We start from the raw sequence: 144179 nt of genomic DNA on the forward strand, positions 1-144179 counted from the left end.
ATAGTCTGTAACTAAACCATGAGACGGTGGGAAAGTGGAATATTTAAAATGCTGTATTTTATATGCAAACTCCTGCCCTGTTCCTTCAGGAATTCTACACTAAATCTTTGTATTCAAGCTTTCTTCAGTTGGATCTTATTTAAGTTTGAAAATTCAAGAACAGAAGCAAGCCTCAATGCAAGTATTTCTTAAAACCCCTTTTCTACCCAGTTCTTCAGTTAACATACTGTGTTTTCAATACATTCTATCTGTAGACAAGCAACATGTTTTGCAAATGGAAAGTGAGAAAAATACATTGTGAAGGATAATCTCAGTCTTTGCCAAAGCACTGTGACAAAACTCGAATAGAAGACTCTTGGGAGAAAATGACACAACCTATAGAAGTAAAAAGTAGATGAATGTCATGTGAACTTATCAAGAGTTTACAAAAATCCTTGCCTAAGATCTGTGGACACACTGGTTCTTGAAATTCTGTCTTCACCTGACTGACCCTCCAGTTTCCAGTATGACCAACGTACAGAGGATGGTTTCTTCTTTCCCTTATTGAGGCCAGATCCTGAAGCTGGGCAGCTCAGCAGTTACTCCTGATCCCCACCCACGCAGACCTTTGCAGGACAGAAGGATACCATCTTTCCAGGAACCTGGCTTGCTCAGTAAGCTGTGCCCTCAGAGCATCCCAGGAGTAGACATCTCTGACGTACCACCGCAGACCTAAATGGCCTCACATGTACCTTCCCGAGGCCACCGCTGCAGCGACCAGCTTCCTACAGGTGCGCCTGGCAGACATTGCCCCCAGCCCGCCCCAGGCACCGTCACTGCCACCCTGGCCTCCCTGTTATGTGCAGGAGAGCACATCACAGTGACCTGCCGGGCAAGTTCCGGGCATGTGTGAGATGAGACATGGGGCAAACTTTGAGCAGGAGGGGGGGCAGGAGAAGTGGGTAACACTCCCTCCTCTCTCCCCAGCAAAGGGGTGACTCTGAGACACAGTCCACACGGCTTCCAGGCGGTCACAGCACAGACGAACACAGGTCACAGCATATACAGATAGATAGGCAGGTCAGAGCAGGCATCCTGCACGGCCACACAACCATCCCTCCTGCGCGGCCACGCGACCAACTCTCCTGCAGCGGTGGCCTCGGGAAGGTACAGGTGAGACTGCCGGATGGCCCCTGCTGCCCAGCCACCAGACCACCCCTCCTGCCCAGCTGCTGAACAGCCCCTCCTGCCAGGCTGCCAGACCGCCCTCCTGCATGGCCTCTCAACACTGCCCTCCTCCCCAACCACTCCATCCCGTGACCACATCCACAGCAAAGTCCTGCACTTCAGTCATCACCTCACGTGCTGTGTTCTGGGGAACCTGGGCTGAGATCGTCTGGCTTGCAGAGCCACTGCTGAGGATGGCAGGTAACACGACCCCACACATACAAAAGTCACGGCTGCCACAGGTTGCCCAGGAGTCTGTCATTGTGGGATCCAGCTCTAGAAGTAGAACCTGGGCCAAAGACAGTCTTCAGAATTCATGAATTCCCAAGAATCTGAGCTAAGTTTCATCAGTAGTGAGTCTGGAGTGAAGAAGTCCTGCTATGTTAGGCCCCGCTGTGTCCATCCCCCTCCTCTTGGTAACAGTACCCTGAAGTTCAGGCTCTTCAACGGGCTCATGGGTGTTGGGAAATGGGCTGACCACCACAGCTGCAAGACTGGGACCTGCTGGGCTTGGGCCCTGGCTCTGGGGACTGGTTCCGCGACGGGTCATGAGTGACACAGAGGTGATTTCTGGGGCATCTGGGTAAGAAGCCTGGGTGCACGTTGACACAGTGGAAGGACGGCCTCTCTCCCTGGGGGTGTGGTGTGTGGCTACGAGGCCTAGAGCTGCAGCAGCCATTTTGCTGCCACGAGGGTGTCTATCCTGGGGATCAGTCAATCCCCAGAAAAGCAGAGCCCTGAGACCCTTGGCCAGCCCCGGCTTGGAAGGCTGCCAGGTGCTCTCCCCCTTTGACCATGCTCAGGACAGAAGTGGCAGCAGCAGCAGGAGACATTCTGGAGCTGGCTCTGTGTCAGGCCTCACAGAGAGGCTCAATGCTCCGGCTCACAGGGCCCTCTCACCAGGGAGGGAACAGGTGGCCAGATGCAAGCACATGGAGTGCAGTACCCCCCCACAGGTGACCCCGAGTCAGGAAGTGCACTTGCCCAAAGGGTGAGGGCATCGCCTGCGTCCCAATTCAAGAAACCGGCCCTGCTCCGGGGCCATCCGAAGAACCTCCACTTACAAGGCCGGTGCTGCTTTTCTAGAACCTGGGCCCTTTGCCACTTGAGAGGAGCTGCGTATTAAGTTGGAGAAATCAGGGCGCGACCTGGAAGCGGAGGAAGGGTCTAGACAAACACTAGTGTCCTCGGATCTCAGGAGCACAAGGCGTGACCACTGGGACTCACCGTGGGATGACAGAGCCTGGCTCTCCCCAGAGGCTGGCGGTGCTGCTGGCTTTCCTCCCCCCTCCTACAGAGACCCCCCTGCTCCGGATCCTCCTGCAGAGACCCTCCCAGATCCACGCTCCCCTTGCCTGGGCCTTTTCTTCAAACCACAGCTTTCCATTCATTCCTTTCTCCATCGGACACTCGCTGAGCACTTCCGTGCTGGGCCTTGTACTGGAGCTGCAGAAAGGAAGTCGTTCTCTAGCAGGACTGATAGGTAAGTGGGGGCCCCTAGGATCACCTCACTTCTGACCCCAACTGTGTAGCCTGGGGGCCCCAAGACCACCTCACTTCTGACCCAAACTGTGGACCCTGGGGGTTCCAAGACCACCTCATTTATGAAACTAACTTCGGAGCTTGGGGGTCCCCAAGACCACCTCACTTCTGACCCCGGCTGCCTTCCATGTCCAGCCCTGGGAGGTCAAGTCAATAGAGTGTGGCCCAAGGTCTCCACTAGAAACACCGCTGTCAGCGTGCACTATCTAGGGGGGCCTGAGGGGCTCAGGTAACAAAGATGCTCCCATCAGACAGGACGCCCCAGGGGCCTGGAGACCAACCTCCCAGGGACCAAAGGTCAAGGGCCAAAGCCAGGCGCTCTGCTGGCAGGGTTAACTGTCTACTGCATGGTCCATGAGCAGTGACCATGGTGCAGTGTGCCGGACAGTTAGAGGTGGGTGCAAGAGAACGCCTCACCCCTGAACCCGAGGACCCCTGAACAGTGCAGCAGGAGAAGCAAAAAGCCCTTCCAGGCAGACCCGCTGTGCTCTAAGTCATGACTCAAGTGTGAAAGCCTAATGGATGACTTAAGAAATTAGATCCTATTTTTCAGCACATCATTGCATCTGTGCTCTGCTTTCCAGGGAGACGCAGGAATTGATACTACCATTGCCCAGCACGCTGTGGCTTATTTATCCCAAGCCCTCTGTCTCAACCACTTCTCCCAGAGGAACATGGTGCTGTCGATAACGGGCATGAGTCAGAACGCCCCAGAGGTGCTGAGGGGCTTCACACAGGTCCTCGCTCTCGGGAGGGGTCCGATTTTATAGGTGGTGACAGGTCGGGGTGGGGCTGCACCAGGCCGGGTCCTCTCTCCTGCGTGCTTCTCTGCACCCTGGGACGGCACTGCATTTTGAACAATATGTGCTTCTGGGAGACTGTGGCTTATCTGGCACCAGCCAGGGCTTCACGGGTGTCCAACCAATGGGGTCACATGCAGATCCGACACTCATGCTGAACACCTGCTCTGCCATCTTGAAATTCTGAATCATTTATAACAAGAGGCCCCGCATGTTCCTTGTGCACCAGGCCTGCAGATGAAGTGCCCACCGTGAGACCAGTCCACAAGGAGCTGCTGGGAGGCCTTGCCGTGGGGTGCGTGGTGCTGACTGCACAGAGAAGACCTCAGAACAAGGCCCTGCCTGCAAGGGGCAGCACCAAGGGGTGGATGGGCACCCCTGCAAGTCCATGCACCAGAAGGCACAGGCAAGTGCCAGGGCATGTTGCTGGCCCTCAGCAGGGCTGGGCAGATCTGGGGAGGAGCATGGCCTGTGCTGAGCCTTCCACACCTGCAAGGTGCTGAGGGGCTGGGAGGAGTGGGCTGGACCCGCCCTGGGGACAGGTGGAAAAGGAAGTGCTCCCCAGAAGCAAGACGCCCAAATCCCTTAGGACAGGAAATGCCTGTGTTCCTCTGTCCCCGCTCTGCATGCAGCCCTGCAGACCAGGGTTCCACTCATGTTCTGAGGTGCTAATAACAAAAAGGCCATCAGGCTCTGGGACCTGCGCCAAGCCCTTTCCATGTGTCTCCCCTGCTAATCCCTCCAACCACAAGAAGTGCACATCCCTCCTCTCCTTAGAGTGAGGACAGGGTTAGAGTTACAGCGATTGGCTCACTTGCCCAGAATTGGCCGGCCAACACTTGAGTCAACCCCAGGAGCACTGAGGGTACCCATCGGTTCGCAGGAAACAGGGAGACTCGTGTGCCTGATATTAACGACGTGGATTTAAGGTCTTGCTGTGGCTTGAAGTGCATCCCCTGCAAGAACTCATGTGCTGAAGTCCTAACTCCTAGGACCTCAGAATGTGACCTTATTTGGAAGTAGGATCATTGCAGAGGAAAGTAACTGAGACGAGGTCACACTGGAGTAGGGTGGGCCCTGATCCCATATGACTGTGTCCTTGTAACAAGAGAAATGTGGACACAGAAGCAGACAGGCACACAGGGAGAACGCCACATGCAGAGAGAGCAGGCGATGCTGCCACAGGCCGGGGGACCACCGGAAGCCAGGAGGGGTCCGAGACGGAGCCTCCCCCAGGGCCCTGAGTGGGAGCCCAGCCCTGCCCACATCTTAACCTTAGACTTCTCACCTCCAGGCTGTGACAAAATAAATTTCTGTTGTTTAAACCGCCTACTCTGTATACTTTGTTACAACAGCCCCAGGAAACTAATACGGGTCTCCTCAACTATATTCAAAATTTTGGTATCATCATATTTTCCAGGAGGGTCATGGGCATGGAGCTCCTCATACCCACTTTAAAAGCCATCTCAGGCCAGGCGTGGAGGCTCACACTGCAATCTCAGCACTTTGGGAGGCAGAGGTGGGCGCATCACTTGAGGTCAGGAGTTTGAGACCAGCCTGGCCAACATGGCAAAACCCCGTCTCCACTAAAAATACAAAACTTAGCCAGGCGTGATGACTGTGCCTGTAATCCCAGCACTTCGAGAGGCAGAGGAAGGTGCATCACTTGAGGTTAGGAGTTCAAGACCAGCCTGGCCAACATGGTGAAACTCCATCACTACTTAAAAATACAAAAATTAGCCGGGTGTGATAGCCACACCTGTAATCCCAGCTACTCAGGAGGCTGAGGCAGGAGAATCGCTGGAACCTGGCAGGCAGAGGTTGCAGTGAGCCGAGATCGCACCATTGCACTCCAGCCTGGGCAACAGAGTGAGACTCTATCTCAAATAAATTAATTAATTAATTAAAATAAAAGCCACCTCAGGCCCATGGCAATGGAATGATTCGCCCAGACCAGATAGCACGTCACGGGCAGGGACAGGATTAGAACACAGGCCTCTGCCTTTATCTGAGGCTTTTTTCACGAACCCATAAGGCCACAATCGGGAACCTAAATTCTGTTAAAGAAAATTGTGTGATGCGGTGGAAAGGCACTGAAGGTTTGATTTCAGTAAAGTGACAGCAGTATCACAGCACAGATTCAGGATTGAGGCCTTCAACTTTTGCATTTTGAGTCACAGAAAAATGTAGAATGGACTGGCCACACCTTATTCAAACTTCCACTTTTCTGAGACCCAATACACAAATAGACGATGGTAGATTGTACATAAACCGCCCCACAGTCTGCAACCCAGGAGGAGAAACTGTGACCTCTGCAGCAACTGGCCCCAAATGCTCAGGACTTGATCAGTGTCTGCCCGCTCCCCTCCTTTTAGCCACCGCTTTCCATTTGGGACTCATCAGAGAAAGGTGCTCTCCTGACCCATCACACAAGGACCTGACTCTGGCGAGCTGGCCTCCAGCTCCACGTGCCTCCAGCACCCCCTCAGCACCCCAGAGCTTCCCAGCACTTTGGGAGGATCCCAGATCCTCCCCAGATCTCCATGACGCCTCCCGCTCCTGTGCCCCCAGGAGGCTCTGCCACGCGGGCAGGACGGCGCCCAGGCCCTTGCAGAGCGGGCTTGGAGGGAACAGCCTCTGCCTGTGCTCACGGGCTGGCGTTCATTTATTCCCACACGACCATGTTTTATCTTCTTTATGACAAATAATTTTTCCCACAACTAAAAGGAAAGCCGTTTTCATCGTTAACGTTCCTCTGTGTTCTCTGAAGAGGTGCTGCCATGAAGCAAAATAGCCAGGGGGATAGCAAGACCACCAGAGTCCCCACCGCAGGGAAGCAGTGGCCCAGGAGGCTGGGAACAGTGGTGGTCACCCGCGTTCCAAATCGAAACAGCCACGACACGGAGAAACTCTGTCCACAAACACGATGCCCACTACAACCGCTCACAAGAGGTGAGTCCGGATGGCACCATAATGTATCCACTTTTATCATATGCATGGAAGGAGTTTGTTTTCCCTAAGCAGTGGACACTTCAGCTCGTGTGCACCAGCTACTTAGGAGGCTGAGGTGGGAAAATCGCTTGAGTTCGAGAGCAACCTGGGCAGCACAGGGAGACCACAGAGAAAGGGAAGGGAAACAGGAAGGGGAAGGGGAAGGGGAAGGAAAACGGGAAGGGAGAGGGGGAAAAAGGGAAGGGAGGCTGGGCACGGTGGCTCATGCCTGTAATCCCAGCACTTTGGGACGCCGAGGCAGGCGGATCACTTGAGGTCAGGAGTTCGTGACCAGCCTGGCCAACCTGGTGAAACCCTGTCTCTACTATAAATACAAAATTAGCTGGGTGTGGTGGTGGGCACCTGTAATTTCAGCTACTCGGGAGGCTGAAGCAAGAGATGCTTGAACTCGGGAGGGGGAGATTGCAGTGAGCCAAGATTGCACCATTGCACTCCAGCCTGGACGACAGAGAGTCCATCTCAAAAAAAAAAAAAAAGACAGAAAAAGGGAAGGGAAGGGAAGGAAAATCTGATGTCGCAGTGATCACAACCACACTTACCAGCTCCCACTGGTTAATGCTGTCAGTCACCAGTATCTGTAACTCCTTTCCCTCCAGGGTGTTTTGTTTATATTTGAAATGGAATCCCAGTAGATGGAAATTATATCCTTTTCTAAAAGAGGCTGCTTAAGCGCATTCTGAAGAGAGTAATAGATTGAATTTCTCCGTTATCTTAGCTGATGAGTATGAGCATAAAAAAGAAACGAAAAATAACAAAAAGAAATGCCAAACAGTCCATTCTGTTAATTATAATCTTTCTGCTGAGTACCAAAATACTCTGTCACTTCAGTTCTCCTTATGTATCACCAATGACCATCAAAAGCACAATAATCATTTCTCCTCAGTCCATAGTAAAATATGCCAAAGCAAAAAAAAAAAAAAATCCTTTTTAGAAACCAGCTTCTCTCTCCCACTAAACACAGTCCACCTACACAAGTCCCCCCACAGATGCCCCATCTGAAGGCAACGCTTCATGGGGAGCCCCATACGATGGCTCCCCCAGTCTGAGTTCTGGTCTGGAGGTGCGGCGGCCCGGACTCTGCATTCTGGTCTGGAGGTGCGGTGGCCCCAAGTCCGCAGTATGGTCTGGAGGTGCGGTGGCCCTGACTCTGGGTTCCGGTCTGGAGGTGCGGTGGCCCTGACTCTGGGTTCCGGTCTGGAGGTGCGGCGGCCCTGACCCTGCGGTCTGGCCTGGAGGTGCGGCAGCCCTGACCCTGCGGTCTGGCCTGGAGGTGCGGCGGGACACACCAAGGCTTTATGCCAAGTCCCCGCAGGCTCCTGCTCAGGACACAACGCGGCCCAGCACATTAACAACAGTCTCACGGCCTTGAGGAAACAAACGTTTCCCTTTGTTAGCCGGAAGTTTCCTAAACACATCTGACTTGGAGCTAGATTGTCACAACTCTGCTGTACAAGGGAAGGCAGGAGCAGCTGCTCAGTAGGAAGCCACAGTCCCCCGGGCCAGGACTGAGTAATCAGTGTTGTTCCCCTCCGGGGGGTCACCGGTTTGACTCCTGTGTAACAGTGGACTTGACTCCGTCTTATGGACACAGACTGGATTCTGATCCCATAGGCCCTTTCTCATCACAAGTCATCAATCGCCTCCTTGGTAAAAGGGGAGGGTGGGGAGAGGTGAACTTGTCAGTCTAGCGGTCTGTAATTCTGTCATCCCCCATAAACCCATCTCTAATACGGGGGAAAATGGACACCAAATCCAGTTCCTGATCTATTCAAACTGGCCACGCACATCACCGGAGGTAAGGATGGAGCAGGTGCAATTCCAGTGTTCATAGCCCAAGGCTTCCCAGAGCAATCTGCTGTAATCGTAGAGTTTAAATTAAATTATACATAGGCACTCAAGATGCATACCTCTTTGTGTGAATGCATCAGTGGTTTTATTTTTAAGAAAAGGTGAAAAAAAACGGAAAATCTGTCCCTGGGTGTGGTTACTAAGCCCTACCAACATTACTGTTATTTCACTTCCAAGGGAAATCAAGCACCTACTTTACTCTGCCACAAATATACAACGTCTCAGAGCACTGGCACAACTTAGTACACACATGATTACTAGCAGTTTAGTGATGAGCGCTAAATTACAGAGGACGCTCCCCCCAGAAATGATGCTGTTCATAAAATCTCAGCACAAGGGCTGTCAGCTCTTTAAAAGTTACCCAACTGTAAATCAACCCGGACGTGAACTGCACATTACCAGAAAGTTTATAATGCTATTAATCTTTGCCATTGGGGACATTAAGTTACGTAGAGTGTGGCAATCACATTCTTAAACTCTGATTCAGGAGAGCTGTAATTATATCATGCAATAATGTTTTGATTACCTATAAAGTTTAATTTATCATGGACATAAGACCTAATGAATAAATATGTAAAACATGCTAATTCAGCTCAAGAAAATGATTGCATAATCAGAAATGCCCATTCAGTATACCAACCTAATTAAGATAAAAGACGTCAGTGAAAAATATCAATTAGTCATTTGTACCTTTATAGCTCACAAAGTTACTTCTCCAGCCAGCGTATTCCTAATTAGTGCCTGTGTCTAGCTCTTTCTCACTCTGGGTTATATCCTAACTTCTTCTTTAATAGTTCTCAAATACCCCCAATCCTGGACAAATCACAGAGGCTTTTTTCCTACAACAGAAATAAAGCAGAGTTGGGGGGTGGAAGAGAAGACAAACTACTTCTAAATTAAGCAAGACAAATGATCTTATTGGTACCTTTCATTTTAAAACTAAAATTGAGCCACATCCAACTAGCTATATATTTTGTTACACTAAACCTCAAAAAGCTCATTCCCTTCCTTCAGCCAAAGGTCGCAGTCGGTGACCCTGCTGATTCTGAAGTCTCTTCTCATACCCTTTATTAACTCTGTCCAGAGGGAGACACACAGTTCCTCCGTGGCTCCCATGCTGTATCTACCAAACCATGCGCCCTGTGGGCTGAGGGCATCTCTCTGGAGCTGCTGTTAGAAAGTTCAAGAGCAAGAGCAGGCCGGGTGCCGTGGCTCATGCCTGTAATCCCAACACTTTGGGAGGCCGAGGCAGGTGGATCATTTGAGGTCAGGAGTTCGAGACTAGCCTGACCAACATGGTAAAACCCCATCTCTACTACAAATAAAAATAAAAAATGAGCCGGGCGTGGTGGCACGTGCCTATAGTTCCAGCTACTCGGCAGGCTGAGGCAAGAGAATTTCTTGAACCCGGGGGGCAGAGGTTGCAGTGAGCCTAGGTCATGCCACTGCACCAGCCTGGGTGACAGAGCGAGACTGTCTCGCACAACAGCGGCATTCCCACGCAGCCTGTGCAGCCCGCCTCACCTCTCCTCCTCCAGGTCTGCTCCATGACTCTAGAGAAAAGCTCTACCTCTCGGGCAGGCCTTCTAGGTGTGTCTATGCAGCACACATCCAGGCACCCACTCTTCTGTTAAAAATCTTTTCATGTGTCCCGGGACTTTGTTCCTAGGATAAGGACCAAAATGTGTAGCCCAGCCCCACGTAGACAACTTTACCTCTTTTCTTGAACACCCCGCACACCCGGCCTTCTTTCTGAAAACGCCAGGCTTCCTTCTGCTCCAGGCATTTGTCTTAGTGACTCACTAGACATTGCTGACACTTTGTTACATCTGACCTACAAGAAACAGCCACTTCAAGCTGTTAGGCTGGTGCAAAAGTAATTGTGGGTTTTGCCATTAAATATAATTGCAAACACCGCAATTACTTGTGCACCAATCTAATAATACATGCCTCTTCCTGCACTGCTCTCCCCTCCACCTCGTGGCCTGGCAGCCTCCACTCCCCTGCAGCTCTCAGCTCCACCTCCCCTCGGCGCCTCCTTCACACCCCTCGCTCATACCCCACTCCAGGCCTGCTGTGAGTTTCCTGGCACCCTGTACTTCCTCTCACGGGCCTTTGTGGTTTGTGATGATATAGCATGACGCTGGGACCCACGTCCCTGCCTTCTGCTAGGACAGAAGCTCCACATCGTCAGGACTGCATCCTCCGACGGGCACTTGGTAAACATGTGACTCAGAGCCGAGCAAGCGTTCAGTAACTGACAGCTTTTCCTTCCGTGCATGGAAGGCCCTGGAACCGTGCCATGGCCGCCGTTCCACATCCACACGTCTGGCCCCTCACATCGGCTTCCTCAGTTGCCCCTCACAGCTCATCTTTCTACCACATTTTCATTCTGAGCGGCTCAGAAATGTGGGATCCTGGGACCATGAACTCCACTACTGCTTGTTACCATCGTCTCACTGGGTGAAGGAAAGAGACAGAAACGGAATGACCGACATGAACGCAAACGGAGAACCAGCCAATGGCAATGCCAGGGTCTGCACTCGATTCTGGGTGTCCCACTCTCTGCTCAAGCCCCCAAGCTCCTGCAATATAATTATAAAAATGTCGCACAGCTCACTGCGTCAAAAATACCTCATCATATGGTCACTATTGCCAGTCACAAATGAGAAGCAGAAAAAAGATGACTCAAGGCCAACGTACATCTGATCCCTAAATATAAGAAATACAGCCATGTCCTAGCATTTAAATTTTGCAGGCCAGGCGTAGTGCCTCACACCTGTAATCCCAACACTTTGGGAGGCTGTGGTGGGAGGATCACTTGAGGCCAGGAGTTTGAGGCCAACCTGGGCAACATAGCAAGACCCCATCTCTACAAAACATAAATTAGCTGGGAGTCATGGTATGGGCCTGTAGTCCCAGCTACTCCAAAGTCTGTGGCAGGAGAATCGCTTGGGCCCAGGACATTGAGGCTACAATGAGCCATGATCACACCACCGCACTCTAGCCTGAGCGACAGAGTGAGACCTCGTCTCAATAAATAAACACATTTTGCTTGACATCATAAACCCTTAGGTTTATTTTTTTTTTAAATAATTTAAAGCTTTGTTCTTCTCTTACTGATTAAAACATTTAAAAAATTGAAATTCCTAGCAACAATATGACATTAACAACTACATACACATATGATTATACACACATACACACACACACAAAAAATAATCCACAGCACCCAAAATGAAAAACAAAAAAAATCAAACCTGAGAAGTCAATCTGCAGAGAATGAGCTGCTGCTTACTTTTGAGAACCAATATAGCGTAAAAAGAGCTAATATTTTAAAACTAAAAAAAAAAAAAGAACTTTCACAGTGATACTAAGATCAAGCTATAGTTTTTCTTCCTCTTTTTAAAAAGATTTCTGTCTGACCAAGTGACAATGATGTAATTGCCAATTAGAGCCCCATGCAATTATTTTGCCAATCAAGTTATATTTTTATTTAACAAGGGTGACAGTTACTTTTAAAAGAAACATTATGAAATATTCTTCAATTAAGTAAAGAATTATTTAACAGATAAATATTCTTAATGGGCCTCTCTTGCGGTTTTCAATAAGCTGTGCACTTGATTAACCCCAGAAGCCTGTCTGGCACAATCGTAATTTCTACAAATGAGATAGAAAGGAGGGATCATAAAGAATGAATTAATCACCGAACGATCTGCACTTCAGTCACAAAAGAGCTCATTATTCATAGGAGTCAAGTTGTGGAATGAGCTACGACTACCATAAAACACAGGCACGTCTTCGAGGATCCTGCAGGGGGATTGCTCCATCGGCACTGCAGACGGTGGCCAGAGTGCAGGGAAGGCCACTTCGAGACGGGCGGCAGTCTTAGACAGGCTTGATCCTCTACTCTTCAGGTTCCCGAAACCCTCCTGGAGTCCAAGCGCAAGAATTAGGTTTGATGATACCACTAAACTCTCAAGGTAACGATCACTACATCCTGGGCGCTCACCATACTACAGTTCTCCAAACACACAATGTGTCTCAGCACCAGAGCACACGCAGCCCAGGAAAACCAGTGATGCCTTGTTCTTTTCGAATAGGAACTTAGCGTCTACTGGGCACCTACCAGGCCTTGTGAAGGCCCTGGGGGGTCCCAAGATAAGCACCCTACGGCCCCTATGTTCCAGGACGTCAGTCCGGCGAGGGACACAGGTGTCACTGGTGCACTGGTGAAGGAGGGGCTGCCTTCTACACACAGAGGGGCAGCGGCAGAGGAGGGTGAACACCCCGGACAGGCAAGAGCACCCCAGGGAAGGAAACAAACACCTCCGGGGCCACGCAGGGCGCCTGCCACCATACTGCCCCCAAGCAGCAAGCCTACGGAACACGCACAGCCAAAAACAGAGACGGCCTCACATGGCTGTGACGGGACGACTTGGTCTGGAGCCCAGTGGGAGACAGCTGCCATGCAGGCAACCCAAGGCTCCAAGCGGCTTCCTTTTCCTTAGACGGACGATAAAAGTGATTCGATCCTATCAGCTGCAGTGGTAAGAAAAGGCCCTGGGAGTCTGCATTCTGCTACTACCCACTAGTATCTTTTGTCTAACCCTTTCTTAATGAAATTCCAAAAGGCAATACAGTTCATGAATCCAAAATTCCCTTTTCCTATGCTGAAACTTTTTTTAACACCATGTTGGTAAGGAGAGCTCTTAAGACACAGCAACTGCTTTGTAACGGAATAATAATAATGGCTAAAATTTATTGAACACTTACTAGGGGCTAATTATGGTTCCAAGCGCTCAGATTAACAACTGTCTTGTATGTGCCTTGTAACAGAAAACCAGTGCACCTGACAAGACATATATTAACAAAGCACTGTGAACAGAAATGAAAATAATTTTACATCTAGACACCCTGCATCAGTAGCTCCCTGGAACACATTACGTACCGAGGCATCTGGATTCAAGGGGGATTTCCAGCTCCCCACGGCCATTTACAAACTCTTTCTACCCCGCTATCTGATGAAGTCATGCCGCAGATCCCTATCACTGGGTTTTACCACCCGGTCTCTCACCAGTTGCTATGACCTACTTCTACAAGACTGGAGAAAATAGATTCAATATGACTTCTCGGCTTCCTGGCTGTGTGGTTTTGGCACGTTGTTGACTTTCTTTCAGCCACAGCTCTCCCATCCGGAAAATGGGAATAGCAGTACCAACTTCACAGGGTTGCGTTCAGATGAAAGGAGGCTACGCAGCCTCACTCCCGACGTGGGTCACTCTCGGCGCAGTGCCCAGCTCACAGTCGGTGCTCAGCTCCTTGCCACCCCGAGCCTGAGGCAGGACTTTAGGCAGCTGGACCAGTCTTCCTTTCATCTCCACCCCCACGGCCTCCTACGTGAGCCAGCACCCACCGGACAACCTATCCAGTGCTCTTCTCTCAAAATTCCCTACATTCCTCCATTTCCAGTGAATTCAATCTCCACACAATGGCCACTTCGATGACCCTGTTATTACTGAGAGGTGCTCCACCTCTGAAATCTTAGTCAGTATCATTCTTCAGGACCACAACCTCCTAATCTTGAAGCCCAGGGCCTTCAGGCTTCAAATGCCTCCACTCCTCCCTATCTCTCATCTCCCTCCGCTCCCCCTACTTGGAGTCCATGGTCCCTCATGTTAGCAGCAGAGAAACCCCATCTACACCTGCCTGCCCCCAGGACACTTGCCCCACCCATCATCACACTTGCCTGGCAAAACCCAAACCCCAACCCCTAAGAAAGTCTTGCCTTCTTCCCTCCTCCATTTGGGCCACATGGAAATGGAAACTCAACCGGGGAGAGTCCTCCACCCACCTGCAGTTGGTCAACACAAGCACCGGGTGCCTTCTGCGCTTCCCCTTCCTCCCTCTGTAAGGGATGCAGTCACCTCCCCCATCCTCAGCAGCGCTGATCGGGTCCTCTTCTACGGCCCCCATTTCAGGAGTCTCCATTTCTCTTGTTTCTTCCCCAACCCTCACCATACGCAGAAACAAACTCATAAGCTTCACATTACTTAATCTAATCTTGGCTTAAAAGTTCATAAAACCGAAGCTAAACCCTCAGGAACAGCGGATGAATATCCCCAAAGAAGTGAGAGGCTGTTCCCACAGGTGTGTTGGAAAGAGCAGCTCTGAGCCAGCCATCATATCTTCTTAGAAAGATAATGTTAAATATTCACATACTAGTTGCCAGATTTTAAGTTAAGGCCGTTTGTATAATATTCCCACCATTGTAAAGCTGAGTTTATGTCTAAATCTGTTAAATAGGGCAAAGCAACTTCCTGCACTTTTTAAGAAGGTCTCACTGTTGCTGGAGTGTGTGGCACGACCCTGGCTCCTGCAGCCTTGAACTCCTGGGCTCAATGGATTCTCCCACCTCCACCTACCCAGTAGCTGCGACTACAGGTACTCGCCACTACACCTGGCTCCTGTACTATTAAAAGGTTTGTTTTAATAGTCCTGAAGACTGTAGACTTATAATTTTAGAATTTAACGAGTATATTCGGTGAAATGTTTTTTACAGAAAACTGCTCACCTGGAGTTGTAATTTTGTCATAGGAGGTCGATTTCACCCATCAACTCTAGGAACACTTAACTCATTTCTAGATTATGATCTAATTAATTCAACCTGAACAAAAGGTAAGTAGAGATTTTGTCAGAATTACTAACTGTAAACATTTTTCTTCCTTATAAAGTGAATGGTACACATGGCAGAATCACAGTTCGTTTCTATCTATAGTACCTGCCAGGCTTATTGAATAAACAAAAAATTATAACTCACCTCTATTAACAGCAAAAGGACCATTACAATTCTCCCACAGATGAGCAAACAGAAAAGAGGATCTCATTTGCTTAAGGAACAGCCAGACTTCATACTCAGATCTTTCTGAGTCAAAAGCCCATCCTTCTGCTCATAAGCCTTTCAGATCCAGCTATGCTGGCAATGCCTAAGGAGTTTAAAAACAGAAAGCAAAAATGGGATGTCTTCCCTGGGGCCCGTATTCTGATTCTCTTAATTTGGGATGGATCTTGCCCAGGGTTGAGAACCACAGCATCATCATACCTCTCACATTCTAATGGATCACTCTGTCCTGTCAATGTAGGTTTAAAACAAAATGTGCTCAGCCTGGCATGGTGGCTCACACCTATAATCCCAGAACTTTGGTAGGCCAAGATGGGTGGATCACCTGAGATTAGGAGTTTGAGACCAGCCTGATCAACATGGAGAAATCTTATCTCTACTAGAAACACAAAATTAGCTGGGCGTGGTGGTGCATGCCTGTAATCCCAGCTACTTGGGAGGCTGAGGCAGAAGAATCGCTTGAACCCAGGAGGTGGAGGTTGAGGTGAGCCAAGATGGCACCATTGCACTCCAGCCTGAGGGACAAGAGCAAAACTCCATCTTAAAAAAGAAAAAAAAAATTCTCCCACAGTCCTTTAAGTTGACAAACAGAAGTACAATCTCAAAGATCATCTTGTATCAAACATGGAAGCTTTGGGTGTCCTGTGGTGGAAGGACAGGTTATACAGCTCTAGCTTAGCCAGGCTGCCACAGCACTGACATACAGAGTGGTGTTATTCCCGGGGTTTGGAGAAGATGCAACAAAGCACCTGCCAATGCACAGATGCAGAGCAGAGGTGGGAACGACAGTGCGCATTGTGAGATGTGCAAAGCATGCTGAACCGGGCGGGGCAGGGTGAAGGTGGGAGTAGCAGGTGGGTCCCTGAATAGCACAGAACTAAGAAGAAAATGCGTTAGAAGGAATGGCTCTCACTACCATGTTCAGGCTGCAAAGGTGTGACTGAAGGCAGGCAGACCAACTGGGAATTTGAGGCAATAAAACGGCTGGAAGATCATGAGAAGCCAATGGTACAGCAATCCCGAGAAGCAGCAAATCTCCAAGGGAATGCAGAGAAACACTTTGGATCAGGGGAGAAGCAGGTGGTACCAGACTCTTGACTGGGGAGACTGAGGGTCTAGCACAGTGACAATATCAGAGATTTGGGCAGCTGAGGCTTGGTAAACTCAGATTTCACCATACTGAGTTCAGTATTAAACTTATTTCTAAACTCAAATAATAACATCACATTTTTGTGTTGTTATTCTTGTTTTTGTTTTATTCAAGACATGGGGTCTCACTCTGTCACCCAGGCTGGAATACAGTGGCTCAGTCCTAGCTTACTGCAGTCTTGACTTGCTGGACTCAAGTGACCCTCCTGCCTCAGCCTTCTGAGGAGCTGGGACTACAGGGGCACACCACTGCACCTGGCTACGTTTCTTTATGAAGGCAAATTTTCTGAGAAAAAAACATACTTCATTCACCTCCTTTGAGAGTGGAAGTAAGGAAAAAATTTTAAAACAGAACAAAAAAAAAAACACACTTCACAACTTAGAAGAAATACCATAAATAGCAATTTTTAAAGTAACATAATTATAAGAATTATACAAAGAGCGAAATAAACCTAAATCTATTAATTGAGCAAATTACCTTTCAAGCCAACAATCCATTCAGCAAACATCAGAGTAGTTACTGAAAGCTTACAGTCATGAATCCTGAATTTCTAGGAAAGAATATCAGAAATCATTAGTCGCTCCTTCCCACTATACCCCAGATGCCAAAACCGTCTCTGATGGGTTATCCAGACCCACGATACCCCAGCGATGGACTGGCCACTGCACGGCAGGCAGCCCACACCATTCAGAAAAAGGTATTTCCTCCCACAAGCTGGGTATTAATCAAATCCGCCAATGATGTAAAACAATGTCAATATTCTTTAAAAGAAGCGCAGCGACAGGGAGGAAAACAACAGACCACCACACCACAGCACAAAGATATTTATAAATATTCTAACAGCTTTTATTACAATGGTGCAAGGAAGTATTTCATCCAACACTCACCGACAACAAACCATCATCTTCTATAAAACAGTTCCAGAAAGTTCAAACAGAAAAAACTAGAAGATACATGATCTGTAGTAATTCTCATACAATACTGTTTAGTGTTCAAACTTCATGTCACTCCAATAAAGTATAATCATTTTCTAGCAAACATGTGGCAAAAAAGTTTGCTGTTTTATTTGTTTGCCTATAAACATATCAGAACATGCCTCACAATTAAAAACTCTGGATCACAGCACTCCATGACATCAATATCTATTCGTGCTTAGTATCAGCCAGTTGTACCAAATACCATAAAATACAAAATGATAGGAAATATAAACATCGATTTGTATTTCAAGTTTAAACATTTTATTTACAAAAATAGGCTGGGAGGAAAAGGGTTTGCACCCCCACATTCTCTCCCGGGGCAGAAGGATTTTGCGCCATTTTCTAATGTCGTTTTCTCTAACAATTTTCCAAGTCACATTTGGATTCCTTCAGAATTGTATTTGTCAGCTAGCAGCTCGGAAGAGGAAGAGGAGGAGGGAGAGCGAGGGAGAGGAGGGCGGGTGAGGGAGGAGGCTGGCAGACAGCGGTCGCACACGGATAATGGCTTTTACTGAAGGGCCCGCGCCGCGCCTCATGCACCGGCAATGCAAGCACGCTGCTGGGCAGCAACACCGATGTCGCTATTTACAGAACGGCGGCCTTCTCTGGGTTCTGAAGGACCCTTGTTCCCCAACGTGACACCATCGAACGACACTTTCAGGCAGACACTAGGACATGACTCCGAAGACGGGGTTGTGGCGGCAGATGCTGGGCCCATACTCTTCATAGTCCTTCTTGGTGTGGCAGACCTGAAAGAACTCAGGCTACGAGAGGCAACAGGCGGACAGAAAGACACACGTTTCAGAATAAAGCCAAGCTACCAAGCAGGCAAGACACTCTCCTCATCTCGGCCTCCACCCTCCCTCACGGGACCATTGCTGCAAGATTTTACCTCTCTGATGTACTGAACTACTAATGGGGGGGGCATTTCACTTTTTAGAAATTTCATCAGCCTCTATCTTCTCAGGACCAACCCAATGCTGGTCTCCCACTAACAACATGTGATAATGTGTAAGCTGTTCACAGACCCCCCCCCCACCAACAACGTGTGAGTTGTTCACAGATTTGAGGGGAAAAGTAAGAATTATTTGGAAAAGTCACTGAAATTAATGATTAATGCAGGATTTGTTTAGATTATTTTTGGATTCCACTTACCATGTTATCTGTAACCCCTAATTAGCAAGGATAAGTGATAAATGTGTTGTGTGATTATTTAGACCATAGTTTATATTGGGCCGGGCGCAGAGGCTCAGGCCTGTAATCCCAGCACTTTGTGAGGCTAAGCGGGGGGCGGGGGGGGGGGGTGGATCACCTGAGGTTAGGAGTTCGAGACCAGCCTGGCCAACATGGCGAAACCCCATCGCTACTAAAAATACAACCCAAAAAAATTAGCCAAGTGTGCTGGTAAACGCCTGTAGTCCCAGCTACTCAGGACACAGAGGCAGGAGAACTGGGAGGCAGAGGTTGCAGTGAGTTGAGATCGCGCCACTAAACTCCAGCCTGGGTGACAGAGTAAAACTCCATCTCAAAAAAAAAAAAAAAAAGATATAATTTATATTTTACAGAACTGTCTGTTTAGAGCCACACGATTAGGGCACACAGTATTTCACCTTCATAGACGATATTTACCCAAACTCAACAGAGAGCACAGGAATGGAAACACAGAGCCCCCCGAGAGGGGGACTTACAGTCGAGGCCAGCATGGAGCCTCCGAACCACACGGCGTAGCGCTGCATGTGATGAGTGACCACCTGGACCTCCACAGGCTTTGGCTGGAAGAGAAAGCAGCTCTCACTTACTCCACGCGCACAGACACATCTGTGATCCAATCATCCCCCAGCTGACGAGACCACGGCTTCACCCGGGGCCGCCCTCCTTTTACTGGCACAAGCACAACCTCACACCCAGCACTCAGTGACTCTGCCCCTGCTGCCAGATCCCCCCTAAGACCCACCACAATCCCAGCCCCCAGGGCTCAAAGGAACACAGTGCGTCCGGCAAGCAGAACCTGCCTCTCACAAGGCTGAAAGCATTAAAGCACAAAAGCACAAAATCCAAGCAGTTAACCTCACTGCTATTTTTTGACCAAACATATCAAATGTTCTGGCACTGCAGAGACCATCCCAAATAAGATTAACCATCCCCAAAATACTAAAAGAAACTGTGCTTTTCCGGCTGGGTGAGGTGGCTCATGCCTGTAATCCCAGCACTTTCGGAGGCCAATGCAGGTAGATCACGAGGTCAGGTGATGGAGACCATCCTGGCTAACACAGTGAAACCCCGTCTCCATTAAAAATACAAAAAAATTAGCCAGGTGTGGTGGCAGGCGCACCTTTAGTCCCAGCTACTCAGGAGGCTGAGGCAGGAAAATGGTGTGAACCTGGGCGGTGGAGCTTGCGGTGAGCCGAGATCTCGACACTGCACTCCAGCCTAGGCGGCAGAGCGAGACTCTGTCTCCAAAAAAAAAGAAAGAAAAAGAAACTGTGCTTTTCCAACAGTGGACTCGTGCGCTCTCTTCCTTGCGCCCACTGCCGCTATCGAAGCTCAATCTTGGTTAGAAGCCCACAGTGATCAGCAGCTACTTAAGAATGACTATCTTGGAGAAACGCCTTAACTCCCTGCTAACATTAGTTATTTTCATTTAATGAGAACATTTCCAAAGGATATGAGAGATCTTCACCATAAATCAGTCCCATCTCCTTGGGACACTGGTCATTACACCCCATGCCTGATCTCTATGACACAAAAGGAAACTGCTGGCAGGTATGGTCAGGGAGAGTGTGAAGCTGCCATTGCTGTGTCGTCAGGACCATCGGTCTGAACTACCAGCCTGGAAGGACCTCAGGCAGCAAACCTCCGCGGTCATGTCAAAATGCAGCTCAGAAAGCGATGCACACTTGTTTTGATTTCACGCGACCCAGACAAGCTCCTTCAGCTCTGTGTCAGGACGGCCCGAGTCAGGCCTGGCGCAGAAGCCCCCGGCACCACGTGGAGGCCCTTGGCTCCTACCTTGATCCTCCCGCCGCTGAGCTCCTCGCTGAGCCTCAGCCTAGCATCCACCACTCTCTTCAAATCCCTCTGTAGTCGGCGTCCAAAATCCCTGAACATGGTGGAGCCTCCTGAGAGAACGACATTCTACAAGACACAAAGCAGAGGGAGCCCTGGGTGAAACCGCCCGCCCATAGTTCCGGGAACCACCCACAACAGAACTCCCACAGGTCCAATCGCTTGTGGGCATGACACACCTGTCCTATGACAGACGTGAACAGAAGCAAACTTCACGCTATTGGAAAAGTGTAGTTTTTTTTTATGGCGACAACAATGTGCCACAGATGGCTCCTTAATCCTTTCCTCAGTTACAGCAAAGCAAAAACAAGGCGATTCTCACGCCCCCCGTGCCAACCCCTCACAGGGACCAGGAAGCCAAAACAAATAACAGAAACTGTCCAGCTGACTTGAGCCAAAACAACACTGGCTCTCCCGCTGCTCCGCCTTAACCATCACCGGGGGAACGTCTTCTAATGGGTGCTTGAAGCTTCTCAGAAGGACGATCTTGGGAAGAAAGCATCCGAGTTATCAGAAGGAACATTCTCAGATGAGCCACCCAGCCAGCACTGCCCTCCAGTGCCAAGACTCGCTCGCTGGCCACCCCAGAAGCTCGGTGGGGGGCAGAGGAAGGGGAAGCACTCGCCTGTCCCGCTCCGCCTGCCCAGAACCTGAACCAGCCCTCTGTCCAGCATCTCCGCATTGTCACCCTGCCTGCCTGTCAGTCATCGACACCGTCTGCTCCTGACCTGCAGCCACTGACATCCTCATGCGTCGACGGCCCAGGTCACCCAAGCAGCTGGTCCTCTTCTGGTGTATGTCAGAGGCCACAGTGGCCTAACCTACATCACTCACCTCTCGCCTCTCACTACAGGGCACTGCGTCATCTCACGTCCTCACAAGACAAGGAAGGGTGATATTTTTAGACAGAGACACCACATTTATGTAACTTTTCCTACAGTATTTTGTTACAATAATTATTCTTAGCTACTGCTGTTCAGAAGTCTCTTACTGAGCCCAATTTCTAAATGAAACTTTATCATAGATATGTATGTACAAGAAAAAACACAGTATATATAGGATTTGGTACTATCTGCAGTTTCAGGCACCCACTGGGGTCTTCAATCATATCCCCCACTGGCAAGGGGGACCAGTGTATCCCCTGGTTGAACTTTCTTAGAGAAAACACCTTATGTGAAAACTATATAAGGAAATTAATCTTTCAAGGAGTCAAAAAGCCCTATTTCCTTTAATCCTCTAAATATGTTAGCTCTTCCCGAGTTCCTGAGCAACTGCAGAGCTCTCTTTCAGGCACTCCTCCCAGTCAGCTCTGGGTGCGTGAACAGTAAGTCCCTCACCAAGTTTACAGGTAAGCAGAAGTCATAAGGAATCAGTACAGAAAAAAAAAAAAAAAAAATGCACTTTTCTGTTCCTAGCAGCCCAGGTTCTAAGTTATATGATATTAGAGTAGTCCGTTCCTGCTTACTGCTGTTCTGGGGAAAGACAGCCAGCACTGAGTGCAAAGGGATCATTTTTCTCTCGTGCCAACTCCTAGAACTGCTGTGACAGCACCCACGTGGATTCAGGATTACATAGTGAGGTCAGAGCAGGAAGAATGAAAGGGGGCAGGAGCCACAGGAAGCCACCAGTGATCTGGCCTTCCACGTGGTGAAGCCAAGTGATCTGGCCTTCCACCGGGAGACGCTGGCCTTCACCTGGAGACGCTGGCCTTCCCCCTGGAGAAGTGACCAGTGATCTGGCCTTCCACCTGGAGACGCTGGCCTTCCACCTGGAGACGCTGGCCTTCACCTGGAGACGCTGGCCTTCCACCTGGAGAAGTGACCAGTGATCTGGCCTTCCACCTGGGAGACGCTGGCCTTCCCCCTGGAGACGCTGGCCTTCACCTGGAGACGCTGGCCTTCCCCCTGGAGAAGTGACCAGTGATCTGGCCTTCCACCTGGGAGTGCCACCAGTGACCTGGCCTTCCACCTGGAGAAGTGACCAGTGATCTGGCCTTCCACCTGGAGACACTGGCCTTCCACCTGGAGAAGTGACCAGTGATCTGGCCTTCCACCTGGGAGTGCCACCAGTGACCTGGCCTTCCACCTGGAGAAGTGACCAGTGATCTGGCCTTCCACCTGGAGACGCTGGCCTTCCACCTGGAGAAGTGACCAGTGATCTGGCCTTCCACCTGGGAGTGCCACCAGTGACCTGGTCTTCCACCTGGAGAAGCCACAAGGGAACTGGCCTTCTACCTGGAAAAGCCACCAGCGACCTCGTCCTCCACCTGGGTTCTGCTCCAATTCCACCCTGAGTGTCTGTAGAGAGAAATCTCACCTCCGGTCACCTGCCAGCAGCAGATGTTTGATAAATCACCTAACATGCTGTAGCTGCTCCAGTCGCTAAGGTGAAAGGCTGTCAGGAGCTGAAGGAGCCATGTCCAGCCCTTTCAATGCAACAATGGTTTTGCTCATCCGTGGTGGCAAATACTAAAAACATGATGCACAGGACCTTTTTCTTCACTCGTCAGCTATTAGTGTTAGTGTATTCTATGTGTGGCCCAAGAGTTTCTTCTTCTGATGTGGCCCAGGGACGCCAAGAGGTTGGACACCCCTGGCCTAAAGCTTCTACAGGGGCTTGGCCAGGGACAGAGCCTCACAAAACTGTGATCTCATAAAACTGTGCCACAATATTTTGTGATCAGCTTCGAGAAGGTCAAGGCTAATATATTGTTAAGGGAGGATCTGGGCTTGGCCTTCAGGGCCAGGAACTAGGGTGGTCCTGAGGCCACCCTTCCAGGACTCTCTGCAGCGGTGAGAGATCCCCCAGAGCCCACACCGCGCCCCATTCCTGGGTGTCTACCCCACACTTCTACTCACAAGGAACAGCCCTGAACACTGCAGACACTCTCAGGGGTACCCATGCCTTACGGAGACGACCTGATCACAAACACACTGAATGAAATACCCGGCAATGGCTTTCTGCCCCGGGAACTCTGCAGTCTGTCCTCATCCGGGGGTTTCACTGCTACACACTTTGCTTTCTTAAAACTCTGTGGGCGTGGCCAACCGAGGAAACCGCCGTCATGTCCATTTCTCGAGAGGCAGCCCTGACGCCCCTCGCCACAGGCAGACCACAAGGTCACTGGGCACCTGCCTTCTTGACCCATTTTCAGTCTAGTTTTCAAGCCAACATCCTGTCCCAGGATTAGTAAGATGAATCATCACTGCTGTCCTCTGTCACCCTGTGGAGAAATCTCTCGTGACCAACCTGAGAGTGCCTGGCTCCTGTCAGAGTCTAGGGACCATCAACCACAGCTGCAGCTATGGAAATGCCAAACTCAGGTGAGCCCCTGGTCACCAACCCTCAGGTGAGAGGTCACCGACACTCAGGGGAGCCCCTGGTTACCAACACTCAGGTGAGAGGTCACCAACCCTCAGGGGAGAGGTCACCAGCCCTCAGGGGAGAGGTCACCAACCCTCAGGGGAGAGGTCACCAACACTCAGGGGAGCCTCTGGTTACCAACACTCAGGTGAGAGGTCACCAACCCTCAGGGGAGAGGTCACCAACACTCAGGGGAGCCCCTGGTTACCAACCCTCAGGTGAGAGGTCACCAACCCTCAGGGGAGAGGTCACCAACACTCAGGGGAGCCCCTGGTTACCAACCCTCAGGGGAGAGGTCACCAACACTCAGGGGAGAGGTCACCAACACTCAGGGGAGCCTCTGGTTACCAACACTCAGGTGAGAGGTCACCAACCCTCAGGGGAGAGGTCACCAACACTCAGGGGAGCCCCTGGTTACCAACCCTCAGGGGAGAGGTCACCAACACTCAGAGGAGAGGTCACCAACACTCAGGTGAGAGGTCACCAACACTCAGAGGAGAGGTCACCAACACTCAGGGGAGAGGTCACCAACACTCAGGGGAGCCCCTGGTCACCAACACTCAGGTGAGAGGTCACCAACACTCAGGGGAGCCCCTGGTTACCAACCCTCAGGGGAGAGGTCACCAAAAGGGGAGGACTGGCAGGAACAAGTCCCTGACAGACGGGGTGGCAGCTTGAAATCACATGAACAGGGTTATATTCTGATCCCTGGCTTCCTTCAGACGGGTCTCCTGACCTGGTGGCTCTTTCAGACACACTGCATTCCTCGTTGCCGTCATATCAAGAATCATAACTTAGAAGCATTCTTGGTATTTTGATAATCTCATCTCAGAATAAGCCTCAGCTGATCCCTGGTCCTGCTCTCTCATGACTGGCCACGCTCGCCGATGATTTCCTGGAGAGACAGACCCTGGCTTATATCCAATTAAGAATTAAGTGAGGACTGGGGAAGAACAAGGATGGGTCAGTGCTTGGAATGAGACATTTCTAAGGGTGCTTTTGCTGCGGTTTTGTGATTTTTTGTTGTTGTTGTTCTTTTGCTATTGTTTTTCATTTACTGTTTTGTTTTTTGTTTTGTGTTTTTTTTGGGGGGGGAGGGATGGAGTCTCACTCTGTCGCCCAGGCTGGAGTGCAGTGACGCGATCTCAGCTCACTGCAAGCTCCACCTCCTGAGTTCACACCATTCTCCTGCCTCAGCCTCCTGAGTAGCTGGGACTACAGGTGCCCGCCACCACGCCCGGCTAATTTTTTTGTATTTTTAGTAGAGACGGGGTTTCACCGTGTTAGCCAGGATGTCATTTACTTTTTTAAAGCCCACCGCAGACAACTCCTTCAAAACTTCTCCAGGCTAAGATTCCTACAGCCTCGCTCTCTGTCAGGGAATGCTGCAGCCTTGGGAACAGTTCCTTGGGACACTGTCAGGCGATCCCAAACAGTGTCCCAAGGAAGCCCGGGGTGTCTGAGAGCTCTCCCCTGGCCCACCACAGTGTAGGAGAGGGGCCACGGGGCCAGGTTCCTTGACTGTCACCCTGGACTTGGTGAGCTTATCCTTCCCTCAGACAACTGTCAAAGACACGGGTCCGCTTCTCACTGTAACACCCAGCGGCCGACACAGCACCATGGGCACACCTGCTGCCTCATCTCAAAATTCTGGGCCATTGTTATTTTGAAGGATAATCTGAGGGATACACAGTCCGTTCACACCCCTAAGTCTTCTAAATTCTATCACTGGATCCAAAAGTCCCAGGGGAATGCTCCCTGTCTGCTCGGCGTTCTTTCACTATTCACCCACAAGACCGTTTCCCCTCTGAACTTCACCGCGAGCCATTAGAAGACCCAGAAGGAAGAAATCCATTTCATTATCCACTGTAGGGATGGGTGGGGGACATATTCTTAGTGAGGGTCTAAAGAAGAAATTTCTCTCAGATCTCAGTGTCAGAAAAAGCTGGGCCTCTTGGGAAAATCCACTGGCCTTCATCATATGTCCCCTGTGCCTGCCATTACAGACTGGGTTCCCATCTTTTCCCCAGCTGCTGAGAAGCTGAGAGCCACGAGGGGCCTCTCCCGTAGCTAGGCACGACCACAGAATGGTGTACACGGGTTCTGTCCTCATCCGACCTTGCTGCACTATTCTGCCACCCTCACTTCTCCTCACCCAGATTCCTTCAGCTACTTCATCCTTGTAGATTGGATATACTTTCCTGCCTGCTTCAAATTTTCCACACTAGAAGGCAAGCAGGCAGGAGGGGGCAGGGGTGTGGGCTTGCATGATCTTTAGGCAAAATACAGTTAATCATTCCCTAAGTTTATGAAAGGATGCTGGGTCCTCATTCTGAATTCCTTTCTTCCTTCAGTAACTGAAGGACAAACCTCAACAGCCTAAATGTCCCTGTGATCAGCAGCAAACATCCCACTGCATTCAGCAGGCAGTTACTGCATTAAAGACACTGAGCTACAAACACAAAGAAAACATCACAGTGAGCCCTGTGGAGCGGACTGCAGCCCGGGTGTTCACTGTGAGGCCTGAAGACGACGCCTCAACCTCCCAAACCTAGAGATTCCTAAAAGTTCAGAAACGTAAACAGGGAACTTTAAAACACATACTTTTTCATTCCGAGGATCTGCATCTTCATAACAATCGTGAATGTTTTCAATGCTTCATTTCAGTTTTGTCTTCTAAAAAGCAATTCTATTTGTTTCTTACATTAAAAATAAATAAATTAGGCCAGGCGCGGTGGCTCAAGCCTGTAATTCCAGCACTTTGGGAGGCCGAGACGGGCAGATCACGAGGTCAGGAGATCGAGACCATCCTGGCGAACACGGTGAAACCCCCGTCTCTACTAAAAAATACAGAAAAAACTAGCCGGGCGAGGTGGCGGGCGCCTGTAGTCCCAGCTACTAGGGAGGCTGAGGCAGGAGAATGGCGTAAACCCGGGAGGCAGAGCTTGCAGTGAGCTGAGATCCGGCCACTGCACTCCAGCCTGGGCGACAGAGCGAAACTCCGTCTCAAAAAAAAAATTAATTAATTAATTAATTAATTAAAACAAAAATCATTTCATGGCTGAATCTTTATTTTCACTTAAGAAAATGCCCAGGAAGACCGCTGCAGGTGGAGGCTATGCTGAGCTCTCAGCGGGGGCTAAGGCAGGCAGGGCCCTGGCTGATGACAGATCGTCCCGCAGGCATCCCTGTACTCCACTTTTCCCGAGCGCCAGGAGAGTTGCACACACCACTGCACGAGTAGGCCCCTAAAACAGAGCCACGTCACTTCAGGAGTGGCATCCATTTCAAGAGATTCTGTGAGGGGAAGTTACAAGCCAGCAATAGGCAAGGGCCAAACAGCCCTCATTCGCGCTGCTCCTTTGCAATTCAGAATCCCTGCCTCCTCACCACGAAACGTCACTTGAGCTCCTAGAGTCCAGCTCAGCACGGAATAGAGCTCCTTGCGGTCAGCACTCTGCATGGGCACGATTAGCGTGGCCACAGATAGTGAACTCTAAAACTAGGCAACAAATAAAACCTGAAGACAACACTGCACGAATACTGCAAGATTCGGGATGACCTGTGCGGTCAAGGTGCTTCTGCAGAAGTTAGGAAACTCGGAAAGGAACATCATGAGCTCAGAAAGTACTCGGCAAATGAGACGAATGTGGAACAGGAGAGACAGATAAAGGGCAGAAAATGAAAACACTAACTGAGGGGTGCTCTGAGTCCAGGTTATAACATGTATTATATTACCCAGTATATACTGTATATAAATGTATATTAAAACTTCAAAGAAAAGACAAGTTGAAGAAAACAAAAGTCCCTAAACCGAGTCAATTAAGACACTCAAAGTTGCAAGTAGTGGATAAGACAGCAACAGGTCCCACTTGGCCATGGCAAGTGGACAAGACGGTCTCACCAGCCAGGTCAACCGCTGTATGAGAGCTCACTGGTTTACTGATTTCCTCTAAATCCTCTCAGATTTCTGGCCTAGAAGTAGATAATCTGTGTCCTAGCTTGTTCTGTTGACTTTGCTGTGGTAGAAAATAGACCAAATACAAAAGAGGACTTAACAAATACAGTTAGATTCACGTTAAATCCTTGGAGTGACACCTGAAATGAACAGTAATTCCACCTTTTAAAGACATACACGGGCTCTTGTGCAGAGGGCTCTGTAATAACGTTCACTGCTGTAATCAAACTAGGTGACCAAAAAGATAGTGAGAGAGAAAATGTATCCTCAGAAAACTTCAAACAGGCCAGTTTACCCGGCGAAACTGAGAGCTGGCTTTCAGACAATAAGAGAGAATTTATAACACAAGACATCATCATAAAACTTTTTTTTTGAAATGGTAAATGATCATTACATTTAGAATGGCCATTTGGTTTTCAGAGAAATTTCTATTTCAAATAAACGTAAGCCTAACAACCTAGATTTTTTAAATCACTATTAATGGCTATTTTAATACGTTTAAATTCCACTTCAATGTAAAAGGCAAATGTTAAGTCAACAAATTAATGTAATAGATTTTTTTAAAAAACGTTTTATTAAAAAAAATTTTTTTAGGTCTGGAGTGATGGGTCGTGCCTGTAATCCCAGCACTTTGGCAGGCCAAGGCGGGCAGATCACCTGAGGTTAGGAGTTAGAGACCAGCCTGGCCAACATGGTGAAACCCTATCTCTACTAAAAATACAAAAATTAGCTGGGCGTGGTGGCATGCACCTGTAATCCCAGCTACTTGGGAGGCTGAGGCAGGAGAATCGCTTGAACCCGGGAGGGGGAGGTCGCAGTGAGCCAAGATTGCACCATTACACTCCAACCTGGATAACAGGAGTGAAACTCCGTCTCAAAAAAATAAAAATAAATAAAATAATTTTTTAATTTAGAAAGAATTCCAAGCTTAGCAAAAGTGATACATTCTTTATTCAGATTTACCTACTGTTAACATTTATGGAAGAGTGCTTTTATTTATCATTTGCATGCATTTATTCTGTCCCCTCCCACACGCACACACATCTGGGGCCGGGGAGCATCTGAGCATAACTTACATACCTCATGGCCCTTTACTACTAAATACTTTAGTGTGTAGTTACTAAAACTGAGAATATTCTTTCATGTTACCACAGTACAACTGCCAACTTCATAAACTTAACATTAATACAAAACTTTAATCTACTGTTCCTATTCCCATCTTGCCACTGGATTTATTAATATTCTTCATGGCATTTTTTTTTCTCTCCAGTCCAGAGTCCAGTGCAGGGTCAGACTGTGCAATTACTTGTCATGTCTCTGTAATAGGTTTTTTAAATTAAAAATTATTCACTAGGTTATGAAAATAAATGTTCATTATAATACTTGAGAAGCACTACATGATCTTGAGTTGCCTTCAAAGGTATTATATAAATTCATTTCTTTCATTTATTCACATAACCATACAAACAGTGTTATGCATGTGTGGTCAAATGATTTTACACCAAGTCACCCAGATACTTCAATAGGGAAAGAACAGTCTTTTTCAACAAATGATGTGGGAATAATTTATATCCATGGAGTGAGAGGATGAACATTTATTTACTTTCTCATTTCATATACACAAATTAACTCATCACTGGTTTAAATGTAAGGGCTAAGAGTACAAAATTTCTTTTAAAAACTATTTTTTAAAAACTTCGTAATTTTGTGGCAGGCAAAAATTTCTTAGCACATAAAAAAGCATGAACCATAAAAGAAAAAAGTTGATAAATGAGGTTCCATACATTTGTTCTTCAAAAACCACCACTAAGAAAATGAAAAGACAAGCCACAGACTAGAAAAAAAATCTGCAACACATAAATCTGACAAAGGATTTGTATCCAGGATATCTGAAGAACTCTCATTATTGAGTTGTCACTCAATAAACAAATGAGTTAAAAATGGGCAAAAGATTCAAACAGACATTTCACAAAAGAAAATATACAAATGACCGCTAGGTACAGGAAAAGACAATCAACAACATTTGTCATCAGGATCATACAGCTTAAATCCACCACACACCAAGTTTGGGTTAAGACAAACAACTGCAACTCTTGTGCGTTGTTGGTGGGAGGGTAGATGCTGTAAGTACTTTGGAAAAAGTCGGGCAGTTTTCACAAAGTGAAAACGATGTACACTTACCATACAACAAAGCAACTGCACTCCCAGGTATTTCCCAAGGAGAATAAAACATATCCAGCAGACGCTGAGTATATTTCCAATGTTCATAGCAGGGTTTTTTGTAATAGCCAAGACTGGAAACAACTCAAATGTCCGCCAGCAGGGTACAGCTGACTTGCAGCACAGCCGCTCGCTGAGGCACTCCCAGCAGTACAAAGGGACAAATGACACGCACACCTCAAAAGCACCAGTGGAGTGAAGGAAGACGGAACAGAGAATACGTGGACCACTCCATTTCCAGCAGACCCCCATTATCTGCGGCTCACGCTGCAAGGTGTCAGTTACCTGTGGTCAACCACAGTCTGAAAAGATTAAATGGAAAATTCCAGAAAAAAACACTTTGTTAAGTTTTAAGCTGTGCACCATTCTGAGAAGCATGATGAAATCTCGAGCTGTCCCACTGTGTCCCGCTTAGGGTACGAGTCTTCCCTTTGTCCAGCATGTCCATGCCATATACGCCACCCGCCCTGAGTCACTCAGTAGCCACCTTGGTGATCAGACCGACTACCGCACCATCACAGTGCTTGAGTTCAGGTGACCCTCACTTTATTTAATAATAGCCCCACAGCACAAGAGTGGTGATGCTAACACACTGTTGTAACTGATCCGTATTATTAGTTATTGCTGCTAATCTCTTACTGTACCTAATTTGTAAACTTTATCAAAAGTATGTATGCACAGGAAAAAAAGATCATATACAGAGGGTGTGGTACCACTCACAGTTTCAGCCATCCACTGGGGGTCTTGGGACACATGCCCCACAGATAAGAAGGGACTCCCATATACGAAACTCTGGAAAGTCAAATCCCTCAGATGGGCGCCTTCCTGGAGCACAGGCTGAGGAACTCCTGCCAGCGATGGTTCCCTGCTGTACCTTAACTGTGGTGATTATCACCTAAGTATGTAAACTTTCTTTTCAAACCATACACTTAAAATGGGTTCATTTGACTCTATATAAATTACATCTCAAAGTCGAACTTTTAAAAGCAGAGCAACAGAAGAGAAAGTGACGGCAACGGGTCACTGAGTTGAGACAGCAGGAATGGCCTTGCTGAAAAGGTGGCATCAGGGACTTAAATGAGAAGAAGGACGCCCTCAAGAGGGTGCACATTCAGCCAAAGTGTACAGTCTCTAACTCTTCGTTTCTCAATGTTCTGTCACTGTGTGAGGACGTAAGATGGAGGCAAGTCGCCCAATTTTATTTTAACATTTTTAACATTTAATCCCCCACAGTTGCTATGGACAACAGGAAAACAATACGCACTATACCTGGAGGCATTTCCTAAAAGCAAACTTCAGCTCCCACCCTAGTTCCACGCCATGCTTTGTGTTGAGAAATTCTCATGTGAACCTGTAAACTCAACAAACCCTTTAGTATTTAAGAATGAACAACCCCTGATCTGTTACCAAAGTAACTGTCCACCCTGCTCCTTCTGCCCTCTGAATACACTCCTGTTGTCCCCACCCTCCAACCCAACTCCTCCCCACTGGCAAATGTCCCCTTTCACACAGACACACTTTAGAGAGAACTCCAGGAGAAAGCGAGAGCTTCTGTGCCCCAGGCCAAATAACTGGTTTAAATCTCATGTTTTGCTCCTGCCTGAGCTTTGGAACACAACAACTACCAGCAGACACATCCCCATGTCCACTGTCTACACGGATGTGGTACACACAGTGGGTTCCAGATCTGTAAGAACGCAGAGTTGGTGAGGTACTCCTGCACATGCTTCCTGCACAGGCAGGCTGCCGTCGTACAAGTCTTCCACTAGCTCTGCCCAGATACTGTTTCTAAATTAATGCTGCAAAGTACTCTCGTTTTCATCACGCTGAGCTTCAGCCTAGAATTACTGAACTGAACTTTAGCTCTATGCACAGAACGACAGCCTCCGGGTTAGAAGGTCCCTGTGTGGCGCATCCTGAGGGAGGCAGGCCAGAGCAGAGCTGCCCCAGAGGGCACCTCCCAAGGACAAGGTCAAGGGAGCTGGCTCATACTTCGCAGCCCCTGAACCCCTCACCCTAAGCTGTCCCACACCACCCATGGGGCTGACTCCCGGGTGCAACTTTCCCCGCGCCCCGCTGCCGACAGCAGAAGTTTCAGAGGACAAGGGGGACCTGCCAGAGCGACAGTGGAGGGTGGAATACAGTCTAAAAGGAACATACAAGTGCTAAGTGATAGGCTCTATCGAACTGTCAGCCTGACAGGAACACCAGATGAGAGCAGGGCCTGACAGAAGACAAGCATTTAAGAAGACGAAGCAGTACTGGACCCAAACCCGGTTTTCCTGACAGGGCGTTTGGAGCCCTTCACAACCTGACCCCAGCCTGCTCCCTGGAGCCAGGTGAGGATGCCCAAAGGCCTCACGCTTCCCTTGCTTCAGTGCTGAGGCCTGAAGCAAGCAGCAAACCCCTCACCCGTGAGCTCTCACGCCCTCATCTGTGACGACATCACCAGGCCACTGGCAGGTCTGGGGGGAAATTAGAGGGTAATGACGTCAGCACCGGCCCAGGGAAGGCAGGACGGCGACAAGCACCGTGGGTTCTCTTGTTTGGCCCTCTCTGCCCTGGGCCATGCAGAGGCTTGAGCACGGTCAGGTCTACACCCTGTCTGTCCACTCCTCCCTGAAGGCACCGCTACACACAGCGCTCGGTAAGCAGGGACCCTCCACAGCCATCGTGGAATGAACGAGGTACATTTCATTCGCTCTCCCCTCTGGAATAAAGGGGGGTCAGTAAAGGAAAAAAGACTCCAGCAAGTAACTCAAGAACCAGAAACAATAACTGACAACTTCTGATTAAGTCCTTGGACTCTGGTAACCTCCTAACGTTTCTCCCTAGTGTACAGATTCTCAATCAGGGACAATTGTGCCTCCAGGGGACATTAAGCAACATCTGGAGACGATTTTGACTGTCAGGACTGGGTGGGGGTGGGAAGGTGCTACTGGCACTTTGTGGGGAGAGGCCAGAGATGCTGCTAAACATCCTACAATGAAAACGTCAATAGCACCAAGGCTAAGAAACCCTGCCCTAGTTAGCGCTGAGCAGTAAAACCAAAGATGCCTGCGCACCAGCAAAGACGGTCACTGGGGAAGTGGTGTGCCACTCTGCAGCTAATCCAAGCCGTGTAGGAGTCCCAAAAGGCAGCAGTTGCCCGGGGAAAAAAGCAAAGGAAACCAGGCAAAATCCCTGGGAACTTTAAAAATAGAAAAGTCAATCGGCTAGAGGCCGCAGCAGGTGAGGAATCTGCTGCCCTGGCCTGGATGTGGAGCGCCATTTCAGAATATCACTTGAAGTCATTTCATGGAACACAATGACAGTGCCTACTCACTGCCTGACACAGCTGAAGGCAATTCCACACATCAACTCCTTTCACCTTGCCAAAAATGGGATAAAGCAGGTACTATTCCCATCCCCATTCTGCCGAGGACGCTGAGGCACAGTGAGATCAAGTAACCTGCCCAAGTCACACAACTGAACAAGCGGTAGGCAGGACAGAACACACACCTGGCAGTCTAGAAGCTCACGGCCACGTGGCATCCACACCTGCAGACCTCGTGCTCACCACCATGCAGGATCCACACACTCACAGCATGGGGGCACCAACCCCCCGCAGCCCATGCACTCAAGCGCAGCACTCTAACCACCAGTCCGCACAGCCTCCCTTCCCGTGACACAGAATTCGGACCCCACTTTGTACAGACCAATTTGTAAAGTAGCTCTCCCTGTGCTGAGCTGAAATCTGCCACCCACCTGGCCCTGGTTTCTCTCTTTCCTCGGCACTGCTCACCTTCCAGCCAGCTGCCCATCACGTGTCCCAAGACAGCCTCATGCTCCCTGCCAGGTCGCCAGTCAAACAATGCTGCTTCCCTCAACCATTTCTCACAGGCCATCTTTTCAGGACCTCTTGCTGTTCTGGGGACCCTCCTCTGGATATACTTCGAAATCCAACAACCAGCCTCTTATAATGTGGACTCCCCTCTGCAGCAGAACACAACACCATCAACACAGCATGTCTCCCCAGGACAAACAGAAAGAAACTCTGAAGCAGTGAGGTGGAACCCTGGCCTTGAGGGCCAATCAAGGTCAAAAGACTTGCCATCTCCTAATAGAGCAAAAAGTGGTCTGTGGCTGTAAACACCTCTACGTCCGATGCAGTGGGAAATGGAGGAAGCGTTACTACTTTTTAAATTATTATTATGCTTCCATTCTGGGGTCCATGTGCCAAACGTGCAGGTTTATTACACAGGTATACATACACGTGCCACGGTGGTTTGCTGCACCCATCAACCCGTCATCTACATTAGATATTTCTCCTAATGCTCTCCCCTCTCCTAAGAGGCCCACCAACAGGCCCTGGTATGTGATGTTCCCCTCCCTGTGTCCATGTGCTCTCATTGTACAACTCCCACTTATGAGTGAGAACATGCAGTGTTTGGTTTTCTGTTCCTGTGTTAGTTTGCTGAGAATGATGGTTTCCAGCTTCATCCATGTCCCTGCAAAGGACATGAACTCATCCTTTTTTATGGCTTCATGGTATTCCATGGTATATATGACCACATTTTCTTTATCCAGTCTATCCTTGACAGCCATTTGGGTTGGTTCCAAGTCTTTGCTATTGTGAACAGGGCTGCAATAAACATACGTGTGCATGTGTCTTTACAGCAGAATGATTCATAGTCCTTTGGGTATATATCCAGTAATGGGATTGCTGGGTCAAATGGTATTTCTGGTTCTAGATCCTTAGTCCCTTTGAACCCATTCTTACCACCAACAACCATGTTGTACACGACGAACAGAAAATCAAAAATTAAGTGTTATAGTAACTGAAAACAAGGAAAACCTTTCTTAACACTTAACTACAAAAGCAATACCTCCCTCCTCGCCCAGATTAAATGGAAAAACTTTAATGGAAGGGTTATTTCCATTCTAAACAGAAAAGTTACTTTATCAAGGAAAAGGAAAAAGCCCTCTAGACCCAACTTCGCAGCCTTCACAGCCCCTCACGCTGTCAGCATCCCTTTCCCGGTGCTTGAAAACACAAGAAATAAATTCGAGAGCAAACCACAACAAAGTGGGCTTAAAGCCTCTCAGCCACGCCCACGACAAACCACTTCTCAGTGACAGGTGCTGTTATTACCAACACACAATCCAGTTTTCTCTGAGAAAATGACAGGGTTGAGAGTCTGCCTCTCATTCCTAAAATGTATTCAGCAGGAGTCTTGATGGGAGATTAAATACAAGGAGATGTCCCCAGAGCAGCTGAGGGGCGGGATCAGGAGAGAACAGACTGTCCCCACTCATTTTCTTAGTACCCCTTCTCTAACTTTAGCTAGCTTGTTTGCATCAAAGTAAAACTGGTTTTCTAACTAGTCTTTTATGAGGATTAAAACAGTGTCTGAGCTTATTAGTTTTAAACTCAAGTGACTATCCATAATTACTCTGACGGCTTAAATGTGGCTTACAGGTGTCATTTGCTTTGGTTTCTTATTACCTATGCTTGTTTCACCTTCACAGTGAGGAAAAAGCAGAAAAAAAGAGAAATATGTGAAATTACCAATAAATGTATTCTTTCCATCTCATCTCAAAGTAAAGCAACAGTGCTTATTCTAATAATTCTGTACCTCAGAAATATAAACATTTAGCCTAATAGGGTTTTTTTTTTATTTTTTTTTGAGACAAGGTTTCACTCTGTCACCCACGCAGGACTGCAGTGGTGCGATCCTAACTCTCTGTAGCCTCCACCTCCCAGGCTCAAGTGATACTCCTGCCTCAGTCTCCCACGCAGGTGGGACTACAGGTGCATGCTACCACATCCAGCTCATTTTTTCATTTTTCTTTTGTAGAGATGGGGTCTTGCTATCTTACCCAGGCTGGTTTCCAGCTCTTGGTTGTAAGCAATCCTCCTGCCTCATCCCCCTAAAGTGCTGGGATTACACACATGAGCCACGAAGGCCGGCCTGCATGCTTAATTAATTTCCACAAGGAAAAGTAAGCAAACATTTTTTCTAAGAAAGAAAGGAAAGATGTCACAAATAATAACATTTTAGTATTTTAAAATCAAACCCCTTTATTTTTAGAAAAGCAGATTATCCCACACAACAGTCTAGAAAGAAAGCTCTCTCAGCAGCAAATCTAGCACAGACAAAACATTTTTAAATGCCCTATTAATCTAATACTGTTTTCAAAGTATGAAAAAATAGCATACATCACTGTTTTATTTCACTGCTTATAGAGCACAGAACAACGTGACAAATTTTTTTTTTTTTTGAAACAGGGTCTCCCTCTGTCGCTAAGGCTAGAGTGCAGTGGTGCAATCACAGCTCACTGCAGCCTTGACCTTCTGGGCTCAAGGGATCCTCCCACCTCGGCCTCCCAAGTAGCTGGGACCACAGGTGCGGTGCGTTCCACCACAGCTGGCTAATTTTTTTTATAGATGTGGTCTCCCTGTGTTGCCCAGGCGGGTCTCGAACTCCTGGGCTCAAGCAATCCTCCTGCCTTGGCCTACCAAAGTGATGGGATTACAGAGGCGTAAGCTCCTGCATCTAGCTTAACATGACTTCCTAAAATAAGATTCTGAACTCAAGGTTTACTTTCGCAGTTTAACAAATATTTACTCAGTCTATCTGTTGAAATACTTCTTTCAGTAAGATTATAGAGTTGGTCTTCAAATCTAAAGTCAAACCCCCCAGACAGCAGGCAAAGGCCCCTCAGGTCTCACCCCAACCTGCACCCCTGCCCTCCAGCCTCCACATCTCCGTGGTCTTGCAGACTCTGAGCATCTCTGAGGGATGTCTCCAGGGCCTGGAAAGCCCTCGCTCACCACCTCGCCAACCTGGCAACCCCTCCTTGCCTGACTCCTCTGTGAGACCGCAGAGCCCCCAGGCCCCACAGTGTGCCGTGCATCTCATTCACCGGGTCAGCAGCACTTACTGAGCACCCCGCACGGGCCACGAGTGTTCTAAGCACCGCAGCTTAGCAATGAGTCTGACACATCAAAATGGTTGCCGTCTTGAGACGTGTTTCAGGTAGAGAGGCAGAACTATTAAGTTTAAATAAGTAAATATATATAGCAAATTAGGAGACGAATGTCATGGAGAAAAAAGCAAGGCAGGGCAAAATGCGTGGGGAAAAGCGCCAAGGTGCGGTCTAGAGCAGGCGGTGAGGACGCCTCACTAGAAGACGGCATTTATTGCACTTCGCCCATAGTGTGTTTGTTACCAACTGAAGGTCTGAGGAAACAGCAACAGGCAGGTCTGTCAATGCCATTTTCCCAAAAGCACACACTCACTTCATGTCTCTGTATCAGCATTTTTTGCAATAACGTATTTTTTAAATGAAGGTATGTACACTGGTTTTTTAGACATAATGCTATTATACAATTAAACCGTAATACAGTGCAAACACAGCCTTCATGTGCACTGGGAAACCAAAAAATGTGTGCGCCTCAATTCACTGTGCCATTCACTTCGTCGGGATGGTCCAAACCTGAAGCCACAAAATCTCCAAGTTATGCCTGTAATATTATTTATCACATATCAAGCACTACACTTCACCCTCTGTAAGGGTGACCTGGTAATTCCATGAGACGCTTACACCTGGCCCATCCTGCACCTGAGGACGCAGGGGCTGGGAATGAGTGCAGACATGATGCTAGGAAGCAGGCTGGCCCAAGTGGAGACCCACGCAGTTTGGCCCTGGAGCCTATACTGTTAACCACGACAATCTAAAAGTAATACTGCTCAAAACGCTTCCCACAAAAGCCAAAGTCCCATATGACTGATTCTAAAAAAACATTTAATTCAGAAAACAAAGTGATCCCTTATCACTTCTGATACAATGTGAGAAATCGGCAAATCTCCTGGGTTACGTTCTGGCGATCAGCAGTCTTCTGGACACTTTCCTGACACCAGCCCACAGTCATTCCCTCCCACAGCCCACTGAGAACTGGGATTGGAAATCCAAACGCATTCAAAAACTGGCTAAGCCAGGTCAGCATTTTAGCCAGAAAATATCTGCTCCACTCAAGCCAGCAGATTCTCAAATCACCATCATTTGATTCAAAAAGCACCATTAGTTATAGACTCCTGTGTATGCCAGATTATGTCATCAAAGCATACATATCCTGGTAATGCAATAAATCTTGACCTAAGCTAGAAAAGTATCAAAAATCTAAATACAAAAAACAGAGTTGGTATTGAAACGGACATAGCATGGAGCATCAGGCCTCATTACAAATCATGTTTTTAAAGAATTTCAATCGCTTAAGAAAGTGCTTACAACATAGTGGTGTTAATACACAGCACTAAATATAAATATAACAGGGTAACAGGATATATCTACCTACCTATATACAGTTCATGAAAATAAAAGGGAAAGATGAAGTAATAACATAAACAGCAATGACCAGGCGTGGTGGCTCACGTCTGTAATCCCAGGGCTTCAGGAGGCTGAGGTGGGCAGATCACCTGAGGTCAGGGGTTCAAGACCAGCCTGGTCAACATGGTGAAACCCCATTTCTACTAAAAATACAAAAATTAGCCAGGCGTGGTGGCAGGTGCCTGTAATCCCAGCTACTCGGGAGGCTGAGGCTGGAAAAAGCTTGAACCCAGGAGGCAGAGGTTGCAGTGACTGGAGATCACACCACTGCAGTCCAGCCTGGGTGACAAGAGCGAAACTCTGTCTCAAAATAAATAAATAAATAAATAAATAAATAAACAAACAGCGACTATAAAGGAGTAACTTCTGCTTTGTAATAGTGTTTTTTACATCTCAAATTTTCTATATTGAACATGAATTTTAGATTGGAAATCATGCACTCTGCTCATGTGTAGAGTCTAAGTTCTTTTCAGTGAACCTCTGACCACCCTCCTCCCTCCAACCCTGTCTCACAGCACACCTTTCACTTCCCACCTGGTGTCAGCCGTCGTCTGTTTATTCAGTTCACCATGTCAACTGGATTTCTCAATAGCCCACAACCTTACCTTGCCAGATAAATGTATATTTCATGATGCCAAATAAAAGTCTCCATTTTAAACCACCTCTGCGGATGGAAAGTCCGTGTCTTTATGCTGGTAAAAGAATACCACAGCACATACCATTATCAACACCACACATCACCCAATAATCTCTTGAAATTTATGTCAGAAAGATTGGAAATAAAATCTATATTAACAGCAAGTTCTTAATATCAAATGTGGTATTAAAAATAACAAAAATTTTCATTCCTGGAATATTAAGAGGCTCTCTTCTTAACTCCGTTTGGCAGACACACAGTGCCACCTATCAGCCATCCTCTGTAACTGCAGGTGCAAGGCAAAGAACCGCTCACAGACACGCCTTCCCCTCTCCCTGCTATTTCCGTGCCCACGACCACGACAGGCTAAGAGGACAGCTCTATTAGAAGCCCCTGCTATTTCTATATTGTGTTCTTGAAAAGTGTTACTTCCTTAGGAACTAGAGCTTTTCACTGTCGAACTGAACCCAGAGATTGCAATCCCAGCAAAGTCTGAACAAACCTATGTCTAAAATACGGGATGTTATGATACCCAACAGTGTCCGAGGAGAAATCCAAGCAAACCTCCAGGTCCGGCTCTAAACAGCTGCCTGCCGGGAAGGGACATAACAACGAATGGCAAATGTCTTACAAGGATTACCCACACATCTTCTTTCCTCTAACCACCCCCACCTTTGGCCTGCAACTGCTGTGATTTGACCTCTGCCCGGTTTCTCTCACGAGGCTGCTCACCCCTGTGTGGTGAACCCAAGGGCTACCTCTTGAGCCTCATCCTGTGTGACCTCTCAGTGTCACTTATTAGGGCCCCCTAGCTTCTAGAGTTTTCCTTCTCAGGTGACTCCTACTTGACTTCTGTGACAGTTAATTTTGTGTGTCAACTTGGCCAGAGCACAGCACCCAGTGATTTAACCAGACACTAACCAAGGTGTTGCTGTGAGGACATTTTGTGGATGCGGTCAGCATTAAGGAAAGATTACCCTCTATAATATGGTTGGACCTCATCCAATCAGCTGAAGGTCTCAAGAACAAAAACTAAGATTTTCCCGAGAAGGAATTCTTCTGCCTGAGTGTCCAGCCTGCCAGCCTTCCTACAAATTTTGGACTTGCCAGCCTGAAAGGAAGCCAATTTCTTAAATTTTATAGATAATATAGAGACAGTGGCCGGGTGTGGTGGCTCACATCTGTAATTCCAGCACTTTGGAAGGCTTGAGCTCAGGAGTTTGAGACCAGCCTCGTCAGCACAGCAAGACCCACCTCTTAAAAGAAAAAGAGATTGTGAAATACCCGCTATTGGTTCTGTTTCTGAAGGGCCCTGACTGACAATCTCTCTGGTCTCCTTTCTCTTGCCCATCCTTAAAAGCCTGACCTTTCTGCTGGTTCAGGCTAAGGCCGTCTTGTCCTCACCTGCTACTCTCCCTCGGTGACATCCATTTGCAGACCTTTTATTTCTGTTAGCACACCTTTGGTCCTCAAATCTCTGTGTCTGGCCCAGACCTGCAAAGCCTTCAACCTACAAATGCAACTCAACATCTCCACCAAACTAGACTTAGTCTTTCGCTGCCTCAAAAAGGTGCCCCGCTCCTGTATCTCCTGTCAGTAAATGACCCCCCACCCTCCTAGATAAGCAGCAAGAACCCTGAACCTTTTCCTCCCACTTGTCAAGCTCTCACCTATGCTCTGGAGGCTCTCTCCTCTCCCTGCTTCCTCCATGAGCCACCTACGGCCACTTCCCAATACGGGTGCTCTCCTGCCTCCACGTGGTTCTACAGTGGCCTTCTGCCTGGTCTTCCTGAATCCAAACTCCATCTCCAATCTACATCCCCTGGTGCAGCCCAAGTACCTTTCCAGAACTTAAATTGGGTCACATCACACCCCTGGAGAAAATCATCAACGCCCTCAGGATAAAATCGAACTCCACGCGAGGCCCCTCCAGGTGGATGTGCCTGTCTTTCCTCGGAGTCCCAGTTGGTAATGGTGGCCCCTGTGCCTTCCCCATAAGCCCTGTGTAATCGGGCCCCAAGCACATCCCAGGCTTCACACTCCCCATTCCCATGTTCAAACATGAGCTCCAGGGAAGCCAAATTCCCTCCAGACCCACAGGCTCGTGCTACTCTCCTTCATCCTGGCGCTGCACACAGATCCCGCTGCTGGAAAACCCCTCCCCTCCCATGCTGCATTCCCTGCACTGACCAGGTCACACCAGCCTTCACTCCGATCTGAGTTGATCTGAGTTGTCCCATAGGGCAGCCGTTAGCCACATCCGGCAATTTCAACTCACAATAAAGTTTAAAACGCTGTTCCTCAGCTGCACCAGTCACATTCCAGGGGCTCAGTGGCCACCCTGGGCAGCACGGAGAAGACACTGCCAACACCACCGAGCACCATTGGAGAACACGGACCCGGATCCTCACACTCCTGTCCACTCGGACGCCCACCCCAGCTCCTGTGGCTCTCCTAGCACAGCCCTGCCATGCCCCGCTGCTCAGTGCCCGTGGGGGGACCTGACGTGCTGCAGGTGCTCACTGACATGACTCGATGCTGCCACAGTGGCAGAGCTCCACCATCCACGTCTCCACCAGCCTCCCACGGCCACAGGTGTCTTAATGTTCTTGTGAGCTGGGCAAGTCAATGTCCAATTTCCAGTTGTTAACATAAGCCTTCCCTTCCCAGTAAGACAAAACCATGCCATTTTGGGATGTATCAACAGGAAGCATCAAACAGATGTTACGAGGGATATTAGTGTGGAACTGGGGCTAAAAGAGCGGAACTCTGGAACCTTCTCTGCCCACTACCCTGACAAAATCAGAGCAGCTACCTTTTTATTTGTTCACATATTACACTTCAACCAGGACTTCATATGAATAAAAGACCTATTTGAAAAAAGATGAAAAAAACCAATGATATGTATTTTTTTCTGATTTTCTCTCTTCAAATATTAAAGGTATTTAAACATACCCTTAAACATTAAAAACTAAAAATAGAGCCGGGGCAGTGGTTCATGCCTATAATCCCAGTGCTCTGGGGCTGAGGCAGGATGATCACTTGAGGCCAGGAGTTTAAAACCAGCCTGGGCAACACAGCAAGACCTCAATTCCACACACAAAAAAAATTTTTTTTAATTAGCTGCATGTGGTAGCCCACGCCTGTAGTTCCAGCTACTGGAGGGGCTGAGGTGGGAGGACTGCTTGAGCCCAGAAGGTCGGGGCTGCAGTGAGCTGTGATCACACCACTGCACTTCAGCATGGGTGACACAGCAAGGCTCTGTCTCTAAATAATAAGTATATATTTATTATAAATATAACTCATTTACCCTGCAACGTGCTTCTCTAGTTTAAAATGCATTAACATAATTATATATATTCAAGCAGTTTGTTACAGAAAAAATCAATCCCTTTGCTACAGTAGGATGTATTCACATCTGCTTCACAAACTTCATAAACAGGAGTTTTTAACAACCCCCAACCCACTGGAGCAGGCTAAAGATATTTTGTTGCTGGCCCCACCCTCCCACCTAGGTTTGTTTCCCACTACCTTCCCCATCACCGGAGGTTTGGCCAAAACAGGCACCGCAGGCATCTGCCCACTCTCCTTCTATCTGCGCTCATTCTCTTCCCTCCACCTGGCCCGTCCACCCACCCCCCCAGCTCTGCAGGCCAAGCTCTCAGATTCAGCTCAGATGGCAGCTTCTCAAAGCCTTTCTTGATCCCCTCTAATTAAATGCAATCTGCCCCTTCTCTCAATTACCATAATTTGCATGATTCACTTTAATGACATTTAGCTTGTAGAGGTTCCCATTAGAGTTATTTCAGTATTTTTAGCTTTTTTATAAGCTCTTGAAGACAAGAACCATATCTTGTACATACTTAAATCCTCTCATTTAACAACACTGTCTTGTACCTAGTAGGTACTCAAGTACCTCCTGAATAGAACTGAGAAGTAGAAAGACATCCATTACATTACAAAGCGATTCAAACTGGCCTCCCCCTAAGGTAAAGCCTGCAAGTTACTGAACACTGGCTGATCCGAGAGTGGGCAGGCGCTGATGGCGGGTCTCAAGTTAGCTGCACATTAGAGTCACCTGGGAAGCTTTTAAGATCCAGGTGCCCAGGCTCCACCCAGCCCAAGCCCAATTACATCAGAATCTCCTAGGGTGGGACACAGACTCCGGTCCATCTCACAGCTCCTGGATGGAGCCCACGGTGGGCCGAGGCTCATGTCCACCTGCTCTCACACGGAGGCTTTCCCGCAGGCCCCCGCGCCTGTCATTCCTGGAGGCGGAACAGATAAAGCAGATGTGTAAATACCCTTCTCATCTACAAGTCAGACTGAAATAAAAATCAGACAGATGATGGCTACTTTCATCTAAAAAAGCTGTTTTGCTTGTTTAAAGATTCTGAATTTTTAGTCACTCATAGAAGCAGAGAGTGGAATGGTAGTTACCAGGCACTGCAGAGTGGGGAGATGTTAGTCACACAGAACAAACTTGCAGTTAGAAGATGGGCAAGCTCTGAAGGCCTAATTCCAGCATGGTGAGTAGTTAGGAAGAAGGTACGCTGTAGTGGAAATCTGCTAAGAGAGGAATCTTACATATTCTCACTGCACACACTGAAAAAGGTGGCTGTGTGAGGTGACGGGTGTCTTCATTAGCTTGATTGTGGTAAACATTCCACAGAGTATATACCTGTATCAAATCATCATGCTGTACACCTTAAATACACACCATTTTCTTGCTCTTGATGTGTGTGTATATATATACATACAATTTTTACTTGTCAATATACCTCAATAATATACCTACTAACTACTCATAAAAATTAAAAATTATATTTCAATAAAGCTAGAGGAAAAAAGATTATAAATTTTCCAAGCCATCTTTTATTCTCCTTCTATTTCTTGTCCTCTCCTCGTCTGTTAGTCTGAGTAACATAACTCAACGGCCAGGAGGGTTTCAGCAGAACCTAAAATGCACACCTCCTACTTGCTTGGTAGCGCTCAATCCTACCAACCGTCCGGTGAAATATAAACAGACCAGCCCCACTGGTCCAGACAAGCACCTCAAGGCGCAGGTGTGGCGGAGGGAGAGAGACCACCTCTTCGGAAGCCAAAAGCACATCTTCAGGGCACCCACTCTGCTGGTCTATGTGGCCAGCAGAGCTGACCAAATGAGGCTGGGAAACCCGTGAAAGCGCACAAGTAGCCGAGGTCAGGAATCGGCAACATCACCCCTGGAAACAGGGCGTCTTACCTGGCAAGGGTGGCCCAGCAGGTTGGAGGCGCCACACAGCGAACCAAGAGGAAAGGCACACCCCTAAGACACAGGAATGCGTGGCTGTCCAGAGAAAGGCGACTGCGGGCTCTGCAGAAGTATTTGCAGCATGTCTTCTAACCAGAAGAGTGTTTTAGAATTATTTTTAAAAACCCACAAACCTACTGATCTGTGCACTTGCAAACACAGATTAGGCGCGTGCTCTCCGCTGCACTTAGGAGTAGGAGTTACAGAAGGGAGCATAGCAGGGAGGGCACTGAGCAGGAGCGAACCTCGTCAGCGCAGCTTCACTGCTCAGATACTGCTTCTGGAGGGACCCTCCTCCATCCCACACAGTGAGAGTCCACCTGGGAGGGCTGACAGCTTCCCGAAACCGAGTCAGCAGAAGCCCTAGCCGAGCATGTGTGACTACCCTGGGCTGTGAGCAGAGCTCAGCAGTGACTCTTCCACAGTCTTTCCCAAAGGCAGCACTGACTCGCTGAGGAACTACCAAGGCCGCGCTCCCACACGCACCACCTGAGGAGGGTCCGCAGATGATGATCACCGGCCAACCCGGACAGTATTAGAACGAGGCTTTCATAAGTATCTCCTCACATGTCTACAACAGGCTCTCTCCTGCTTTTGTAAATAAAACTTTATAGGAACCCAGCCACCCCTAGTCGTTCAACATGGCCTTCGGCTGCTCTGGCAGAACTGAATAAATGCAGCACAGACCCTACTGCCTGAGGAGCCAAAATGATTCACCATCTGGCCCTTTACAGAAAACGTTGGCCAACTCCCGGTCTCATATCACCATGGGGAAAAAAACACCAGAGCAGCTGTTACCTGGCAGGCTAACGCACAGAAACGGGCATGCTTAGGCCTCAGGATTCAACTTCAACTTAGTCATCAAGCCCCATACCTTGGAAAGAAGTCCCTTTCTTGGTGGCTACAGGAGAGGCAGCGGTGCCCACCAAACATTCTATCACGCTCCTGCTTCCAGTGTCCGGGGGAGGCTGGCCCAGGTGGCGGCCCATGGAGGAGGGCGGGACGGCCCGCCAGCTGTCTCCTCCCCAGCGGCGGGGACCCGAAGCAGCATGTTTCCGAAGGGCAGCCATAACATGGTGGCAGAGCCTGCTGCCGACCACACCAGATACGAGCCACGTGCAAAGAAATAAACCTCTGCTGCTAAACACTGAGATTTTGGATTAATTTTTCTCGTAACATATGCTGGTCTACTCTAACTTAGAAAGGTGGCAAAGGAGGTGGCCTCCTTTGTGTCTCTCCTTTCCCACAGCGGGGTACAGAGCTCAGCTATGTGACAAAGGAGAAAGCATGGTCATGAGAGGGGGAAGTCAATCCTTCCCCCTCTCAACCCTACTTGAATTCTCTATCACTTGCAAGGCACTCGTAACACTGGAGAGGTCCTGTACAAATAACCAAGACAGCGGAGGGAAGACAGGATTTATTCTGCACAAACTTGACAGCCAGGGCCAAGCTACACCCTTCTGAAAGCCACAGAGAACAAATGGTTATCCTAGTGACAAAGTGGTCAGGGACAGGGTTTCCCTCTTTGAAGAATAACCTTGCTGGCTGTGGTGGCGTATGCCTGAAGCTATTTGGGAGGCTGAAGCAGGAGAATCGCTTGAGCCCGAGGTCGAGTCTGCAGTGAGACGTGATCATGCCACTACACTCCAGTGTGGGCAACGAAAAGAAGAATCCTCTTCCCTGTACATTTTACATAATTTTCGTGTGATATGGTGGGATAAGCACAAGTTTTCAAAGACGAGGGAAATGGGCTTAAAAGTCAACCATGCCACTTGGCAGCCATGTGATCTCACCTAGCACATAACCCAGGTGCCTTTCACCACCTTTTCCCAATTCTGGGGCTCAGTGTCATTATCTATTAAATAAGGGACTCCATCTACCCGGTCTCCAAGACCATCTCTACTCCAAAACCTCTATAGAAGTTCAGGGAACTGGCCGGGCGCGGTGGCTCAAGCCTGTAATCCCAGCACTTTGGGAGGCCGAGACGGGCAGATCACGAGGTCAGGAGATCGAGACCATCCTGGCTAACACGGTGAAACCCCGTCTCTACTAAAAATACAAAAAAACGAGCCGGGCGAGGTGGCGGGCGCCTGTAGTCCCAGCTACTCGGGAGGCTGAGGCAGGAGAATGGCGTAAACCCGGGAGGCGGAGCTTGCAGTGAGCTGAGATCTGGCCACTGCACTCCAGTCCGGGCGACAGAGCGAGACTCCGCCTCAGAAAAAAAAAAAAAAAAAAAAAGAAGTTCAGGGAACTAAACTGTCAAACAAGAAAATTCCCACCCCATCAGGAACAATCCATAACTGCTGGCAGTTTCCTCTGCTTTATGATGGGATTAAGATTGAACAGTGCTCGCCTGCTGCTGCTTTCACAGATGAGAAGACACAGCGAATGTCAGCCGGGACTGAAGTGGGAAGGACAGGACCTGCTACCTTTCTTAATTTTCATACTCCAGTCTCTTTTTAGTTTCCCTTTCTTTGTACTTTTTATTAGACAAGTGTTTAAGAGTATGCAGTAAAAACCGAACTATAATTTGTTTACACCCACAAAAGTTATCTAAACAGAAATAAATTTTAATTATAAAAAAATTTTAACAAAATTTCAAACAACTTTAAAACACAAAATGGAGAAAGTAAAACTTACCCATCATTCTACCCCAAAGATATTTTATTTACTTTAAGAGTTTAGCATACATAGTTCAAAAAATATGCAAACTATATTTTATATCAAATGAAATATATGTAAATTTTACAAGTTCCTTTCTCACTTTATACTGTAGCTATCTTTTCATCTGAATTTATATTGATTTACCTCATTCTTTTTAAAAGCTACAAAGTATTGCACGGTACAGGTGACGCAATGCTGAGTGCTGTCTGTTGAGCCTGATTCTCTTCTCTGTACAGTTCAGCAACCTGAGTCTGAATGAGGCGAGTGAGTCATGCCACTGAGCTGACGGCATGACTCCCTCAAGCAAACACTGATTAAAGGTGCAGGAAGGCTAACTGCCCATCACCACCTGCTCGCCATCTCTGGCTGTCAGCAGGACTTCTTTTTACTCAATAATCACATAGACTAGATTTTCCTCATTCCAGGTTTCAAAATTCCCTGCAATCAAAGAATTTTGGGGAAAAAAAACACATGAGCATATTCTATCGGACTGTCCCATTTTGGGTTCTAACTTCTATCTGACAACACCACATCGGCACTAAACCCACATATGCATAAAACAAAATCAAAGGAGTTCACGGAAAGCATGGGAGAGAGTATTGTTCTTACTTTCTTTTTTTTTTTTTTTTTTGAGACGGAGTCTCGCTCTGCCGCCCAGGCTGGAGTGCAGTGGCCGGATCTCAGCTCACTGCAAGCTCCGCCTCCCGGGTTCACGCCATTCTCCTGCCTCAGCCTCCCGAGTAGCTGGGACTACAGGCGCCCGCCACGTTGCCCGGCTAGTTTTTTGTATTTTTAGTAGAGACGGGGTTTCACCATGTTAGCCAGGATGGTCTCGATCTCCTGACCTCATGATCCGCCCGTCTCGGCCTCCCAAAGTGCTGGGATTACAGGCTTGAGCCACCGCGCCCGGCCTGCTCTTACTTTCAATCGATATGTGTGGCTAAAACTGTTCAACTTAAAACATATCTTGTCAGATAATAATAAAATATATTTACAATACTTAAATACTTCCAGTCGGCCGGGCACGGTGGCTCATGCCTGTAATCCCAGCACTTTGAGAGGTAGAGGTGGGTGGATTGCCTGAGCTCAGGAGTTTGAGACCAGCCTAGGCAACATGGTGAAACCCTGTCTCTACTGAAATACAAAAAAAAAATTAGCTGGGCATGGTGGCATGCACCTGTAGTCCCAGTACTCAGGAGGCTGAGGCAGAAGAATTGCTTTAACCCAGGGGGCAGAGGTTGCAGTGAGCCGAGATCGCACCACTGCACTCCAGCCTGGGTGACAGAGCAAGACTCCATCTCCAAAATAAAATAAAATAAAATAAAAATTCTAGTTAACTGAGTCATTTCCATTTTCTCTTACAATTATACTGTCTTTAACAAATCCTGTGAAACACAAGGTGAAACAGGAATATCTACTAGTAATAAATAGTAATACCGTCTTCTAAGAATGATGGGCCTTTAATTGTGGAATGAAATCAAAGTACCTTACCCACGCAGTTTATACCTTATACAGCGGACGCCGCACATCAATGGGGCAGTTCTGTATGACTTCATCAACAACATCTGAGATGGATTCCATAAAGTCTGGGTTGGCAAACTGAATTGTATATCAATAGAAAAGAAACATTACACGTTTCTCTCAAATAGAACAACATGAACACTTTTTTTTAAAGTAACTTTAACAAACATACAATGTATTATAACTTAAAAGAATTCACACTGGAATGAAGGATATGTCAAAGGAATCCCACGTGACTACGTGTGCGTGGGGTGGTGATATATTTCTCCTCATGAGATAAAATGTATGGATTTAGTGAAGAAAAAATACCAACAGTATCAAAGACAGACCATCCCCACACCATGAACACACAGTGATTCAGCCTAATAAGAGCAGTGGAGAGTATGTGCACGATCCACGTGACACGCAGTGAGAAACGTGAGTTTGACATATCATTTGACAATATTCGTATTATGAGAAAATCAGGATATAAGGAAAAAGAAACAGGTTCAATGAAAGATTAATTAAACCTGGTCTAGAAGATGGAGGGAAGTGTTTTGTTTAACGAGAAGTGTTTGTTTAAAATGAAACAATCCACATGATAATCACGTTATTGAATAAACAGCCTTAGATTCAATTCCATGAGTTAAATAAGCGTCAACTCAATTACGTTTCATTTGAAATACGTTAAAAATCAAAGAAAGCTTGAATGTGCCTCTCAGAGGAAGGAGGAGGCCACTCAGGGGCTCACAAGCTGTTCACTGGGCATTTGACCGCTCTATGTCCACTCCAAATCCATAGATTAAAAGCGGGCATTCGCTGGATTATCACTGCCATCGTTTTATTCTTCGGATTACTACTGAGGTATACTTTCCATGCTGTTTCTCTGCACAAAACAGCCATATACACATCTAAAACCAAACAGCAGCTTGTAACCCACCTACCGAATATAAACTGAATTAGCCAGGAATATATATTAAAATATAAATAAAATGCATTACATGTAAATCTTAAAATGTGCCTCTTAATTACTGCTTTCTGCAAAAGTACTAATAATTCCTTATGACTACTAGTTAAAATGATGACATTTCTAATTCTTAAGATTACCTAAATAACAAAAATGCTGGCCTTAGACAGAAGATTAACCTACCTTGCAGCAGGGAACAGAGCAGGATCAACTGTCCAGGGTTAAAATTAGAAGTTAGGAAGGGCAATCACCAAAGATGGAAAGGTTATATGTTACCCCACTCTGAGGCACAGGCAACCTCCATACAGTCCTTGAGATTATAGCTACTCGTAATACTAGCATGTGACCACCCAGAACTCCTGAAGATTACTTTTCATTCTATTATCGTCTATTGCTCCTATAAGTCTTCCTAACTATTTGTGGCATAACCCATCTTTAATTATTAACACAGACAGCCAAGAGTAGAGGCAAACCGAACAATCTGTCAAGCAGACAAACGGCACGGAGGATGTGGGGAGACAGAAGGACGGCGGCCCTGCTCACAGGCCCTTTGCTGGGAAATGCTCTTTCTGCACTCTGGGTGGCAGTACCGCTCCATCCCACACACTTGAGCACACACAAAAGGAAACAGCTTACCTCCGGGTGAAAGAATATTTCAGGTCCCAGGAACCTTTCATAACCAACGTCTATAACAAACTTCTTCTGGTTGATTGCATTGATACCCGTGTACTGTTTGATCCACTTCCGGGGATCCACATCATACTTGGCAAATTCCTTGACTATATCAGGGCAAATGTAACAGTATTTCTCCTGCATACACACACAAAGATGTTGCCAGGCATTAACAACTGCCCAGTGTCTCTGCCCTCAGACAAATAACCAGGAACCCCATGCAGTTAACACGCCCTGGGATCAGAACCACCCCCACCATCACTCCAGTGTGGATATGTGTCAAGTCTCACATTCCATGGTCTTTCATATTAGACATGGTTACACTCGGACTCTGGACAAGTCAGTCTGCTTTCTCTGCAGCTCAGCTATTAATCTCAGCCTTGGTCTATCCAATTCTATCGCTACCATATCTGAAATGATGTCTACAGGTGTCTAGAAAGCACGTCTTGCCTTGTTCCTCTCAGGTGCCCCCTATGGCCTGCCCTGGCACCTCACTGTTGTCCACGCTGGACCAGCAGACCCGTGCTGCAGCCTCACCTACCAAGAGCAGCACTGTCTACACCCTAACACCTGACTGCAGAGGCTTCTTTCGGTCCCAGCATCCACAAGCCGGGTGGCCACTGTCAACCTGCTGGTTGTTAATCTGGTGTGGAGCTGGCCACAGCACTGTCATCGGCTCCACTGACACCATCTCTTTGCCTAGACATAGTGTACCTTGTTGACTGGGTATTCTAAGTCCCTCAATCAACACAGATTTGCTGTCTAGGCACTTGGGAGACACAAGTGAGCGAAACACACACAGATCCCTGCTGAGATTACACTCCAGCTGGGAGTCAGACAACAAGAAGCAACCGTAACAAGTAAATGACAATGGTAGGTTATAAAGTGATAGGTCCCAGGGAATAAAGGAAAAGCAGAGTCAGGTGGGAGGACTGGAGCTGCCAGGATGCTGCTGCTGCGAGAGAACCCGCTAACGATCCCTGCCCTGCACTGACAGGCAGCCTGAGGGATGTGAAGTGTTTCCTGAGTATCTGGTGGGATTAATATTCTTGGACACCTTTGTGTTGATATGTGTCCTTAGAGCTGGCCTCAGCAAAGCCCCAGGTGACCCCCAGGTACTCGCTGCCTATGGGAAGCACCAGGTGGGCTGCCCAGCTGGCACTCAGCACACCGTGGAGGGAATGGTTCTCTCAAGGACCTCCAAAGATGTTCTTGTGGTATTATGTTTAAAGTCTCTTAGCATCCCTGAAACATATTCTAATGCCATCTTCTGGGTATCTTGGATATACTCTAGCAGAATTTTAAGAAGACTGACAGGCAAGAAGTGTTACACAACCCTGTGTTCCTTGATGACACAAGAGAAACAGGGTCAGCTGATTACAACCTCAAATCAACCAAGAGTGCAGACAAAGGCATTCAGTTCTCCTCACAGGCCTGGTCAACATCCCACAGCATCTCAGCTTACTTAACTCAAATGCTTCCTATGCAATGCTTCCATGGAGTTGGGTGCAGAGTAATAGGCTTAATTTTAAGGTTCAGGATTCATGCTGCAAAGGTGGTGTGTTCACGGTGCACACTCCCTCAGGCCTGCTCACACCCACAGAAGGCCATGGCAGTAGAGGGCAGCAGGGGGAGCTCTAAACCACGCCTTTCGGGATCTGTTCCTTTAAAGAGAGAAGTGAGGCAAGAACTAACAGGGCTACCCCACACAGCAGGGCCAGGGCAGCTGATTTGGAGGCTATGAACGGAGTCTCTTTTACTCCCAGCCTTCACAGGAGGGTGACACACAGTCACATCGAGCACACCGGCCCCGATTTCAGGGTCCAAATTGGAACTCCAACAGCCCTGAGGAGAGTTTAAGGCCCAGCATGAGGGTCAGGAAAGACCCTCCTTAGCAGTGCTGCTCAGCAATCCTGGTGGAAATAGGAAGGACTCAGACCCACTGGAGTGGACCCTGGGCATCAATAACAAGAGGCTCAATTCTTTTTTCTTTTTTTTTTTTTTTTTTTTTGAAATAGAGGCGAGATCTCGCTATATTGCCTGGGCTGGTCTCGAACCCCTGGCCTCAAGCAATGCTCCCGCCTCGGCCTCCCAAAGTCCTAGGATTATAGGTGTGAGCCACTATGAAGGGGCTCCATTCTGACTTACATTTCTAACAGATTTGGAGTGGCAAGGGAACTTGGATCAAATAGTCAAATATTCTTCCACCCCTGAGGAAAGGCAAGGAAAGGCAACGGTAACCCCTTAGGAAAAATTTTCATCTAAAAAAGAATGTCTAATGATACCTCAGGAAACCTTCCCGAGATGGAAGGGACCACGTCTTCCCCCGTCACCATTTCAGCACTGAGAGCCCCGTTCCCAGGAATCTCTGGTTCCAGGTAAAGCAGGGCAGGTCATACCCAACTGCAGAGCCTGCCCCATGCCAGTGCTTCCTGTCCTAAAAACACCTCAGGAATCATCTCTGATGCTTCCTTTCCTTCAAGCAGCCTCAGTTACGAGGTGCTGAGAAGGGAGGAAGGCAGTGAGGAGAAGGGTGGGTGTCAGGCTCACCCGCCTCAAGCTCCACTACACTCAGAAACTGTGCAGTAAAGGAAGGAGATGCTTATGGCCACACGTCACACCCACACCTGTGTGTGAATTTTGTGCAGGAGCTCTGGATTCTCGGGTGGCAGTGCTCTGCTGCCGCGGTCGCCTCCGGATTCTACAGCGAAGCATGGAGGCAGTATGCAAGGAGCGCTCTGGTAGTTGAGCCTCTGGCAGTGAGGTTCCCGCTGGACAATGCGCCTCTGCATGCTGGTACGCTGCACCAGCTACCAAGCCATTCTCAGTGACAGCTGGAACCTCAGAGCATCTAGTTTGGAAGAGGTTAAGCTTTACATCCTCAGCCCACTTAACTCAAGGGGTAAAACAAATCAAGCCCCACACTCATGGGAAGGGGAGAGGAAGGAAAGGAGGAGCAGGGATGATGGCACCGAGGGGAAGTGTCCAGAACACCATCTCTCTCACCCCCAAACCAGCCGGTTTCCCATCTGTTTTTACCTTAATGGCTTTTGCTGTCTCCAGTGACTGCTCAGGAGGGATTCCCACCTCCCTCTCCCTTAGCAGCTGTTGAATGAAATACGTAATATCTCTACCTGCAATCGGGATGTGTTTGATGCAGCTTCCAATAACATAACCTTCTGCCTAGGGAAGAAGAGGAGGCAAAACAGCTGTGTTAGTGATTCTGCAGTGGAGAGCAGCCTGGACTCACAAGGTCTCCTGTCTCAGCCTCCCTGTCTGCCCCTCACAGCATTAACAAGCATTTACAGAATCCCCACCCTCTGCAAGCTCGGTACAGAAGGTCTTTCAAAATGACTGCATACGCAATTCCATTTATATTCAAACTTCCAGATTATTCCAATAATCTGACGCTCTCCGAAAGCAACCAAAAGGATGTCTTCATTAGGAATATGAAAAGAAAAAACACATAGGATAGTTCATTTCCAAAAAGTAATGCTGTCTGTGAGAACACTAAACTCAATAGGTTTTTTCCCTAACAAAAAGGAAAAAGTTTTATTTATAAATTGTTAAGCCAACTATATATCTACTTATGTTTAAAAGTCAGCAATTTGGTTAATACACAGGGCTTAGATTCTAACAACCTGGACTCCAATTCCGGCTCCACACTGGCAAGTTTGACATGCTTCAGCCTCAGCGCATTTGTCCATCATATGGGGCAAACAATACCCTGCAGGGGCCAATAATACAGTTCAGATGACACTGTGTGTGTTGAGCACACAGCACTGGTTTTGGGGGTGGGGAACCTCTCATTCCACTGCCTCCCTGAGCCAGTGAAGGTATGTCTGTGAGGGACCAGGAAAGGAGGGTGACCATCACCTGGGCCGATCAATGGCAGGACCGGTGTCAAGTGTCCACATGCCCACAGCAATGATGGGTCCAAAGCTCCCTCATCAGCCTTCCTGTGGGCACAGACCTGCCACAAGAGCCACAGGCTTGGACACACATCCAGCTTGTTCTACAGGGGTGAGCAGGATGCTGACCGTCAGAGTGGACAACGCCTACCGCTGGATCATCCGGTCAAGACCCTCAGGTTTCATGTTACAGCAATCACAGCTTCTGTGCCACACTCCCCAAGTGAGACAGAAGGGAACAGAAGTGAAACGCTGACTTCATTTTACACACGTATTCATTCTAATAGTTGCATCTAGTCACCAGTAAAGTTGCAAGGACAACTTACTGAATTCCTCCTATGGTTTTTTTCTGATGTACCTAACTTCTAGAAGCAAAAAAAAATTTAGCCTTTCTGTAGAGTCCAAGTATTTGTAAAGTATTTTAAGATGGAGATAAAAGATATGTACAAATTATTAAAAATCAACTTAAACCCATAAAAATATTAGCTTTCTAACACATAAACTATTCCAAATTACCACATTCTATGCATTACATGTAATATCTTCTAAAATACTGTTAAATAAATATCAGCTCATGACAGTGGTAAAAATATTAAAACAAGATACATGTCCAACAACAGAAAAATAAATTATGCACCTCTTAAATGTATTTTCACAGAATATTTAATCACAAGAGAAAAAAATTAGGGTTAAACTAATATGCAAAATATAACTTTAGGATTGTATTATATATAGAATCCCAAACCAGACATGAGACATTCCAATTGTGTTTAAAGTGTGTGCGTGTGACATGTGTCTTAGAAAAAGAGCTCAGGCTGGGCACGGTGGCTCACGCCTGTAATCCCAGCACTTTGGGAGGCCAAGATGGGCAGATCACCTGAGGTCGGGAGTTTGAGACCTGCCTGACCAACATGGAGAAACCCCATCTCCACTAAAAATACAAAATTAGCCGGGCATGGTGGCGCATGCCTGTAATCCCAGCTACTCAGGAGGCTGAGGCAGGAGAATCACTTGAACCCAGGAGGAGGCAGAGGTTGCAGTGTGCCGGGTCGTGCCATTGCACTCCAGCCTGGGCAACAAGAGTGAAACTCCATCTCCAAAGAAAAAAGAAAAAGAGCTTAAAGACTATACAAATAAAGGTATAATACAGGTCTTTGGGTGGCTTTACAGGTAATTTTATTTCTTCAAATTTTTCTATTTTATCCCAATTTTCAATGACAAATGTAATTTTTATAACTGGGGGAAAACTGAACTAAGATATGATAAAAAATCTTTTCAAACAACTCTCTTGGTGGGCCCGGACATGCTGTGAAATGTATTTTCTTTCCTTTTCCTAAATCAGACATAAGAAATAGGCAAAGAACCAAAGGGGGTGCAGGCCAGGGGCCTAGGGGCCGCATCTTGGATCTCAGCCGCGCAGCTCTCTGAGTAAACAGCAGCCTGAGTTCTCAGTGAGTGCTCTGCACCCAGGGCACTAACTCTTCTCGAGATCCACGGAAAGGAGTGCTGAGACTGGCTTGAAGGAGGCTCAAGTCTAGAGCACACTTCACAGGGCAGGGCAGCCACCTCTCCTCCCCACCGGAAGGACCATGGCCAGGAGTACAAGGCACGGGCGCAGGAGGGTGGCTTTTTTCTCCCTCACTGGAGGCACATGGACCATGAAGCCTTTCCACTGCAGTGACTCCTAACCTTCAGGGAATTAAAGGCATTAGTGTTAGTACATCATCCCATCACCTCTCAAAATGAAACGGTGACTATTTTTTCAATGAAATGGTTTTTGAAAATCCTAATTTGCATTTTAAAAGAGCTGTGTATGTAAAAATATACACATACACACACCCCTGTATACATATGCAGAAACACATCTGTAACACAACAGAAGTAACTAGCAATGGTGGTTCCTGAGGAGGAGACCTCACAGGAGAAAGACCAGGATGAGTCTGACTTCCCTCTGAATACCTTCTTCAGACACTTCCAATACATTTTCCAAAAACATGAATTTAAGATAATTCCTTTAAATAGTCCATTGGACCAAAAGAAAAATTTAGAGATCTCTTGAGACCCAAATTAGGCATCACTTATCTAAAACCAAAAAGTGGTATTGCAGAGCCTTCTGCAAGCCAAAATGTACAATCTCCCATTCTTGGCTTTTAAATAACCTTTTTTTTTTTTTGAGACGGAGTTTCGCTCTTGTTGCCCAGGCTGGAGTGCAATGGCGCGATCTTGGCTCACTGTAACCTCCGCCTCCCAGGTTCAAGTGATTCTCCTGCCTCAGCCTTCCAGGTAGCTGGGATTACAGGCATGCGCCACCACACCCAGCTAATTTTGTATTTTTAGTAGAGAGAGGGTTTCTCCATGTTGGTCAGGGAGGTCTCGAACTCTCGACCTCAAGTGATCTGCCTGCCCGGGCCTCCCAAAGTGCTGGGATTATAGGCATGAGCCACCGCGGCCGGCCCTTAAGTAAATTTTTAAAACAAGAAGCAGTTTTTCCAAGCCTGAGCTGGTTGCAATTCACATCTTCTCACAGAACACAGATGTGCTCCTTCAAACGGCCATGCACTGCACCTACAAATTGAACATTCAAAATGGTGTCTATCTCCCAACACGTCAGAATGATAGCTCCAGAAAATGTTCTTTTGATGTTCCACCCATGGTGTAACAGAGGCTCTGTAGATCCAGAGACATCCTGGACATTCTCTGACATTCTGACTGTAGAAATATGCCACCATGAATTCAAAATTGCCAAAGCCACAATAATTGGCCATCTTTTTCATTCTTTCCCACATACTTGGGGAATTCAGTCAATTCCCTTATATAAGGTGGCAAAAAAATAAAAAACTTTTATTACCTTTTCTAAGTATAACTATCATCTGAAATGTATTTTCATTGCAGAAGGCTGTTGTTTTTTTTTATTTCCATCCTTACCTCGAATCAGGTGTTAAGCCTACAGAGACATATATGCATGAACTATTCTGCTTACCACTGGGATAACATGGGTGACTCCATCTCCGCTGTCAATGACTATCCCTGTTAACGTACGTTCGCCCACTTGTCGCGATGTCCAAGATGCCGCCAAGGCCAGCACTGCCTGGAGAAAAGACATGGAAACCACTCACACATGGGTACTCTTTCTAAAGCATCTGTGGGCTCCTTCCAGGTCCAATCAACAAACTCTCTTACTAAATATGTCGGGGTAACTCTTTCCTTTTCCTATCCATCCTCTGACACCGTCCCTCAAATTCCAATTCAGACTTGGACAACTAACATGAAAATGTTGAGACTTAAAACTATAGGAGTCAAGTTTTCAATAAAGAAACCTGGCTGAATGTGGTGGCTCATGCCTATAATCCCAACACTTGGCAAGGCCAAGGTAGGCAGATCACTTGAGCCCAAGAGTTCGAGACCAGCCTGGGCAACATGGTGAAACCCCATCTCTACAAGTAACACAAAAATTAGCCAGGTGTGGTGGCACGCACCTGTACTCCCAGCTACTTGGGAGGCTGAGGTGTGAGGATCCCTTCAGCCCAGAAGGTTGCAGCTAGAGTGAGCCATAATTGCACCACTGCACTCCAGCCTGGACAACACAGTGAGACCTTGTCTCAAAAATGAAAGAAAAGAAAAAAAACCTGAAGTTTTGCAAAGAAAAGCCAGTGAAAAAGATATTTCATTATAGAATCGTAAGATTTTAATTTCTAATTCATTGGTTTCCAGTGTGGTGCCACAGACTGGCAATGAGGTCACTTGTGGAGTTGTTAAAAATACAGACTACTAGGCCTCACACCCAGAAATTCTAATCTGGAAGGTACAGGGTAATTTTTCAACCAAAGAAAATGTTGCCCCAAAGGGAGTATCTGGCAATGTCTGGTACCATTTTCTTTGTCGGGGCAAGGAGGCTTGAGGTGGGGCTGCTGTCTTCTAGTGGGCAGAGGCCAAGGATGCTGCTAAGCCTCCTGCAATGCACAGTGCAGCACCCACAACACAGGACTACCCAGCCCAAAGCACTGAGGGTGGAAAACCCTGCTCAAAGATGAAGCCCAAAATCTGTACTTCTAAAAAACATTCTCCAGGTAAACTTGCTGCACAGACCACTTTGAGAACCACCAGTCTTATGTCTCCTCAAGTGTTTCCCTATCCCATGGAATACAAATAACAGCCAGGGGGAAGATCTGTAGTTAAATGAATTTGGAAGTGCTAGAATACATAGATTTCGACACAGGAATCCTCAGAGCCTAGACTGTGCTGACAGGCACTGTGAATCAACCCGACAAAGCTACAGGATGCAGCACCACCCAAATTCATCTTTCTATGGAACTCTTCCTCCTCCTCCTCCTCCTCCTCCTTAGAAGTGACTAGTAGTATGCAGGAAACATTTGGGCAACACCCATCTCATTTATTCCCCAAAATTTCAATCAATTCCCTGATATAAGGTGGCAGGCAAATAATGACCAAATGCCACCAAACACAACCAAAAACCATCATACCAAGAATCACAGCTTCAGAACCAGTTCTGCGAGCTCATGAACACATAGGGCCCCTCAGAATCAAGTACACCGGGACTCCTAAGAGCCCAAAATCAGAAAGGGGAAACCTCTAAAGGTATTTATTTTGTTTTTCTGATCAAAGTGAGTCAGAGATGCCAAAAGAAGAAGCACGTCTACACCTCTATCTTGTCACCCAGACAAAAATGCATTAGACTTTAATGCATGTAAAAAGAGCCAGACGACGTCTATACCAAAAATTGGCATAAATATGAAAAGAAAAGTCACAGGACATGTTCCTGTAGTCCTGAATGGCATGGGGGCGGGGCAGGGAGTGGAAAGGAAGGGCGCACAGTGCAGTCTTTCCGTGGAGAACCTTGGCATGGGGCGGGGGCGGGGAGTGGAAAGGAAGGGCGCACAGTGCAGTCTTTCCGTGGAGAACCTTGGCATGGGGCGGGGGCGGGGAGTGGAAAGGAAGGGCGCACAGTACAGTGTTTCCGTGGAGAACCTTGGCATGGGGCGGGGGCGGGGAGTGGAAAGGAAGGGCGCACAGTGCAGTCTTTCCGTGGAGAACCTTGGCATGGGGCGGGGGCGGGGAGTGGAAAGGAAGGGCGCACAGTGCAGTCTTTCCGTGGAGAACCTTGGCATGGGGCGGGGGGGGGAGTGGAAAGGAAGGGCGCACAGTGCAGTCTTTCCGTGGAGAACCTTGGCATGGGGCGGGGGCGGGGAGTGGAAAGGAAGGGCGCACAGTGCAGTCTTTCCGTGGAGAACCTTGGCATGGGGCGGGGGCGGGGAGTGGAAAGGAAGGGCGCACAGTGCAGTCTTTCCGTGGAGAACCTTGGCATGGGGCGGGGGCGGGGAGTGGAAAGGAAGGGCGCACAGTACAGTGTTTCCGTGGAGAACCTTGGCATGGGGCGGGGGCGGGGAGTGGAAAGGGAAGGGCGCACAGTGCAGTCTTTCCGTGGAGAACCTTGGCATGGGGGCAGGGCAGGAGTGGAAAGGGAAGGGCGCACAGTGCAGTCTTTCCGTGGAGAACCTTGGCATGGGGCGGGGGCGGGGAGTGGAAAGGAAGGGCGCACAGTACAGTGTTTCCGTGGAGAACCTTGGGAAATGCCACTGCTTCCACTATTAGACAGCTCAGGTGCTTCAGGAATCACAAAAACAACTGCTTTTACCTGAACTGCAATGTAGAGTCCTGGTACGTTAAATGATTCAAACATAATTTCTGCAAGATACTCTCTGTTTTCCGGTGTATTGAGTGGAGGCTCTGTCTGTAAGAAAATATTCACTATATTTAGTATTTGCCCAAATTTCATGTAAATACATCAGAACCATAAACAGGTTAACCAGAAAGTATGTTAGCAATGACATTATACAACTCCCTGATTTCAGAGATAGAGGATGCCCAAAGTGTATTAAAGAAATCTGGCTGTGGGCCTTAAAAGCTTTAAGATGGCAGAGTAAAGACCTCTCGGAAGGCTTCTGTTCTCATTACCCACCCAAAGTAAGAACGAGTTACAGAAAAAGAAACTCTGTCTTCAATAACGTAACACCTAAACACCATGAAACTGAATATCCCAGAAGCAAGTTGCCAAGAGCTGTGAACACACAACCAAGACGAGTGAGGACACCAAAGGCAAACCAGTGACTTCAGGTCTCAGCAAAGGAGAGCCAGAGAAGCAGCAAGCCCTTGCTCAGGACAGGCCCGGTGTGAGGAGCCATAGGGTGGCAGAGCAGGCAAGGTTAGGCCAAGCACCCTTGCAGTCCAGTGGCAAGGGAAGAGCCCAGGGCAGAGCACAGCTTCCCCCAGACGCTGCCCAGGACCTCCCCAGCCTACCCACACGCCATGAGTTCAGAAGAACTCTGCTCATTCAGAGACGAGCAAGGGGCACAAAGAAGCCAGCCAACAGTGATATCAAAACACTCAAAGAAAAAGAAAAGGGACAGAGAAAATAGGAAAAACAAATGGCAGACAAAAAAACGCCTATCTAGGGGCAGGTGGGTAGCTCACATCTATAATCCTAGCACTTTAGGAGGCTGAGGAGGGAGAATTACTTGAGTCCAGGAGTTTGAGACCAGCCTGGGCAAATTGGTTGAGACCCCACCTCTACGAAAAAATTTAAAAGTCAGCCAAGTGTGGTGGCACATGCCTGTGATCCCAGCTATTTGAGGGGCTGAGGTAGGACCACTTGAGCCTTGGAGGTGAAAGCTACAGTGAACCGAGATTGTGCCACTGCACTCCAACCTGGGCGACAGAGTAAGATCCTGTCTCCAAAAAGAAAGAAAAAAAAAAAAACGTATCTGGAAAAATATTAAAACAAAGCAGATAAAAATTCCCAAGAATTTCCAAAGACATTTCCAAGAATCCAAGTATCTATTTTAAAATAACCATCATCAAACAGGAGGAAATGACAGATAACAGAAACAGAAAAAGAATAAATAAACCTGATTTTTGTCATTCAACAATATACTATGAACATTTTTCCTTGTCAACAAATATGGGTCTACATCTCATATTTAAAACTGAAAAAATAAAAAGTTCCTAGACCTTTGGGCAAAACGTATACATTACCCTTTATTACGCATGAACTGTGCTCCCCCCACCTCCAATTCATAGATTAAAGCCCTAACTCCCACTGTACTATAGTTGGAAACAGGGCCTTTCAAGAGGTCATGGTCACCTGAGGTCATAGAGGTGGGGCCCTAATTTGATAGGACTGGAGGAAGGTCTTCTAAGAAGAGGAAGAGCCACCAGAAATCAATCTCTCTCTCCTATTCTCTCCCCACTCTACACTCACACAAGGGCAAGGCCTGCAAGGACACAGCAGGAAAGGTGACCACATATGAGCCAGGAAGAGGGCCGCACCAGGAGCCAACCCCGACGGACCTCGATCTTGGACTTCTCACCTCCAGAACTGCGAGAAAATCACGAACTGTCTGCTGTTTAAACCACCCAACCTGTGGTATAAACAGAATTACAGCAGCCGAGTAGACTAATACACCCCTACGACAGGGAAAGTACAGTCAGCCTCAGCCTTCAACACTGCTACATTGAACACTAGGACACATGCGGCCACACTTAAAGAGTCTTCAAGGGAAGAAGGTACGACCCAAGAATTCTACATCTGGCCACAGTGTCAGTCAAGTATGTTACAAAATCAAAATATCTAATATTTGAGACGATGGATATGCTAATTACCCTGATCTGATAATCACACGTTATATGTATCAAAACTTCACTCTGTACCCCATAAATATGCACAATTATTATGTGTCAATTAAAAAAACAAAACAATAACATAAAATACTAAGGAGAAAAAATATATATCCTTAAACATGTAAGAACTTGGAAAATTTCATTCCCATGAGCCAAAATGTATGGATTCATGAACTATTAGAAGATAAACTTTATCCAACCAAGAAGAATGCAGAAAGTCCAGCAAAAGACTTACAGTGAGCAATGAAGCCATTTAAGATGTAGGAATAAAGACTTTTCTTTGGCCAGGCACGGTGGCTCATGCCTGTAATCCCAGCACTCTGGGAGGCCGAAGTGAGCGGATCACCTGAAATCAAGAGTTTGAGACCAGCCTGGCCAACATGGTGAAACCCCATCTCTACTAAAAATACAAAAATTAGCTGGGCATGGTGGTGCACACCTGTAGTCCCAGTTACTTGGGAGGCCGAGGCAGGAGAATTGCTTGAACCTGGGAAGCAGAGGTTGCAGTGAGCTGAGATTGCACCACTGAATTCCCACCTGGGCGATGGAGTGAGCCTCTGTCTCAAAAAAAAGACTTTTACTTTCTGGGAATTAAGAACAGAATGTAAATGTTATAAATTTTAACAGAAAAAATGGTATCCAGTTGAGCAGTGTACAAAGGAAAGAAGGAGAGAGTGTAAAGACACTTGCCTCTTACAGTGAGATCAAAAGGTATTATTTAAAACTGATAAAGAATCACAGGCATTAGTAAACATAAAGTTATAAATGTTAACATTGGAATAAGTTTAGTAACATCATTAATCAAAAGCAGGTGGTGGAGAGAAGGAAGGGGAGGCAAGAACATGTGGCAATACCAACCTGGTCACTGATTACAGCAGGAAGGAGATAGTTACCCCTAAACAAATACAGGGTAAATATATCAAATTATACTAAAATACGCAAAAATGAGTCCTTTTAATTATTACTAAGAACACACACCCAATACAAAGCAAAGAGAAAAATAAGTCTTCAGTTAAAAAATACTAATACATAAATAAAACACATTAAAAACATGAAGCATAACATTTTTTAAAAATAGTTAAATTAAGACCAAACATATCTGTCACACAGTAGCATGCCACACCAGTCTGATTAAGAGATCTGAGGTCAAAGTGACTGGGATCAAATCCCAGACTTCCACTTTACTAGGCTTGGTAAACTATTTCCTCTCTCTCCCTGACTCTCCTCATGGGTTAAGTGGAGGTAATTAGTACCCCACTCAGAGTTGCAAAGATTAAAGGCAGGCTAAACAATGTGCTTCGAGCAGTACTGGACACACAGATGTGTTCAATGGCAGTGAGTTGCTATTACTAAAATTTTCAGCAAATATAAAGGGGAAATGCAACTACTAAAAGTCTCTCAGCTAAAAACAAAACCAAAATCAAGTTACATTCTGAGGTTAAAAGACCCAACTAAAACAAAGTAGCTTAGAAAGGTAAAAAGTCAACACTGTCTGTACCAGAAGATCAGAAACACCCTAAATACCCACCACGAAACACTTTGGAGCCATTTGAAAGAATGAACTCTATGAAGAAACAATCTCTATGATGAATTGTTAAAGTAAAAAGAGAAGGGTGTCTTCATTCTATATACATTCTTAAATATCCTTCTGCTTCAACAATTTGTAATGAAAACTTTTTTTTTTTTTTTTTGAGACAGAGTCTCACTCTGTCACCCAGGCTCGTGCAGTAGCCCAATCACGGATCTCTGGGAAACTCCACCTCCTAGAATTCAAGCAATTCTCCTGCCTCTGCCTCTGGAGTAGCTGGGATTACAGGCATATGCTGCCACACTCAGTTAAATTTTGTATTTTTAGTAGAGACAGGGTTTCACCATGTTGGCCAGGCTGGTCTCGAACTCCTGACCTCAAGTGATCCACCCACTTCAGCCTCCCAAAGTGGTAGGATTACAGGCATAAGCCACCATGCCAGGCCAAAAACTATTTTTAAAAAACAAAGTGTGGTAGCCAGGTGTGTGCCTCTAGTCCTAGCTACTCAGGAGACTGAGGTGGGAGGATCACTCCAGCCCAGGAGTTCGAGGCTGTAGTGGCTGTATGAATGCACCTGTGAAGAGCCACTGCACTCCAGCTTGGACAACACAGAGACTCCCTCTCAGAAATAAATAAATAAATAAATAAATAAATAAAACAGGCTGAGCGCTGTGGCTCACACCTGTAATACCAGCACTTTGAGAGGAAGAGGCAGGTGGATCACCAGGAGTTCAAGATCAGCCTGGTCAACAAGGGGAAACCCCATCTCTGCCAAAAATACAAAAATTAGCTGGGCATGGTGGTGCATGCCTGTAATCCCAGCCACTCGGGTGGCAGAGGCAGGAGAATTGCTTAAACCCAGGAGGCAGAGGTTGCAGTGAGCTGAGATGGTGCCACTGTACTCTAGCCTGGGCAACAAGAGTTAATTCCATCTCAAAAACAAAAACAAGGTGCAGGGAGAGGGGAAATAATGGGGACTCGTTCAACGAGCAGAGAGTTTCAGTTTTGCAAGATGGAAAAGTTCTAGAATCTCTTATGCAACAGTGTGAATATAGTTAACATTACAGAACTGTACACTTAAAAATGGCTAATAGGGTACAAATAGTATTAGGTTCTTTTTTTACAATTTAAACCAAAACAAAAAAGTTTAATTCAAAATCCAAGGTGTACAACAGTATGCATACTGTGTTACCATTTGTGTAAAATAAAACTGTGTACTAGCCAGGTGCAGTGGCTCACACCTATAATCCCAACACTTCAGGAGGCTGAGGCAGGTGGATCACGAGGTCAGGAGTTCAGACCAGCCTGACCAACACAGTGAAACCCCATCTCTACTAAAAATACAAAAATTAGCCAGGTGTGATGGCATGTACCTGCGGTCCTAGCTACTCAGGAGGCTTGAGGCAGGGGAACTGCTTGAACCCGGGAGGCGGAGGTTGCAGTGAGCTGAGATCGTGCCACTGCACTCCAGCCTGGGCTACAGAGTGAGACTCCATCTCAAAAAAAAAAAAAAAAAGTGTGTGCTAACCCATATGCCTACACACAATCAGCCCTGGAACATGAACAATCAGCTGGCTAAGAACTGGTAAGGGCAGCTTCCTCTAGGCAGGAAAGAGGCGAGGGGGGCACGCTCCCTAGAAATCTTCCAGCACCTTTTCAATTCTGCACTGTGTGTGTATCACTTCTTCAAACAACAAGCAAGCAAATCTACCTACCAACTAGCCTGGCACTTTACACTCTGGCACAACAGCTGGTGCAAAGTTCAAACATGCTGCCTCAAGTAAGTTTGAGTCACTGTAATTAGAATCCATCAATTCCTGGCTAGGAGAGAGGAAGCCATCTCAAAATGTGGAAGAGAGAAGAATGAAGTCATACTCAAACACAGGCTGCAAATAGGGAACCTAAAAAGCACTCCACGACATGTTATTTATTTCAGTGTGCCTACTCAGGGGCTGAGGAGATTGAATTTGCTAATAGCAGTGAAGTGCCCAGAACACAGTTAATAGCATAAATGTTAGTGATTAATACTTCAAATTTCCTTCATTTAAAGCACATGAGTAAGAGCTGCAGATTCCAACAGTAGTGTGTACAATCTCTCTCTTAAGGCACCTCCTATCAATCTGAAAAATGGGCCTAATAACATTACCTATCTCAGAGGGTTGTTGGTGGCATTAGAAAATGAGTTAATACTTGTGAACACTTAGAATGGGGCTGGGCACATAGAAGCACTCAATAAACAGCCATAATAGCCAATATTGTATCTCATTCCAGAAGAAATAACGTATTAACTAAAGAAATCTATAGTTGTTTCTCATCTTGAATAGGAACCCAAGCATAATTATAAGTGAAATAAACAAACATTTAAACTGAGTAGAGGGGAGAAGTATCAGCAGAGAAAGGGTAAGAAGGTATGAAGATTTCTGAGAGCAGCTGGGAAGGTTTCTTGCCTCCCAGCAAAGAGCTGCCTACTAAATCTGAAGCAAAAACAGACCTGTAAGAAGACATCACCAACAAGAATCAGATTAACCCTGGCTCCCTGCATTCTCTCTGGGTCTAAGTTCAGTGTGAAACGATGATCCAAATAAATCCCAGATGGATGAAGATTACATACAAACATCAAAGGAAAATGGGTTTTACCACATACAAATTTAAAGTTATGGATGTCCAAATGAAATAACCAAAAGAGAAAGGCAAAAAATTAACTGAGTAAAACTAACCTGCTGTAAATATAACAACAAAAGAAGCCTGCTATCCTAATTATATGAGAGCTTCAGGAGAATAAGCAGAATGTGGTATCTATGTACAATGAAATATTATTCAGCCTTAAAAAGAAAGGAAATCCTGGCGCATGCTTCAACATGGATGAAGCTTGAAGACGCTAGCTAAGTGAAATCAGCTGGTCATAAAAGGACAAATACTATATGATTCCATTTATATGAGGGCCCTACAGTCATCAAATGTATAGAGACAAAAAGCAAAATGGGCATTCCAGGGGCAGGTAAAGGAGTAAAGAGAATTTGTGTTCAATGGGGACAGAGTTTTAGTTTGGGAAGCTGAAAAGCCTTCTGGAGACAGACAGTGGCAATGGTTTGTGAATGTGCCTAATGCCACCAAGCTGTACATTCAAAAATGGTTCAAATGGTAAATTCTGTTATGTGTATTTTAGAATAAAAAAATGTTAAGTAAAAACAAAGTTCATAGAAATCACAGTAACAAGAAAAGCAATAAAAATGATACATAAAAGAGCACAGGGCATGAATGGACAGCTCACAAAAGAGGAAATACAACTAACATGTGGAAACATTTATAAGGTCAAAGTTATCAAAAATGCAAATTTAAAGCATCTGGTAAATTTTAATCCATTAAATAATCAAAAATATTAATGCTGACAAGAGTACAAAGAAAGTAAGCCTCTTGTACAGTGCTGATGGCAGTCCGAAATAGCACACTGTGCAGAGACTGATAAAATTATTAACACTGCTGAACTCCATAATCAAATACTGCTAGTTCTTTTTAAACAAAAAATACTCAAAATAGAGGAAAAACTGTATGCACAAAGATGACATTATTTCTTATAAAACCAAGAAAATGACTAAAAATAGTGGAACTGCTGAGCAGGAAATACCTACTAGATAGATAATCATACAGCTATTAAAATAAGGGTTATGAAAACTAAGAAAATGAGTACAATATTGAGTGTAAAATCATTTTTAAATGGGTAGAAAGATGAAATGAAAATATACTATCTGTCAACAGTGCCTATGTTAATGTGATAAGACTATAAAAAGTCCCATAGATATCTTGCAAATTTTCTCTATCATATTTACAATTCTACTGTAATGAAGGGGAAATAATCTCTACATCAAGTGTTAAACTCTGAGTTAGGGCCATGGGGCAAGATCACACAAACTCCTAATATAACTTCCTAATTTCCTAATGTACTTTATCCACAAACAGAGAGACTTACGGCAGCAAGATGGCAATGCCAAGAAGGAGACGCAGCACATCTTGCCACAGCTTCCTCCTGGCCAGCGGCTCCCTAACGTGGTGACACTCTCCAGCCAGGTAAAATCCAGTCAGAGTTGTGAAAGCAGCTGAATCTTTCCTTTGCTACTGTCTTCATGCCTGTGAGTGACACCACTACGGCAGGCATTGTGAGTGACACGTACCGACACTGCAAGTTTGTGACTGACAGACCGCTGATCTATGATGGGAAATGGAAATAGGCCCAGACAAAAACATTTCCCAGACGTCCTTGTGGACAGGGATGACTAAGTGAGTAAGTTCTGGCCAGTAAGACACAAATGCTGGAGTATGGTTGCCAAGAAAGCTCCTTACAAAGCTGAGTAGACTTGCCACCTGCCCTGAACACCCTCTTCCTTCGTGCAACACAGGGGCGACAGTTGCAGCTGCAGTAATCAACTTGTGATCATGAGGCATCCTTAGAATGAAAGCCATATATTCTAGACACTAGAGTAGAGAGATCCTCAGCAACACCACAGAGCTGCCGTATCAGCACTGGACTCTGCTACAAATTTATTTACGAAAAATAAAACCTTAACTTTTTTAAACTACTGCTTTTATACTTCTATTGCTTGCTGCCAAAAACAGTTCACCATCTTTGAAGAACTAAAATCTATGTACTTCCATTTAAGGGAACATTTACAATATAATGACGTTCTCCTGGTTCTTAAATCAAAATCGACATCATTCAGGCCATATCCTTATGGATTCTGAGGACCACAATCACAAACCCTCCATCTTCCTCAATCTCCCATTTCATCTCTATCCACCACTATTGATGTTGTAATTATTCCTTTAGGAGACAAAGGTAATTAAAATTTTCTCAAACTATTATTTATAACAAAATCTAAATAGGATATGTCCAGTTTTTCTGGGGTTTTTCCTCTCTTTAAGACTAGTCAAGTGCAACAGTGAGAAGAGAAAGAATAATCTGGTTTTTTTAAATATAGAAGCATATGACCAAAGCATCAATGAATGCAAGCTACATAAATATTTTTATTCCTAACAATGGTAAAATTATCACCTGGTATTGATTTAAAAATGAATAATGACTATCATAAAACCAACCCGTATTTCTGGATAAAGACAGAAAATGGAACACATGTATCTAATATTACTCCACCTCCACGCCTCTCTAAAACTACAGTAAAGAAACATTTTTAAAATTACAAATCCTCAAGGAAGAGTGAATAGGAGAGGAGGTGACAATATACTGGAAGCTGGAAAGTACGTGCAGGAGGCGGCTTAGCAAATCCAAGAAAGCTGACTTCTACACTGGCTAGGTCTACACTGGCTAGGTCTACACTGGCTAGGTCTACACTGGTTAGTGAAGTGCACAAGGCAGGTCTAACCATTCTCAAGAATTCAGAAAGGAAACTAGAGTAAGTCAGGACATAACGCAATTGTGATTCAGATGTAGGGTACTGCCATGGCTAGCATTTTTTAATTTCACCAGGTTCATGAAGAAAATGATTTCACAGAGCACTAACTTTACCTAAAGATCTCAAAATAATCATGTATTCATACATTCATCTCTAAAATACCAAGGATGGTATGTTTTATTTTTAGTAATCAGAGTTAATTTTCCATCAACAATCAACAGGTGAACGCTACTGACTCCTCCATCAACACCTGCAGCTTGGAGCTGGCTGTTCCTCGGCTGCTTTACCTGCGCAGCCCAGTTAGACCCTTAGACCTCAGCATGTACAAAATCAAACTCTCCTTCTTCCTCCTCCCTCCCTCAAGTGAGTTTCCTCTCATGTTTCCCATCTTAACCAATCACATTATCATCCATGCACTGCCCCATCTCAAAATCTGAGTCATCCTAGATTTCTCTTAACTGCTACCAATTCTCATCACTAAGACCCACCAAGTCTACCTCCTGTTTATCTCTGCTAACTATATATAGCTTACCCCAACCAACTGTACATGCTCCAAAAACACAGCAGCATATAAAAGCTAGTGAGGCCAGAACAATGAGGCCCAATATGAGAGCAGGTGAAATAACTACATGAGTAACACAATGTCTGCCCCGGGCTCCTTAATGAGTACTGGCTCTGGGAGTCCAACTGCTCTCAGGCGGTCTCAGCTTCAACATACTGGGACTGGGAGCCAAGTGCTGGACTGAGGGCAACCTAATGACACAATGTGTGCTTCCACACACCACACTGCACTCCTAAATGTAAGTCAACCACCCCAGCTAGTGCAGAAGAAAGTTCCTCCATGCTGAGGGAAAATCCATTTTCTCCCACTGACTCAGAGCTGTATAAATGGGCCCTTCCGGATGAATTTTCATGGGTGGTTTTGACTATACATATCCCCTTACATAATTTTAAGAACCTTGCAAATGACAGAACTCCCCTCCACCCACTCCTGCCATTCTCACCATACGCCCTCCTTACAGGCACCTGTTAACTCACATGGGGTCATCTTCTAGACTCTGTGTAATGGAGGTGCCTGCCCATAAAGTCTCCCTAAAACACAAAACTGGCCTCACGGCTCACTGTCTACACTGCACAAAGGCTGCCTGACCTCCTCTCTCCATACTCCCCTGCTCTAATTACCCTAACCCAGTCAGGTCCTCAGAGTCACCATGCCCTCTCACTGCTGGTCGTCTGCATGTGCTGCTCGTTTGCTCTTGCAGGATTTACATTCAAGAAGTTTGAAAACCCCTTCTGAAGTTCTAATCCAATTTCCACTCAGGAGCACTGCATCTCTTTGACAACTCTGAGTGAGTACTGAGCTTTGGGCAACGCAGTATTGGGGAAGAGCGGAGTTCCCAGGTGCCATCTGCTCAGTCCGCATAACCAGCATAAGATGAGTCTCTGCACCTCCCTGAAAACAGTCAGTGGCAAGGAGGTCATTCTCTCTGCATGTTCAGATGACTGGGCACGGCCGTCAGAAAGGGTAATTCTGTGAGCTCCTGTGGGGTCTATCCTTTGGGCCTCTTAGACTCTCTTAATGTCTTCAATTCATTTTGATGGCTTGGCCTTAAATCTTTCCACCTGGTTCACGTCCCTTTATTCCATCAACACACGGTTAAGGACATATACCTGAAGGAAATTTACCATTCTCATCACTTCCTCAACCACGACATGCAACAAAATGACTTGCAGAATTCAAAGCACAACACATGTAATACAGTATTTTCTTATCTTTTTAATAATAAACTTGATTGTTTTTGAACATTCATTGCAGGTACCCATTTTTAGCAAATAGCCTTTTCTATGTTCACACCAAACCTCTCCAATTCCATCCTGGCAAGTGGTTATATTTTACTATCTCCTATATGCCAGCTAAATCACAAAAAGAATCCCCTTTAATAAAAATTCTTGCGAGCCGTGTGGTGGTCCGTATTTGCTCCACATGCCTGAGATTAGATGTCCCTCTAAGTAAAGCAAGAACTCCTGGCACAGGAAGCTGAAGTAGACAGAAGGAAACAGCTGGGCTCCATGCCTGCTCCTAAAATCCTACCCAACAGGTAGTTGATGTGATATGCTAGAGAAGGAAAAATGCCAAATCTGACAGGTGGGAATCTGTGATTTGTTTTGGCTGTAAAGACAAAGCCACTCACACACAGTCAGTTTATTGGCTCCATTTGCTCCACATAAACCACTGTGGGCCGGGCATGGTGGCTCACGCCTGTAATCCCAACACTTTGTGAGGCTAAGGTGGGAGAATCACTTAAGCCTGGGAGTTTGAGGCCAGCCTGGACAACATAGCGAGACCTCGTCTCTACAAAAAATTTTTTAAAATTAGCCAGGCTTGTGGTTTCTACCTGTGGTCCCAGCTACTCAGCAGGTTGAAGCAGGAGGATCAACTGAGCCCAGGGTCCGAGGCTGCAATGACTGGATAGAATTGTGCCAGGGAACTCCAGCCTGGACAATAGAGCAAGATCCCATTTCTAGAAAAATAAAATACAAAGCAAAACAGCAAAATAAAATAAACTACTGTGGATGTACAGAGAAAACAGAGTGGCCTGTGAAACGAAGCAGCCATACTTGGCAATTTCAGTTGTGAAGACAGAGCCAGGGAGAAAAGATCAAAGACTGGCTTTAATATACATTAAATATATATATTTGTTATAGAGTCATTCCATATTTAATAGTTACTCCATTAACTATTAGCCTTATAGTTAAAATATTTCTTATACCAGATAATTCTTAAAAACACTTCATATTCTAATGTTAGAAAGAATTTTATAATTGGATCTGGGACCATTTGACAATGTACTTGCATGAAAAAAAATCCAAACCTAAATTATGTAGATTTAATATGCAGCTTATGTCACATGAAACTGCCCTCTATAAAGCAAGCATTCTGTACATGCAATTAATTTTAACTTGAAAAGAGCATCTCACAGAAGAAAACATGTAATGCTGAGTAGAACCACTAGAGAACTAGGAGATATTTCTTCGCATTTATCTGTGATGTTTCATTTCATTTGAATGAAATCAATTAAGTATCATAATTAGGGCCCATAACTCAGTTCAGTTATCTTTTACAGTAATATTTAAACCCTAGAAAAAAATAACATCTTGACCTGGTTTCCTCTGCTATAAGGGCAATAATTACAATCATCTTGCTATGTCTCAGGAAAACTAAAGTAGGCAGTTGGTTTATCCAAATCCATTCCTCCTTCTATTGTCTTTGCTTTTGGAGGCCTGTTTAGTTACTTACCCTCCTCCAGGGTCCAGAACATCAGACAGGTTCTCCTGGTCACCGCCCCAAGGAGAAAGTCTTCATGAATCTAAACCAGTCACAGTAAATCCATTCCTATTGCTCTAACCAGGTTAGGCATAGGCAGATGGGACAAATCTGCTGGAAAGGTTTCTGAGAAAGGGTCTCTAAATTCTTAAAAAGTGAAAGGAAAATCTTCTATCTCTGTATGGAAATGTCCAAAGAGGTGATCTGGGAATTTGGCAGCCACCCTGGGACCCAAAGGGAACAAACAGAAGAGCTCAAGCTGTGCCCTAGGCTGCATGTGCAACTCTATCACTGAGCTGCTAAAACAACACCCTAGAGCTGCTTCACTTGGGCTTCCTGTTTGGTGAGCTAACAAGCCCCTTTTCGTTCTGAACATTTTTATTGAGCTTTCCAGTATTTTCAAAAAAACAGCCTGATTCATGCACATATCTTTAGAAGAAATTTAAAACGCCCTAGAAAAGAATATCTTCAGTTTAAAATCTAAGCAATTTGGAATTTACAGGAATATATTTCCTCTTAGTTTCAGTTACTCACCATTAAAAAATAATGGTCCTCAGGTTCAGCTCGAAGATATTTAAAAACCACTTGCTCCATGAACCTTTCCATAAGATCCCAGTCTTCAATGATTCCATGTCGTATTGGCCACTGGAGGAAGAGAAACCAGAGTTGTTAAGCCTCAGTTCACGACAATAAGAGCAACAGTTTAACAGTGGCACAGAAGAAACTGTGTTATTACAGAATAAAGGTCTCCTTCTCATTGCAGTTTTTAATTCTTGTAAAGAAACAACAGCATTTGAAAAAAAAAAAGATTAAGTTACATTATTGTTCATATTCTCCTCCACTCATTTCTACAAACAAAGAATCACCTTAACAATGACAGGGAGACAGGCCAGGCACAGTGGCTCACGCCTCTAATCCAACATTTCGGGAGGCCAAGGCAGGAGGCTCACTCGAGCCCAGGAGTTCGGGACCAGCCTGGGCAACATAGCAAGACAGTCTCTACCAAAAATTTAAAAAATCAGCCAGGCATGGTGATGCGTGCCTGTAGTCCCATCTACTTGAGAAGTTGAGGAGAGAGGATTGCTTGAGCTCAGGAGGTCGAGGCTGCAGTGAGCCAAGATGGCATCAGAGCACTCCAGTCTGGGTGACAGAGTAAGACCTATCTCTAAAAAAACAACAACAACAAAAAACAATGAGGAACAGATAGAAAACTGCAGCTAATTATCATACAACTGGATCTGGAGCTTTAAAAAAAAAAAAAGTCTGCTTAAATAATGTGTTCTTTTAATTAACCAATCTGCAATTGTCCCTCAACTGACAGGTTAGTCAACCTGTCAACAATTTTCCAGAGGAGGGGATCTTGCTTTCATGTGTGACCTGGTGTTTCCTGAGTCTATTCTGCATTCCAGGGATCTGTTAATTCCCTTAATTCTCCAATCAAAAACACCCCCATTCAAAAACAACCACCACCACCACCTCTATTCAAACATAATAGAAACACATTCCACAACTCACAAATACAACTTCTAGATGACCATTTTGCATTACTCATCCTACTGCTCTACACTTAGAGAAGCAAACACCTGCCGGACACTTACCTTTGTAGCATACGTAGGTTTATCGATGGCTTCATCTCCTATGAAAAAGTCAAGGTCATCAACTCCCCTCAACACTCTCCTTTGGGCTTGGTCGACTACCTTTGCCGACTCTCTGATGGCAATACCTTAAAAAAACACACACACAGAGAGATTTCTATCACTATCCATATGTATTTAAATGATCAAAAGGGATAACATCCCTATATACACACAAGTAAATTTTCATTGTTAGGGTTCCATGTGGGGTGAAGGATGCTCACAAAAAAGACAATGTCAATGAGTACATAAAATAATACAGAAACAAGCTATTCTATTCTGGTATGATTTTCAGAATGGTACAAAGGAAATGAGCTGCTCTGCTTTTATACTGACAGAAGCTACCTTACTAAATTTCTGTTTTATCTGGAAAAATCCCTCAAGATAGTAAGTGAAATGCCTATACATCAGTAGGTTCTAAATTTAAAACACAATATAGAAGGGGACAAATTTGTGTACAATACAGAAAAGGAGAGTAAACAGAAAAATAACGTTTATAATAAAACTCGACATCACATAGCCTTAAAATGTACTTTTAGTATTGTTACAGGGAGAAAAAAGCTGCGACTTCCCATTAAAATGATAAATTAGAATGTTATTGGTTAATAACTGTAGCCAAAAAAAAGTACCATAATCAAATAACTATTACATAAAAATTCCAAATATTAATGGCTTTAGAATTCATTATTTTAATAAGATCTTAACCTTAAATATTTGGGAATATACTTAGTAGTAAATAATCATATCGAACTTCACTCTAGAATTTAACATCTAATGAAATGTGGAGGGCATCACAAAGATTCCATTTTCCATTGAAATTCCTAACTCCTGGTCACACTCTTGAGCTCTCCCATGAGCTACTTTCATTCATCAGGTCTTGACATCAACACCATCTCCTCCCTTGAAGGCTTCCTTGACAACCTGCAGTTCTGCACATGTGTTTGATGCTTCCACTGGCCCTTTTATGCCTGCATTAAGGCATTTTCCAGGATGAATTACAATTGTTTAAGATCAGTCTACCAAACTGTAGATTCCTTAACGTCAAATAACACCCACCTTTTACTGTTTCTCCAGTGGGAGGCTCAGATGTCAACAACGAAAAGTTTACATTTATTGAACACTCTGCTAAGTGTTTCCTTTTGCACACTACTTTATTTAATCCTCACAACAGCTTATGAGACAGGTACTATTACCTGCATTGTACAGAAACGGAAACTTAACAATCTATCAAGGTCACACAGCTTCTAACAGACACAGACAGGATTTGCACCTAAGCAGGCCGCTGACTATCAGAATAGGCGTTAGAGAAATATTTGTTAAATTAACATTTTACTCCACTAAAATATTTATTGTGGGTTTGAAAAATGGTCAAACTATACCTAAATAATTCTAACATAAACCTAATTCCATAAATACACTAATGGCATCTCACTATCCTTAATGTATTTCAGATGAAAGTACAACTCTCCTAGCTATACAAATATAAGTGCTAGATAAAATTTCTCCAAATTAAAACATCAAAATCTTTGTGACTTACTATCCAAGTGATGTACAGAATCAGTACAGTCCTTATCAAAATACCAATGGCATCCTTCACAGAAATAGAAAAAATCATCCTAAGTTCACATGGAACCACAAGAGACCCCAAATAGTCAAGGGAATCTTAAGCAAAAAGAAGAAAGCTGGAAGGATCACACTACCTGACTTCAGAGTACACTACAAAGCTACAGTAATCAAAACAGCATGGTACCGGTATAAAAACAGACATATAAACCAGTGGAAAAAACAGCCAGAAACGAATCCATGTATTTACACTCAACTGATTTTACACAATGGGTAAAGTGTAAGTGTTACTGGGGAAACTGGATATCCACATGCAGAAGAATGAAAATGAATGCTTACCTCTCAACCATATACAAAAATTAACTCAAAATGGATTAAAGACTTCAATGTAAGACCTGAAACTGTGGAACAGAAGAAAATGGGAAAATGCTTTATGATATTGGTCTGGGCAAGGATTTTTTTTGGACAAGACCTCAAGAGCACAGGTAATAAAAATAGATAACTGGGACTACATCAAACTAAAAATCTTCTGCACAGCAAAGAAAACAAACAACAAAGTGAAGAGACAATCTATAGAATAGGAGAAACTATTTGCAAACTATCTACCTGACAAAAGATTAATAATTGAAATATATAAAGAACTCAAACAGCAATAAAAAAAACAAATAACCCAAGTGAAAAATGAGCAAGAGACCTGAATGGACATTTCTCAAAAGAAGACATACAAATGGCCAACAAGTATATGAAAAAATGTTCAACATCACTAATCATCGGGGAAATGCAAATCAAACCCACAATATCAATCACCTCACCCCACTGAGAATGGCATTTATCAAAAAAGCAAAAGATAGTAAGTGCTGGTGATGATGTGACAAAAAGAGAACCTTTATACACTATAGGTGGGAATGCAAATCAGTCAAGCCATAATGGAAAACAGTATAGAGGCTCCTCAAACAATTAAAAATAGAACTACCATATGATCCAACAATCCCACTACTGGACATATATCCAAAGTAAATGAAATCAGTATGTTGAAGAGCTATCTACACTCCCATGTTTACCGTAGCACTATTCACAATAACCAAGATCTGGAATCAACCTAAGTGTCCATTAACAGATGAACAGATAAAGAAAAGTGGCTTTATAAACACTGGAATACTATTCAGCCATTTAAAGAAAAAGGAAATTCTGCCATCTGCCCATAACACGGATGAACCTGGAGGGTTATGTTAATTAAAATAAGCCAGGCACAGAAAGACAAATATCACATCGTCTCCTTTACACACAGGATCTTAAAAAGTTGACCTCATAGAGGCAGGCTGTAGAATGGTGGTTACTGGGGTCTGAGGCTGTTCGGCGATGGGAAGGACAGGGAGATGTTGGTCAAAAAATATGCAACTACAGTTAGATAGGAGAAATAAATTACAAGAGATCTAGCATACAAGGTGACAACAGTTAATGATGATATATTGCATTCTTTAAAAATGTAGAGTACATGTTACATGTTATCATCACAAAAATGACTATATGAGGTAATGCATTTGTTAATTCGCTAGATTTAACCATTTTACAATGTATATATACCTCAAAACATCATATTATATATGATAAAAACACACAATGTTATCTGTCAATTTAAAAAATTAAAATCAGAGCCAGCTGTGGTGGCTCATGGCTCATGCATGTAATCCCAGAGACTCAAGAGGCTAAGGCAGGAGGATCGCTTGAGCTCAGGAGTTTCAGAACAGCCTGGGCAACACAGCAAGACCCCATCTCTTAAAAAGCTAAAAAATTAGCCAGGCACAATGGCACACATGCCTGTAGTCCCAGCTACTCGGGAGGATCACTTGAGCCCAGGAGGTTGAGGCTGTGGTCAGCCATGATTGCCCCACTGCACTCCAGCCTGAGCTACAGAGAGAGATCCTATATCAAAAAAGTTTAAATTTTTAAAAACTGTTTTTAATCAAAAAATTGTTTTAAATCCTTGCGACTGAATTTCAGGAGAGAGTAAATAACGTTTCTAAGCTGGGCACAGTGGCTCACACCTGTAATCCCAGTACTTTGGGTGGCGGAGACAGGCAGATTGCTTAAGCCTGGGAGTTTAAGACCAGTCTGGGCAACATGGTGAAAACCTGTCTCTACAAAAACTAGCCGGGAATCCCAGCTACTTGGGAGCCTGAGACAAGGGGATTGGGAAATTGAGGCTGCAGTGAGTCATGATCACACCACCACACTCCAGCCTGGGTAACAGAGCAAGACCCTGTCACAAACAAAACAAACAAACTAACAAACAAAAAGTTTTTGATATGAACTAATTCCTTCAAACAGTCCAGCCAAGTTAATTTTTCTATAAAGCTACTTCATGAATGAGCACACAGACTTTGAAGGGATGAAAACCTAGGTTTGAGCACTTACTAGTTAGCTGACTTGAGAAAAGTTATTATTAACCCTCAGTGCTCTCTCCTCTAAAATGCATATACTACTACCTATCAGGGTGGTGAGAATTAAATGGAACAATGTTTACAAAGTGTTTAGCAGAGACTGTGCTATAGAATAGTACTCAATAGGCCGGGCGCGGTGGCTCAAGTCTGTAATCCCAGCACTTTGGGAGGCCGAGACGGGCGGATCACGAGGTCAGGAGATCGAGACCATCCTGGCTAACATGGTGAAACCCCGTCTCTACTAAAAAATACAAAAAACTAGCTGGGCGAGGTGGCGGGCGCCTGTAGTCCCAGCTACTCGGGAGGCTGAGGCAGGAGAATGGCGTAAACCCAGGAGGCAGAGCTTTCAGTGAGCTGAGATCCGGCCACTACACTCCAGCCCGGGCAACAGAGCGAGATTCTGTCTCAAAAAAAAAAAAAAAAAAGAGAATAGTACTCAATAAACAATATTATCTGTACTAAATTGGAGACCAAATTTGTGACTGGCTGAACACTGAACAGGTACCCAGATACAACCATTCCAGAGAAGAACTGAGAAAAATATTATGTTTATCCAGCAATTCCACTTCTAGAAATTCATTCTAAAGAAATAATCATTGAGTAAATAAAGGTATAATACAACAATACTCTTTGTAGAACTAATAATAGCAACAAATTGAAGGGGAAAAGTTAACTGACCTGAAATCAGAGATCAGGTAAATAAATTACATCAAATCCTTAGAAAGAGCTGCTAAGGCCGGGCGCAGGGGCTCACACCTGTAATCCCAGGACTTTAGGAGGCCAAGGCGGGTAGATCACCTGAGGTCAGGAGTTCAAGACCAGCCTGACCAACATGATGAAACCCCGTCCCTACTTACAAATACAAAAATTAGCCAGGCATGGTGGCGGGCACCTATAATCCCAGCTACTTGGGAGGCTGAAGCACGAGAATCACTTGAACATGGGAGGTGGAGGTTGCAGTGAGCCGAGATCACACCATTGCACTCCAGCCAGGGTGACAGAACAAGACACGGTCTCAAAAAAAAAAAAAAAAAAACAAGAGCTACTAAGTTGTCTTTTAGAATATTCACAGTATGACTCCACTTCAGTAAATACACAGAGTTGCACGTGTGTGTTTAATGTATATAAGACGCCCAGACAAAAGATTAATACTGGTTAACCATGGATGGTAGAGCTATTGGTGACTTTTGCTTCTTCTACTGGGTATATTGGCTTTTCAACTATTAAAAAGAAGCTAACAAAACAAAATAAAAGTAAAAGCTAATCTTTTGTTTATGAACTGAAGTATTTATTCTGTCACCTCTCAAAATCATTTACCCTTAACGCCTCATTTCCATATGAAAAGTTTTCAAGGTAAGTCAGGCTGTAGAATTTTCTCAGAGAGCTATTAAGCTAGCTACAAATTTATATTTTGTTCCAAGACAAATTAGTAAACATATACAATTATCTCTAAAAGTAGATTATCTGGAATCCCCAATTTACTACAAATGAATAACAACACAGCTGTAAGAGTGAATTTGAGGCCGGGAACGTGGCTCACGCCTGTAATCCCAACACTTTGGGAGGCCAAGGTGGGTGGATCACTTGAGGTCAAGAATTCGAGACCACCCTGGCCAACACAGTGAAACCGTGGCTGAGGTTGCAATGAGCCGAGATTGCACCACTGCACTCCAGCCTGGAAACAGAGCAAGACTCCATCTAAAAAATAGTAATCAAAAATAATAAACATAAAAATAAAACACATACACACACACACAAAGTATACTTCTTTTAACTACTACACAGGAAGCAACTGTATCCACACAAGAAAATAAAAGTATATAGAGCTTATATTCCAATATATGCTTATATTCCAATATATACTTATATTCCAATTAAAAAAATTATAAAAATTAGCTGGGCGTGGTGGCATATGCCTGTAATCCCAGCTAGTCGGGAGGCTAAGGCAGGAGAATTGCTTGAACTCAGGCGGCAGAGGTTGCAGTGAGCTGAGATCATGCCATTGTACTCCAGCCTGGGTGACAGAGTGAGACTCCGTCTCAAACAAACAAACAAAAAAGAGTGAAACTGAAGACTTTTTATCAGAAAGGCATCTTGCAGTAACAGGATAAAAAGGTGAAAAGAGAAAGACACAGGGCAGAAATCACTTTCCCCACCTCCTTTTCTCATTCCAACTCACTGCCACTTTTAAAGTCTCAAAGATACCAAGTTATAAACAGTGGCACAAAACTAAAGGACAGAACTTAAGCAGAACTGAAGAAAGCAAGAGTGAAGTGGAAACTGAGGCTGAGAATGAGAAGCAAAGAGGACATCGGAGACCTTGGGCTGAACATGGGCTAGAAAAGTCTGGTGGGCCACGACGACTGCGGTGATCTGCAGAAACAGGTAACGCCCATCTCTGACCACACCATTCAATGGCACACTGGCGCCACACAGAACCATCTGATGCACAAGTTTGGTATTCCAAAGGGCCACTGGCCAAAGTGCCAATACAAGTGACAGATCCTATCCTCTGGGCAAGATGAAACTTAATTGTGTGTGAATTCAGAATTAAACTGTCAAGTCAATATAAAAGATTGTAAAGAGATAGTCGTGTGCCATGGCTCACGCCTGTAATCCCAACACTTTGGGAGGCCGAGGCAGGTGGATCACAAAGTCAAGGGATTGAGACCATCCTGGCCAACATGGTGAAACCTCAACTCTACCAAAAATACAAAAATTAGCTGCGCATGGTGGTGCGCACCTGTAGTCCCAGCTACTCAGGAGGCTGAGACAGGAGAATTGCTTGAACCCAGGAAGCTGAGGCTGCAGTGAGCCGAGATCACACCACTGCACTCCAGCCTGGAAACAGAGCAAGACTCCGTCTAAAAACTAATAATAATCAAAAATAATAAAAATAAATTAAAACACATACACACACACAAATTATACTTCTTTTAACTACTATACAGGAAGCAACTGTATCCATGCAAGAGAATAAAAGTATATAGAGCTTATATTCCAATATATGCTTATATTCCAAATATTTTGTCTATACCTATGGAAACCAAGATGTGGCCCAAACAGTTCTTATGAACACAATGAAGAAATCTGTCTAAATAATCTATGTCACCCAAGCTATCTCTGGTATACCACAACATACCACAGTCCATCCCAACCCAGCAGTAACTCAGAACTCCTCCCCAAGTGACTGTCAACAAAGGCCAAAAGAAGAACCTCAACTTTGACTCCCAAACTGGCAATAATGAAGTGGTATCCCCATTCCCCTGCTGGAGTAGTGTCAGAAAAGACTTGCTAAAACACAAAATTGAAATAAGAACCTCATAACATAATAATACCCAAAGTACCTAGGTTTCCATTTTAAAACTCTTACCATGGCAAAATCCAGTAACATCTCAACTGAAAAGAGAAAAGACAATGAATAGACAACGCCAATGAGATAACACAGACATACTTATCAAACAAGGATTTTAGGAGCCATCGCAAAATGCCTCAATGAGCAATCTCAAATACTCTTGACTCTTGAAACAAATGGAAAATAAAAGGAAGTCTCAGCAAGCAAATACAAAGCCACAGCAAAGAAACAAGATATAAAGACAAAACCATATGGAAATTACAGAATTAAAAATCACAATAACCGAAATAAAAATCTTGAGAGATGGCCTCAACAGAAGAAAAGGACAGAGGAAAGAAACACTGAACTTGAAGACAGAATAACAGAAATTACCCAGTCCAAACAAAAGAGAGAAAATAGACTGGAAGAAAAAAAAAAAAAGAGCCCAGAGCCTCAGGGACATCTGGGATATATAATAAAAGATTTAGCATTCATGGATTACAATTCCCAGAAGGAAAAGAGAAAGAAGGCAGGACCAGAAGGCATGCAAAGAAATAATGGCTAAAACTGCCAAATTTGGCAAGAAAAAAAAAAGGGAAGAAGAAAAAGAAATAAACTAATAGATTCAGTACTTAACAAACCCCAAATAAGATAACCCAAAACAAAACAAAACAAAATCCATTCCAAAACACATTATACTCAAACTTCTAAAAAACTAAAGACCAAAAAAAGAAAAAATTCAGCTTCCAAGGACATTTCTCATCAGAAATCATGACACACACACAAAAAAAGGTGCCACAACATTTTTGTGCTGAAAGAACTGTCCATCCAGAAATCTGTGTTCAGCAAAAATATCCCCTAAGAATAAAGAGCAAATCAAGACTTTCCATTGAAATAAAACTGACACAATTTGTCAACAGCATTCCTACTTCAAAAGAATGGCTTGGGATGTTCAGGCAGTCCATGATTTTTTGGGTTTTTTTTGTTTTGTTGTTGTTGTTGTTGTTGTTTTTGAGATGGAGTCTCGCTCTGTCACACAGGTTGGAGTGCAGTGGCGAGATCTCGGCTCACTGCAACCTCCACCTCCCGGGTTCAAGTGATTCTCCTGCCTCAGCCTCCCAAGTAGCTGGGACTACAGGTGCACACCATCACGCCCAGCTAATTTTTGTATTTTTAGTAGAGACAGGAGTTCACCATGTTGGCCAGGATGGTCTCAATCTCTTAATCTTGTGACCCGCCCACCTCTGCCTCTCAAAGTGCTGGGATTACAGGCGTAAGCCACCATGCCCAGCCTATGTTTTTTTAATTATGAAAAAATAAATAAATATTAAAAAGAATGGCTAAAGGAAGTTCTCTAAAGAGAAAAGAAATGATAAAAGAAGGAATTTGGGTACATCAAGAAAAAAGAAACAACAATGGACAGAGCAAAAATGTGGAGAATTATTTTCCTTTTCCTCTTGAGTTTTCTAAATTATGTCTGGCAGTTGAAGCAAAAATTATAACTGATGTGAATCTCATGAGATTCAATGTATATCGAGGAAAGATTTAAGACAATTACGTTAGAAATGGGGGGGAGGCACGGTGGTTCACGCCTGTAATCCCAGCACTTTGGGAGGCTGAGGCAAGGGGATCACCTGAGGTCAGGAGTTTGAGACCAACCTGGCCAACACAGTGAAACCCTATCTCTACTAAAAATACAAAAATCAGCTGGGTGTGGTGGCAGGCACCTGTAATCCCAGCTACTTGGGAGGCCTGAGGCAGGAGAATCACTTGAACCCGGGAGGCGGAGGTTGCAGTGAGCCAAGATCGCGCCACTGCACTCCAGCCTGGGGGACAGAGTGGGACTCCATCAAGAGAAGAGAAGAGAGAGGGGAGGGGAGGGGAAGAGAAGAGGAGAAAAGAAAAGAGAAAAGAAAAGAAAAGAAATAGGGGTAAAGGGACCTACAGGGAGGTAGGGTTTCTACATTTCATTCCAACTGGTAAAATGTTGATACCAGTAGACCAAGGGGGAAAATATATATATTTCTTTAATTATAATAACTAGAACAACCACTTAAAAAACTATACAACGAGATGTATGCAAAAACACAATAGACAGGCCAGGCACAATGGCTCACACCTGTAATCCCAGGATTTTGGGAGGCCAAGGCAAGCAGATCACTTAAGTTCAGGAGTTCGAGACCAGCCTGGCCAACATGGCAAACCTCTGTCTCTACTAAAAATATATATATATATATAAATTAGCTGGGAGTGGTGGCACATGCCTGTAATCCCAGCTACTTGGGAGGCTGGGGCACGAGAATAGCTTGAACCCAGAAGCCAGAGGTTGCAGGGAACTGAGATCGTGCCACTGGGCGACAGAGCAAGACTCTGTTTCCAAAAAAAAAAAACTATAGATAAATCGAAATGCAATTCTAAAAAAAATGTACAAATAACCCATAGAAGTTAGGCAAAACAAAACAGAAAAACAAAAAACAAAAGGAATAAACAGAAAAGCATTAATCAATAATTACAATAAATATAAATGGTCTAAATATACCAATTAAAAATAGATACTGGCAGAGTGCACTAAAAAATAAGACTGAACTCTGCTGTCTACAAGAAACTCTTCAAATGTAATGATATAAGTTAAGTTGAAAGATGAAAAAAGACATTCCATACAAACATTAATCAAAAGAAAGCACAAGCAGCTATACTGCTATAAGAAAAAGTAGTCTTTCAAGCAAAGAAAATTACCACTTATAGACAGGGACATTATATATGATAAAGAGTCAATCCATCAAGAAGACATAGATATCCTAAATGGGTGTGCACCAAAAAACAGAGCTGCAAAATACGTGAAGCAAAAACTGATGGGGAAAAAAATATACAAATCCACAATTATAATTGTAAACTTCAATGTCTCTTTCTCAACACTTAATAGAACAAGTACACAGAAAATAAGCAAGAATATCAAATAATTCAATAATGCCATCAACCTACAGGCTCTGACTGACATTTTTATAGAACACTCTGACAAACAAGAAGAGAAATCACATTGCTTTCAAGTGCCCAAGCAGCTTATACCAAAAGAAACCTTATGCTGGACCATAAAACAAACCTCAACAAATATAAAAGAATTTAAGTCATACAGAGTGTATTTTCTGACTACAATAAAATTAACCCAGAAATCAGTAACAAATAATAATGAGAAAATCTCCTACATATTTGGAAATTTAAAAACACAGTTGTAAGAATCCATAGTCAAAGAGGAAGTTTTAGAGAATCTAAAAAATACATGAACAGGATGAAATGAAAACATATCAAAATTCGGAGGAATGTCACAGCTAACGCAATGCTAATACAGAAAATTTTAGCACTAAATGCTTATATGAGAAGAGTCTCAAACTAATAATCTATGACTCCACCCCACCTTAAGAATCTAGAAAAAGAAAAGCAAAATAAACCCAAGACGAGCAAAAGGAATGAAATGATGAAGATAACAATAGAAATCACTGATATTTCAAACAGGAAATCTGAGAAAATCAATGAATCAAAAAAGCTAGTTCATCAAAAATAAAAACTTTGTGAAAAACTCTGTGAAGGTAAAAAACCAAGCAACTGACTGGAAGAAATTATTATAAACCACACATTTGACCAATGGACTTATATCTGGTATATATAAACAACTCATAGTGAGATATCATCTCTACAAAACTTTAAAAATTTAAAAATTAGCCAGGTGTGGTGGTGCACACCTGTAGTCCCAGTTACTCAGGAGGCTGAGGCAGGAGGATCACCTGAGCCCAGGAGTTCAAGGCTGCAATGAGGTGCAATTGCGCCACTGCACTCCAGCATGGACAACAGACAGACACCTTGTTTCTAAAAAATATAAATTTTAAAATAAAAGTAAAAATAAAGAACTCTCAAAACACAATAGTAAAAATATAAATAGTCAAATTTAAAAATGAACAAAATACATGAAAAGGCATTTCAAGGAAGATGACATTCAGGTGGCACATAAACACACGAAAAGATGTTTGACATCACTAGCCATTAGGGAACTGAAAATGATGAGAAATCATAACACACTTACTGATCAGCTAAATAAAAAACAGTGGGCACGGTGGCTCACACCTGTAATCCCAGTGCTTTGGAAGGCCAAGGCAGGTGGATCACTTGAGGTCAGAAGTTCGAGACCAGCCTGGCCAACATGGTGAAACTTCATCTCTACTAAAAATACAAAAATTAGCCGGGCGCAGTGGCGGGCACCTGTAATCCCAGCTACTCAGGAGGCTGAGGCAGGAGAATTGATTGAACCCAGGAGGCAGAAGTCGCAGTGAGCCAAGATCGCACCACTACACTCCAGCCTGGGCAACAGAGCGAGATTCTGTCTCAAAAAAAAAAAAAACAGGCACACACTGTATGAGTAGTAGCATTACAGCTGAGTAGTATTTAGTGTATGATATACCACCGTCAGTTTAAATATTAATCTATTGAGGAACATATATTATGGAGATGATAAAATTATAGAGATGGAAACAGAGCAGTGGTTAGGAATAGTGGAGGGAGAGAAGTAAGTGTAATTATATAGGAGTAGCACCAGAGAGATCTTGGTAGTGAGAAAATAATTCTGTAACTTGATTACAGTGGTAGTTCAAGGAATCTACAGATAGAATTACAATGACATAGAACTATACACACACACTGTACCAACATCCATTTCCTGGGGCTGGTCTTTTTTTGTTTTTTAGAGACAGGGTCTCACTTCTGGTTATAATATTGCACTACAATTTGTAAGATGCAACCTTTGGGGAAAAATAGGAAAAGTGTACACAGAATCTCTCTAAACTATCTTTGCAACTTCCTATTAGGTTGTAATTATTTCAAAATAAAATATTTTAAAGACAGAGCTTATAAATGACTTAAACTAGAAAATAAAACACTTCAGCTGTAATGATGAATCAAAACTAACAAGATTAAACTTAATAATAAAGAACAGTGGGCCGGCGCAGTGGCTCATGCCTGTAATCACTTTGAGAGACTGAGGCAGGCGGACAGCTTGAGGCCGGGAGTTCAAGACCAGACTGGGCAACACTGTTAAACCCTGTCTCTATTAAAACTACAAAAATCAGCCAGGCATGGTGGCACACGTCTATAATCCCAGCTACTTGGGAGGCTGAGGCAGAATTGCTTGAACCCAGGAGATGAAGGTTGCAGTGAGCTGAGATCGTGCCACTGTACTCCTGTCGCCTGAGCGACAGAGCAAGACTCTGTCTCAAGCAAACAAACAAACAGAACAGTTCTTTTTTTTAACAAGCTCTGCAGTTAAAAAAAAAAAAAAACTGTTTGGGTATAGGATTACAGGATATGGATAACCAAGAAAAGACGTGACTACTTTCCTAAATGCCAAAAAAGTCATCTGAGGGCAATCTAAGGAAGGTCATCAAGAAGAGTGTATCTAAGGACTTAAGACACAGATACTTCAGAACATTTGCTACAACAGTTGAGAGACACGACAATAAGTCATTTTTTTAATCCAGCATATTTCTCAAAAGACTGTTACATATTTTTACTAAAGCTTGAAGGAACAAACAATCCCTATCTTATTCAAACGGTTCCAGAGAATAAAAAAAGAAAGCTAACAAACTCATTTATGAAGCCCATATAATCCTGATACACGACCAGACAAAAATAAGAAATCAAAATTACAGTCCAATCTCACTTTTGAATACTGACGCAAAGTTCTCAAATATTTGCAATTACAGTTCAGCATGTACTTCATATTTCATAACCTAGTAGGATTTATCCCGAAAATGAAACAATTGTTCAAGCTGGACACGGTGGCTCACTCCTATAATCCCAGTGCTCTGGGAGGCTGAGGCAGGAGGATCACTTGAGGCCAGGAGTTTGAGACCAGCCTGGGCAACAAAGAGAGACCCCATCTCTACAAAAAGAAAAAAAAAGAAAAGAAATAATTGTTCGATATTTGAAAATGTATTAAAGTAATTCCTCCTATTAAGAGTAGGTCGGGTGGCTCACACCTATAATTTCAGCACTTTGAGAGACCAAGGTGAGAGGATAGCGTGAGCCCAGGAAGTTCGAGACCAGCACAGGCAATATAATGAGACTCCATCTCTATGAAAAATTTAAAAATTAGCCAGATATGATGGCTCCCACATGTGGTCCCCAGCTACTTGGAAGGCTGAGGCGGGAGGATCTCTTGAACCTGGAAAGTCAAGGCTGCAGTGAGTCATGATCATGTCACTACACTCCAGTCTTAAAGTATAGTGGCTCAAAAAAAAAACCACAAATGTCCAAAACCATATGATCATCTCAAAAACAGAAAAGCCTTGACTACATGTCAATACTCACTGTCAGTCATGATATTTTTAATTCTTAAAAAAAAAAACCCTCAGGTTAAACTAGGAGTAGAAGAGCACTGTTTTAATCTGAAAAAGCATTTCTGCAAAAACCTACAGTAATCACTAGTAGAGTACTATAATAAAATCTCATTCTCGTTAAAGTCGGAAAGTCAAAAAAGCACCTGCTGTCTCCAGTCCTGATCATTATTTTAATAGAAGTTTTAGTCAACACAGCAAGATCAAGAAAAGAAACACAAAGTGTTAGAATTGGAAGAGACAAAATAACCACTATTTGAAGGCAATACAATAGTCTTCATAGAAAACTTTAAAGAATCTGCAGATTATTAAAACAAATAAGAGAGGTCAATAAAGGTTGTTGGATTTAAAAAAAAAACTTACAAACCTCAGTAGCATTCCCATACACTGGCAATAATTAGAAAATATAATTTTTAAAGTATTTTGATGACACCAACAAAAATATAAAGGTACCTAAAAATAAAGCTAGCAAAAACTATGTAAAGAGTTGTTTTGGGGTTTTGTTTGTTTTTGAGACAAGGTCTCACTATGTCACCAAGGCAAGAGCGCAGCAGGGCAGTCACAACTCACTGCAGCCTCAATCTCCTGGGCTCAAGCAATACCCCCACCTCAGCCTCCCAAGTAGCTGGGACCACAGGTGAGTGTCACTACACGTAGCCAATTTATTTTCATTTCCGGTAGAGACAAGGTCTCACTATGTGGCCAAGGCTGGCAACTCCTGGGCTCAAACAATCCTCCCACCTCGGCCTACCAAAGTGCTGCAATTACAGGCGTGAGCCACTGTGTCCAGCCCTCTGTGTAAGACTGTAAGGGCTTTTTTGTTGTTGTTGTTGCTGTTGTTGTTTTGAAACAGCATCTGGCTCTGTTGCCCAGGCTGGAGTGCAGTGGCACAATTGCAGCTCACTGCAACCTCCACCTCCCAGGCTCAAGCGACTCTCATGCCTCAGCCTTCCAAGTAGCTGCGATTACAGGTGTGTGCCACCACGCCCAGCTAATTTTTGTATTTTTTAGTAGAGACAAGGTTTCACCATGTTGGCTGCGCTGGTCTCTAACTCCTGGCCTCAAGTGATCCACCCACCTTAGCCCTCCCAAAGTGCTGGGATTACAGGTGTGAACCACTGCGCCCATCCTGTAAGAGCTTTTTAAAGAATACTTTAAGGCCGGGCACAGTGGCTCACACCTGTAATTCCAGCACATTGGGAAGCTGAGATGGGCGGATCACAAGGTCAGGAGTTCAAGACCAGCCTGGCCAACATAGTGAAACCCCATCTCTACTAAAAAAAATTAGCCAGGCATGGTGGTGTGCACCTGTAGTCCCAGTTACTCGGGAGGCTGAGGCAGGAGAATCATTTGAACCTGGGAGGTGGATGTTGCAGTGAGCCGAGATTGTGCCACTGCTCTCCAGCCTGGGCAACAGAGCAAGACTCCGTCCTAAAAAAAAACTTTAGAACATTAGAACATTACTGAAAAACACAAGAGACATAAATAAACAATGAAACACATATACCATCTTCAAGGGTAGGAATACTATATTCCGATCCAAGAAAGTCAAATTTGATGTCAAATTTTTCCCCAATTAATCTATAAATAATAAGCCAGGCGCAGTGGCTCACGACTGTAATCCCAGCACTTTGGGAGGCCAAGGCCAGTGGATCACCTGAGCTTGGGAGATCAAGACCAGCTTGACCAACATGGAGAAACCCCGTCTCTACTAAAAATACAAAATTAGCCGGGCGTGGTGGTACACGCCTGTAATCCCAGCTACTGGGGAGGCTGAGGCAGGAGAATCCCTCAAACCCGGGAGGGGGAGGTTGCAGTGAGCCGAGATCATGCCACTGCACTCCAGCCTGGGCAACAAGAGAGAAACTCCGTCTCCAAAAAATATATATATATATAAATAATAATCAAGGCTGGGCGTAGTGGCTCACGCCTGTAATCCCAGCACTGTGGGAGGCCGAGGAGGGAGGATCATGAGGTCAGGAGTTCCAGACCAGCCTGGCAAACATGGTGAAACCCCATCTCTACTAAAAATACAAAAATCAGCTGGGATCATGCCTGTAATCCCAGCTACTGGGGAGGCTGAGACAGGGGAATCGTTTGAACCTAGGAGGCGGAGGTTGCAGTGAGGCAAGATCACACTATTGCACTCCAGCCTGGACAACAAGAGCGAAACTCCATCTCAAAATAAAAATAATAATAATAATAATCAAAACCCCATTATAATTTTCATGGAACTTAAGCTGATTCTAAAGAGCCAAAGCTATTCTGAGGAAAAAAATGAGTAGGAATTGAATCCACTAGATTAAAACATGACAAAGTAATAGTATTTAACACTGTGAGTATGGAACACAGATAAATACATCAATGAAACAAAACAAAGACACCAAAAATATTCCCAAGCATAAATGGAACCTCAATATGATCAAGGAGGTGTGCCAAACGGGAACACACTTTTTAATAAATAGTGCTGGGACAACCAGCCTTCCACATGGAAAACAAAATTACCTATCTCCTTCACACCATACTCAGAAGTTAACTTAAAATTTTCTTAGAAAAAATATAGAAAGTCTTTATGACTTCGGAGTAGAAATGCATTTTTTCTTTTTTCTTTTTTTTTTGAGACAGAGTTTCACTCTGTCACTCAGGCTGGAGTGCAGTGGCGCGATCTCGGCTCACTGCAAGCTCCGCCTCCCGGGTTTACGCCATTCTCCTGGCTCAGCCTCCTGAGTAGCTGGGACTACAGGCGCCCGCCACCGCGCCTGGCTAATTTTTTGTATTTTTAGTAGAGACGGGGTTTCACCGTGGTCTCGATCTCCTGACCTTGTGATCCGCCCGCCTCGGCCTCCCAAAGTGCTGGGATTACAGGCGTGAGCCACCGCGCCTGGCAGAAATGCATTTTTTAAATAGAAACAGATTATAAAAGAAAAAGACTGAAAAGTATTACTATATCAAAATTTTTAATTTCTAGGTGATAAAAGATAATTTTTTTAAATGTCCTAGAATAAAAAAGTGTCTGCAAAAAGTTCATATTTAACCTCTACAAAGAGTTCCTGTAATTCCATTAAAAAATGCAATAGAAAAATGGGCAAAGATATGAACAGGCAATGAAAGGTGCTCAACCTTATCGGTAATCTGAGAAATAGAAATTTTTTGAATGAGCTATCGTTTTACATTCATTAGACTGACCAAAATGTAAGTCAAACAATACCAATTGTCAAGGATGTATGAAGCAGAAACTCACACACTGCCGACGGGATATACATCAGGACAGCCTCCTGGAGGAGCCACGTGGCAATACCTAATAAGGTGTTGCCTAAGGATGAAAGGGTGTACACTCTGTGACAAAACAATTCAATTTCTGATTATTTCCTCTCAGGAAACTAGCAGATATGCATAAGGAGATTTTTACTGCACCATTTTACATAACAGAGAAATGTGAAAAATACCCAAAAGGAAAAAAATTGTTATATATTCACGTTAGAACTCTGATGTACATCTGTATGTATCAGAACTGATACATGATAAAAACATAATATTGAGGGTTTTTCCTTTTAAAGACCATGGAGAAAGTTAGTTACAGTGTGTTACCATTTTGGAAATGTTTGAACTCACAAAACAATGTATATTTGTACATGTTATATACAGATAAAAATTGAATAAAAATACAATCAGAAAATATCCACCAGAGGAAAGAGGGAAAGAAGAGGGGGCTGATACTCAGCCTAGAACGTATCATTTATTCATTTACTCTGATACAGAGATGAAATGTGCAGTAATGCTGATGTGTTCATTCCCGGCGGTGAGTCCATGGCATGGAGTGTGTGAGTGTGTTTGTGTGTGCGTGTGTGTGTGTGTGGTTTTTGTTTTTGTTTTTCTTTTTGAGACACAGCCTCACTCTGTCCCCCAGGCTAGAGTGCAGTGGCTCAATCTTGGCTCACTGCAACCTCCAACTCCCGGGTTCAAGTGAGTCTCCTGCCTCAGCCTCCCAAGGAGTTGGGATTACAGGCACCCGCCACCATGCAGGTTAATTTTTGTATTTTTAGTAGAGATGGGGTGTCGCCATTTTGGCCAGGCTGGTCTCGAATCCCTGACCTCAGGTGATTCGCCCACCTTGGCCTCCCAAAGTGTTAGGATTACAGGCATGACCCACAGCGCTCGCTGTTATACTTTCTATCTGCAGCCTAACTCTCTTCCCTGGGTCTTAAACTTCTTCACACCTGAACTCTTCCCATATCGAATTTCTAAAATGTGTGCCCTTTCTCTCAGCCCCTCGCTGCTCCTCCTCCAGCCTCTTTCTACACCACACATTCTCTGATCACCACACATTCTCTGCCTGAAGCTGTGGCAGGACCACCGATATCCTCCAACAACTTAAGAAAAAAAGTGGGAAAAACTTTCTTCAACCAACCAAGCAAATTCTGCACAGAAGCTCCAACAAACCAGACACTAGCAGAGATGCCCCTGGAGGCAAGGATGGGGCTTGAGGATTCTCCAGTCCAGTGGGCCAGGCCTCAGAGAGAAGCCTCACAAACAGTCTGAAAATTCCTGGGATGCAAAATAAAAACAGAATTCCTTAAGAGGACATTTGCAAGTCCCTCGCCACCCGGCCCTTCTCCACAGGTCGTCTCCACCTCCTGGCGCTCTCCCCACCATCCCACAGCACCCCTGCTTCTCCACTCCCCTACAGTGCCTCCCCTCCGTGCCCAGCAGAGAAAGTCTTGCTCCAGCACTCACCACACATCCACACACTTGCACAAAACGGTTCCACTCCCAGTCCCAAGACATGCAGCAGGCTAACTGTCCACAGTGACCCAGGCCCTCACTTCCACATCTCAGTATCCTCACTTCTGCCCGAACATCTTCTAACCTTGACTCCTGGGGCCTCCATCTCTCGCAACAAACTCAGCCCAACAAAGTAACTGTTCTTTTACTCCCACCTCTTTGACATTTGTATTATCCTCCCAGCTTCTGCGACTGCTAAGGTTCTGACAGCCACAGTCTGAGAGCTCTCCTGCTTTTTGACAGTGAATGAAATCCTGATAATAACTGTCTTCGCTTCCCGTCTCTATTAATGACGACAGGTTAAATGGGGCAGCCAACTGAATGCTACCGACAGCTTTAAATGGCAACACATTAAAGCAAAAGGTGCAAGGTCAGCCTTTTATAGCTGTTGCACTTAACAAGGTTAAAATCTAATCTTCTGCTTTGAAAAGTCAGGGAGTTCAATTTATCAACTCAGCATGGAATGATCGGGTTCTGGGGCATTCACATTAATGAAATTCACAAAAGACTGATTCATCCTACAGAACACCAATTGTCATGGACTGAACCATGTCCCCACAGAAGTCACTATGCTGAAGCCCTAACCCTCAATGTGACTGCATTTGCAGATGAAACTTTGAGGGAGGCGGTTAGCGTAAACGTGGGGTCCCCATCAGTAAGAGTGGTGGTGGCCTTATAAGAAGAGAAAGAGACGCCAGCGAGGTCCCCAGCAACCCCGCACACTGACACGGAGACGAGACCATGGGGTGACACAGAGAGAAGCAGCCCTCTGCAGGCTGTGGAGAGAGGCCTCACTGGAAACCAGCCCTGACAGCACCTTGATCTTGGACTTCCAACCTCCAGGCTACAATAACATTAACTTCCCCAGTCTTTAGTATTTTGTTATGGCAGCCCAAGCACAGTAAGACACTCATTTATGAATTCAAAATGAGGACACAGCAGACCAATCACGCCTGTCATCACGATAACCCATTCACGGCAGCGCGTTCACATCTAGAAAATCACATTCATGGCCAGTTTTTCAGCAAGCAAGGAACTGGAATGAGGTTACTTAAATGTTCCCAAAGAATCTGGAGTCCACTTTCTAGTGATGTGAATACCCACATTCACCAAACACCGCTTTAGCCCTCCCCTGAATAAACATGAATCAAGCACCTTCTCTCCAGCCGTTTTTTCCCTCTCCAAGTTCCTCACTCTTCAGAGCCTGTTATTACAACATCATAGCCCCCTAAAAACTTACGATTTCTAAAATCACAACTTATGAGAGCTACATGTAGAAAACAGAATTTCACTTACTCTTGATGAATACATCAAACTGTTTCCAAATAATAACCTGAAATACAGATAGTTCCAGAGAATTCTATCCTTTGTGTGTTTTTTTTTTTTTTTTTTGAGACGGAGTTTCACTCTTGTCACCCAGGCTGGAGTGCAGTGGCACAATCCCAGCTCACCGCAACCTCTACCCACCGGGTTCAAGTGATTCTCCACCTCAGCCTCCCGAGTAGCTGGGATTACAGGTGCCCGCCACCATACCCAGCTAATTTTTGTATTTTTGGTAGAGACGGGGTTTCCACCATGTTGGCCAGGCTGGTTTCGAACTCATGACCTCAGGTGATCCACCCGGCTCAGCCTCCCAAAGTGCCAGGATTACAGGCGTGAGCCACCACGCCCAGCCGAGAATCCCATCCTTTAACAACTGACTAACCTCGGGAAGACTCCTACAGGAAATAGAGAGTGAGTAGAACGCCCCATGCCAAACTGCAAGGACACTTCTGTTAAAACTTATTCTCTACTGATTAAAACTTAAACAAAAATAGAACACTACTGAACACAATAAAAACAGTCACCAGGCCTATCATTTCCACCAAAAAAAAAAAAAATCTTTCAATAGAGTGAATAGTGTAGTACAAGAGATATTCAGTGCATTAAGTTACTAAGCTAACAGACTGTATGTACTTAAAATTACAAATTAACCTTAACGACCAGATACACTTTTTCTAGGCAGTTCAGGCATTTATAATTGAATAAACGGACCCTGCTGACCACCCAAGCTGAGATTCCAATGACAGTGACAAGGGCTTTATCAGAATGGAACAAAAGGACTAGAAAGTTGTGGGTAACCAGAACGGTCTTCTAAAAGAAGATGGTAAGTACATAGGTACATTAATATGCCTTGAAAAACAGCATCAGAACACTTAGAACAATTCTGAGAAACACAAACCTTTATAAACCCAAGGATAGAGCTTTACTTACATGAAGGAATAATGAACTGGGGCTCAGTGTTGCCTGCGTAGCCAAGCTTGGTATACCTAAAAGCACAAAGTCATCAACACATGTTTAGATAATAATACTCTCGTCTATATTGGATTAATGTCTTTCATTATAAGCTCTCCAAGTCCTAAAATATCAAGCCTCAGAATAGTCCTTGAAATTAAAAAAGAAAAAACTTGTGATCACTGAGAATCAAACACTAATTTCAAAGAAAGCAGTTTTGCAAAAACTTAAAATATTATGCTTGTTTCTAGTAGAAAAAAAAGACATACATACTAACATATAAATTACATTTATGCATCCCTAATAACTTTAAAAGTGCTTTTACACTCTATCTTTACACAAACCCTGTGAAGAAAGCAGAAATTATCCCTGTTTTGCAAATGAGAAAAGGGAGGTGCTGAGAAGTTGATTAAACTGCCCACACTAGTGAACTGCAGAAAAAGAACTCCAATCTACATATGCAGGCTAATTCCAACGCTGGCTCTCTAAGAAGTATACTTACTTCCTAGAACTTTTATACAAACTTCCTGAACTTTGCGGGGTGGGGGGCGGCGGTTAGAAAATGATTATATAATTTTCTTAAAATGTCATGGCATATGTCTAAGAAACAGCTACTGCCGTCTCCTGAGAATCATCTGACAAGAGCATCTCTTTATCATCTCATTTCAGAAGGAGCCCATTTTCTGTCAAGACACTGCATGATAGATTCCAAAAGTCTTAACTAAAACAAATGCCAAAATACTACTATCTGTTCCAAAAGCATTTGCTAATCTCCTAAATATAAAAGGGGGGGTGGTAAAAAAAAAAAAAAAAAACCACCACTCAGAACCATCTGCTGGAAATAAAGTTAAAAAGCGGTAAGTAAATTGAGAAGACTCATCAGCGCTTCCCTTCTTATTAGGATTACTCTAATTAACAGTAACGTCTGGACAACCAAGCCGTCATTCTGTAATAATGCTAGCTAATACTAGCAGTGTTGAAACTAACTTGATTCATTCATTCTACTTAAAAATTATTTCAAGATGCTTGATATTAAATTTTTGATCTGGTAATACTTCCAAATTCTAATAAATTAATTTTAAAATTTTTAAATATATTTTACCATATGCTAATTTTACTATTTTTGAACACATAGTGAATGGATAAGAGACCGAAAAAAAAAAAAAAAACAAGTTAGTTCCCCTCAAATCACATATGACTGCTGAACTTCCCCAGGATCTGAGGTCTTCAAGCCACAGGAGCCAGGGCAATGCCAAGGCCTGAGACTCCTCAGGCCCTACAAGGAGCTTCTGGAGGTAAGACCATGTGAAGCCCTCTCCAGTTCCACAACTCAAGAGCCGGAAACAGAGTACGAGGCCAAGCGGACCCACAACAACTCCACTCCAGGGTTCCACCTACAAGGTGGAGTTCAGAGCCAACCGAGAGCCAACCCAGAATGGAGGCAACAGAGCCTGACCTTTAGAATTCCAGATCCTTCCCAATTTTAACATCTGGAATTCTATTCCAGAAAATACATATAAATAAATGAATTACTAACCCAAGGCTAAAGAAGCCTACAGAATCCAACAAGCAGACCAGAAATCACTAAAATCATCAAATCTGTGTCTTTAACAAGCTACATCAGCTACTTCCCACAAAAATGATGCACCTTATGCTTAAATAAATCCAACTTCCCACACTGTTAGACTATGAGTTCCACACGCTGCCCAGAACAGGGTCCTTTCTCATAGTTCTATCTACACCCCCAGCACAGTGCCTGGCACATGGCAAATACTCCAGAAATAACTGCTCAATGTATTCTCACCAGTTATAAAAAAGGTAATCATCGTCAGACTGCTAGGGGAAGGACCAATATTTTTTGCAAGAGGGATGCTGAAAGTCAGAAAAAGAATCTGATGGAACCAGAAAAAAAATCATATCTCCTATAATTTCCTACTTAAACAGAAGCAGTGGCCTATGTGTAATGGGTTTCAGAAAAAAAAAAAAAAAACACTGAAACTAATATGGTAAAATGTTAACATTTATTAAAATTAGGTGCTAAGTTTGAGGCTGTTATATCATCTTCATATTCTGCACTTTGGCACCATACTGAGTTCAAATCCCAGCCCCACTATTTGCCAAATGTGTATCTTTGGGCAAGTTACTTTACCTATCTGTATGTCAGTTACTGTAAAATGGGGATACCAGACTGAGGCGAGGACCCCTTAAGCCCAGGAGTTCGAGGTTGCAGTGAACTATGACTGCACCACTGCCCTCTAGCCTGGGTGACAGCGAGACCCTGTCTCAAAAAAAAAAAAAAAATCTGAAAAGTTAAAAATAAAAAAAAAAAACAAGCAATGTGTTCTGTGTCCCAAGTGATGGCATTCATTCTTTCCACTGTACACCATGGACAGTTTAATTTGTATAGTGGTGAGAATGAAATGTATGAAACAAATGGTAGATCTAGTAGATACCTGATAGGCCTTCAACAACTATGCCTCATTTCCATCTCAGAGTTTTGTACCCTGAAATCGTAACTATGACCCACAGCAGGAAAATGTCAGACTACAAAAACAGACTTGAGCGCTGTTAGGCCCACAGCTCTAAAATTCAACTAAGCAGCTGCTGGAACGTTCAGATTCTGGAGCCACATCATTCTTTTAGACAGTATCATCTTGGAAGGAGGCCTCTGTGTCAGAGTCACACAGGTACCTTAAGTATCAATGACATTAAACCAATGATGATTTTCATGACTGAGGAAATTAATTTTTTTTTTTTTCAGATGGAGTTTTGCTCTTTTGCCCAGGCTGCAGTGTGGTGTGGTACGATCTTGGCTCACTGCAACCTCCGCCTTCCTGTTTCAAGCGATTCTCCTGCCTCAGCCTCCTGAGCAGCTGGAATTACAGGCACTTGCCACCATGCCTGGCTAATTTTTGATGGGGTTTCACCATGTTGGCCAGGCTGGTCTCAAACTCCTGACCTTGTGATTCGCCTGCCTCGGCCTCCCAAAGGGCTGGCATTACAGGCGTGAGCCACCATGCCTGGCCCTAATATTCTCATGTGCTAACAACTTACTATAAGATCCTTACCCTCCTATCAGAACTGAAGTTATTTTAAAAAACACTGGCAAAAGCACAAATTATTCAGATCACTTTATCCTAATGTAATATCTTTCCATTTTCCTGGACTATTCCTTATATATTAATAGTATCAAATACACTTGAAGTTTTGTTACTTTGAATAATCATAACGTAACAAACATCAAACAAAATTTAAGAGACATTCAAATTTAAAATTTTAATAAAATCTGCACCGACACAGCCTCATCCATCCCAAACTTCAATGACAATCTATTATATAATTCAGTAGATGTCATCTAAAAAGTACGCATCCTCAAATTCTTTCCCAGGAGAATTCAATGCTAGACTGGCCTGTCCCATGATAACATCACAGTTCAACGCCATGAAGAGCAGGACCAAAAAAGCAACAGCAAAACACAGTTCTTAAATATGGCAAGTGCTCAAGACACCATTTACCAAAAAAAGAAAGGTCCCTATTTCAACCAATTTACTAGCTAGAAACAATGTAGCAGGCACTGTACTAGTCACTGAGCCGCACTCAGACTGAGGATAGGGAGGCGGGTGGACATGGTCCAGGTCCTCAAAGTGTTCCTCAGAATGTTTACCTATCGGATACAGGACTTCAGATTGAGTTTTCCAGTTGTATCGTGGCTTACTTTACCTGGAAGGCAAGTTGAAGATCTCGGTAGGCATCAAGAAAGAATAAGCCACATGTGGCTGACCAGATCACCTGGGGAACTCCTGAAACAGATTCCCAGAGGTTGTGCAAGATTCAGTAAACGGGAATCTCCAGAGAAGGCTGGACATCTGTGTTCTTAATACCCCTCCCTCACCCGCATGGTTCTGGTGGTCAACCAGCCTAGAACTCCCTGACCTCAACTATGCCACATGAAGTCACCTTTAGCATTTTTATATAATGCAAGCTCCCCAACCTCACTGTCACATTCTACCAAAACCTCCTTCCACCCACATTTAGCAAGATGTATCTATAATACTGAAGTTTAATACTGGTCAGAAGTTCAGAAGAAAGAACCCATATGTCCTTTATTTATTTATTTATTTATTTATTTTATTTATTTATTTTCGGAGACACAGTCTCACTCTGTCACCCAGACTGGAGTACAGTGGTGTGATCACAGGTCACTGCAGCCTCAACCTCCTGGGCTCAAGTGATCCTCCCACTTCAGTCTCCCAAGTAGCTGGGACCATAGGCACATGCCATCACACTCAGGTAAGTTTTTTTTATTTTTTGTAGAGGGGGGGTCTTCCTATGTTGCCCAGATTGGTCTCAAACTCTTGGGCTCAAGGGATTCTCCCACCGTGGCCTCCCAAAGTGCTAGGATTATAGGTGTGAGCCACAGAGCCCAGCTACCAAATGCAGCAATTTTGTCTTATTATTTAAAACACTGTGTGCATAGGTACTCTATGAAAAAAAATGTAGGAAATGCTTTTCAATTCAAACTATGCAATTAAGAAGTAGTGAAAAAAGGTCAGGCGTGGTGGCTCACACCTGTAATCCCAGCACTTTGGGAGGGTGAGGCACTGGATCACCTGAGCTCAGGAGTTCAAGACCACCTGGGCAACATGGTAAAACCCTATCTCAACACTAAAATACAAAAAATTAGCTGGGCATGCTGGCACGTGCCTATAGTCCCAACTACTCAGGAGGCTGAGGCACAAGAACTGCTTGAGCCCTGGCATCACTGCACTCCAACCTGGGCAACAGAGTGAGACTCTATCTCAAAAAAAAAAAAAAAAAAAAGGAAGTAGTAAAAAAAAAAATCTAGGCTCAATCTAGGAAAGTAAAGAAAGTAAAAAACTTAAGCTAAAAAGGGAGAGATTCCTTAGGAAGAGATGATGGGGGAAAAAAAAATCTCAAACCAAAATAAAATGAAACACTTAAGAATCCTTATTGACGCCAGAATTAAGCCAAGGAGATCTACTATCATTATTCTGATTTTACACTGTTTAGGAAGAACTAGGTACTACAAATCAAAAAGAACGGAGTAAAGGAAAAGATTGTGGGAAGAAGGAGGAGATTAAAATTCAACTTTTTTTCTTTTTTTTTTTTTTTTTGAGACGGAGTCTTGCCCTGTCACCCAGGCTGGAGTGCAGTGGCACAATCTCGGCTCACTGCAACCTCTACCTCCCAAGTTTGAGTGATTCTCCTGCCTCAGCCTCCCGAGTAGCTGGGACTATAGGCGTGCACCACCATGCCCAGCTAATTTTTGTATTTTTAGTAAAAACGGGGTTTCACCATGTTGGCCAGGCTGGTCTTGAACTCCTGGCCTCAGGCAATCCACCTCGGTCTCCCAAAGTGCTGGGATTACAGGCGTGAGCCACCGTGCCCGCCAAATTTCATTCTTTATAGATGATAAGTGTATACCTGGAATAACTAAGGAAATTAAGTGAAAAACTAAAAGCAATAAAAAAATTCAAACAGATGACCAGTTACTAAATGAAGAGACAAAAATCAACAACTTCCCTATCTAACAATAAGAACATATAATGGATGAAAACATCCCACTCAGAATGGCAACAGCGACAGAATATTACCCTTAAGAATAAACTGCATAACTACATGAATAAGCTATTACTCCTACCCTTAAAAACAACATTGCTCTTTAAATAAACTCTCTATATACAAGCAGACAAAGGGAGACATACCTTAATCTTACACAGGAAGAGTCCTTTCTTTTTTTATATTTTTCTGGTCAATTGGTTCAGGATGAGGAAGAGTCAGTACTTGTAAAAATATTGAATATTACTAAATCTACCTACAAATTTAATGCAAAGCCACTCAAAACTGGTGCCGATACTGAAGGTGGTGGTAAATTATACACAGGTGATAGTAAAGGGTTAAAGAGCCACTATAAAAGGTCACACTATCAAAAATTTTAATGCATATACCCACCCTATTAGCCAAATAGTGCCTTTCTAGGAACTTACCTAACATAAGTATTTTTACATGTATGCAAAGATAGACACACAAAAAAATGTTCGGGGAAGCAACATAATAGCAAAACAAACACCAGAACCTGGAAACACTCAAAATACAGGATACATTAAATTATATTATATTACATCCATTCAATAATATTCTATACAACCATCAAAAATGAAGATGTATAGTTACTGCCATAAACAGATGTATAATATAGCTTGAAAGTGCTTGAAAATATTATATATTTATAATATGAGGCCAGCTTAATAGGGCCACAATGCTAGGTTCAAATCCCAGCACCCGCTATGTGATTTCAGGCAAGTAAATTAATCCCTTCATTCCTTGGTTTCTTCATCTCTAAAATGTGGGTAATAATCCCTACCTCAGTGTTAAATGTTGCCATTTTTGGATAATATTTCCTAATTCAAAAGAAGTAGGATTTCATCATGCAGTGATTTATTTACTTACTACTGAATATTATTTTTCTGTATACTAGTGATCTCTATTTCTCCCATGAATTCTCCTTAAATTACTTTTCTACTGGAGTTTTAGTGCTTCTTATCAATTTGTATGAATGCTTATATACTGAGGATATTTGTGCTTGCTCACAAACCCTGCTAATTTTTCCCAGCTTGTTGTTTACCTTGCTATACATTTTCTGAAATATAAATATTTAAACAGTCTAGGTGATCAAACCTACCAATTATTTTCCTGAATAATTTCCTTCCTGTTTCTACATTGAAAGTCCCTCTATATGCTAAAATTTCATATCGTTTCTCTTCCACATATATATATATATATATTTTATCCCAAATGGGAAGAACTACACTAATCCAATTTTCCCAAACACATGTATATAAGCATTTAAGACCATCACCTTTACATTAAAAGCCCTTGGTTTTTTTAACACTACCTTCCAAAAGTTAGCATGATGGAGGTAGGCACTACTCTCAAAAACACATAAACTATACTTACAGATTGCCAGCCATGTTCTCAAACTCATCCCACCTTCCACGGGTCCCTTAACTTTTCTGAGACCTTTTCTCATACAGAAATCAGGAAAGACAGAAGAGGAAACCATGGAAGCAGACCCAGTCAACAGCTGCATAAAGCACTACCAATAGTTACACCTCTGCCTTTTAAACAAAGAATATGTTATAGGTCAAAATTCAAAGCAATATAAAAAGGTATCCCTTAAGAAGTCTTACTCTACTCCATTTCTGCCTTCTACCCACCTTCTATTCCTGTGTATGTTTCCAACGCTTCTCTCTATAGATAAGATAAATCATTATTTGTCCCAAACTTTTTTTTAATTTTTTTTTTGAGATGGAGTTTCGCTCTTGTTGCCCAGGCTGGAGTGCAACGGTACGATCTCGGCTCACCACAACCTCCGCCTCCTGGGTTCAAGCAATTCTCCTGCCTCAGCCTCCCAAGTAGCTGGGACTACAGGCATGCGCCACCATGCCCAGCTAATTTTGTATTTTTAGTAGAGACAGGGTTTCTCCATGTTGGTCAGGCGGTCTCGAACTCCTGACCTCAGGTGATCCGCCCGCCTCAGCCTCCCAAAGTGCTGGGATTACAGGCTGAGCCACCACGCCCAGCCTGCCCCAAACATTTTAAACAGTCCTTGCACAAAGACTCTTTCACTTTACTTGTTAGATGCTCCTATCTTTCAACAGCAGTAATATGTAGACTTTTCAGTTCTACAAAGTCAGGAGAATTAACCTATTGTTGACTCAACATATTTATATATAACTGAAACTCCTCTTCCAAACATGTGTCATAAGCAGAAGGTAATGACCCTGAGGTCAATTAATTTGTGTTTGAAAGTAGAACTGTTACATCTTAAAACAGTGTTTTACTTTTTTTTTTTTTTTTTTTTTTTTTGAGACAGGGTCTCATTCTGTCACCCAGGCTGGAGTGCAGTGGTGCAATCACGGCTCATTGCAGCCCTGACCTCCTGGCCTCAAGCAATCATCTGCCTCAACGTTCTGAGTGGCCGAGACTATAGGTGCACGACACCACGCCTGGCTAGTGCTCTCTAACTGTGTCCTGTGAGAAGTTCTTTTGATTGAGATCCCTGGTGAGGTCCAGTCTCAAACCCCAAACTTCAATCAGAATAGCTCTACTCCCTCCTAAGATTTTTCACAGTTTAAATATGGTTTTGATAAAAGTAAAATTGTTCCCAGATCCTAATGATAGTTTTAAAACAACGTACAATCTCCATATTGTGCAATGTAAATTACATGACTTGTTTTTTTAATGTTCCTTGGGTTGTTGCATAGAAAAGCATATAGTCTCTATAGCACGAAGAATTCAATATATAAAGTTAAACTTAAATGTCTTATCCAAATCCAGTATCTTTGCCTGTGCTTAAATTTTCTATTTCTCCTTCTGAGTACTTTTGTTTTCTCTATGTTATTTCGTTTATACAAGATCATAAAGCATACTGCCCTTCTGTGGATTCTGAACATTATTATAAGGTAAACTCTGACTTCCAGTTAAAATGTTTCAAAAGTGTTTTAACTGTTTAAATGGTGGACTAAACATATTATCTAACTTCACTCTTTCCCAAAGCCCCACTAAAACCAAGGCAAAAACAATTTTTAGCAATTATTTTAAAAATTTTTTAAAAAAAATTTAGGCCAGGCGCATCGGCTCACGCCTGTAATCCCAACACTTTGGGAGGCCAAGGTGGGCGGATCACCTGAGGTCGGGAGTTCGAGACCAGACTGGCCAACAGGGAGAAATCCCATCTCTACTAAAAATACAAAACCAGTCGGGCATGGTGGCGCATGCCTGTAATCCCAGCTACTCTGGAGGCTGAGACAGGAGAATCGCTTGAACCCAGGAGGCGGAGGCTGCAGTGAGTTGAGATCACGCCATTGCATTCTAGCCTGGGCAACGAGCAAAACTCCGTCTCAAAAGAAAAATAAATTTAAAACAATATTAAACCTTGAGGATGTGGAGAAAAGAAAAGGTGACAACAGCAAGACTTTGGTCCTGGAAAGTTGAGGACCCACTGTACCTGACTTTAGAGATATAAGAAAGCCAGCAGTGGCAAGAGGTGAGAACCAGCTCAACATACACCCTAGATTCTTAAAGGCTCTGGAACTGGTTGGTGCCCAGGTACCTGTGGGACTGGAACTGGAGGACTTAGGAGCAAGTGTGGACAGCCCAAAATATTCAGGCTATGGTGAGCCCCTCTCCTGCCCCACACTGCTGGGCACTTGCCCTTCCCTGTCTTCAGCCTTCGCTAGAAGTTTTCTGGAATGTGTAAAGCAAAGGTTCTTTGCACTTACAGTTAACTGGCAGGGTCAGAGTACAATGATAAAATCAAACATTTGTAAATAAACCAAAAAATAACAATTAAACCCTTGTTTCATTTAAAATGTTTTGCTTTGCAATCAAATAATATCCATGCTTTCTTTTATTGCGCATTTGTTTGGCTTATTTTTGAACCATTCCTTTGTTTTTTTTTTTTTTTTTGAGACAGAGTCTCGCTCTGTTGCCCAGGGTGGAGTGCAGTGTCACGATCTCCACTCACTGCAATCTCCACCTCCCGAGTTCAAGCGGTTCTCCTGCCTCAGCCTCCTGAGTCGCTGGTATTACAGGAATCTACCACCATGCCCAGCTAATTTTTGTATTTTTAGCAGAGACGGGGTTTCACCATGTTGGCCAGGCTGGTCTCGAACTCTGACCTCAAGTGATCCACCCACCTTGGCCTTTCAAAGTGCTGGGATTACAGGCGTGAGCCACCCTGCCCGGCCCCTTTTACTTTCTTTTTTGAATTTTTTTCCATCCTTTTACTTTCTGAATGACTGACCTATATGTAACCAACATAGTTTTCATTTAGTACAGAAAGTGAATTTAGTTGAGTCCATGCCAGGTGAGGTCTTCTCATGTGCAACAGAAGAGTCTTACTCTTGTTTTAACTTTTGTACTATTCCTTGTTGTTGCCTGTTTCCTTTTACTCCCTAATCTATTTTATTTGCTTTTCTTCCTCTCAATTTGTACATTTCAAAGGTATACAAAGTCTGTTTTTAGTATAATAGCCTTCTCAATTTATCAGTTTCAAAAAATGAAACCGTATTCCTTAACTACATATTCTGAAAGATACAACAATTAGCACGGTGCTATCTCCTGCTCCCACTCCCACTCCCCGTCCCCAGCCCAGTCGTAACCTAATCCCCCATGATATTGCTGACTTTCAGGACATTTTGCTAGGCCATGTTATCATTGTGTTGACATTTTTAAGGTTGAGTCCGTATTTATTCAATTTTTTTTTTTTTCGTTCTGGCTTATTTCTCCAAGAAAGATTATTCAGTTATTGAAGCTGGTATCTTTATATTTCAACCTCTCTATTTCTGGAGCCCTCACTGATTCATCTTTCAGTTGGCTGGGTTATATCTGCAAGTAGATTTTTCAGTGAGGTTTCTGAATGCTATTAATTCCTGAGCTTTTGCCCATTTGTAAATGTCTTATTATGCTGCATTTTAACGACATTTCAATCCAATCACATTGTCTTCTTTCTTGCCCTAACTCCCCTCTCTTGTTTTTTTCTTTTGAGCTATAGTCTCGCTTTGTCACCCAGGCTGGAGTGCAGTGGCACAACCATAACTCACTAGAACCTGGAACTCCTAGATTCACACCATCCTCCCACCTCAGCCTCCCACGTTACTGAGACTCCAGGCACGCATCACCACACCCAGCTTTTTCCTTCGGGGGCCAGGGGAATAGAGACAGGGTCTTGCTACATTCCCCAGGCTGGTCTCCAGCTCCTGGGCTCAAGCAATCCTCCTGCCTTGGCCTCCCAAAGTGCTGGGATTACATGCATGAGCCACTGTGCCCGCACCCCCTCAGAACATTCTTAAGCATTGCTTCATCACCTTTTGGCACATTACATTGCTGAAAACCCCAAGACTAAGGTGATTTTATTTTTTCCATTAGAGGTGGCCAGTTTGCTTTTTTCCTGCTTAAATATAGGATTCTTTTATCTTTCAGGGTTTTTTAAATTTTGTTTTGTTTTTGAGATGGAGTTTCACTCTTGTCGCCCAGGCTGGAGTGCAATGGTGCAATCTCAGCTCACTGCAACCCCCGCCTCCCAGGTTCAAGCGATTCTCCTGCCTCAGCCTCCCCAGTAGCTGGGATTACAGGTGTGCGCCACCACACCTGGCTAATTTTGTATTTTTAGTAGAGACAGGGTTTCTCCCTGTTGGTCAGGCTGGTCTGGAACTCCTGACCTCAGGTGATCCGCCCGCCTCAGCTTCCCAAAGTGCTAGGATTACAGGCGCAAGCCACCGTGCCTGGTCTATCTTTCAGGTTTTATAAATTAACCAGGATACACTTCCCTTTTAATGACTCAGTGAATTTTTTCCAGTTCACAGTGAGTCCTTATATTAATATTATATGATCTTTCATTATATTGCAGGAAAACTTTGTCTTTTATTTATTAATGTTACATCTGTTCCATACACTCTGTTCTCTTCTTCAGGAACACCAGCTCTGACTACAGTAGATCCCTTCTGGACTCTTCTCCCACAGCTTCCATCTTCTCTCTAATCACCATTACCCCTTTGTTCTTTCCTACCATGGTCTATGTAATTTCAGGAAGTTGATCCTCCATGTCAGAGATTTCAGAACCACTGGTACTACCTCATGCAACCTCCAACATGCTTTTCATTCCTGAAATGATTTCAGTTTTCTATTTCTTTCCTTATGGATGTCAGCTGACTGACCTCCATGTCCTCCTTTTTTAGCTTTCTTTAATCTTTTAAAATTACTTCTCTGTTCTTTTGTTTTATTGAGCTCATGTTGTCTAAATTTAAAAGCAAAGTGGTTTTATCTAAAATTCCATTCTAGCCGGGCACAGTGGCTCACACCAGTAATCGCAGCACTTTGGGAGGCCGAGGCAGGCAGATCACCTGAAGTCAGGAGCTCAAGACCAGCCTGGCCAACAAGGTGAACCCCGCCTCTACTAAAAACATGAAAATTAGCCGGGCGTGGTAGCAGGCACCTGTAACCCTAGCTACTCGGGAGGCTGAGGCAGGAGAATGGCTTGAACCCAGGAGGCAGAGGCTGTAGTGAGCCGAGATCAAGCCATTGCACTCGAGCCTTGGGGATAGAGCGAGACTCCGTCTCAAAAAATGAAGAATAAAAAAATAAAATTCCACTGTAATTACTGAAGTACTCTTTCCAAAGTATACTTTCTCATCTATTTTTGCTTGTTATGTTTCTTTCCTTATTTTCTGTGCACAGTCCCATGGTGGGTCCTTTCTGCTTCACACTCAGCTTCGAATGGGTGCAGGTCTCCCTGGACCTGCTTGCTCAACAACTCTTCGCCCTGCTTACAATGATACTGAATACAATGTCCTGAAATCTCTGTGTAGTCCTCTGGTTGTTTAGAAGAACTGGCTGAACAGTGCAGTGAGCAATCAGAGCCTGAATTTGGGTATACTTTTCTACTAATTCTACTAAATCCTTTGTTCTGGGCATATGTCTAATTCCGAAGTTCACTGTGAAGGACAGGCAGGTTTAAGGGGAAATGCCTTATGTTAGATATTAGCAATTTCTGATCAGATATAAGCTGGTCATCCTCACAGGTTTTCTCCTTTAGTGACACAAAGTCAAAGAACATAATGATACTGTTACTACATGATCCCTCTTTCAGCCCAGCATGCCCTGCTGTATTTTAGGATGGAAAGGAGCTGCTGCCAGAATATGCTTCTTTGGCAGTGGTCCATTCATCCATCAGCTCCTAGCTCTGCTGTAAGGACTGTGAGTGGTACTTTCAGAAACGTATGCTTAGACACCTGCAACCAGCCAGAGATGGGCAGGAATGCCACATCTCAGTATCCTCCCGCAAATGGATCCACACTTCACTGGAAATTTCATAAAATGTGATATGAATTTTAGCTGTTTTGTTTTCTATTTTTGGTTAGTTTTGTTCATTTTTAGGAGGTTCCAGGAAGTAGTGTTACGTGAATGTGTATTTATAGCACCATATGCCCAATAAACTATTAAAGAATCTTTTAGTATGAAAAGGATATAAGACATATGGTAAAATCAATGCTACAGAGAACTTTTCTTAAATGAAGCTTTTATGGCAGTTGTAAGGGAAAAAGTATAGTAATTTACGGCTCTGTCCTCTGTCAATACAGGTCCAATGCAACATGAAAAGAATGCACATAAAATATAATAAACTTGTTGACTGCTAATAATTTTTATTAATTAGATGGCTTTTTTTGCAAATCAGATGGTGAAAAGGAGAAGCGGGAGGGGAAGAAGAGATGCAAGCTAATTTCATGATTACTCACAGCTGGAAGCCAACAGAAACCAGCCACGAATAAAAGGACTATATATAATGATAACCATTAGACAAAAATACAGTCTGCCCTAAAGTGCACCAAAAAAGATATAATATAAATCAAACAAAATGGACTATATAGCAAAAGATTATGTTTAAATATGTATATATGTAAATATTGCAAAACTAAGGCCAAATATATCAATCATATCAATACATATAAATATGCTTAAATCACCTATCTATGAGTATAAATGAGCTTAAGTCATCCAATAAAAGGCAACATTTTCACACTGACTAAAAAGCAAAATCAAACAATATTTTGGGTACAAGCAATTCAGAAAGAATAATAAAAGGATGGACAAACATCAGATAAACACAAGGAGAAGCAAGCAGGGATCACACATCTTGATATCTGACAAAGCAGAACTCAGCTGACACAACAATTAGAAGGCTACTTAATATGCTAAATCAACAACTCTAGTGAAGAAACAAGTTATTTCCATCTAGACAACCAACATGCCAGCAACAACTTTCATAAAGCAGGACCCACAGAAAATGCAAGGAGACCTTAATAGGAGACTAGTAACAGGAGGCCTTAGTACGCCATTCTCAGTCCAAGACAGACTAGGTACACACACACACACACACATACACAAAGTGAGTTCAGGGGTAGTGGCTCATGTCTGTAATCCCAGCACTTTGGGAGGCAGAGGTAGGTGGATCACCTGAGGTCAGGAGTTCGAGACCAGCCTGGCCAACATGGAGAAACCCTGTCTGTACTAAAAATACAAAAATTAGCCAGGCATGGTGGCAGGTGCCTGTAATCCCAGCTACTGAGGAGGCTGAGGCAAATAACTACCTGAACCCAGGAGGTAGAGGCTGGAGTGAGCCGAGACGGCGCCACTGCACTCCAGCCTGGGTGACAGGGTGACAGAGGGAGACTCGGTCTCAGTTAAAAAAAAAAAAAAAAAACCTGAAACCCTAAATAACATCATTAATAAGATAGTTCATATAGCTACATTAAACTCAGAACTTACAAAAATTGTATCTCCTAGCCAGGCACAGTGGCTCATGCCTATAATCCCAGCACTTTGGGAGGTCGAGGCGGGTGGATCACCTGAGGTCTGAAATTCGAGACCAGCCTAGCCAACATAGTGAAATCCCGTTTCTACTAAATGTAAAAAATGAGCTGGGCATGATGGCGGGTGCCTATAATCGCAGCTACTTGAGAGGCAGAGGCAAAAGAATCACTTGAATCTAGGAGGTGAAGGTTGCAGTGAGCGGAGATTGCTCCACTGCACTCCAGCCTGGACGACAAGAGTGAAACTCTGACTCAAAAAAAAGAATACAAAGAACATTCACAAACCCTCTTCGGCCACAATAAGTGGGGAAAAACAAAACAAAACAGACTATGCCACTAAAATCAGGGATAAAATAATAATGCCCACTAACTCCACTCTAATTTAAATTAACATTGTTTTGGAGGTACTGGTCCCTGCACTATGTCAATAAAAAAGCAGGTAGAGTCCCTAAAAATGGAAAGGAAGAGGTAAAACGATCTCTTTTGCCATTGTCAGGTTTTGGTTTTGGTTTTTGAGACGGAGGCTGGCTCTGTTGGCCAGGCTGGAGTACAGTGGCTCAGTCTTAGCTCACTGCAACCTCTGCCTTCCAGGTTCAAATGATTTTCCCGCCTCAGCCTCCCAAGTAGTTGGGATTACAGGCGTGTGCCACCAAACCCAGCTGAAATTTTTGTATTTTTAGAAAAGACAGGGTTTTGCCACGTTGGCCAAGCTGGTCTCGAATTCCTGGCCTCACGTGATCTGCCCGCCTTGGCCTCCCAAAGTGCTTGCGATTACAGGTGTAAGCCACTGCGCCGGGCCCAGTGACAAGTTTTTATACCTGAAAATCCCAAGGGATCAAGGGAAACATTCATACAAATAACCTGAGTAGTCTGTAAAGCAGCAGGTTATAAAATGAATAACTACCATGAAAAACCACCATGCAATCTAGAAATGAAAAAACTGTCTTCATATATTCAAGAAAAACAGAGAATAAAATGAAAGAGAAGGCACCATTTATGACAGCAAAAAAAAAAAATCAAATACATAGATATAAAGTTAACAAGAAATCTACCTGCGGAAACACCACAGTATTCCTAAAAGACGCAAAATAGACTTGAACTAATGGAGAGATAAACCATGTTCTTTGATAGGAAGACTCAGGGTTATAAAGATGATGATGCTCATTAAATTAATTTTTAAGTTTAATACAATCCCAATAAAAATGCCATCAGGCTTTCTCTCCTGGAACTAGAGAAGCTGATTATAAAGATCACTTGGAGGAACAACAAGCAAAAATACATGGGAAAGCTCTAAAAAAGAATTAGATGGGCAGGGGAAGCTGGAACCATTAGAAATGAAATTATTCTAAATAGCCTAATTAAAACTGTGTGGTGCTGCTATTATGAACAGACCAATAGACTAATACAATGCAATACAAAATCAGAAAGAAACACAATTGCATAGACAAATGTAGCACATGATAAAGGCAGCATCTCCAATCGTTGGGTTTTTTCCATAAATTATGTTGAGATAAACAGGACAGCCATAGCCACACACACAAAAGTGGATCCAACTGGGTTCATTTTTCATACCTTATCTCAGGATAAATTCCAAATGAATTAGAGATTTAAATGAAAAAAAATGAAACCATTAAAAAAAAAAAAAACTACCAGCTAGGCACAGTGGCTTACATCTGTAATCCCAGTACTTTGGGAGGCCAAGGTGGGTGGATCACCTGAGGTCAGGAGTTTGAGATCAGCCTGACCAACATTGTGAAACCCCCATCTCTACTAAAAATACAAAAATTAGCCCGACGTGGTGGCATGCACCTGTAGTCCCAGCTACTCGGGAGGCTGCAGCAAGAGAATCGCTTGAACCCGGGAGGTGGAGGCTGCAGTGAGTGGAGACGGTGCCACCGCACTCTAGTGTGGGCAACAGAGTGAGACTCTCTCAAGAAAAAAGAAAAAGAAAAAATAAACCATCACATAATCTGGGAATGAAAACAACCTTTCTTAACTATGACTCAAAATCTAGAAACAATAAAGAAAAGATTAATAAATCCGACTGCTAAAGGAACCAAACTTTGCATGGTAAAAGACAAATAATAAATAGGGGAAAGATATTTGCAACGTATATCATTAAGGGTTAATACTCCGTGTGAAAAAGAAAGTTAATGGGCCTGAGACTGCAGTCTCTTAGAAAGTCCTGCTTGGAGGCATGGCCTTTAATTGGCATCTAGGATCTTGGAGTTGGGGGGTTCCTATCATTCCCTAAATGTTAAAAGTAGTTCACTGCGCCTAAAGTGGCAAACAATGTGGTTTATGCCAATGCCTTGCTTTCCTTCTGGGACTCTGGAATTCTGGCACGTGCTATGCACAGGGTGCCTCCATGACAAGCCCCCAGTGAAAATCTTGGGCCCTGAGTCTCTGAGGAGCTTCCCTGGTACAGAGTATTGCACACATGTTGTCACAGCCTGATGTTGGAGGAATTAAGTGCATCCTGCGTGGCTGCACTGGGTGAGGACTCGGGAAGCTTGCCCCAGTTTCCTCTAGGCTCCACCCCACGTCTCTTCCCTTGGCTGATTTGCTTTGTATGTTTTCACTGTAGTCCTGATTCCTCCTAGCAAATCACTGGAACTGGGAGTGGTCTGCAGAACCCAAAAGACTCTAATACATGAAGAGCTTCTAAAAATAAAGAAGCAAAAGACCAAAACCCCAGAGAAAAGCTAGAGAAATGAAGAGACAGAAAAAATAAACCCAAGGATTATCATCATCATGAAAGTGGGTTGTTAACATATGAAGTACAGCCCTCTCTCATGCTCACAATCTTACGCGCTCTTACCCTTCCATCTTCCGCCACGGGATGACACAGCACGCAGGGACTCATCAGATGCTGGCACCACGCTCTGAGACTCTGCAGCCTCCAGAACTGTGAGCCAAATAAACTTTTTTTTTCTTTTTTTAAGGTGTGCACTTTTACTGAACTGGTCTCAAGTCAGTGTACAGGTACGCCCTGGCTGCCTCCACACTACTACCCACTCCCAGGGAGACCAAAAGCCTTCATACATCTCAAGTTGGGGACAAAAATGGGGACCATGATGGCTGATTATTCAAAATAAAACAAAAAGTATTCAGGTGAAGATTTTTTAAATTTTGCATTATATAATGTACATGAAAGCAATCCTGTCACCTCCCCTTTGTGGACTCAGGAGAGAACTGGGCCATTCTCTTGACAGAGAAGTGGGGTAGCTTTTGGGAGGGCAAGGGACTTCCTGTAACAATGTATCTCGCAATATTTGCAATGGCTATTTAAAAAAAAAAAAAAAAAAAAAAAAAAGCCAGGTGCTCACGGCTGTAATCCCAGCTTTTTGGGAGGCCAAAGCAGGCAGATCACCTGAGGTCGGGAGTTCGAGACCAGCCTGACCAACATGAAGAAACCCCATCTCTATTAAAAATACAAAATTAGCTGGGCATAGTGGTGCATGCCCGTAATCCCAGCTACTTGGGAGGCTTAGGCAAGAGAATCACTTGAACCTGGGAGGCAGAGGTTGCGGTGAGCCAAGATCACGCCATTATACTCCAGCCTGAACAATAAAAGCAAAACTCTGTCTCCAAAAAAAACAAAAACAAAAAAAAACAAACAGGCCAGGGCAAGACCCAGTCTCAAAATAAAAATAAATAAGTAAAATAAAGAACAATGTAAAATCAAGCAATCGAGCTCCTCGGCCACACTGTAGAACTTTGGGAGATGCTCACTCCAACTAACTGCTGTCACCTTCACCATTCTATTCTTTTCTTTATAAATCACCCAGTGTGTGGTATTCTGTTACAGCAACACAAAACAAAGACATTAAGATATCATTTCTCCTAGGCTGGTAATTTTACAAATCGGCAAAGGCTCTACTGGTGAGTCTGTAAGACACAGGTATCCTCACACCCTACTGGTGAGAATGCACACTAATGAGTGGAATTTGACACTGCCTAGCAAAATTACATATGCATTTGCCCTTTGACCCAGAAATCCCATTTCTAAAAATCTAAACCACAGACACTCAGGCAAAAAATACAAAAAGATATCCTTGCTTTTTTTTTTTTTTTTTTTTTTTCTTTGAGATGGAGTCTCATTCTGTCACCAGGCTGGAGTGCAGTGGAGAGATGTCGGCTCACTGCAACCTCCGCTTCCCAGTTCAAGCAATTCTCCTGCCTCAGCCTCCCGAGTAGCTGGTACTACAGGCGCATGCCACCACGCCCGGATAATTTTTGTATTTTTAGTAGAGACGGGGTTTTACCTTGTTGGTTAGGCTGGTCTCGAACTCCTGACCTCAGGTGATCCACCAGCCTCGGCCTCCCAAAGTGCTGGGATTACAGGTGTGAGCCATTGGGCCCAGCCCCTTGCATTCTTTTGATAACAGCAGAATGCTCAAAAAATGAAGACATGTCTAAAGAACATGCAAGGCCAGGTGCAGTGCCTCACACCTGTAATCCCAACACCTTGGGAGGCCGAGGTAGGTGGATCACCTGAGGTCAGGAGTTCAAGACCAGCCTGGCCAACATGGCAAAACCCCATCTCTACTAAAAATACAAAAAAACCAGCCATGCATGGTGGTATACACCTATAATCCCAGCTACTCAGAGGGAGGCAGAGGTTGCAGTGAGCCAAAATCACACCACTGCACTCCAGCCTGAGCAACAGAGCGAGGCTCCATTTCAAAAAATAAATGAAAAATAAAGAACATGGGAGCCAGCCTGAATGAGCTTCACTTGGCCAAATCTGGGACAATTTAAGTATCAAAACAAATCAAGGCAATAGATAATAACCCACTGATGACAATAAGGACGGCATAATAGATTATCACTCTTTGAACAGAACAACAACTAATACAGACAATCAATAAACAAATGAGGACTATGGATAAGTTCTCCCTTACGATAAAATGTTAACTAATAAATGGAGACAGAATAATAGAGTTTAAAAATCACCATTTTGCAATCATCACCATAATAAGCAATTCAGGCAAGAATCACAGTGGGCCAGGCACAGTGGCTCACGCCTGTAATCACAGCACTTTGGGAGGCCAAAGTGGGTGAATCACTTCAGATCAGGAGTTCAAGACCAGCCTGGCAACATGGTGAAACTCCATCTCTACTAAAAATACAAAAAGTTAGCCAGGCATGGTGGTTCATGCCTGTAATCCCAGCTACTTGGGAGGCTGAAGCAGGAGAATCACTTGAACCCGGGAGACAAAGGTTGCAGTTAGCAGAGACTGTGCCACTGCACTCCAGCCTGGGCAAGAGAACAAGATTCCGTCTTTAAAAAAAAAACAAAAAAAATAGTCACCAATGGATGCTTAAAACTCATGGATGGGCCGGGCGCGGTGGCTCAAGCCTGTAATCCCAGCACTTTGGGAGGCCGAGACGGGCGGATCACGAGGTCAGGAGATCGAGACCACCCTGGCTAACATGGTGAAACCCCGTTTCCACTAAAATACAAAAAACTAGCCGGGCGAGGTGGCGGCGCCTGTAGTCCCAGCTACTCAGGAGGCTGAGGCAGGAGAATGGCGTGAACCCAGGAGGCGGAGCTTGCAGTGAGCTGAGATCTGGCCACTGCACTCCAGCCTGGGTGACAGAGCGAGACTCCGTCTCAAAAAAAAAAAAAAACTAATGGATGAAAGTTTAAGAATACTTACATAAAATACTTCCCCACAAATGACTTTTTTTTTTTTTTTTTGAGACAGAGTCTCACTCTGTCGCCCAGGCTGGAATACAGTGGCCCGATCTCAGCTCACTGCAACCTCCACCTCCCAGGTTCAAGCAATTCTCCTGTCTCAGCCTCCTAAATAGCTGGGACTACTGGCATACACCACCAGGCCCAGCTAATTTTTGTATTTTTAGTAGAGACGGGGTTTCACCATGTTGGCCAGGCTGATCTCAAACTCCTGACCTCAGGTGATCCACCACCTTGGCCTCCCAAAGTGCTGGGATTACAGGCATGAGCCACTGCGCCCGGCCAAATGACTTCTTAATTACAAAGGAAAACAGTAACTGAAGAGTGAAGAAACCTCATGGACATCACCCTCTCCAAACGATCCAAGTGGACCTCGTCAAGAGTGAAGCAAGTCCCCATCTTAAGCCTTTTGATGGCATTCACTAAGAAGGATCAGCAGGACTTCTGTGGCAGTCCTGACAAATATGCCTATCCTGTATCTATCACAGAGAAAGACTAGGTAACAACTGGCTATCAAAAATGTCAACATCTTGAAAGACAAAAAAAGGCTACGGAATTATTCCAGATTAAATTAGACTTAAAAGACATGACAACCACCAGATGCAACGTATGACGCTAGATGGGGAGGTCTTTTATGGGTGATATTCCATAAAATACAAGAATCTCTACTGTATATAGGATACTACTTGTACGTATGTTAAATGTTCTGATTTTGATGATTAGTATGTGATTCTAGAAGAGAAAATGTGTCCTCAGAAAGTAGACATTGAAGTATTTTGGTATAAAAGGAAGTGATGTCTGCAACTTACTCTCAAAACAGTGCAGGAAAGTAATAATAATATGTATGGACATACAGACTGTGACAAAGCAAATGTTAACAGTTGGTAAAACTGGAAGAAGAGTATACAGTAGTTTTTTGTTCTCTTCCAGCTTTCGGTAGATTTGAAATTATTTCAAAGTAAGTTGAAAAATGCAAAAGACTTCATTTAAAAAGTTTGGCTCAGAGAAGTGAGACTGGAGTTGTGAAATATTCTCTGAAAACTATGCAGCCTAGTCATCCCTTTAAATAGATGAAGCTTTATTTTTGGATTCAGCAGATCCTTTGTCCACATTATCCTGGCCCCCAGCACACCAGTGCTCACTCAGTTAGTCTCGGAGTTTACCAGAGGAGGATTCAAGGATGCTGGGATGAAATTTATTTGTAAAAAATACTGTTTATCACACTGTCCAATAAATCATTAGTGCCCACTATGTATAGCTCAACATTAATATTTTTACAATTTAGTACTACAAAAAAGGCTTTTTTCACTCAAGAAACAGATATTTCTCTTGATTTCTGATGACAGAAATTACATAACTATGACTCTTATAATGTTGTTGGATAGGAAGACTAAGCTCAAATGTGCGGACCAACTTCAGCAGCCACTGGGCTAAAGCTGCAGGGTGACTTCCTAGGTCCGTTCTTTTCCTTTGGCTTGGTTATTTTTATCTGTATTTTACCATTTTTTTTCCTATTTTGAGGCAAAACTGAAGCCAAAAATCATTTTACCTCTCTGGGAAATACAAGATGTGCTCAAGCTAGAAAATTCAGGCTCTTTCAGGCTCCTTCTGGTCATACACTGGCTATGGGGAATTCATACGGGGACTCCCTGCCACCGTTTCTAAGTCTTGACACCAACTTCTGAAGCATGACTTTGGGCCACAAAACAACGATCTATAGAAGCTGAATCTCCAAGTGAGCCAAGCCACATGAATCACTTACCTCAAAAGGTCAAAACTGAGCACGACATTTTGGGTATTTACAGCAAGAGAGATGAGTAAGGTCCATGACTTACTAATATGAAAGGTATGACAACTCTGTGAGCATTATTTTATTGCTACTATCAAGAAATCCTTTATACTTCAATAGTTCTGCAAGACCAAAAATACAAAGCAAAAATCTCACATGCAAATACGGAAATGAAAAATACTTTCACCTCCTGGTTTCATTCTTGACACAACCAGACCTGAGGGGACATGAGGTGAACCCACGGGGGTGGGGGGAGCGCATGAGTTAAGAGGAGTTGTAGTATCAACAACGCTGACTTTGTCTTGTTAAGTTCTAGGGAGAAAAGCAAGTTCTAAAATAAACAGCTACAAAGGTTGATATGATGTGCATTTCAAAAAGAACTCATACAAGCCAAGAGGCAGATTTTTCCAGTCCATAACCACTTCTGGTCGCTTCAGCAGCAAAAAGGAAGAAACTACCAGTAGGAGACGGACTGTAGCAAATTAAAGACGGCACCCCCACAAGGTTGTCAAGGAAACCAAACCGAGTGCATTTTTCTATAGAAAAGAATCAAGGGTAAGGTGAACATGCTGTGGAACATTCTGTGGCAAAAATGATTTAAAACCCTTCTTGAAAAAAATCTCTAAGAGACCAAATTGACTTCCAGGCTATTTTACTAAGCACTACATCCATAACGCAAGCAGGCAAGCTTGTATTCCCAAACTACCAGCTACATGGATTCAGCAATCAGCTTACTACAACCAGCTAACTTGGGTCACCGATATTTCAGGGCATTTCCTAAGATCTATCTTTAATAGCTTAACGGCATCGAAGTGGTCACACTCCAAAAGTTAAAAACAAAAACCTGTACCACAATTCCACACACATGCTTTCCCAAATTTAGGGTGTTCTTCAAAATGGAGTCTTTTTAAACACATCATTTTTCAGTGAAAAGGCAAATCTATGCAAACCAAAGCGAGAGCTTGGCCTGAGTGTGCCATTTCATACTGGAAAAGCGCAGGGAGGGCAGTAAAAAGGGTCTCAAGTTGGGAGATCGATGCAATTCTCTCCACAAGTAGGTGGTAAAGAATCCTCAGCCAGGAGGAATGACACGCACACGCGGGCACAGAACAAGGGCCAGTGCTGAGAACGCTGGAAGGCAGGGACACCGTTCGCTAGGAGATGAGTGACGTTAAAGGATCTGCAGTGATCTGTGCCTCACGCTGGCGAATATTCCTAGGAGGGAAGATCCCGCGCTCCCGGTGCCCCCAGGGTGTCCACCCCGGCGGCGGCCGGAGCCGGGCTGCGGGTCCAGGGACCCGGCCACGTGGGCGGGGGAGGCGAGGAGCGCCGGGCTCGCTCAGAGTGGGCACCGCGTCCCTCCCCTCCGTGCTTTTCCTCTTGTGGCCCTTCCCGGCGGGGAAGAGGGGGTTTTAACACGTCAAGGCAAGGCTTGGAGGGAAGCGGCGGCCAGCGCCCCACCTGCCCAGGTAGGTGGTCGCGGGGCTCAAGCCCGGGGCGACGGACACAGCTCGACCTCCAGGTGAGGTGGACGCCGGGGGCCGGGAGCGGGGCTGCGGAGAAGCGGGGGTGGGCGCCGAGCGGCTCTTACCCGGTGCCACAGTCCACCACGCAGGGAGGCAGGGAGCCCGCCATGCTCGGGACGCGCGGCGCTCGGCCCCGCCGGCCCCCCGGGAGTGCCCCGCAGCTGTCCGCTCGGCCGCCCGCTCGCCCTGCGCGCCGCGTCTCCCGCGAGCCTCCGCAGCGCCGCCGCCAGGAGCCCGGATGCTCGGCGGCCGACACGTGACGTCACTCCCCGGTTGGCCAATCAGAACGCGCGAGTGCCCCGCCCCCTCCCCTGGCGCGCCATCTTTAGTGCTGGCAGCGAGGCTTCTTGGCCCGACACGTCCAACGTTGCTGCTGGAGAGATTGGGGTTTATTTTTAACTGACTTACATGAACGTGACCCCATTTCCGAGGCCTGGCGCCTTTCTCATCCTGTAAGTCTTCGCTCGAATGTCACCTTGCGAGGGAAGTTGTTCCTGATCACCCTAACTAGGTCCCCCACCGGTACTGTATCCTCTGTCTCAACAATCTGTTGGTTTCATTCCTAACCCTTAAAGCAAAGTGTTTATATTTTTATATTTATGTATTTGTAGTCTGTCTCCCCTACTGGACTATCAGATCTTCTAGGATAGGGCTTGAGTTTGTCTTAATAACTATTGATGAGCAGCAGGTGCTTAGCACAGTATTTGGTGTATATGTGGAAGTGCCCAAATGTTTGTTGAATGACTGAGTAACCTTCCCCATATAGCAAAAAAAAAAAAAAAAAATTAGTTGGAATTGTCCGGGCGCGGTGGCTCACGCCTGTAATACCAGCACTTTGGGAGGCTGAGGAGGGCGGATCACAAGGTTAGTAGTTCCAGACCAGCCTGGCCAACATGGTGAAACCCCTTCTCTACTAAAAAGACAGAAATTACCCAGGGGTGGTGGCAGGCGCCTGTAATCCCAGCTGCTCGGGAGGCTGAGGCAGGAGAATCGCTTGTACCTGGGAGGCGGAGGTTGCAGTGAGCCAAGATCGTGCCATTGCACTCCAGCCTGGGCAACAGGGCAAGAGTCCATCTCAAAAAGACAAACCAAAAAAAAAATTAGTTGGAATTATTATACTTAACACTGCCTAAATTTTTCTCAGAAGAAAAATCTGCAAAACAAATGCAGGACAGCCTTAAGGAATGAATGACCTTAGACTGAGTAAACCACACCAAGATCACTCCTGGAAAATGTTTTCCAGTGTCAAAGATGGGATGATTGCCCAAAAGTTCTTACTGAAACCAAAGAAGGCAAACACCACCTACTATATTATCAAGTTACTGAAAGCCCCACTCGCCACTTGCTTCCTGCTTCTTGCCTGATCATAAATTCTTGATACTAATTTTTTAGGAGCTTTCTGGAAACGTTGTTTTTCTGTTTTGTTTTTTGAAACAAGTCTCACTCTTTGCCCAGGCTGGAGTGCAGTGGTGCAATCTCTGCTCACTGCAACCTCCGCCTCCCAGGTTCAAGCAACTCTCCTGTCTCAGCCTCCCGAGTAGCTGGGATTACAGGCGCCCACTACCATTCCCGGTTAATTTTTTGTATTTTTAGTAAAGACAGGATTTCATCATGCTGGCCAGGCTGGTCTCAAACTCCTGACCTCGTGATCCGCCTGCCTCTGCCTCCCAAAGTACTGGGATTACAGACATGAGCCACCACGCCCAGCTGAGACATGTTGTTTTTACAGGTACTTAAAACATTGTGTTTTTTACCTAGAAGTAATAGATATGTTGACCACTCCTAGATGACCCATTATCTTTTTTTTTTTTAACTCATAAGTACCCATCGAGGCCCAGACCTAGAGAATGTTTAGGAGAACTGAAGAGAGAAGTAAATGGGAGGAAAATAAAAGGGAGTAAGTGTGGAGGAATCCCAGTTTAGGAGCCCAAGGCTGGGGTCAAAGATTGGCTGGCTTGCTTTGTGTTTTGCCAAAGCCCTGCCTTGCTCCCTTTTCTTTTTCTTTTCTTTTCTTTTTGCTTGTTTCTTAGAGATAGGGTCTCACTATGTTGCCCAGGCTGGAGGGCAGCGACTGTTCACAGGCACAATCCCACTACTGATCTGCATGAGAGTTGTGATCTGCTCCATCTCTGACCTGGGCCAGTTCACCCTTCCTTAGGCAACCTGGTGGGTCACTGCTCCTGGGAGGGTGCCATATTGATGCCAAACTTAGTGCAGATCCGTCATTCTGGGTGGCACAGAACTCCTGGGCTCAAGGGACCCTTCCACCTCAGCCTCCCGAGTATCTGGGACTACAGGCAAGTGCCACTGCTCCCAGTCCAACTCCTGTTTTTTCCATGGTCCTGGCCTAAACGTAGATTAATTCTAAATTACAGGCTGTTGACACTGCCATGTCTTTTATTTTATTCACTTAACAGACATATCAAGCACCTGCTGTGAGTCAGGCTTTGTGTTAGACTGAGCATGCAGCAGTAAACAGGATGTTCAGAGTCTCTGCCCACGAGAGTCCACTGGGAGACAGCAACAGGAAACAGGCAATTACAATACCGTGTAGTCAATGCGAAGACAGGGCAAGTCCAGGGTGCCCAGCAAGCCACAGAGGGGCTGACTTGGGCATCAGTAGAGACTTCTCAAAGCAATGGTGTTGAAGCTGAAACCCAGAAGGTGGGCGGAAAGCAGCTAGGTGGAGGAGACTGTAGGGTGGAAGAGCGTTTCTGGGATGGAAAACATGTACAAAGCCCAGGAAGAAAGACCTCAAGGCTTGTATAGGACCCAGCTACTACACCAGGGAAGAAGCATTTATAGGAATTTGGTACTGACTAGTAATAAAGGGTGTGCGTGTTCAGGGAGCATCTTCTCTGCATAGGACTTACTGGGATTGATGGTTATGGTCAGCGGCTGGCAGAAAACAAAAGATTTCCTGACCTCAGTTATTTCCTCTAGATACCACTGACCCTTGATATATCAAAGATGTTTTATAGGCAGATATCAGAAAACCTAACTACAAGTGGCACGAGGAAAGAGCAAATTTGTTATCTCACACAGTAGGAAATCCAGTGACTCCAGGATAATTTGTCCACTCGATGGCATCATCATGGGCCTGTACGTTCAGTTCTGCCAGGGCCCTGCATGTTGACGTTTGTCCTCAGCTTATCACGTGCAGTTTTGAGATGGCTGCAGCCACTCCATGCACCAAAATCATGATGGACAAAAACAGAGGAAGAAATGCCCCATCATGATGCCCTTTCTCAAAGGAAGTGGGAGGAAATGTTTCCAGAAGTTCCCAGCTGCTTCTCTTCTTGTGTCATTAATCAGCTCCTTTTCTGTTCTTTTTCTGGGGTGGCCATGACAAAGAACAACAAACTGGGTGACTTCAACAAGAGATACTGATGCTCTCACAGTTCTGGAGGCCAGAAGGCCAAATCCAAGTGTCAGCAAAGCCATGTTCTCTCGAAGACCCTAGGGGAGGATCTGTTCCATGTCTTTCTCCCAGCTTCAGATGGCTCCTGGCAACCCTTGGCATTCCTTGGCTTGCAGGTGCATCACTCCAGTCTCTGCCTCCATCATCACGTAGCCTTCTCCCACTGTCTGCATCTTCACATGGCATTCTCCTTATAAGGACACCAGTCATATTGGATTAGTGCCCACCCTAATGACCTCATCTCAACTGAACTACATTTGCAAATATCCCGTTTCCAAATATCACATTCACCGGTGCCAACGGTTAGGATTTCAGCACGTTCTGTAGGAGACACACTTCAACCCACAATTCCAACCTACGCCAAAAGCAGTCACTGGATGGTTTATTCATGTTCATAGATATGCAGCATTGCCAGCATCAAATGGTGTTTATCATAAGTTCCTTGGAAAGTGGTGCTGGGATGACGCAGGCCTCAGAATGGTAGTTATGAAATAGTCACCTCTGATACAGTGAATTGACTTAGATTACTGAAGAAGACCCCCTTGGGCTGGAGAGGGGCCTCATCTCCTCGAAAATATGTGGCTGCCAATACCTGACTGAAATTGGGTTTGATCAATGAGAAGAGGAATGGCCATTGTGTGAAGACACAGCACTGTCTTGTGAGAACAAAAGAAGGCGGCTGTCTGCGAGCCAAGAAGGGAGGCCTCACCAGAACCCAACTCTGCTGGCACGCTAATCTCAGACTTCTAGCCTCCAGAACTGTGAAAAAATAAATTTCTATTATTTAAGCCACCCCGTCAATGGTATTTTGTCATGTCAGCCTGAACAGTCTAAGACAATTTTCTGTATATTCTTCTGTGTTATTCTTAGATTGTATACTCCTATACATCAGAAACTAACTGCATCAGTTTTGATAGTACCTAAGGCGAAACACCTGCAGAGGTATAAATCTCCTATTCTATAAGAAACACTTCACCGGGCATGGTGGCTCACACCTGTAATCTCAGCACTTTGGGAGGCCAAGGCAGGTGGATCACCTGAGGTCAGGAGATCGAGACCATCCTGGCTAACACAGTGAAACCCCGTCTCTACTAAAAATACAAAATTAGCCAAGTGTGGTGGCACCTGTCACCAGCTACTCAGGAGGCCCAGGCAGGAGAATCACTTGAACCCAGCAGGTGGAGGTTGCAGTGAGCTGAGATCGCGCCATTGCACTCCAGCCTGGGCAACAAGAGCAAAACTCTGTCTCAAAAAAAAAAAAAGCACTTCAAGTACTATCTTTATTAATTATATTGGTAAAGAGGTTTGCCCTCTCCAATATACTTTTAAAAATTCCTGCTACTAAATGCATATTAACCTAGGAACCTTTTCTCTGAGTAGCTCAGCCTGCTTTCTGATTTGTGCCTTAAATTCAACTTGTCATGAGAGAAGTGTTTTAGTTGGCTTTTGTCAGCAGGAAGAAGCATCTCTTTATTGTGCTTCTACGTAACAATGGCCTCCTACTCCACCTGCTGCCAACAGTCAGAAACATGGAAACCAGAACACCTCCCATATACAATTCAGCATCTCCTCTAGCAGACGATGTGACCATTTCATAACTATGATCCCAAGTACTGCCTTAGATCCACACCACTCTCAAATGAACTTGTAATAAACACCATTTGATTCTGGCAATGCCATATATTTATGCATATCAAGACAGCTTAAGAACAAAATAATCAGGGCTTAGAGATTGTCTATCTAATGGGATTTAGTGCATGAGTCCCCGGACAATGGGATCTTAATGTCCTGCATTTAAGTAGTTGTGCTGGGCCAAGAAGGAAAAAGAACACAAAAACTAAAGGCTGTCTTCAAAACCTGCCCACCCAGCAGCTCTGCGAATCTTAAATCTCAGAGCTGTAGGCAAGAGCAAACTGTGTGTTCCCTGTTGCCATGAGAATGCAAACGAGAAAGGAGTACCAAAAAAATTAGAACCCCGTTCCTTTGAAAGTAGCTGGCATTCTCCTTTAAGAGGAAGGGCCTGTCACTGGACTCAATGGGCCTCGCTGATGTCTTGGCAACAGCAGGAGAAAATGGTCCAAGCAAGAGTTGATTGGCCAGAGTGTGTTGAGTGTGTTCAGAGAGTTAATAACAGACCCCAAACCACAAGTCTTAAGAAAATTACCTAGAGAACTGAACGTATTCAGACCAACTCTGCTATGTTTTGTCTCTGCCAAGGGCAGTTACTCAGACTGTGACCCTCCATGCCCCCTTCTCTTCCTGCTTCCCTCCTATACTACTCAGCTGCCAAGCCCTGGTCATTCAACCCCACCGCTTCCCTTGTGTCTCAGTCCCCTACTTTTCACTCCAACTGTTGTTCTTGCTCAACTGCTCAATAGCCTCCCACTAGCCACCCTGTCTCCAGGCTTTTGTCTCTCCAAGACATCTTTCAGGAAAATTGTACTGCTATGAGGGACATCATGACAGAATTCCAAAATGTATGTATTAGGTCAATCTTCTTTCCCTAAAACCATCAGTGATGTGTTTTTCTTAGGGAATTTGATCCAAACCTTTATTACGGCATTCAGGGTTCTCTAAGATCAAATTCTAAATTACCTTTGCAATCTCATCTCACATTATGCCCACACACTGTTCTTCAAACCCTCTGTATTGTCAGGTGTTTGTGCAGGGCTCTGAGTCTAGAACATTCCTCACCTACCTCATTCTCATCATCCTTCAAAACTCTGTTCAAAGCTTCCCTCATCCTTCCAATTTCAATTCATATCCGCTTCATTTATTCATTCAACAAAGTAGGCTGAGTGCTTCCATGTGCCTCTCATCAGAGTCAATCACTGATTCTATGCCCACTGCTCAGAATCCGGAGATGAAATCTGGGGAGCTGCATTTTAATAAGTTCATCCACTCTATCAGACAATATTTAGGGGTTGAGAGAGAAACATAAAATTCTAAGCCCCACAACTGACTGAACAGACTCCCTCTTGGCCAAGGGGACCCCAGAGAAACCTTGAAAGCTGAGCTCCTAGCCATAATGGGGTGTGATATGGTTTGGCGCTGTCCCCACCCACATCTCATTTTGAAATGTGCTCCCTTAATTCTCAGGTGTTATGGGAAGGACCCAGTGGGCGATAACTGAATCATGGGGGTGGTTTTCCCCACATTGTTCTCATGGTAGTGAGTAAGTCTCACGAGATCTGATGGTTTTATAAGGGGAAACCCCTTTCTCTTGGCTCTCATTCTCTCTTGCTGCTGCCATGTAAGACGTGCTTTTCACCTTCTGCCATGATTGTGAGGCCTCCCCAGCCATGTGGAACTGTGAGTCCATTAAACCTATTTATCAGCTGGGCACGCTGTGCAAAACCAGCATCTGGTAAGCATAGGTATAATAGATGTTAGAGCCAGAAGGAATCTCAGTGATCAGTCCTTCAGACTAACCCAATCCTTTTATCATTTTAAATACACTTTTCTACTTTTGAGCTCTTTACCTTGAATGTTGTCTATTTTCAGTAACAAATGCCATGAATTCCCATCACGCAATCACTATGTGTCCTAGAGACTGAGTGATATCCAATAAAAATTAAATTATTTTGCCAATAGGGAGGGAAACTGCTGAGTAGCGTAAATTGGATTCCAGGCAATCTGGACACAGCGTACTGCCAAAAACTAGGTCCAAATGTTTCTTGCCATTGTGCAATCTCACAAGCAACAGGTTTTGGAGGAGCTGGCTTTCCAAGGGTCTCTCCTCTCCTTATTGATGTTCATTCAGAACATTATCAGAAGCAGGACAGCAGGAATTCTCATGTAATTATAGTAGAATGAATAAAGCAAGACTATGTCATTAGAAAAATATCTTCACCAGATATTAACTTGGTCCTTTCCAGCAGAAGCTGTGCTGGGAAACGAGGAGGTCACAGTGAATGGGGTGGAGCAACACAGCAGGCACAGGATGGAGGGGGGTAAATGGGAGCCCACACTTGCTGCCTTGACTGTTTCATTCAGCAGAACCTCTAGTTGCAACAATGTGTATCTGAAAACTAGGTGCAAAGTTACAATATATTTCTGAGAAACGACCTTTTATCAGAGGAATACCAGTCCTTTTTAACTACCAGGCCCAGAGAGGCGCTGAAATGAGACAGCAATCCCACCGTACTTTCCCCTTTTTGAGCTATGTATTCATGTCTTGAAACTGCTTACTATTGCCACAAGTAGCTATAAATTAACCTAATAATGCTACACTGGACACTATAGCCACAACCTACAGCTTAACAATGTAGAGCCCACCAATAGCTTATTCGATGTTAATGTAAATTGTTGGTAACAACTCAGGAATTGCCTTTTTTTTTTTCTTTTTTTTTTTTTTGTTGTTTTTTTGAGACGGAGTCTCGCTCTGTCACCCAGGCTGGAGTGCAGTGGTGTGATCTCAGCTCACTGCAACCTCCGTCTCCCAGGTTCAAGTGATTCTCCTGCCTCAGTTTCCTGAGTAGCTGGCACTACAGCTGCCCACCACCACGTCCGGCCAATTTTTGTGTATATATTTTTTTGGTAGAGATGAGGTTTCACCATGTTGGTCAGCCTGGTCTCGAACTCCTGACCTTGTGATCTGCCAGCCTCGGACTCCCAAAGTGCTGGGATTACAGGCGTGAACCACCGCACCCGGCCAGGAATTGCTTCTTTTTTCCCTTTAAAAATCCACTTGTGACCGGGCGTGTTGGCTCACACCTCTAATCCCAGCACTTTGGGAGGCTGAGGCAGGCAGATTACTGAGTCAGGAGTTCGAGGCTAGCCTGACCAACACGAAGAAACCCCGTCTCTACTAAAAATACAAAATTAGCTAGTCATGGTGGCACATGCCTGTAATCCCAGCTACTCAGGAGGCTAAGGCAGGAAAATCACTTGAGCCCAGGAGGCGGAGGTTCCAGTGAGCTGAGATCGCGCCATTGCACTCCAGCCTGGGCAACAAGAGCAAAACTCCATCTCAAAAAAAAAAAAATTCACTTTTAACTGCTACTAACCTGAATGCAGATTCAGGATAACTGGAATCTACATTCTCGGGTTGCAATCCTCAAACTTGGCCCAAATAAACTCTCTATTTAGATTAATTTTGCCTCAGCTTCTTCCTTTTAGGTCAACATTTCCATGTCTTATCCTTCTATTTCATGTACTTGCCTTACACAAAAAAGTGCAAAGTGAATTCTCTGCGAGAATAACTTGCAGAACAACATATGGCCACTGAGTTCCTGATATCTAGAGCTGATAGTTAAGGTAAAAATGATACTGTATTTTTTTCATTCAGTTGTCACTTTATTGCAAGATGGTAGAATTAATTGCAAATTTAAACTATAACCTGGTAATCTTTAATCAGGCAGCAGGTTTTAATAAAGGCAAACTGCTTATTCAGAAGTGATCATGGAACTCAAATGCAGAGTAAAAAGGATGAGAAACATCTGACTGGCCAATAGATTTTGTGCTTTCACCGTAAGAAATAAACTTTTCATTTTTAAGAGAAGTAAATTATAACTTCAGTAGACACCAATATAGAAAGATTTTGTCACATAGACTGGTTTCCATTGAGTCAGTCAACTATTTCTAGCTGTCTCAATTGGGATAGATACATTTACATAACTGGCTGTGCTTGAGCCTTCTTTGCCAGAAGCTTTAGGTCCACAATGCACTTGGCAGTTGTCTCCTTTTCGTGCTGTGCAGAGATGCTCTGCACCACGTGCTTCTCCACCCAATTTATCATGTGCTGTTGTTCCTTTCGACGCATCATGTTCTGCACAGATACATGATAGTCCCTGCGATTCTTTACTTCCTTATATACTTTATACAGTCGTTCCTGGTAGGTAACTTCCAGAGCCACAGCAGTGTCATTCCTCTGCACATGGAAAAGGTAATGGCACTTCTGAACCAGTGCCTGCTGCGACTTCTCCAAATCAATTGCATCCTGGATTGGTTGGATGGAAGCCTACTTCACCTCTTCTAGTTGGGCAAGTTTTTGCTCATTGAGTTTATCAGCAAATTCTGCAACAGAGGCGCCATATTTTTTAATTACATAGACAAGTAACCCTACTACTAATATGGTTGAGAAGGTCTCTGCAATAATCACATATATTTCTTTGGATAAAGCATACAGGATAAGCCCAGTTCCGAGCACATAGGGTCCTGTTACACCGGCTTTAAGATAAAGAAACTTGAAGAATTCCTCAAGGATCAGTCCAAGACGAACTTTTCCTCCATGTTCAGGAAAAGGTGGTAGAGGGCCAAGGTGTGTCTGCCTGCGTGAAAGGTCCTTGTTGCCTGAAATACCCCTGGACCTAGGAAGGCTGCATTCTTCAGAGAGGGGGCCGCTGTGGCAGTGGCAGAAAGTTCCATCCGGGACAGCATGGTCAGCAAAGGTCCAGGCAGCAGTCTTAGCATCCTGTGACCCCGACCAGAGACTGTCAGGGGCAGGAGCAAGATGGCCGCTCACCAATACCGTATTCTTAATCCAAACTTAGGCTGGAGTGCATTGGCGCGATCTCTGCTCACTGCAACCTCTGCCTCCTGAGTTCAAGCAATTCTCCTGCCTCATCCTCCCGAGTAGCTGGCACTACAAGTGCCCACCACCATGCCCGGCTAATTTTTGTATTTTTAGTAGAGATGGGGTTTCACCATGTTGGCCACGCTGGTCTCAAACTCCTGACCTCAAATGATCTGCCTGCCTTGGCCTCCCAAAGTGCTAGGATTATAGCCATGAGCTACTGCACCTGGCCCAAACATTTTTTTCTTTCAGAGTCTCACTCTGTCACCCAGGCTGGAATGCAGTGGCACAAGCTCCGCTCACTGCAGCCTCCGCTTCCCGGGTTCAAGCGATTCTTGTGCCTCAGCCTCCCGAGTAGCTGGGACTACAGGCTTGTACCACTGCACCCAGCTGATTTTTGTATTTTTTTTTAAGAGATGGGGTTTTACCATGTTGGTCAGGCTAGCCTCAAACTCCTGACCTCATGATCCATCCACCTTGGCCTCCCAAAGTGTTGGGATTACAGGCGTGAGCCACTGTGCCCAGCCCCCAACATTTTTAATTATATTAATTTATACCAACAAAAATGCATAAAATTAACTATACTTGTTTTTTTGCAGAATAGAAAAAGCCCACATTTTGAAATCTCTAAGACCTGCATTCAAAGCCCATCTTAGAAGTGAGGCCAGGCGCAGTGGCTCACACCTGTAATCCCAGAACTTTGGGAGGCCGAGTAGGGTGGATCACCTGAGGTCAGGAGTTCAAGAACAGCCTGACCAACATAGTGAAACCCCGTCTCTACTAAAAATACAAAAATTAGCCGGGCATGGTAGCGTGTGCCTGTAATCTCAGCTACTTGCAAGGCTGAGGCAGGAGAATCACTTGAACCTGGGAGGCGGAGGTTACAGTGAGCCAAGATCGTGCCGTTCCACTCCAGCCTGGGCAACAAGAGTGAAACTCCATCTCAAAAAGAAAAGAAAAAAAATATATGTTTTTGTATGAGTAATTTAATATCTCTGAGCTTTAGTTTCTTTGTCTGTAAGAAAGGCTTTTTCTGAGTTTTAAAGTTAGTGTATAAAAATACCAAGGGCTGGGCATGGTGGCTCATGCCTGTAATCCCAGCCATTTGGGAGGCCAAGGTGGGAGGACAGTTTGAGCCCAGGCATTCAAGACCAGCCTGGGCAACATGGCAATACCCCACTTCTACAAAAAAAAAAAAAAAAAAAATTAGCCAGATATGGTAGTGTACCTGTAGTCCCAGCTGCTCAAGAAGCTGAGGCAGAAAGATCACATGAGCCCGGGAGTTCAAGGCTACAGTGAGCTATGTTCAAGCCCCTGCACTCCAGCCTGGGCAGCAGAGTAAGTCCTTGTCTCAAAAATGAATCAATAAATAAAATTTTTAAAAATAAAAATGCTAAGTAGTGTCACATGGCAAGTGTCCATATCATTACTGCCCTGGTCCTCAGCAGCTGCCTTCTTCTAACTCAAGGGGGTCCAATCTTTTGACTTACCTGGGCCTCACGGAAGATGAAGAATTGTCTTGGGCCACACATGAGATACACTAACCCTAATGGTAGCTGATGAGCAAAAAAAAAAAAAAAATCACAAAAAAAACTCATAAGGTTTTAAGAAAGTTTACAAATTTGCATTGGGCCGCATTAAACCCATCCTGAGCTGCATTTGGCCCACAGGCCATGGCCAAGCTTGTTCTCATTGGTGATTATCTCAGCTTTCGATTTGTGTGGCCGACATCACACAGCTGTGTTTGGTTACCTGGATTATAACTAAGGTATAAAAAAATGGTTGAGGGCCAGGCGCCGTGGCTCAAGCCTGTAATCCCAGCACTTTGGGAGGCCGAGACGGGCGGATCACGAGGTCAGGAGATCGAGACCATCCTGGCTAATACGGTGAAACCCCGTCTCTACTAAAAAAAAATACAAAAAAACTAGCCGGGCGCGGTGGCGGGCGCCTGTAGTCCCAGCTACTCGGGAGGCTGAGGCAGGAGAATGGCGGGAACCCAGGAGGCGGAGCTTGCAGTGAGCTGAGATCCGGCCACTGCACTCCAGCCTGGGCGACAGAGTGAGACTCCGTCTCAAAAAAAAAAAAGGCCGGGCGCGGTGGCTCAAGCCTGTAATCCCAGCACTTTGGGAGGCCGAGACGGGCGGATCACGAGGTCAGGAGATCGAGACCATCCTGGCTAACATGGTGAAACCCCGTCTCTACTAAAAAAATACAAAAAAACTAGCTGGGCGAGGTGGCGGGCGCCTGTAGTCCCAGCTACTCGGGAGGCTGAGGCAGGAGAATGGCGTAAACCCAGGAGGCGGAGCTTGCAGTGAGCTGAGATCCGGCCACTGCACTCCAGCCTGGGCGACAGAGCGAGACTCCGTCTAAAAAAAAAAAAAAAAAAAAATGGTTGAAAGACACCTATCCTCAATATTACTTAAGATTTGAGACATCTTTTCATTAATAGAAATGAGCTATATTGAATTATTCATGTCCTCATACCAACTCTCCCTTGTGTCCAAAGACACTTAATGGTCATGGTGCCAGAACTTCCGTAATTCAAAGCCAAATAGTCCATGTTGGTCAAAGGTACAGGCTTTGAGACCAAACTTCCTGATTTAAATCTCAGTTCTGACTTGATGCATTTGTTACCTTAGGCAAGTTACTTAACCTCTCTGTGACTCAGTTTCCATCTTGTCAAAAGGCAGGAAATGACTTCACAGGGCTGATGTGAAGAATAAAGACATGGTTTATTACTTTATTACCTTACAATTACCTTATTACCTTACAAGTTCGAGGCCATCCTGGGCAACATGGCAAAACCCCGTCTCTAAAAAAAAATTTTTAAATTAGTCAGGCATGGTGGCACGCACCTGTAGTCCAAGCTGCTTGGGGGACTGAGGCAGGAGGATCACCCAAGCCCAAGAGGTCAAGGATGCAGTGAGCCAAAATCACGCTACTGCACTGCAGTCCGAGTGACAGAGTGAGACCCCATGTCTTAAAAAACAAAGAAAAAGAAAAATTACCGCTGGAAAATGTCGCAGCCCCTCTTCAGTGTTTTCTTATAAGATGCTATATTAGTCTGTTCTCATACTGCTATGAAGAAATACCTGAGACTGAGTAATTTATAAAGAAAAGAGGTTTAATGGACTCACAGTTCTCCATTGCCGGGGAGGCCTCAGGAAACTTAACAATCATGGCAGAAGATGAAGGAGAAGCAAAGATACGTCTTACATGGTGGCAGGTGGGAGAGCATGTGTTCGAGTGCAGGGAAACTGCCCTTTATAAACCTTCAGATCTCGTGAGACTCACTCACTATTACAAGAACAGTGTGGGGAAAACCACCCCCATGATTTAAATGTCTTCATCTGGTCTCTCCCTTGACATGTGGAGATCATGGGGATTACAGTTCCAGGTGAGATCTGGGTGGGAACACAGAGCCAAACCATATCAGATGCCATGGTGACTGTGAGTGCTTTCAGTGACTTTAAGGGCCTGACCAATGCTTCCTTGAATAAGACTGCCTTGAAGGTGCTCACAAGGAGGCCCACAGCTTTGTGCCTAATGCAAGGGCAAAGCGATGCAGCCCAACCAGGCGTGGTGGTATGCACCTGTAGTTCCAGCTACTCAGGAGGCTGAGGCTGTAGGATCAATTGAGCCCAAGAGTTGGAGAATAGCTGGGCAACCTAGCAAGATCCCACCCTCCCCGCAAACAACAAAAAACAAAAGCATAGCTTGACATGGGCACGACTTGCTTTTAAATTGAGCTTATCTTTTATTTCTTTTTGACACAAGATCTTGCTCTGTTGCCCAGGCTGGAGTGCAGTGGGACAATCAAAACTCACTGTAGCCTCACCCTCCTGCAAGGGATCCTCCCACCTCAGCCTTTCAAGCAGCTGAGTGAGTGCTCACACTGCTCCTGCCTGCAGACCCTCTCCAATGCCCCTTTCACCATCTCTCTTTCTCAGCCTACCTGCCCAGGACTCATGTTCAGCCCCCCAGCTTCCTTCCTCCTAGCAGTAGTTATCCTTTCTCTCTCATCAGTTAATTCTTAACTCTTTCCAGAAAGATCCATCGAGCTCTAGAGTTTCTGCCCATCTCTCCCATTCTGGTCCGCAGGTCTCATTCCTGAGAAGGACATAGGCATTTAGAATAGTAACTCAAACATTTCAGCCAGAATACTCCCCAAAGCTCCTTACTGAGCAAGGAAGAGATTACTAATAATTTCCCCATCCCCTAATTCTTATATAGAGATGAATACTGGCTGGGCATGGTGGTTCATGCCTGTAATCCCAGCACTTTGGGAGACCGAGGTGGGTTGATCACGAGGTCAGGAGTTCGAGACCAGCCTGGCCAATATGGTGAAACCCTGTCTCTACTAAAAATACAAAAAAATAGCCAAGCATGGTGACATGTGCCTGCAGTCACAGCTACTTGGGAGCCTGAGGCAGGAGAATCGCTTGAACCCAGGAGGTAGAGGTTACAGTGAGCCGAGATTGTGCCACTGTACTCCAACCTGGGTAATAGAGGGAGATTCCATCTCAAAAAAAAAAAAGAATACTTATGCCGTTATACTGCAGATTTCTCTACCACCCTGGAACTAGTCTAAGTGTAGTTTCCCACTTTTGAAGTGGCTGAATCTTAATTTTTACAAAGCTAGATTCTGGTTCCCATGGACCCACCCACTGCAGGAGCTGGTGGCCCACAGTTTAGTAAACAAGAACCCTCTCGCTTTGGTGTGAACGTTGCTATGGTTTGAATGATGGCGTGGTGTCCCCTCCAAAATTCATGTTGAAACTTCATCCCCAGCGCAGTGGTGTTGAGAGGTATGGCCTTTGGGAGGTGGTTAAGTGAGGAGGGCTGTGCCCCCATAAGTGGGATTAACACCCTTACAAAAGGGCTCACTGGCCAGGTGCAGTGACTCATGCCTGTAATCCCAGCACTTTGGGAGGCTGAGGCGAGTGGGTCACCTGCTGTCAGGATTTTGAGACCAGCCTGACCAACATGGTGAAACCTCATCACTACTGAAAATACAAAATTAGCCGGGCATAGTGGTACATGCCTGTAATCCTGGCTACTTCAGAGGCTAAGGCAGGAGAATAGCTTGAACCTGGGAGGCGGAGGTTGCAGTGAGCCAAGACTGTGCCACTGCACTCCAGCCTGAGCAACAAAGGGTGAAACTCCGTCTCAAAAATAAAAATAAAATGAAAAGGGATCACACCTGTAATCCCAGCACTTTGGGAAGCTGAGGCGGGAGGATCATTTGAGATGAGGAGTGCAAGACCAGCCTGACAAACATGGTAAAACCCCATCTCTACTAAAAATAGTAAAAATTAGCTGGGTGTGGTGGTGAATGCCTGTAATCCCAGCTACTCAGGAGGCTGAGGCAGGAGCATAGCTTGAACCTGGGAGGCGGAGGTTGCAGTGAGCCAACATTGCACCACTGCACTCCAGCCTGGGCGACAGAGTGAGACTCCATCTCAAAAACAAAAACAAAAACAAAAAAGAAAAGTGGGGGGCTCAAGGTTGAAGGGAGCATTTTCTTGCCTTCTGCCTTCCACCAGGAGAGGACACCACATTGGCCCCTCCGGAGGTCACAGCAACGTGGCACCATCTTGGAAGCCTAGGCATTTCTCAGCTTACAGCCTACGCCCCTTCCTTATCTGGAAATGTTATTGTTCTCCTAGTTTCCCGTAAACAACCCCCTTCCTTTCTTTGTTCTCCACCGAGCGTTTACCTATTTAGGAAAGTTTTAAGTGTTTAGCCAATTGGGATCAGTCTAGATTGTGCAGTCCAGCTCCAGCCAATGGAGATAGGACAAAGTAAAATTGCCTTGCTGAGAAGATTATTTGTCTTAGCACTAGTTTCTTCTTTTTGGCACTGAGAAACAAGCATTTGTTTCTAACATCTCGAACTCAAGACCTCAGGTGATCTGCCCACCTCAGCCTCCCAAAATGTGGGGATTACAGACGTGAGCCACAGCACCCAGCAGATTCTCAGCATTTCATCGGGATATTAAACAAGATTTCCCCCAAGCACTATACAGGCAGACACATCATCAAAAGTATTTCCACACAGCCTATTACTATGTGGAAATATGCAGTCCACCTCCTAGTAATAGGCTACTATGCAGCCCACCTCATAGTAATTCAGTGATATTTATAGTCCTCACTGGGATTACCTACAGTTGACAAGAGTAAAACAATGAAAGTGGCTGGGTGTGGTGACTCACATCTGTAATCCCAGCACTTTGGGAGGCCAAGGTGGGTGGATCACTTGAGGTCAGGAGTTCAAGACCAGCCTGGCCAATGTGGTGAAACCCCATCTCTACTAAAAATTAGCTGAACATGGTGGTGTGCACCTGTAGTCCCAGCTACTCAGGAAGCTGAGGCTGGAGGATTGCTTGAACCTGGGAGGCAGAGGTTTCAGTGAGCTGAGATTGTTGCCGGGGGTCCTTGCTCCCAGAGCTCCCAAGATGGTGGCAGGCTGCATCCAAAATGGCAGCGGGCCACTTCCAAGATGGTGGCAAGCCTAATGTTCTCTGACCTGGGGTTCTTGGCCTCACAGATTCCAAGGAATGGAATCTTGGGCCATGCGGTGAGTGTTATAGCTCTATTAGAAGCCATGGGTCATGGAAGAGAACCGTGGAACCCAGTGACTAGTGTTCAGGTTGATTAGAACGAACCCAAGCACTTAGCCATGCAGGAACAATGGCGAGCCTTTAGCCCGATTGGGGGCGGCCATGGGCGCCTCCCTGGATCAGAAGCACAGCAGACACTCTGCTGGATCCAGAGGGATGGAAGTCAGTGGCGGGTCTGTGACGGCAGCAAACAGCAGTGGTGCACAGCAAGCGAAAGCTCAGCTCGAGCCGTAACAAAGCACAGACCAGAAGAGTGCAGTTGTAAGATTTAATAGAGTGAAATAGAGTGAAAACAGAGCTCCCATGCAAGGGGAGTGGACCCAAAGGGGGTTGCCGTTGCCGGCTAGAATGCCTGGGTTTATATTCTGATCCTTGTCCCTCCTGCTGTGCTCTCAGGGATAGATGATTGGCTCTTTCTTTACCTCCTGTGTTTGCCTCATTATCATTTTAGTGAGCTCTCTGATTGGTTGGGTGTGAGCTAAACTGGCAAGCCCCGTGTTTAAAGGTGGAAGTGGTTACCTTCCTAACTAGGCTTAGGGATTCTTAGCCTAGGAAATCCAGCTAGTCCTGTCTCTCAAGATCACACCACTGCACTCCAGCCTGGGCAGCACAGCAAGATTCCATCTCAAAAAAAAAAGATGAAAGCTCTGAAGCTAAATTGGTTGGGCCGCTGTGATCAATCACTAAGTAAAACAAAAACAACAGCCAATACCCACAGCCACACAATCTCCTCCTTCATTTGGCTTTGCAATTTTGTCTAAAGGATAGAAGATACTAGAATATACGGGGAAAAATACAAAAGACCATAAGATATTTTAGAACCTTATTTTAAGTCTCAGGGAGGATGCACTATTTTAAAACTTTCCATGGATTTCAGTAATACCTCTGGCTCAGTTTCCAAGCCTTTTCTGCCAGTGACAAGTTCTATTATCTTGGACAACTTACTTGACCCCAAGTTTCAGCATCCTTATCTGTAACATTGGAATAGAAAAGTATGCTCTTGACCGGGCATGGTGGGTCACGGCCGTAATCCCAGCAATGTGTGAGGCCGAGGTGGGCAGATCACCTGAGGTCAGGAGTTCAAAACCAGCCTGGTCAACATGGCAAAACTCCATCTCTACTAAAACTACAAGAATGAGCCAGGTGTGGTGGCGTGTACCTGTAATCCCAGCTGTTCGAGGGGTTGACGGGGGAGAATCACTTGAACCCAGGAGGTGGAGATTGCAGTGAGTGGCAATCGCACCACTGGACTCCAGCCTGGGTGACAGAGCAAGACTCCATCCCAAAAGAAAAAAGAAAAAAAAAAGACAGCAAACAGATTTAATATCTCCCACATCTGTTTTCCCACAGAGCCTGTGTGTGCTCTGGGTGAGGCAAGAGTGAGCAAAAGCAGTCAATACTCATTCCCATCGAGTTTGTTGCCTCGCTGCGGGGGGTTGTGAGAGTGCTGCACACTTAGAAAAAGGTCAGGAAAGGCCGGGCGCGGTGGCTCAAGCCTGTAATCCCAGCACTTTGGGAGGCCAAGACGGGCGGATCACGAGGTCAGGAGATTGAGACCATCCTGGCGAACACGGTGAAACCCTGTCTCTACTAAAAATACAAAAACTAGCCGGGCGAGGTGGCGGGCGCCTGTAGTCCCAGCTACTCGGGAGGCTGAGGCAGGAGAATGGTGTAAACCCGGGAGGCGGAGCTTGCAGTGAGCTGAGATCCGGCCACTGCACTCCAGCCCGGGCGACAGAGCAAGACTCCGTCTCCAAAAAAAAAAAAAAAAAAAAAAAAAGGTCGGGAAAAACTTCTTTTTTTAAAATTTTTTTAATTTTTGTGAGACTGAGTCTCGCTCTGTCACCCAGGCTGGAGTGCAGTGGCGCAATCTCAGCTCACTGCAGCCTTCACCTCCCAGGTTTGAGTGATTCTCCTGCCTCAGCCTCCTGAGTAGCGGGGATCACGGATTACAGGTGTGTGCCACAAAGTCCAGCTAAGAACTTTTTTTTTCTTTTTTTTTTTTTTTTTTTGAGACAGAGTCTCACTCTGTTGCCCAGGCTGGAGTGCAGCAACCTTGCCTCCCGGGTTCAAGCGATTCTCCTGCCTTACCCTCTGGAATAGCTGGGATTACAGGTGCCTGCCACCACACCCAGCTAATTTTTATATTTTTAGTAGAGACAGAGTTTCACCATGTTGGTTAGGCTGGTCTTGACCTTCTGACTTCAGGTAATTCACCCACCTCGGCCTCCCAACGTGCTGGGATTACAGGCATGAACCACTGCCCCTGGCCAGGACTTTTCTTTTCTCTTTTTTTTTTTTTTTTTTTTAGACAGAGTCTCCCTCTGTAACCCAGGCTGGAGTGCAGTGGTGCCATCTTGGCTCACTGCAAGTTCTGCTTCCCGCATTCGCGCCATTCTCCAGCCTCAGCCTCCCTAGTAGCTGGGACTACAGGCACCCGCCACCACACCCAGCTAATTTTTTTGTATTTTTAGTGGATACGGGGTTTCAGCATGTTAGCCAGGATGGTCTTAATTGCCCGACCTCATGATCCACCCACTCGGCCTCCCAAACTGCTGGGATTACAGGCATAAGCCACCTCACCCAGCCTCCAGGATTTAAGAGTAGGATTGGGCTGGGTGCGGTGGCTCACGCCTGTAATCCTGGCATTTTGGGAGGCTGAGGCTGATGGATCACCTGAGGTCAAGAGTTCAGGACCAGCCTAGCCAACATGGTGAAACTCCGTCTCTACTAAAAATACAAAAATTAACCTGGCGTGGTGTGGTACGCGCCTGTAATCCCAACTGCTTGGGAGACTGAGGCAGGAGAACCCAGGAGGCAGAGGTTGCACTGAGCTGAGATTACACCACTGCACTCCAGCCTGGGCAACAAGAGTGAAACTCTGTCCCAAAAAAACAAAAAAAATTAGCTGAGCATGGTGGTGCATGCCTGTAATCCCAGCTACTTGGGAGGCTGAGGCAGGAGAATTGCTTGAACCTGAGAAGCAGAGGTTGCAGCGAGCCAACATCGCGCCACTGCACTCCAGACTGAGTGACAGAGCGAGACTCTGTTTCAAAATAAATAAATAAATAAAACATATATAAATGATAAAATGTAAAAGATTGAAACAAATATTACTTTAAATTCTCATTCCATTTCCAGCATTAATTAAACAAATTTGTTTTGTGATTGATTATGCTTCACTGTTTCATAAGATCTTTACTCACCAAGGTGGCACAGTTATTTGAAGGCTGGTATCAAATCCAGTTACTTCTGCACTTGTTTTCATTACTGAAACTTGCTGGCAAGACTAGAAAAGATACTTCACAAAGATGGAGAAATGAATGGTTCATCCCTAAATATCAAGACTCTTGGGAGTACCTTCCAATGAAACACCCAGTGAAGTCACGTATAGATTTTCAAGGTAATTTCCCAACTCACCACAAACCTCTGTGAAGATCACACAACTTAAGATAATACAATACACATATGAGGCCATGCAGACCGCTGACCAGCACGAGGTGCGGAAAGCAACCCATCCTTTGTCACTTTCCATCAGTGGCACATGGCCAAGGGAGCGTACCCGTGTCCATCTGTCAATTACAAATCATCAAAACCTTGTTTCATTTCTGATTATTTAAAAAATAGATATAGATACAAGCATTATTCTTTTTTTTTTTTCTTTGAGACAGAGTTTCAATCTGTCGCCCAGGCTGGAGTGCTGTGGCGCAATCTTGGCTCACTGCAACCTCCACCTCCTGGATCCGAGCGATTCTCCTGCCTCAGCCTCCCAAGTAGCTGGGACTACAGGCGCCCACCACCACACCTGGCTAATTTTTTGTATTTTTAGTAGAGATGGGGTTTCACCATGTTGGTCAGGCTGGTCTTGAACTCCTGACCTCAAATGATCTGCCGGCCTCAGCCTCCCAAAGTGCTGGGATTACAGAAGTGAGAGCCACTGTGCCCAGCCACAAGCATTATTCTTTGTCTTTCCTGCAACCTCCATGAATTGTCTTACATAAACCCCACTTTGGAGACCAGTGGTCCAGGGAGAGGAAGATGCCAGGCACTAGTCAGGTTGTAAAGGCCCCATGTGACCCAAGCCTCAGGCCAGAACCAAGCTCGCTGAGGGCCAAGGTCCCCTGAGAAGGGGCTGCTCTGTGGGCTGCTGAACCTCAGCCCCAACCACAGTACCCGAGGCCCCAGGCATGAAGGTGACAAAACAAATCCCTCAAAATAAATAAATCAATCCTTCGCACCTGTGGGGTGAAGGGAATCCTGATTGTTCTTGTTCTCTTTCTCTTTTTTTTTACTCAGGGATTAGGCAGGACCATACTTAAAGGCCACAGATTTTGATTTCTGTAGTTGGACAGGGCTATTTATAGGCAGGAACTTGAAAAATCATTCCGAAGGTTCTGGTTCCTTATCAATTTCAAAATGTGGGAGCTTCAGCCAATCACATAGCCTCCCTAGATCTCAGCTATCTCATTTGTAAAATGAAGGGGTTGGACTAGATCCTACTTAAAAATCCTTTAATTCTACGGGCTGGGCTTGGTGGCTCACATCTGTCATCCCAGCACTTTGGGAGGATGAGGCAGGAGGATTGCTTGAGCCCAGGAGTTCAAACAAGACAAGCCTGGGCAGTAAAGCAAAACCTCAGTCTCTACAAAAAAAAATTTTTTTTTAGTTTGCCAGCTATGGTGGCACACACCTGTAGTCCCAGCCACTCAGGAGGCTAAGGTGAGAGGATCACTTGGGACCAGGAGTTGAAGGCTACAGTGAGCCTCAATCGTGCCACTGCACTCCAGCCTCGGCAACAGAGTGAGAGCCAGCCTTAAATAATAACAATAATAATAATTAATAAATCCTTTAATTCTATTAAGTGAAAAGGAGGCGAATACTAATCCACCTCTAGAAACTCAGTATCATTCATAAATTTTATTTGTGCTTTCTAAGTCTTTATTTAAAAAAAAAAAAGTCTGGACACAATGGCTCATACCTGTAACCCCAGCTCTTTGGGAGGCCAAGGCAGGAGGATCGCTTGAGCCCAGGAGTTCAAGACCAGCCTGGACAACATAGTGAGACTGAAAAATAAACACAATACCATTTCTACCAAAAAATAAATACAATAAAAATAAAAACAAAACCAAAGACAAATATTTAATACTTTTCTACAACCCTTCATCCATATCCTTTGGGAGTCTGCATTTCAGAATTCAGAATGGTTTGAACTTTGGGAAGGAAACACAATGCATACAGAGACCCTTCGTCGCATCAGCAAGGTCTGCAGTGACACCTTATAATCAATCATGCTCGTCCTTCTGCAGTGAAACACATGAGCTTTCACACTAAGGAGGATAAAGACTAAAATAGTCTCATATCAGTTCAAGCCAAGTTTTGCAGCCAGAAAGTTTGCCGCATGCCGAGCAAAAAACTTTCTGTTTTCAGAGCTCTTTTGGACTTCAGAATTTCTGCAAGGGATGTATGTCCTTACACATGCTAAACCCTAGATAACACAATTTCATGGTATATATCGACCTAATATCAATAAGTTCTAAATATTTCACAACCTACCAGTAATTATATTATTATTCAGAATATAAAGGCAAAAATTCACTGAAATTGAATTGCCTCATACCTATTCCAAGTTCTTCCAGTAGTTAATCATCATTATGGAAGAAAAGTAGGATGGGTCTGATAAATTGTGTCCCTTACAAAACCAACATTTGAGGCCGGGCATGATGGCTTACTCCTGTAATCCTAGCACTTTGGGAGGCCAAGGCAGGCGGATCACTTGAGGTCAGGAGTGTGAGACCAGCCTGGCCAACATGGTGAAACCCTGCCTCTACCAAAAAACACAAAAATTATCTGGGCATGGTGGCACACGCCTGTAGTCCCAGCTACTGGAGAGGCTGAGGTGGGAGAATCCCTTGAACCAGGAGGCGGAGGTTGCAGTGAGCCGAGATCACGCCACTGCACTCCATCCTGGGTGACAGAGCAAGACCCTGCCTCAAAAAAAAAAAAAAAAATTGAGATTTTTAAAGTGGCATGTTGGACATTTTAGAAATTAAAATTAAGTGAACTGGACTGTAATCTCTGGTTACATCCATTCTCCTCTTTTTCTAAATAAAGGCAGCTCTTGCCTGTTGGCATTAACTCTTCCCCTTTGCCTTCTCAATAACCAGGCTTCTCCAACATCTGACAATCTAGAAGTTTCCAGCATGCAGCTAAAGCAGAGCCGCCACCAGCAATGCACCACGTTGACAGGAAGTATGGAAGTATGGGCGTCTTACTCTGATGGAGAAAAAACAACCTGGAGAAAATGTGGACAAAGATCTTCAAGAAGTATCTTTTTTTTTTTTTTGGAGACTGAAAGTTTTACTCTTGTTGCCCAGGCTGGAGTTCAATGGCATGATCTCGGCTCACCGAAACCTCCACCTCCCAGGCTCAAGCGATTCTCCTGCCTCAGCCTCCCAAGTAGCTGGAATTACAGGCACCCACCAGTATGACCGGCTAATTTTTTTTTTTTTTTTTTTTTTTTTTTTTTGAGACAGAGTTTCACTCTCGTTGCCCAGGCTAAAGTGCAATGGCATGATCTGGGCTCACCACAACCTCCACCTCCCAAGTTCAAGCCATTCTCCTGTCTCAGCCTCCCGAGTAGCTGGGATTACAGGCATGTGCCACCATGCCCGGCTAATTTTGTATTTTTAGTAGAGACAGGGTTTCTCCACGTTGGTCAGGATGGTCTCGAACTCCCAACCTCAGATGATCTACCCACCTCGGCCTCCCAAAGTGCTGAGATTACAGGTGTGAGCTACCACACCTGGCCTAATTTTTGTGTTTTTAGCAGAGATATGGTTTCACCATGTTGGCCAGGCTGGTCTCCAACTCCTGACCTCAGGCGATCCACCCACCACGGCCTCCCAAAGTGCTGGATTGCAGGCGTAAGACACCATGCCCAGCCTTCAGGAAGTATCTTTACTTATCTGCCTCTCCTGAAGAAGACCTCCCAAAGTTTCTGTTTCATCACTGCCTGTAAATAGAGAACAAGAAATTGCAGGTATTTGCTCAAATGATTTCTTCTACCAGGAATGCATTTGCTTGCACATGCATAACCTTTCGGCTCACATTCAGCTATCAATTGTAATGAGGGAGAAATCATTTATTTTAACTGATCATTTATTCTAATGATTTATACTCCAGAATATTAAAAAGCAGTAAAATAAACCAGGTTAATTTTTAACTTCTTTCATTGCGTTTCTCAGCTCTCCTTCAAGTGAAAGTCCTAATGATTTTTAAAGTATCACTCCCCTAGAAGAAAAATAAGCTGAGTTACCCTGAAAATCGAGATGCAGAACTATCAAGGGACCCTGTACTCGCTCTACTTTATGATGTGATAACATCATATGTAAATGATATGTACCCCAAGACATTTCATGCTTTCAAAACAATTTTTTTTTTTCCTTGAGTGTCACTATGTTGCCCAAATTGCTCTTAAACTCCTGGCCTCAAGTGATTCTTCTGCCTCAACCTCCCAAGTATTAATAGCTGGGATTACAAGTGTGAGCCACCATGCTTAGCTAAAAATAAAAAAAAAAAAAAATTTTTTTTTTTTTAAAGAGTCTCACTCTGTACCCCAGGCTGGAGTGCAATGGTGTGATCTCAGCTCACTGCAACCTCCACCTCTCAGGTTCAAGCAATTCTTGTGCCTCAGCCTCCCAAGTAGCTGGAATTACAGGCATCCACCACCATGCCCAGCTAATTTTTGTATTTTTAGTATGAACGGGGTTTCACCTTGTTGGCCAGCTGGTCTCAAACTCCTGACCTCAAATGATCTGCCTGCCTTGGCCTCCCAAAGTGCTGGGATTACAGGTATAAGCCAATGCACCCGGCCTAAACAAATTTCTTTTAAATTAATAGCTGCATAGTCTAGGCAACATGGAGAGACTCTGTCTCTACAAAAAATAAAATAAAATGAAAACAAATTAGCTGGTGCACACCTGTAGTCCTAGCTACTCAGGAGGCTGAGGCAGGAGGATCACACGTTAGCCTGGAAGGTAGAAGCTGCAGGGAGCTGTGAACACACTACTGTACTCCAGCCTCAGAGATGAGCAAGAGACACCCTGTATCAAAAAAACCAAATTAATAGCTGTGCTTGACTGTGTTATTCAAAATATGAAACTTAAATGCGGCCGGGCGCGGTGGCTCAAGCCTGTAATCCCAGCACTTTGGGAGGCCGAGGCGGGCGGATCACAAGGTCAGGAGATTGAGACCATCCTGGCTAACACGGTGAAACCCCGTCTCTACTAAAAAATACAAAAAACTAGCCGGGCGAGGTGGTGGGCGCCTGTAGTCCCAGCTACTCGGGAGGCTGAGGCAGGAGAATGGCGTGAACCCAGGAGGCGGAGCTTGCAGTGAGCTGAGATCTGGCCACTGCACTCCAGCCTGGGCGACAGAGCGAGACTCTGTCTCAAAAAAAAAAAAAAAAAAGAAACTTAAATGCTCAAATAAAATCAAAATATTATATGTCTTTTGCTTCACTCAACCTAGCAATCAAAACACTCACTCTATTGGAGAAGAAAATGAAAAAGAACTGACAAGCCTTATTCTCATAATTGTGCTTTTAAGTTGATAGATTGACTGTGTCAACTATTGAAAGCACTCGAATGTTGGTCAGTGTCTTCGGTGGATAAATGGAAAATTAGATTTGCCTAGTTAATATAAATTTTAACATAGATATAAATAAAGCTCAACTAAAAGAGTATAATATTTCCTAATTACAAGCTAAACCATCGATCCACAATCACTTTTTAAGAAAAAAAAACTGCCTTTAATATAGAGTTTTTAGAAACTTTACCAAGGCTGGGCGCATTGGCTCATGCCTGTCATCTCAGCACTTTGGGAGGCTGAGGCCGGTGGATCACCTGAGGTCAGGAGTTTGAGACCACCCTGGCCAATATGGCGAAGCCCCATCTCTACTAAAACCTCCACCTCTCAGGTTCAAGCAATTCTTGGCTCACATTCAGCTATCAATTGTAATGACTAAATATCAATTTAGTCGAGATCACTCTACTAAAAACACAAAAGTTAGCCAGCTGTGGTGGGAGGTGCCTGTAATCCCAGCTACTCAGGAGGCTAAGGCAGGAGAATCGCTTGATCCTGGGAGGTGGAGGTTGTAGGGAGCCAAGATCGCACCACTGCATTCCAACCTGGGTGACAAGAGCGAAACTCCACCTCAAAAATAATTTTAAAAAAGAAAATTTAACAAATGAAAAAAAAGATGACTTAAAATTGAAGAGAAGTTTGAAATATATATTCCTGCAAGGTGCTAAGAGTTTGTAATAGTGTCTTATGTACTCAAGTGTAATCAACAGTAAAGAATGAGTCAACATTCCCCTGGGCAAACCCTGGCTGGGCTTTTGCCCTAGTTTGGCTTTGAAAGGACATGTCACACGCCTTTTGAATCTATTGCCAAGTTTTGGATAATTTTTTAAATAGTCTCCCCACCTTGGAAACATTAAAAAAAAGATTATTTTTTATCATAAGCAAAGGCTGGTCTCCCTAGGTTTGGTTTGATTATTACACAGTTACAGCAAGAGTGTTATATTAACTTGTCCAGTGCAACTCCAAAATTATCTGTGGATTGAAAGTAATTATTGTGTTGTTTAATTTGATTTAAAAATTGCCTGGGTCAGACACGGTAGTTCACACCTGTAATCCCAGAATCTTGGGAGGCCAAAGCGAGTGGATCACCTGAGGTGGGGAGTTCAAGACCAGCCTGACCAACATGGAGAAACCCTGTCTCTA

General features: G+C 44.7%; 1 protein-coding gene and 1 pseudogene across 12 annotated transcripts; both read right to left on the reverse strand.

The window, feature by feature from the left end:
* Positions 1-11912: 11912 nt before the first annotated feature.
* ACTR3B (actin related protein 3B) lies at positions 11913-118076 on the reverse strand. 12 transcript variants are annotated; one of them, XM_033192163.1, is made up of 13 exons: positions 117899-118070; positions 94401-94456; positions 73612-73736; positions 72548-72658; positions 59714-59809; positions 57041-57148; positions 53189-53332; positions 50114-50287; positions 48517-48609; positions 20446-20571; positions 20117-20171; positions 19125-19208; positions 17280-18200 (listed from the first exon to the last, which is right to left on the reverse strand). In XM_033192163.1, exons 1-13 carry the CDS (start codon positions 117940-117942, stop codon positions 18196-18198), a joined length of 1221 nt encoding a protein of 406 aa, XP_033048054.1. In that variant the 5' UTR covers positions 117943-118070; the 3' UTR covers positions 17280-18195. The 12 variants fall into 12 exon arrangements, 9 of the variants coding, with proteins under 9 accessions (XP_033048055.1, XP_033048054.1, XP_033048061.1 ...); XM_033192170.1 differs by lacking the exons at positions 20117-20171; positions 94401-94456 and adding an exon at positions 62614-62650 and having other exon boundaries at positions 117899-118076; XM_033192166.1 differs by lacking the exon at positions 20117-20171 and having other exon boundaries at positions 117769-118070.
* An 8758-nt stretch (positions 118077-126834) lies between these two features.
* On the reverse strand, positions 126835-127646 carry LOC117072266 (annotated as a pseudogene).
* Positions 127647-144179: the final 16533 nt, after the last annotated feature.

The sequence above is a fragment of the Trachypithecus francoisi genome, unplaced genomic scaffold (assembly GCF_009764315.1).
Source record: "Trachypithecus francoisi isolate TF-2019V2 unplaced genomic scaffold, Tfra_2.0 Lachesis_group4, whole genome shotgun sequence".
Lineage (NCBI taxonomy): Eukaryota > Metazoa > Chordata > Mammalia > Primates > Cercopithecidae > Trachypithecus > Trachypithecus francoisi.

Bases quoted from the DNA above. Each gene is read 5' to 3' on its own strand.
- ACTR3B (XM_033192161.1), bottom strand. From the start codon at position 117,942: ATGGCGGGCTCCCTGCCTCCCTGCGTGGTGGACTGTGGCACCGG. The intron at 57,149-59,713 runs GTAAAAGCAGTT...TCTTTTCTCCAG, and splicing joins GACTCTACATTGCAGTTCAG to GCAGTGCTGGCCTTGGCGGC. The intron at 19,209-20,445 runs GTAGGAGCCAAG...TTTCTCTTCCAG, and splicing joins TCAGCGGCGGGAGGATCAAG to CCAAAGCCTGTGGAGGTCCA.